The sequence below is a fragment of the Sitophilus oryzae genome, unplaced genomic scaffold (genome assembly GCF_002938485.1).
Source record: "Sitophilus oryzae breed Bouriz unplaced genomic scaffold, Soryzae_2.0 scaffold_1494_pilon_pilon, whole genome shotgun sequence".
Lineage (NCBI taxonomy): Eukaryota > Metazoa > Arthropoda > Insecta > Coleoptera > Curculionidae > Sitophilus > Sitophilus oryzae.
Genome location: NW_022146163.1, coordinates 3694907 through 3839085, shown reverse-complemented (window position 1 = coordinate 3839085; position 144179 = coordinate 3694907). Strand labels below are relative to the sequence as shown.

Genomic DNA, 144179 nt, shown 5'->3' with positions numbered 1-144179 from the left:
TGACTTCGTATGACTCTTCCCACGAGGATTGTACCTTCGGAGATAACCCACGACGTCTCTGCGGGTTATATGGCCACACCCAGATAGCAAATTTACGTTCTTTTCATATGCGAAGCAAGTGACTTTGGAGAACAACAATGTTCTATTCACATTCCTTTTTTTCATTGGGAACATATATGGCACATGAATAGTAGAGATTACGTTCCACCCTATTCAACTTATATAGAAGTGCGTTTCACATTCCAAGATATATTCTATGAACGTGAATTATATGTTCGTAAAAGAATGTATTTAAAAATAATATTCCAATTATATGATATTCATGTTTTTTAATATTCTATATTTATGCTTTTCATATGTTTTCATATTTTTATTATCTACAGAGGCAAAATAAACACTATTTACAATACACAAAACACTTGACTTTTACCCAGGACGCGCGTTTCGCTAACGATTTTGATTAATTAATGTTAGCATCATCAGCAGATGGTCAAAATTTAAGTTTTAATCATCTGCTGATGACGCTAAGATGATTAACCAAACAAGCGTCCAGTTCAAAAAATGCATTTTGGTATAATTATTTTAATTAACTGTTAATATAAAATTCCAACCCTCAACTCTGTATCTACTGGGTGTCTGTATAAGGATGCTCTGTATCAATGTCCTATAAACTAGATAGATACGACTTTTTTCATATTTAACAATTTTTGTATCTCTTAAAATCTATAGGATGCCTATACAGTACATTCACCTCTGGAACACACTACAAACAATTTGCTGAAATTAAATAATTTGGTGTGTAATAATCAAAAAATTAACTAATAAATAGAACAGTTAAAAAATAATAGGTAAGGATAAAGACGAACTTAAGTAATATATGTTTATTAATTAAAAATATTTTAATATAACGATATGTGATATTATCTTCTATGTCTATGTTTCTACATTCTCTTGTCTACCCTTCTGAAATAATATCGTAAATTATACTGTTCAAATAAATTTGCACAACTTACCTTGGATTATTAATCTTTCTTTTGTTTTTACAAGCCATATTTTAATTATTGTTCAGGTTTTCTTTTGACTCTTGAAATTGACCTTTCATGGAGTCTAAAATATATGTTATTACAGTCTTTGCAACACCAAATATCTTTAAGTTCAAATACCTAAAATTGCTTTTGGCCACTAACAATGATTTCAAACTTCTCTTCTGTTTGGCCCCAATATTTTTGTGCAATTTCATTGCCCAGAACCTTATAAAGCATTTTCCTTGTACTTTGTGCTACTCCTGAACCACCAAGTCTAGATATTAATTCTCGAACCCTAATAATTCTAAAAATACCTTTCCCTTAAAAAATACACAATAAATGATTATAGAAGAGCCTACATAAATACTATATAAATACTGTATTGTAAGAAATTTCAGCACTGGAACTACACTTATCAGAACAGAAATCTTCAATGATACTACCAGAGATACTACTACTACTTTGATGATGTACAGAGGATAATAAAAAATCACTTTGGTCTGAATCCAGTTTAATGTACAATATTGAAGTCATATTTGCGTAACATTGACTTAATTAGATTTTGGCTCCTTTTTTTGGTTGAATTTTATATTTTTTAGTATAACCTATTTTTTTCGAGGTCTCATGGTTTTAAATTCACTCACCTTAAAATAGATACTGAAAACACAAACATAACAAGAACTATTTTACCGATTCTATCCTTAAAATAATTGACTGCATCACTTATCTTTTATTTCAGTGTTTTAATTATTAAAATAGTTTGGATGAAGCACGTTTACGTTTATAGTTCACTGGTTTTTTTATTAGGTTATGTTATGGATGTACGATTCGAATCGATTTCAGTCGAATCGATCTTTTACTTAAAAATCGATTTTTAAAAAAAAAAAAAAAAAATCCAAATTATTTTTTTTTGGTATAATGAATCTTTTTATTTCATAATGGAAGATCGTTTTATACAGTTTACAGGTTTATTTGTTGTTAGAATAAGAAACACTGTATTTTTGATTGAATATTTGTTTACAGGGCATCTATATACACTAATATATAAATCCTAATTATTTAATACACAAAAAAATAGTAACTGATAGTAGAAAATATACAAATATAATGTATTGTATTCATTTTCATTTCGAAATCATTTTATTCTCTGTATTTTTATTCAGATATTGATATGTTTAGAACGTGAATAGCAGATACTTAACCGGTAATTTATTGTAAACCATAATTTAGGAAGACATTCTAAGGTCATGCTGATAACATACCTTTAAATCACATTCGTAGTAGAATGTACTATTCATATGCCATGCCCAGTAAAAAATGAATATACTTATAAGAACTTAGGAGGAATATTCTTAGAATGTAAATGTTCCTTTTATTGCTATCTGCTTCTAGTTGGTATCCTCCATGCTCAGCTTGAATGTCGTGGTGTTCCTTCATTCGGTCACTAGCACTTTGAATATTTAAGCGGACTCTCTGATGAATGTCGTCCATCCTTTGACGTAGTGTGTGGACATAATCTTCTCCGGCGACTTCTTCTCCCGGTCGACAACCAAATTTCAGATCACAGGGTAGGCGCACTTCCCATAACGATGCTGGCTGGAGTTTGCCCTGTAGATTCTTGGGCGGATGAACGGTAGGCCAACAGGAACAGGTGAAGAAATTTGTCCCAGTCTCTTGGTGGTCAGAGACTACTTTGGTCAAATAACGGTTGATAGTTCTGTTCATGCGTTCAACCATCCCATCGGATTGTGGATGTAGAGCAGTCGTTCTGGTCTTGCGGATGTTCAGGACTTTACAGACGCTTTGGAACAGATTGGACTCAAAGTTTCTTCCCTGATCTGAATGAAGCTCCATGGGAACACCAAACCTGCAGATCCATTCTTTAGCAAGGGCATCAGCAATCGTGGACTCTTCTTGATTTGGCAACGCGTAGGCCTCGACCCATTTGCTGAAGTAATCCATTACTACCACAGTGTATTTGTTGCCATCGTTCGTCTCCGGGGAAAGGACCAGCCACGTCGATCGCTATTCGTTAGAAGGGACTACCAACATTGTACTTGCGCATAGGGGCTTTACCACGCTTTTGTGGCCCATTAATGGCTGCGCAAATGTCACATTTCTTACACCAGGCCTCACATCTTCTTTGCAGTTCACCCAATATAACCGTTCACGCAGCTTGCCAAGTGTCTTAGTAACACCAAGATGTCCTCCGCTGGTTCCATTGTGAACTTCCTCAAGACTTCTGGGACCCTTTTCTTTGGAATGACGATCTGCCTTTTCTCTTCTTGTCCCTCCGGTCTCTCGATCACACGGCGTAGTAGTCCGTTATCTATTACAAAAGAATTCCACTGAGCCCAGTACGACTTTACGTTCGGCGAATATCTGCAAACTTCTTCCCACGTTGGTCTTTGGCCTGTGTTTTTCAGTTAATTACTAAACCTAATTCTGGGTCACTGGTTTGGTCATTTGCAAGATCTTCAGGTTGCCAACTATCATTAACCACAGTTGTCCTTAGGAGTTTCACTTCTTTCTCTTCTGCTCGGAACAATGCTTACAGTCCTTAGCGCAGGGTCTTCTGGAAAGTGCGTCGGCATTCCGATGGATTGCCCCAGCTCGATGTTCTGTGTCGAGTCAAATTCTTGTAATCGTTCAATCCATCTGGCTACCTGCCCTTCAGGATTCTTAAGCTGCAACAGCCATTTCAAAGCAGCATGGTCTGTTCTTAACAAGAACTTTCTTCCATAGAGGTACTTGTAGAAGTGTTTCACTGCTTTAACTACTGCTAGTAATTCTCATCTGGTTACACAGTAGTTCCTTTCAGGTTTTGACAAGGTCTTACTAAAATAACCAATGACATTTTCTTGACCATCCTGGATCTGAGACAGAACGGCGCCTAACGCAACATTGCTAGCGTCGGTATCTAATATAAAGTTTCCGTTGCCCAGAGGGTAGCTAAGTATGGGCGCCCTAGTCAGGGCCTTCTTCAATTTTCGGAATGCCTCGTCAGAATCTGAGTCCCAAGAGAAACGCCTCTCGCCTTCCCTGTACATAGCGGCGATAGTATGTGCATAGTCCCAAAAAGCTTCGTAGTTCATGTTTATCTTTAGGTATTGGCCACTCTTCCACTGTCTTGGTCTTCTGTGGATCTACCGCAACTCCTTGGGAGGAGACTATATGTCCCAAGTAGTGTACCTTTTCTTGACACAGATGACATTTCTTGGGGCTAAGTTTCAAACCAGAACTCCCTAGTCGCTTAAAAACTTCTTCCAAATTCTTCAGATGATGGTCAAAGGATTTCCCAACCACTATGATGTCATCCAGGTACACTAAACAGGTAGTCCAGGATAGTCCCTTTAACACAGACTCCATTAGTCTCTCAAAGGTAGCTGGTGCGTTGCACAATCCAAAAGGCATGACGGTAAATTGCCACAGGTCGGAGCCCACCGAGAACGCTGTCTTCTCTCTGTCTTTCGGCGCCATGTCGACTTGCCAATATCCACTCTTCAGATCTAACGTAGAGAATATCGTTGACCCCGCCAGCGTGTCTAGAGTATCGTCTATCCTCGGCAGGGGATAACTATCCTTCTTGGTAACATTATTGAGCTGCCGATAATCAACACAGAACCTAGTGGTACCGTCTTTCTTCTTTACTAGTACTACCGATGTCCACGGGCTGTTAGATGGTTCGATGGCACCCTCTTCTTTCATTTCTCGAAGGATTTTATCAGCTTCTTCACGTTTGGCGAGCGGAAGTCTTCTCGGATTTTGTTTGATTGGTCGTGCATCTCCGGTATCAATTTTGTGTTGTACTAAATTGGTACGACCTCTCTGTCCTGCTTCTCCTTTATCAAATACATCTTGATACTTGATTATCAGGTTTCTCAATTTTCTTCTATTTTCGGGAGATAATCCTTTAACGTTTACTAACTCCTTCACCATTTTGTCCGGAATTTTGAAGTCGAAACTTTGGAGGCTTCTACGCTTCGAACGACTGAGGAGACCGAACAACAGTGCCCTAAGAGGGTTCCCTTCTTAAAGGATACAGAATAATAATTCATGTTCATTACTCTCACCGGTACAGTTTTCTTCGCTTGTAGCAGGGCTTTTCCAACAACGATCCCTCGTCCTATTTCGCTGTCATGGTTCCTTGGCTCCAACATAATACTCCCATTATTCATTTTACCTTCTAGGCAACCATCAAAAAATATCTCACAGCGCTCAGGGATCGAAACATGTTCTGCTACCACCACGCGAAGCGTCTCCTCACATTTTCGATGCAGAACCACTTCTTCTTCATTTATTTTCCAAAATTCCTTGTTTGAGATTTAGCTCAAAACCTCTAGTGGTCATGATGTCCATTCCGGGAATAAGTTCATCTTCGATGTCTGCTACTAACACTCGATGATTAAAACAGGTGCTTCCGATAACAAAATTAAGATCTACCTCTCCATGGATGAGAGCGGGGCTTCCTGTAGCTGTACGTAGTCGCCATTGTGTTGTTTTAATCCTTTTTGATGTTTTAAGTATATCCGGCCTGATGATCGTTTTGGTCGCACCCGTATCCAAAAGCATGGTTCGTAACTCTCCATCCACGAAACCATCCACAAAAATGCTGTTGAACTTGTGTTGTAGCGGTGCGACTTGAGCAGTTTTCGTTGGAATCTGTTGGGTACTGCTCGATATGTGTTCCTTTGATTCGACACTTGGCGAAACCAGGTCCACGTCCTTTTCTTTACAGTGACTTCTTACGTGTCCTGCCTGGCCGCAATTCGAGCAACAAGTCGGTCCTTTCTTGCCCATGTGCTCCTCCATGACTTTCCGCACAATGCTTTCCACGGATTCGTCGGAACATTGGTTGACCGCCCGTACTCTCGCTAGAGACCGAAGAACCTTGTTTCGCGGCCTCAAATTCTAGGGCACGTGCTAAAGCATCCACCAAGTGCGTTGGGTGGGCTAGGAGAATTGCTTGTCTTGTCTCGTTATCCCGTAAGCCGTCGGAGAATGCCTGTACTGCCAACCGCTCCATAACATTCTCTGGCGTAGCAGGGTACGCAAGACGAACGAGGCGGGCTTCGTCGGCTTCAAACTCCTGCAGAGACTCATTTGGCTTTTGAATGCGATTTTTAGCTGGGAATGATAGACATGTTCCAAATGAGCTTGGCAGTACCTCATTTCTAAATGTCGTACCAATTGCTGATAATCTTCCTGTTCCGATGGTGACAATGTCTGCAGGATATCAGTCGCATCTCCTCGCAGTGCGACAGTCAAAGCGGTAGCCTTTTCAGCGTTTGTCCATCCGTTCGCTCTCGCGGCGGCCTCAAACTGGCAAAAATTATTGGCCCAAGCGGTTTTCCGTCAAACTGTGGAGGCTTAATAACTGACTTTGAGATATACTTATTTTCGACTGGTTTCGGTGCCTCCGATGTTTCTTGACATTTTGGTGGATTGGCCTTTTCTATTTCTTGTTTAAAATTTCGATTTTTATTTACATCGTTCTCAATTTGTGTTATTTTTGTCTTGTAGTTCTGTAGAATTATCTATAATCTTTTCTTCTAATTCCCTGGAAGATTCCTGGTTTTCTGTTATCTTTTCTTCTAAATTAGTATTTTATTATTAAAAGAACTGGCCTGTATATCTTTAGAATTTTCGATGATCTTATCTTCTAATGTATTGATTAAATCCTGGGAATTTTCCATAATTTTATCACTGATTTTCTCTTCTAAATTAACTTCCAATTCAATTATTTACTATTCAAATTGTTCAAGTTGTCGTCTAATTTTTAATTCTCCTGTCATTTTATCATTCAAATTCTCTTCCAAGTTAATCATTTTACTATTCAAATTGTTCAAGTTGTCGTCTAATTTGTGTAGGCACGAGTCAAGGTCACCTTCAACTCAAAGCAAAATGTCAGGATCCTCACCTTCCTCCACAAAAACGTCTCTCAGTCTAGCTTGCAAATGCTTTTCTTTCCATCTGTTTCGCACTCTCTCTCTTTCAATATGCATTTCAGTTCGGACACTTTCAAATCTTTCAACAATTTTTTCAGGGCCATGGTCAGTCTTTTTATTCTTCTAGTCTATCACACACGCCACACTTGACACCAATTGTTACGTTTTTCTCGACGGTTCCGTGTGGATAGAAAGTCTATTTATTTAAACACTATTTATTTAACACTAATGAACAAAAATAATAACGATAAAACACTTATAGAACTATTTACAAACGATTTATAACTAAAATTTATTTTTAGCGCCTCAACTGTATATTTATAACTGCCCTCTCTAGGCCACTGCCGCCGGATTTTATACCGACAGGTAAAAGAAATCTAGAATAGTACAAAGATCGTTAGGCGCATAGAGAAGGTTTTCGAATGTTCTCGTATGTACGAGTCCATTCTAGTGGGTCTCGATTCTTCTCGAACGAATGAATCATTGCGGTGTCTATGCGATGTTAAGGTCATCCGAGGGCGGGCCATATTGTGAGGTTAGGTCGAGTCCACACCGGCTCGCAACAATACAGTAAATTGGCCAGCAAGGTCTCCTGATATTTCGCCAAATGATTTCTTTCTCTGAGGACATTTATAAAACAGGATATACAAGGATAAAAAATACCCAAATCTAGACGAGTTAAAAAATGCTATTTCTGCCGAATGCAGTAGAATTTCAGTTTACCAACTAGCGAATGTAAGAAGAGAATTTTATGATCGCCTGGGTTATTGTATAGCATTCGATGGAGGAATATTTGAACATCTTCTTAAATCCTAAAGTTCTAACAATTTAATAGTACCTACCTAAATTAATAAGTTATTGAATATTGTAATAATACCTACTATAATTAACGTTGTAATTGATTACTTTATTTTATTTTAATTCATATTAATTTGTATTTATAAATACATCTTTACGATTTCGGATGTAGGAATGAGTTTTCAATAATAATAAAGCACTAAATAGGTAAATTTCTGAAATGACAACTTTATTTGACAGGTATCTTTTACCTTGACTGGTGCTCATAAGTAAATACAGGGCCATAAGAAATGAGAAATATTTAAAAAGAAATCGGCGATAACTCGTAAAAGCCAATAATTAAACTTAACCCCAATAAAATTTACATGGGATTTCCTATGTCTCGTCTGACAATGCAACACCAGGTATATACTTACGTGGATAAATCACTGCCGTTCTTTAAAAGATCAGCCTGGGGGCGGACTTTTGTTTACTTCATCAGCTGTACATACTTACATATTGGGTTAGATTCCGTTTCATATTTTGTCGGTTGATTTTTGGTTTTAACTCTTTGGTTTTTGGTATTATTTATTAGTATTTTTTTTTTTTTTTTTATTTTGGTGTTTTAAGTGACATAAACTACTACTAGATATATGGTCACTCTCGGTTTCACATAAAAAAATAGAAAAAATTACACGTTGTGTAAATGATTTAACCTAAAAATGCCCATACATTTTTTACTTATAGTGATTTTTTGTGTGTGTTTTTAAGACTAACAATTCATCAATAAAGCTTAAGTGGAGTGTGTTTTTGGTGCTATGCCTCATCTTTGTTGTATTCCTTGTGGAAAGGTAGTTATACTAGGCAACCTAAAGAATGAAGAGCAAAGAAAAGTGGTACGAGTTATAAAATCAAAGAGAATTCCTTAATCTTTAATAAATTTAAAAATAATATTCTTCCATGATTAATGAAAACTGGACAATTATGTTTGTTTATTCATATTGTGGAATCTCCACTCCAAGTGTTGTTAGTTCAGCTTCGATAGATTCAAATACGTTAAGTTGGTATTATGATCTAGGGAGAAAAATAAAGAATATGTGTATTAGTCATGAAAAAAGATTATTATTTTGAGTTCAAATTTTAAAAAGATTTTGTAAAGACAAGACTGATACATTTTAAAAGAAGAATGTGTTCTTGTTTGATAATATATAATGTATATTAAAGCACAACATTTGTTCAGTAATTTTATACAAGAAAAAAAAAAAAATAATACCAAATTAATATCAAATATTTAAGTGATGGCTGAATACAATATGAATAAAATAACAGTAAAATTGTTATAGTTGCATAATACAAAATTAAGTTTTAAGAATAAAGTTGTTACTAAAAATACTAAGAAATTCATATATCTTTGTTTTCAGTGGTCTATTGTTACATTTTACGTAAGAATTATACCGTATCATCGAAAAAATCGGCGTCTAGTTGGCTTGGAAATGAACATTGATGACATTCCTCATATAAGCATGCACATCAATTAACTAGAATTTTATAATCTTGGAAAATTTGATATTCTTGAACCTTGTTTCTAAATATTCTAAATTTTTTGATTTTGTTGGGATTTAGGTTCGGGGAAAACTGATTAAGTTTTCATTTGGGTTTCATTATTTTATTTGGTTTTAAAAAAACAGTTCAGCTAACATTATAGCCTTCATCAGTGTTGTGTCATATGAAAAAATAGTGTCGAATATAATCCAAGTACATATAAAATATTCACACCACGCACATGTTTACTGCATACTCCATAGTCAATGTAGATAATTTTAGTGTTAAGAATAATAATTTTAAAAAATATGTGGTCATCTTTGATAGTTTATATTAGTTTATTAATTGCAGTAAATATTATGAGGTGCGAATTATATTGTATATGTAATTTTTGGATTATATTCGACACTATTTTCTCATATGACACAAAACTGATGAAGGCTATAAAAGTTAGCTATAACGTTTTTTTAAAGCAAATAAAAATAATGAAAACCCAAATAACGAATCAACGTTCCCAGCACCTAAAATCAGAAAATCAAAATTTTAGAACAATTTTACATATAAATGCCAGCGATCTTCATTTCTGGCCATTGCTGACGCCTTTTTTAGACAATATTGTATTTGTAAATATATAATTTTTCGAACATTGATACTTGCAAAATATACATATAAATTTTGTGAATGCAAATAATAATACATCACTATTAGTAGATATTGAATGTTTTTGTTAAATTAGATCGGTTTTCAAACCCCAAAATTTAAAATATGTTTACATTTTACCCATTATCTTATGTACCTGTACATTATTTGTACATTGTAAAACATTTGCTGCATTTGTATGGTTCATAGTTTTATTTGCCAAAGTATTTATTACTATAAATAGGTATATACGTTGTAGTTATTAACTGTATATTATGTATATTTCATGTAAACTATATCATTTTTAAAATACAAACCAAAAATCTGAGGAATAATTATGTTTTCCATGTATTCTACAACATATTTATTAATCCGTTATATCTAACTAGCGTGACGTCATAAATCTCGCCCGAAGGCTGATCTTTTAATAGAAGGCACTGGATAAATCAACGCCATAAGCAAAGAGTAGGTAAGATCTTATCTACTCTTTGCCATAAGTTTAGCCTTTGGTTTAGCGTTAAAAAATATGTCTCCAACATCACGACTTGTCACGACATTCCATTTTCAAACTTTCTTTATTGCATTTATGAAACGTTTCATAGGTTTGTCTTTCTTGAGGACCTTACTTTGTGCCCCCCATGCGCATTAAAAGTTGCACGTATTTCCAAAATAATCACAATTTTATACGTTTTAAAAAGTACAACTTATACATTGTTATGGAAACCAACTTTTCATTGTCATCATATTGTTATAAATCTTGTGTAACGACGCTTGTTTTCTGCGTTTCTTAATTTAAAAATTGTATTAATTACTCTTTTATCGACCGCTTTTATATAGCCAAGGATGCAAGTGTGTTGAGTGAGAAGTTAATTTTAAGTTTGTGCAATTATATTTCTATTTTTTTTTCGTTGGACTCTCTAAATATTCGTAAAAATGACTAGAAAGTGTTTAGTGTGTGAAAGTTCTAATATAAAGGTCCCCGAATTATCTTTTCATAGGCAAGTAAAGTATTCAGTTGTTCTTTTATTTATATTAAGCCACATGCATACTTTCTGGTTAGATTTCCTAAGAATATTGATATTCGTACGGAGTGGCTAAATGTATTTTTATATAATTTACTAGCGTCGAATTAATCATTTGTAATGGTGATGATAAAGCAAAGCAAGAATTTCCATTAACATACAAACTGGATAAAATTTTCTCACATTTATGTCACCATGAGAAAAAACAATATGGCGATATTATTATATAACTTGGTAATATTTGAGGGGTAGTTTTTTCTCGTTGGAATTTGACTTTCGAAAAATCCGTTTGCCAAAAATAAGCTTTTTACGTCAAGCAGTTTAAGCAGAATCGTGGTTACGAAATTACCCAACTTTTTGGAACACCTTGTATGATTTTTTAAAGAATTTCAAAATATATAAAAAACCCAAATAAATTATGCTTGTCCAAGCGTTTCCCGTTTATTTTTAAATAACAAATATTGTAATATTTGAGGGGCGTTTTCACCCTCTTGGAATTTGAGATTCGAGAAACCCCTCCTTATCGAACCTCTACACCCCATAGTCAATCCGTTTGCCAAAAATCAGCTTTAAACGTCAAGCAGTTTAAGCAGAATCGTGATTACTCAATGGTTATATTTTATGAAACACCCTGTATAAATTTATAAAAAATCTTAAAATATGTAAAACAACAAAATAAAATATACGTGTTTAAGAGTTTTTCCGAAAAACTCACCGGTTTTTAAATAAGAAATATTTTAATATTTGAGGGACAGTTTCACCCCCTTAGAATTCGAGTTTCGAAAAATCCCTTCTTATCGAACTTCTACACCCTAAAGTCAATCTGTTTTCCAAAAATCAGCTTTTTACGTGAAGCGCTTTAAGCAGGATCGTGATTAAGCAATGACCAGATTTTTCGAAACACCCTGTATACATTTTTAAAAAATCTTAAAATATGTAAAAAACAAAATAAAATATACGTGTTTAAGCGTTTTTTCGGAAACATGACCGTTTTTTAATTAAAATATATTTTAATATTTGAGGGGTGGTTTCACCCTCTTGGAACTGGAATTTCGAAAAATCCCATCTTATCGAAGCTGTACACCCTAGAATCAACCTGTATGCCAAAATTGAGCTTCTTACGTTGAGTGGTTTGAGCAGGATCGTGATTAATCAGTATGTCAGTCACTTAAGGATTTTATATATTAGAATAGATTTTTTGTGACAGTAAACATTCAAGTTATTGTTCAAATTGGTTCAAATATTTATTAATCCGTTATATCTAACTAGCGTGACGTCATAAATCTCGCCCGTAGGCTGATCTTTTAATAGAAGGCATTGGTTCAACTTTGGCACGCGGACGATAGGTTCTCGACAAGGATAGATAGAGTAGAAGCACCACATGTGCATTAAAAAAGAAGATAAATGGAAGTCGTTGATATGTTTGCGACAGTTTCCATAGTGTTTTACTTATCCACGCAAGTATAAATTTATGATCTAGGGTTAATCTCTAAAATACAGGCAACCAGTTATACTAAATTGATTATTCCCCAACCTTAATATCTCACCGCTCGCTTCCGACGAAAAATAACTACATATACGATTCGACAGCGCTAGGCAAACGGGAAGGTCTGCTGCCTTTGAGATAAAACCTCCAGAGAACTGGCGTAATGAACATAGACGTTCGTATATTAGGCGAAAGCCATAAGGCATTCAAGGGTGACTTTGGCCTTCTTTTTTACTGATTTTATTTGAAAAATTATTAGTGGAGTAAAAACGATATGAAAATGTGTCGAAAAAATTTTTGGAGGTATAACTACATGATATCTATACAGGATTATCAGTTAGGGCTTTGTGCATGTGAAATGACTAATTACGACCTTTTTGGGGGGTCAGAAATTTTTTATCCGGGAAAATGTAAAAAATCTGTCAAAATTGTATAACCATGTTTTTTTACCTTTCCTACGCGATAACTCCTAAACTAATCAACTTATTCACATACTCTTTTTTTTTAATCCATTGAGAACACATAGGCGATGATAGCTGAAGTAATTAAAGCTCTATAGTGAGTGTATTCTTTTTTGGAAAATGGATTAAACTTCAAACATTAACTTTATTGTATCATGATTTTCGGTAAGCAAGAAACTTTTTTATTTGAAGGAATTTTTACATAGTATCTGCGTATGAAATAAAGAAAAAATATTGGAAAAGTTTTTAAAACTTGTTACAACCTTCTATTACTAATATGTTTATAGTTATTCTGATTTAAAGTTATCATTAGGGAGTTTTCGTTGCTTACAAATTGCGGTTAACGCTAATTGACAACTTTGACATTTCAATTTCGATTATCGTATATCGTAACCGCTAACTGCCGATATTTTACGGACGTTAGCCAAAGCCGTTAACATAGCGGTACGCATGCGCACTAGCGCAGTAGAACACAACATTGAAAAATACAGATCTAACCTAACCTCATTCTATTTTGTTTATGTTTTGATTATTTATTTTATCTGTGTTAAACTCGTTGGGAATTCTTAGTGCTTCAACTAATCGAGGAATGTCTTTTTTTTTCAAAGCGGAAATTAGCTTTGCGCTCTTGGTCAGATAATATTTCTAAGTTGAACTCCCCATAAAGTTCTGCTCGATATTCGATGTTGTTTTCAAATCCTTCCAACAGCATAGCATCCTCCAAATCCGATTCATCACTAGAGTCCAATAAAATTAAATTGTTCATCCTATATAGCGATACCCAATAAAGGCATATAAAGCACTTTCAAATCAAACAACAATACAAAAACCAAAAATCAAAATATTACGCTACGGGCTGTGCTCTCAGTCAGCTGTCAGTTTTCGGTTATCGTATCGTATGTCGGCTCCGAACCGATGAACCGAAAGTCCGAAAACTGTTTTTTTATCTGTCAAAATAGCGGTTATGGTTACGTATCCCTTAACCGTACCGTTGAATTTTTTTAAAGCAACGAAAACTCCCTATTATCCCGTGTGCGGGCTGCAGAGACGCCGCACAGTGCTTCGTCCCATGGACAAAAATCAAAAAATAAGTTAAAATTTACTAATATCTGAATATATAATTTTATACTTATAGCAATGTTCAACCATCCTGTATATTATTTTTCATAAACAGCGTTTTTGTTAGCAAATATTTTCACTAAAAATAAATTTTGCGATCATTATCTCATCAGTGAAAAGAATAACATTCATAGTAGTTCTGTATATTATGAAGTTAAACGGGTATGTACTTAATTGAAAGCCACTATGGATATTGTTAAACAAGGTATGTACTTTAAATTTATTTCTAAACAAGTTCGTGATTGTTTAGTTCTTATTTATTTTTTAAGATGATTCTTAAATGGGTATAAAAATTTTACGTTTTCAAACTTCAAAAAGGCATTTAAAAAAAACATATCAAAACATATCGTATTTATTGAATATTTTTGTTCCCATATTCATACACTTTTAATTTTTGTATAGTTCACCTGCGTCTGCTTGCGACGAACTTTATTTTATAATACTTTTCAGATGGAGTAAAATTGATAAGCAATGCCGATCTGGCTAATACTTGGCTTGATCATAAGGACAAGAACTCAAAATTATTTGTATTTCAAAAAATATGTTCTTATTAGATATTGATGAACCTTCCAGTCAAATGAGACACCAATGAGACACCACTTGTGCCTGAAAAAGTCCACTATGTTGGAGCGAAACGTCGCATAAAAAAAGTGTCCATCAATCAATTTATTATAAAATCTCATGCCCAAGAAAAGGAAAAAATAATATATGAATATGGTCTATTAAAGAGATAACTATTAACATCCGAACCCCTCATACCGACAAAATGAACAGTAACAACGCGAAAAAGTAACATATTAGAAAATGATGTACAGAAATATCTTATATGTGAGGATAGTTCATCTACCTGTGATTTGGATACTATAGATTTGGAAGATTCTGTCAGCAGTGATTCTCCTGAATCAAAGTAGTTACGATCTATGCATTTTGTTGTCCTAAAGTAAATTTATGGTATCTTAAGTTTATTTTTTTAATTAAATATAACATTAATGTTTCTTTTTCATTAAAGAAAAACATTTTTATCTTATATTAGGCTTATATTGTAGGAATCATGTTCTAATGTTATTTCAATTTTTTTTATCACAGGAATTTATTTAATACTTACACCGTTTTCATACTATCACTTATTATTTGCTTAGATGGAACACAGCTCCAACATTATTATTATTTATAAGATTTTTTTTTCATAAACGTGGGACTAAGAACATCATCATTTAGTACAATGAGAGTACTCATCATTTGTGTCAAATAAACCTAGTTTGAATAAATTGCTTACAATAAAAGAGAAGTTTTGGATTTTTGTCCTCTAGAGCTATATGTTCGAAGCACTGTGCGCCGGCGCCGCTGTACCGCCCGGCTTGCATCACGTTGTACGGCGTGCTAGATGTGACATTAATTTATGTTTTAGAGTAAATGTAGAGAATTATTTTTAAGTAATTATTTAATATCTGAGTAGCACATATGTCGGTGTCGATTTAATATGACATTTTATTTTTGTAATAAATAATATAATAAATAAAAAAACATGAAAAAAACATTATTTTTATTACATAATAAGGACATATCTTGAAGTGCATAGGATTGAAACTTTTTTATTAAACTACGAATTTCTTCTTTTCATATAGGTGTTATTATTTGTGTTTTCTGATTATGCTCTTTACACCACTTACATAAAGATATACGGGCCACACATTAATACGATTCGTCGTACTACATGTCGTACGACAAGTTGATACAACCGCTGGAACGACAGATCGGATCCGCGTTTATTCACTAAAAAACTACCATTTGATGTTAATCACCAACAAGTAGTAGTTTTATTTTCCATTCATTTTCAATTCTATTGTGTTCAACGTCAACATGACATCGAATTTATCAAAAAGGACTCTAGCTGCAATTTTGTTAGTTTTGTTAGACGAAGACGAAGAACAGCCCAAAAAAAGAAGAAAATGGTACAAAAATTGGTTACAAAAACGACAACTCTACTCTCATATGAACCTTTTACGTGAAATAAGTGCTAATGAACCAGTCGATTTTAAGAACTACTTACGAATGGACGAAGATACTTTTAAGTCACTGTTACAATTAGTAGGCCCTAAAATTGTGAAACTAAATACAAAATTTAGAGAGGCTATTAGGGGTGAAGAAAGATTTATTGTTACACTAAGATATTTGGCAACTGGAAATAGTTATGAAGACCTTAAATTTCGTACGGCTATTTCACCTCAATCCATTGGTCAAATAGTGCCTGAAACATGTTGCGCGATTTACGAAGTTTTGAAGAAGGAATATTTAAAGGTAAGTAGAAACATAAATAATAAGATAGTTATTATTAAATTCACGTCTAAAAGCAGTCCGAAAGTTATTAATTTTCTTTTTCAGAAATTCTATTGTAGCATCTGCTTTTATTTCTTTTAATTTTTCCAGTAGGATATCATAACTGGCATTTCTTTTTTGTTTATTTAGGTATTCCTTACTTTTCACATCCCACAAACAAGGTTGATTATGATAAATTTCTATAAATTCCGCCCAAAACTTCTCGTTGTATCCATTTTAAAGAGATTGTTTAACCATGTGCAACGAAAAATGTAAACGATCAGTCTGCGACACATAGGGTTTGCACACAAACCATCAAATCTATCGTATATACTACTGCGTTGTACTACAGATTTTCTGCATGCCATACTTCCGTACGATACGACTTTGTCTTACTACAAGTAGTACTACAAAGCCACTAACTATCCAACCATTGATCCAACGGTCGAAACGATTTGATGTTGTACAACTTGTAGTACGATAAATCGTATAATCTGTCGCCCGTTTTAAGATTAGTCAGTCGTTGTACAGTCGTTGTTTGAGAGTCAGTCTACGCGGGACACAGCTCGTTTTCTATTTTCTGTGTTCAAGTATGAAAAGTAATAAAATAATCAAAGCAGTGGTTGTCTTTTAGTCGATTACTTCATAGTACTTAACACTGCAAATAATTTGCCATGCTAGATTCTTTTTTTTTATTTTTTTCTTCGAATATTTTTTTTATATTCTTTTATACCCAACGTAATAGATTTTAATTGAGGATGTTGGGCTAGATAATATTTATTTGATCTCTAACTAGAACAAAGTGTTGTTATAAAGCCTGATAAGCATGGAACATTGTTAAAATTGAATTAACTTAAAACCAATAATACTTACATTATATGACTACAGTTGAATAAAAACATAATACATACATAAATATGTATGTATATCGCATTTAATATTAAATAGATATTTATACGTAGAGTCTGCTTTAATACGCTTTAATAATTTATTTTATATTGATTTATTTAATATTAAATGCTATTTGTTCTAGGTAGAGATCAAATAAATATTATCTAGCCTAACATCCTCCATTAAAATCTATTACGTTGGGTAGAAAAGAATCTAAAACAAGAATCTAGCATGGCAAATTATTCGCAGTGTTAAGTAGGAAGAAACTTTTTTAAACTGGACTGATTTTAACAACACTTTAGTTGACAACGAAATTTGTGTTTCCAATGATGATTGTAAGATTAGTAGATTTAGCACAAACTTTAAAACAAAACCATATTTATATAACAGCACACTTGATTATTTATTCAACAGCTCGCGAAATATTACGGAATAGTACTAAATGATTATATGGGAAATTAACATTTATGCTAGGCGGAATGAACCTTAATCTGTTTTTTTTTTCAATATTGGGTATATTTTTGGAGATGGAGGCCTTTGTCATTTTTACGGAAACAAATAATTACGTCTAAAATACTTGTACAATGATGTAAGATGAAAAATAATATTCCAGGGCTATTCGAGGTATAACTTTAGTTGCCAATGCTCTTTTTAGGCTTTTGTTTAAATCATTATGTAAGTGGTATGAAGAGCATAATCAGAAAACACAAATAATAACACCTATATTAAAAGAAGAAATTCGTAGTTTAATAAAAGAGTTTCAATCCTATGCAAACTTCAAGATATGTCCTGATTATGTTATAAAAATAATGTTTTTTTATATTTTTTTTTATTTATTATATTATTTATTACAAAAATAAAATGTCATATTAAATCGACACCGACATATATACTCAGATATCAGCCTCTCATTTTTATTCTTTCACAAATAACCTTTCGTAACCTAAATAAGAGGGAGGGAACTTTAACAAATCTTAACGTATTTATCTAAACAAAAATAAAACAAAAAAATATATCCCCTACAAATGAATCTAGTTCAAACATCGTTTCCAAAAAAATATTTCTTAAAACCTTAAAGAAGGATATGTAGATCAAAGACTAATAAGTTCCCAAAAACTTGTTGCAAAATTTCAAAATACAGAATATGTCGTTATTTATACCTCTAAGAAATCACACTCCTCGTCATTTGATTCAATCAAAATTGCGTCGGCGTCCCCGTCGTCGTCACTTTCGTTAGTTAAATCAGATTTATGTAAAATATCACCAAGTTGAACGGGCGTTTGATGCCCTTCAAACCACAATATATCGAATTTATTTTCCTTCAATATCCAACCATTATATAGTGGATCGTAAAATTTTGGAGTAGCTTTGGTTGCGTTCGTCCAAATTGCAGCAATTTGGTTGGTCCTTCGATTTTTTTGCAATAATACTGATTTGCAGGGGGGAAAGTTTTGAGCATTAAAATGTTACTTTAATAAAACTGGATTTTCTTCTGATATGCATCCATAAGTTTTAATAAAATATTCCATTCTGGCCTTATCTATATCCTTTAAATTTGGTTTTCAGTATAATTTGCAAACATAGCCTTCCAGAGTATCTAGTGTTTCCTGAGGGATGTCTTTAAATGGCTTTGACCCCAATGACGCAAAAGCAGCTTGAGTTTGATTGCTATAGATTTTTTTATATTGCAAAAGGTTTCTTTTTTCCTTTGTCATAAAATGAGGCTTCGTAATCACAACCACTAAATGCATGGAATGCTGGTAGTGCTTGGCTAAGAGTTAATCCTAAAGAGCCTTGTATCTTTGTAAGATTAATATATCTTAACGAATTATTCGAAATTTGACCAGTTTCCATCCAAACAAGCTTATTTTCTTTTTTAAATTGGTCAACATGCGCTAATGCAATAACTGCAATATCTGTATCTGAAGTTCGTATAACTATATTTTTGCAAACAGTTTTTGTTATATGAAACAACATTTTAGTATCGGCCTCTTCATGCTCACAATAGTATTCTTTGCTATTTCCTTAATAACATGTTCGTTTTTCTGATAAAATTTATAGCAATGATTATCAATTGTTACATAATATGTAACTATATTATATAGATTTATCATTAATTATAGGGTAATAACAGTTATTTTTTCCCACTCTTCAACAAGATATGTCACAAGCGCTCCTTTGAAGTTATCCTGCCTCAAAGATGCTAAGAAATTAGAAGGCCGTTTTTGGTTAGGTCCATTGATAACAAAGTTTTCTTCTCGAAAAACTGAGGTAGCTCTTCAGTCCCGTTCAATATCTTTCAAAGAAGGTGTTATGATTTTATCAAAAACCTCGTCAAAATTTTTTTTACGAGGAAAGGGAATTTATTTAGCTAAAATAAATCTAGCTAGAGCCTGAAATGTTGTAGGAGGTTCCTTGAGGAGATGTAAAAAAAGAATCCGTCAACAATAATTGAACCAATCAAAGGCGGTTCTTCGGGATTCGTATCAAAGCTTTCTATAATGTGTAATAGATTTGCTTTATTTGTCTGGCGTCAAAGGGTAACTAAGAACCAGCTCAAGATCGATTTTATTATCAATTGAAAGCAATAACATCCTGCTAAAAAAGTCTCTTTCCAGTTTTAATTCACAAATGGAATTTATTTGACGAAGCGTATATTTTACCCCTTCGTTTGCGAAGGTTTTGATTTGAATTTTTTTGACCGGCTTCTCAAATCTCGTGATGTCGATGACACATTCTTCTATAAATTTAGAGCGAGAATTATTTCCATTTTCTAAAATATTTAACAAAAACTCTTCAGTCTTTATGTCAGCAGCTTTTCCGGTTGCAATGTTAAAGAGATGGTCGCTATCAAAATTTTTAAAACAACCATTCATAAATTCTCTCTTAAAGTTGGGATATTTATTTTCGAATTTCAGAAGATTGTCATGAAACTTTATTGTCCACCTAGAATAATTAGGCTGATTAAATACAAAGAAAATAGATGATATTTTAAATAAAATCGATCTATATGGCTCAAAATCGGAAGTCCTAATGCTTCTGGAAAAGTCAAAAAAATTCTGTATGAGATGCATATAGGTATACCAAAATTACGCTGCTTTTCCATATTTACCATTTAATGTTTCTCCACAAATATATTCCAGTTGTGGTGAGAAATTTTCACGGTTATTTATTGTTTTCTGAATGTCGTCAAGTTGATCAATAATTTCGTCAGATATAATATTGTCTCTAAATCATGGTTGGATACTGAATGAAAATAAATTCGATATATTGTGGTTTGAAGGGCCTCAAACGCCCGTTCAACTTGGTGATATTTTGCATAAATCTGATTTAATTAACCAAAGTGACCAGGACGGGGACGCCGACGCAATATTGGTTGAATCAAGTGACGACGATGGTGATATCTTAGATAACGACTTATTTTGTATTTTGAAATTTTTCAACAAGTTTTTGGGAACTTATTAGTCTTTGATATAACTACATATCCTGCTTTAAGGTTTTAAGAAATATTTTTTTGGAAACGATGTTTGAACTATATTCATTTGTAAGAGAAATTTTTTTTGTTTTATTTTTGTTTAGATAAATACGTTAAGATTTATTAAAGTTCTCCCCCTCTTATTTAGGTTACTTATTTGTGAAAGAATAAAAATGGGAGGCTGATTTGCAATATTTTAAAATCCTGTTTTATAGTTTTAAGAAATGTTTTTTAGAATGATGCTGGATTGTTGATTTGTTGAAGTCCTCTCTCTTATTTAGGTTACTTATTTGTAAAATAATAAAAATGGGAGACTGATTTTGTGATGTTTTAAAATCCTAACTATTTTATAGTTTTAAGAAATGTGCTTTTTTACAATACTTGGGGAACTAGATTCGTATTTATAGAATATATTCTTTGTTATATATTTTTTTAATAATAGTTTTAGGTTTGTTGAAGTATTCTTAGGTTTTGTTAATGAATACAAACGAGAGACTGATTTTATTAAGGTTTAAAAATCCTGTTTTATGTTAGTTAAAGAATAATTATTTATTTTACTTTTACTTTTATTTTACACCAAACCTAACCAATTTTTCAATAAAAATATTTGTATATCATTTACCAAAGTTGTTTAATATTTAGTTCACCAATTTGAGTAATTTTAATTTTTTATCAATGAGAGTGAACTTGTCACTTTGGCAGGGTCTGCCACAGAAACGCTGTCAAATATTTCGTCTGCCATATGGTTTTTAGTTAACCTACTAATAGGGGAATACATCCACCAAAATTAATGTGTAATACTTTTCGTTCACTTTATCGTAAAATATGTCATTTTGACAAGGGTCTGCCAAATTTAAGCTGTCACATAGGTCGTCTGCTTTCTTAAATTTAAAAAATACCCTTGTACTTTATGTTATTTTACCAATTTAAGCGATTAAAAATATTGTTTACTAAGAGTGAGCTTGTCGCTTTGACAGCGTCTGCCACATAAACGCTGTCAAATATTTCGTCTGCCATATGGTTTTTAGTTAACCTACTAATAGGGGAATACATCCACCAAAATTAATGTGTAATAATTGTCGTTCACTTTACCGTAAAATATGCCACTTTGACAGGCGTCTGCCAGGGTTAAGCTGTCAAATAAATCGTCTGCTCACGTGATTTGGGCACATTCTTAAGTTGTTTCTTTAAGTGAGTGAATATGAGTTTTGATCAATATTGTTCACCAAATCTTAAAACCACCCTTTTTTAACTGCATCCCCCTAGTTAAAGCTGCCACTTTGAAACGGCAGACGGTCGATTTTAATTTGTCTATACCATGTATAATTAGACCATGTAGGTGAAAATTTTGATAAATATCGTTCACCTCAATGTTTGCCAGCTCTTATACTAATAGTTAACATCTTGAACAACGACGTGGAAATAAAAACCAGAATAGAACAAGCGAGAAATGCATTTTTAAAAATGAAGAACGTCTTCCAGAACCCTAGATTGGACCTAGAGTTGAGAACTAGGCTCGTTAAGTGTTATGTTTGGTCAATCCTATTATACGGAGCAGAGACATGGACACTGAAAGTTCAAGAGATGAATCGCCTCGAATCGTTCGAAACATGGATATATCGAAGAATGCTTAAAATTCCATGGACAGCCCATATCACAAATACCGAAGTCTACAACAGAATAGGCAGAGAGAGACAACCAAACCAAAAACATCATACTTAGGGCATATATTGAGAAATGAAAAATTCCACGTCTTACAATTGATAAGATTGAAGGAAAGAGACGTAAATTAGAATTGATTGACGTATTCAATTGTTTTCTGTCACTTCCTGTTTCACCGGAAATGACTACAACTTTCGGTTTTTAAATGGTACCCTCGGTGTTTAATTGCTTTATTCGATAGAAAATGACACTCTGAATAGAATGATATATCATATGTCAATTTTTGACATTTTCGATTATGGTTTATTTGAAATTGCAATATGCGATTCATAACGACAATTTGACTCGAAATACCAAGTATGTGGTACCAAATTATTCGTAAAAAAATGCTTTTTTCAAATATGCTAATGAGCCCCTCATTCCATTTGAAAAAATTGAGATATGATTAAAAATGCGATTTGAGCATCTTTTAACCGGCCAGGAGAAGACAGGAATAGACGATCAAATAAATCTATTTTTGCAAGTTTCCTTGATTAAAAATTAGTGTTTTTAACACAGCCATTGCACTCTAGATTAAAATTTAAAATTCAATTTTGCTTTAAACAAAAATGTCAAAAGTTGACATATGATATGTCATTCTATTTAGAATGTCATTTTCTATCGAATAAAGTAAAAAAATACCGAGGGTGCCATTTAAAAATTAAAAGTGGTAGTCATTTCCGGTGAAACAGGAAGTGGCAGAAAACAACTGAATACGTCAATCAATCCTAAATTATGCCATATACTAACATACCAAATTTCGTTTTTATTATATGATAAAATAAAAAAGTTATAGGGAGCCACGTACTTTTGAGACGCACCCGGTATATTTATAATTAAGTTATTTTTGTTTCCTAAAATATTTTGATTAAAATAAAATATGTAAAAGTGGGCAACACTGTGCCGGTTAAGCTTAATCGTGACTAAAAGTTTATTTGATATGAACTATACAGGGTGGTCCGAACTGTATTCCGGAAACTTCGGCAGTATATTCTGCAAATAAAAATAAGTAGAAAAGTTCGTATAAATGTATGTCCAAAAATGCTTAGTTTCAGAGATACAGGGTGTAGAAGTTTCATTTTTATTTCGATTTTTTCTAAATAATTTCTGGACGTCAATATTTGGATGGAAATTAGTGTCTGGGATTTTTTTGGCATGAGAACTTTGATTTTGATGTCAATATGACTGCTATTAGTAGAGGGCGCCACCTACATATTTTTAAGCTGTTTTGAAACGCAATAACTTTTTTTCCGTACCTGTATAAAACTACCGAGTGAAAAAATATATATCTCTATGATTTTTTACGTAAAAAATATCTCTTTATAAAAATCTCTACGAGCAACCGTTCTTAAGATATTTAGAATTGAAACAGTAAATACATGTCATTATTTACGAAAAATAAACACGTTGAGTATGTTACGGACCGGTGTGGACTCGTCCTAACCTAAGTGTGCGAACACAGTGCAAGCAGGTTTGCCGCTTTCTGGTAGCCAGCGCCAATCTGGGTACCTATTCTTGACATCGTTCGCAACTTTGCGTATACGCATCACGTGTATTGTTATAAACAGGGTATCCCAGAAATAAGTGCAAGTATTTTAAAGGGTGGTAGATCTCGATAAAAGAAACATATTTCTCTTTATCGTTTTTCAAATAAGTCCAAAATAACGGAGTTATTTTACTTTGAAAATTTCCAAAAAAAATGATTTTTTGCTCAAATTTTGAGAACCTTCTTCATGTGCCTTCTCCTCATCGGAGGTTGGCGACCATCAATTGGAATTCCTCCCTGTCTTGAGCCAAACGGATAATTGCACTTGCCTCTCCTATATTAAACCATGGCACTGGCGCAAATTCCGCATGCAGGAAAACCGTTTACGCCCGATGCCTCGTCGTCCTTCAATCTTTCCCTCAACGATCAGCTGTAGGAAACTATATTTGTTATTTCGAAAAATATGACCAAAATATGCTGCTTTTCGTCGTTTTATTGTAGTCAATAGTTCTTGGTCCTTACATATTCTTTCCAATACTTCGAGATTTGTTTGAGAACCACTGGATCTTTTCTGGATTTTCTTTCTTATAAATTTAATCTACTACCTATGTTGCCATATTATCAAGAAATTATTTTTTTAAATAAAAACTAAAAAAAATTGCAAAAAAATTCCAAAAATATTTTCAAAAAATTCCGAATTTTCAAAAAAAAATATTTAGAAAAAAACCTCATAGGCGTGTTTCTGGGGTTGAACTATACTACCAGTTAAGTTAAAATACTTGCACGTATTTCTGGGACACCCTGTATATGGTTACATAGTAGCGCCGCGCCGCGCCGCCTCGCGCTTATAACCTTGAAAAATTAAAGCGTGTTATCAAATCGGCTAGTTCACAGTGAAAGCAGGTAGGAGCCGTCAACCAGCGTTCATCGGCGTTCTCGCTTTTACCGGAACGAAAATTTATTTATTTCTGCTTTTGCAGGCGCCGACGGCGCACAGAGGGTATTAAGAACTAAAAGTTGGCCAAAATTATGTTTTATGATTTTTTTGCTTTTTTGCTAGTAATATTAATTATTAGAGGAGAGGGTGCTAATATGGAACCTCATTTTGTTTTTCCTACACAATATTTTTTCCTCTATTCTGAAACCCTTTCCACCGATCAAATAGGGCCATTCTGTGCAAAACCAAGCAATTGGATGAGGATGCTAGAACAAGAAAGTAATTTGTATATTATAGACGATATTTGAGCGAGGATGGGTGTTATAGGGTAAAGACTATTTCCTTTAAGAATCTATTTAAATCAATGTTTTTTTTGGCAGTGGCAAATATTGGCAAGATTTTTGTACATATTCCAAAGCTGGAGACTTTAAGCATTGAACGGATACTAATTTCCATGCGGAATATTGCCGAATAGTCTTACACCTTATAAAAATGCCTCTGATTTTTAAATATAAAACATTATAAAGAAATAGAATAGAAGGAAACGTTTCAAAATAAAAATATGGCATAAAACAGAACAGAGCAAACAAACAAAGCTGGCTCTGTATCCATCATGACTCTTATTATGAACAATTTGCAAAAAAAGCACTACAAACAATTCCAGTATTTTTATAATCTTAGAAATATTCAGAATACACTCAAGATAATTCATAATTTTAACTGAAATATATTATTTATTTGATAGTCAACTTACGACTTAAAAAAGCTAATAACTAATAAACGTGCTTACATTTAGTATTTATAGATTTGTATTCAGTTAAGATAAAAAATGAAAATAAAAAAATATCAATTTTGGCCAGGTTTATAGACCAAATACATCTATCTGCGGCCCCGGCGAGGCGGGCGCGGCGTTTGAATATGGTTTGGTTAGGTTAGGTTAGTTAATCAGGTAAATTTCCTCTTAATTATCTACTTCCGCACCCTTCTCGCATCTCCAAAATAGCCATATACAATACACGTGATGCATATACGCAAGTAGTTATTAACTGTATATTATGTATATTTCATTTAAACTATATCATTTTTAAAATACAAACCAAAAATCTGAGGAATAATTATGTTTTCCATGTATTCTACAACATATTTATTAATCCGTTATATCTAACTAGCGTGACGTCATAAATCTCGCCCGTAGGCTGATCTTTTAATAGAAGGCACTGTATGGCCCGCCCTCGGATGACCTTAACATCGCATTAAAGAATAGACACCGTAATGATTCATTCGAAGACTCGAGAAGAATCGAGTCCCACTGGAATGGAGTAGTACATACGAGAACATTCGAAACCTTCTCTATGCACTTAACGATCTATGGACTATTCTAGTAAACTTTAACTGTAGGTATAAAAGCCGGCGGCTGTGGCCTAGAGAGGGCAGTTATATAAATAGACGAGTACAGTTGACGCGCTAAAATTCAAAAATAAATTCTTAGTTATAAATCGTTTGTAAATAGTTTTTTAAGTCTTTTATCGTTATTGTTTTCGTTAATTAGTGTTAAATAAATTGTGACTTTCTATCCACACGGAACCGACGAAAAACGTAACAAGTAGATAGTTATTTCACTGAAATTATAAATTTGGGAAATTTTAATTTTTTCAAATTAATCATAAATTTTTCTGCTAAAAATGATAATAAAACAGTTTCTGTTGAACATTTGGCACAAAAACATTTCAAATTTATGATTTCAGTCTAATAATTATTTAGTCAACATGTTTAATTTATGTCAATGATGACAGGTATTGATAATTTCTATTCCAAATATCTCGAAAACCATTACTCGTAGCGGTTTTTATCAAGAGACCTTTTTCACGTAAAAAACGTCTTAAAATTATATTTTTTTACTCAGTAGTTTTATACAGGTACGGACGAAAAGTTATTACTCTTCAAACCAGTTAAAAATATGTAGGTGGCGCCCTCTACTAGTAGGAGGCATATTGACATCAAAATCAAATTTTTCATGTCAAAAAACTCCCAGACGCCAATTTTCATCCAAATATTGACGTTACTTCAGAAATTATTTGGAAAAAATCAAAATAAAAATGAAACTTCTACACCCTGTATCTCCGAAACTAAGCATTTGAGGACATACATTTATATGAACTTTTTTACTTATTTTTATCTGCAGAATATGCTGCCGAAGTTTCCGGAATACAATTCGGATCACCCTGTATATGGCTGGCTATGTGCTACCCTGAAAATACAGGCAACCAGTTATATTAAATTGGTTAAATTCCCCACCCTTAATATCTTACTGCTCGCTTCCGATGTAAAATAACTATATATACGATTGGGCACCGACTCAAACAGCAGGTCTGCTGCCTTTGAGGTAAAATTTTCAGTTCCGCAACGAATTGACGGAGTAAATATATGCTATTACAAATTAAAAGGCGAAAGCCATAAGCCATTTGAAGGTGACTTTGGCCTCTTTCTTACCAATTTTATTTCAAAAACTATAAAAGAATTTCTTTTTAAAACTAATTTTTATTAATTTGCTAGAATTTGTGTTTTAAAAACCAAAGGAACGAATATAATTTCATTATTTATACTTCCATGGTGACTTTAGCCTCCTTTTTGTGCTATTTACATTTGAAACATTAAATTACTTCTTTAAATTAATTTTAGAACTGTATGTAAATTACAATATTATCGTTTTTTTTCAAAAACGGTTTGCTCTAGAAATTAGAAATTTAGTGCAATTTAATTTTTAACCCGATGAGTGCAATGATGGCACTAATCAAAATAAACTTAACGATCTGTCCTATGTCCTAAAGTCCTAATATTGGAAGGCACCTAATGTTTTCTTTTTAAATTTAATGATTCCAACGCGATTACTAAAAGTAAATTGTTTTTTTCGTTAACTATTCAATGTAAAGTTTGTAGGAACAAAAAAGTTCCTAAATTAACAATTTCTTATTCACTAGGTATAGAGTTTTTTATATCAAAATTAATTTGAGGATAAAAAAAAATATTATATTATTGCAATAGAAGTAGTTGTTTGAACACTCTGTATATGACATATTATCCAATAAAGCATTCTATACTAGTCAAACTACTTGAAGTATAAAAAACGGGGTGGACTACCCTTATCACTTAGGGGTATAAAAAATACATAACAACATATTCGCAGACCTACTGAATACCGGGTGCGTTTCAAAAGTAGCTCACCCTTATAATATTTTTATGTTTTCAGATAAAACAAAAACGAGATTTGGTATGTTAGTATATGACATAAATTAGATTTGATTGACGTATTCAATTGATTTTGCTTCCTGTTCCGCCGGAAATGACTACAACTTTCGATTTTTAAATGGCACCCTCGCTATTTTGTTACTTTATTCGATAGAAAATGATACTCTGAGGGTGCATCCACACTATCCTAGAAACGGCGTATCGGCGTAACGGAGTAACGACCTTCAATAGATTTCCAGTAATTCTATTGGCTAAAATTTTTGACAGATGAATTTGACAGATAAAAATTCTCACAGATGAATTTGACAGATAAAAATTCTCACAGATGAATTTTTCAGAGATTTATAGAAATTTTATAGTCACTTCCGGTGAAACAGGAAGTAACCAAAAATAATTGAATACGTCAATCAATTCTAATTCATGTCATATACTAACATACTAAATCTCGTTTCTTTATTTAAAAAAATAAAAAACTTATAGGGGTGACCTACTTTTGAGATGCACCCTGTATATTAGATAGTTTAAAATTAGCAGTAAAATAAAAGTAGTACAATATTTCAAGTGGTGTAACTGTTTGGTTGCAATTAATCTGTGTTAGAAGCTAATTTAAAAGATTGCTATATAAAAGCCCGATTTGACTAGTGCCTTTTACATTCACACGCCAAAATTCTTCTAGAGTGAACCATTATAACAAAATCTTAAAAATCAATAAAAACAGATGTGAGAAAGGAATGCAGAAAACAGTAAATGGGCTTACAAGAAATAAAGACAGCTATAACATTTTTTACTTACAATTAATCTGTGTTACAAGCTAATTACTATTTTTATGTTTGATATTATATTTCGAACATATTTTGGTACAAATGTTTTAACTTCTAAAATACAGGCAACCAGTTATATTAAATTGATTATCCCGCCAACCTTAATATCTCACCGCTCGCTTCCGATGTAAAATAACTACATATACGATTCGGCACCGTTCGTCAGTGGGAGGTCTGCTGCCTTTGAATTAAAATCCAGAGCGCCAATTTCACCAATGTATCGACGAGGTGTTGCAACATGCAACTAGATTAGGCGAAAGCCATAAGACATTCAAAGGTGACTTTGGCCTTCTCTTTTTACAAATTTTATTTGAAAAATTATAAAAGAATTTCTTTTTAACTAGTAATTTATTTTGAAAAACTGATTTTTATTAATTTTCTTCTAAGAGCCGAACATAATTTTATTATTTATACCGTATGATCGAAAAAAAACGGAGTCCAGTTGGCTTGGAAATGAACATCGATGACATTTTCCATATAATTTTACATATAAAATGACAGCGATCTTCATTTCATAGCCAACTGGACTCCGTTTTTTTTCGATCATACGGTACTTTTATGGTAACTAGCTTTCTTTATACATTTTGTGCCATTAAGTTGTGCTGACATCGTGAAATAATCTTAACTTGAAATATTCAAATTTGTATCTAAATTGATCCTAAATTTTTTTGAAAAGCCTAAAATCTAATAAACCAGTTAATTAGTAAAAACGTTAATCAGAAAAACTGTATACAAAGATCTCTACGGAAAGATCATAAAGGGGTATAGATTGTGATCATAACAATATACAATAAATCAATAATTATTGATAGTCAAAGTTAAAAAAATCGATTTCCTAAAATGGCTAAGTATACCCTATCTATACTAATATATGTATATAAAATCCTTAAGTGACTGACTCACTGATTAATCACGATCCTGCTCAAACCACTCAACGTAAGAAGCTCAATTTTGGCATACAGGTTGATTCTAGGGTGTAGAGGAAGGGATTTTTCGAAATTCCAGTTCCAAGGGGGTGAAACCACCTCTCAAATATTACAATATTTTTTATTTAAAAAACGGTCAAATTTCCGAAAAAACGCTTAAACACGTATATTTTATTTTGTTTTTATTATATATTTTAAGACTTTTTAAAAATGTATACAGGGTGTTTCGAAAAATCTGGTCAATGATTAATCACGATCCTGCTTAAAGCGCTTGACGTAAAAAGCTGATTTTTGGAAAACGGATTGACTTTAGGGTGTAGAGGTTCGATAAGAAGGGATTTTTCGAAACTCTAATTCCAAGGGGGTGAAACCACTCCTCATATATTACAATATTTTATATTTTGTTTTTATTACATATTTTAAGATTTTTTAAAAATGTATACAGGGTGTTTCGAAAAATCTGGTCAATGATTAATCACGATCCTGCTTTAGGGTGTAGAGGTTCGATAAGAAGGGATTTTTCAAAACTCGAATTCTAAGGGGGTGAAACCACCCCTCAAATATTAGAATATTTTTTATTTAAACACCGATGAGTTTTTCGGAAAAACTCTTAAACACGTATATTTTATTTTGTTGTTTTACATATTTTAAGATTTTTTAAAAATTTATACAGGGTGTTTCATAAAATATGACCATAGAGTAATCTGGATTCTGCTTAAACTACTTGACGTTTAAAGCTGATTTTTGGCAAACGGACTGACTGCGGGGTGTAGAGGTTCGGTAAGGAGGGGTTTTTCGAATCTCAAATTCCAAGAGGGTGAAAACGCGCCTCAAATATTACAATATTTGTTATTTAAAAAACGGTTATTCTTTCGAGAAAACGCGTGGACACTGGACACGCATAATTTATTTTGTTTTTTTACATATTTTCAAATTTTTAAAAAAATCATACAGGGTGTTCCAAAAAGTTGGGTAATTGATTAACCACGATTCTGCATATAAACTGCTTGACGTAAAAAGCTTATTTTTGGCAAACGGATTTTTCGAAAATGAAATTCCAACGAGATGAAACTACCCCTCAAATATTACCCCAATTTATATAATAATATCGCCATATAGTTTTTTCTCATGCTGACATAAATGTGAGAACATTTTTTCCAGTTTGTATGTTAATGGAAATTCTTGCTTTGCTTTATCATTACCATTACAAATTACAAATGATTAATTCGACGCGAACGAAGTCGCTGGACACGCTATAGTACGTAGTTCATAAAGCTAATAATAAAAGTTTAAATAAAAAGGCCTCTTTAAAAAGAACATTAATATAAATTCGTTTGAGGCTGCACAATGTTGATTATTTTTTACTCTTCAAACTAATATTTAATATAAAATTAAAAATTGATTTTTAATAGAATAAATAACCACATAAGGCTGGCTATAAACGATAACAGATTATCAATTCAAGAGAAGGTTAAACTATAAGTAATCTATATCAGCATAAACATTAAAACTCAATTTAATTATAAATATTTTTATAATACACATATTTGTGATATACTCTGGTATAAATGTGTTTACCCCTAAAATGCAGGCAACCAGTTATATGAAAGTGTTTATCCCGACTGCCTTAATACCTCACCGCTCGCTTCCGATGTAAAATAACTACATATACCATTCGGTACGACTGGTTAAACGGGAGGTCTGTTACCTTTGAGATACATTTCAGAATCGAGACAAATTCATGTCAAGCTGCGAAAGTACGCGGATAATAGGCGCAAGCCACAAACGTACTCGAAGGTGACTTTGGCCTTCTTTTTTTTGTAACTTTTTTAAAAAATTAAGAAAAGAACATATTTTTATTTGTTCCTTTTTTACATTTTATTTGTTCCTATTAATGTATTTTAATTTGAATCATATGTTTATTAGGAAAAGTCATGTTTTGGTTTGGTTTGGTTTGGTATTTTTATTATTTAGTATTTTTTTAGTACCTAAGTTTTGGTTTATGTTGATTTATTTTTTATGTTCCTTTATTATTATTTTTTCTTATATGGAATAAGTTTATTTTTTGTTTTTATATTTTAAATCACTTGATATACCTACATAAAGCTATATTATGTTTTTTAGTGTTTTTTTTTATTTTAATATAAGGGCCCCAAAAAAATCTTGCGAGGGGGGCCTCACATTTGAAGTTACGCTACTGGTGCCTATCATCTTTTATTTGTACTATTTATATTTAAAATATTAAAGAAGTACTTCTTTCAAATTAAGCATTCAAAGGTGACGTTCTTTTTTTAGAAATAAAAAATAATTTTGTATACACTCAGATGCAAAAAAACGCAACGGTGAAATTTTTGGTCAAATTTAAAGTGTTATATTTTTGTTATTTTTAGCCCTATTTTCATGAATTTTTTAGCAAGCTGTATACCGGGTGTTGCATCGTCGGACGGGACTTAGGAAATCCCATGTAAATTTTAATGGGGTCAATTATTGGCTTCCCTAATTATTTTAGAGAATAATTCTATTTAGGTTTATTGAAGAGCACTAAAACCCACATTCAAAAGAATAACTTTAGATATTTTTGATTAGCTCGTTTACGAGTTATCGCCGATTTCTTTTTAAATATTTCTCCTTTCTTATGGCCCTGTATTTACTTATGAGCACCAGTCAACGTAAAAGATAACTGTCAAATGAAGTTGTCATTTCAGAAATTTACCTATTTAGTGCTTTATTTTTATTGAAAACTCATTCCTACATCGGAAATCTTAAAGATGTATTTATAAATACAAATTAATATGAATTAAAGTAAAATAAAGTAATTAATTACAAGGTTAATTATAGTATTATTACAATACGATTTAAGATGTTCAGATATTCCTCCATCGACTGCTAGACAATAACCCAGGCTATCATAAAATTCTCTTCTTACATTCGCTAGTTGGTAAACTGAAATTCTATTGCATTCGGCAGAAATAACATTTTTTAACTCGTCTAGATTTTGTTTTTTTTTTCCTTGAATATCCTGTTTTTTAAATGGCCCCAAAGAAAGAAATCATTTGGCGAAATATCAGGAGACCTTGCTGGCCAATTTACTGTATGATTTAGGCCAATAACGTTTCTGTTAAAACTATTGTCTAAATATTCCCGAACAGCCAGGGTACTATGTGTCGGGCAGCCATCCATTTGGTACCAAACTTCCTGATTTTCCCTAGCGGCATCATGTAAAGCAGGTAAAATATGATTTTCGAGTAGTTCCAAATAATATTCTGCATTTAAATTTCGCGTAAGAAATAATGGCCCGATAATAGTGTGTCCGAATATCCCTGCCCAAACATTTACTTTCTGTGGATATTGCGTCCTTGTTTCGACAAACCTGTGTTGGTTTTCTTTGTTCCAATATCGATAATTTTGAACATTGGGTTCATTTTTTAAGGTAAACGTGCATTCGTCAGCGAAACATATGTTTTTTTAAAAATTCCCTATCCGTGTTTGCTCTTTCCATCATATCAAAACAAAACGCCTGCCGCCGTATTTCGTCCCCATCTCGTAGCTCTTGGTGCTTTTCATATTTGAAGGAATAGTATTTTCGTTTCAAAATTCGAAACGCTGTAGTGGGATCTATTCCTATTTCATCCTCAAATTTCCTTGTGCTGATCTTTCCATCGTTCTCTTCCACGCACAATAAAACTTCCAAGGCGGTATCATTTCTTGCATCTTCTCTTTGTTCCTGCCTTACTTCACATGTGCAGTTATTTATTAGGGTACCTTTGGTCTCAACTCTCTGGATTCCTTGCGATTGTAGATTTTCCAGGTATCGGTCTATTCGGTTACAGAGCAGCAAACATGTCCGACACCATTTGATAACTGTTTCCTTGATAATACCATTTTATCATCAATACTTTTTCTTCGGTAGTGTAATTCATGGCTAATATTTTCGATGTAGGTATGAGTTTTTAATAATAATAATAATAAAGCACTAAATAGATAAATTTCTGAAATGACAACTTTATTTGACAGTTATCTTTTACCTTGACTGGTGCTCATAAGTAAATACAGGGCCATAAGAAAGGAGAAATATTTAAAAAGAAATCGGCGATAACTCGTAAACGGGCTAATCAAAAATATCTAAAGTTATTTTTTGAAATGTGGGTTTTAGTGCTCTTCAATAAACCTAAATAGAATTATTCTCTAAAATAATTAAGGAAGTCATTAATTGACCCCATTAAAATTTACATGAGATTTCTTATGTCCCGGTCGACGATGCAACACCCGGTATAATTATATCAACTTTAATTCGTAAATTCAGTTTTTTATAAACCTTAGTATTTGGCATATTATACAGGGTTAATCGAGGGGTTGTTTTTTTACCCTAACTTTAAAACACCCTGTGCAATAATTTCGTGTATAAATTTTCCTAAAATATTATTTTACGGTCAGAACCACGATTCCTGAGCATTTTGTTTTTTGATTTACGCCAATACATGCTTTGGTAAATTGTTAAGAGCGAAATGAACTGATCAGGATCAATTTGCATTATTTTCAATTATCATTACATTTTGATGTAATTTTTTAATATGACGAGATGGTTTTGGTGACTATTGTCGTAACGTCATAATACGCTGCATTGGATACTCTATACTAAATTAAAAAAAGTTAAAAACTAACGATACAGCTCGGGTTTTAATAAACATTAATAACGATAACAGAACCAACGATTTTAAAGAAAACATCTGTAATACTCAAGTATACAAACAGAAAAAAAAAGTAAAAAATACCCTAATACTTCGTATTGTCTCCCTTTGTTGCTATAACTGCCTGTATAGGTCCGTTCATACTGTCATTGAAGCTGCATATATTATATTGCGTTATGTTTTCCCCTTCTTCTTAAGGACCAAGCGAAGTTCATTTAATTATGTTGGTACCGCTTCGCGACTTCTAAGCCTCCTGCCAAGACTAAAAATTACTCCGTTGAGTTTTCATATTAAAAATATAATATTACTAGTTAAAGCCTGGCACATCCGCCACGACATCAGAAAGAAAAAATACTTTTCATTTATTTTAATTAAATGAAAAACAAAAAATCCGGCGACGACAGTTTTTAGAAGAGCCAAATATTTTAGTAAAAAAGCAACTTTCTAGAGCAAGTCGTTTCTTCAGTAGAGACGACACAGATAAACAATATTATTTTATATATTTATGTATATTATTAGTTTTCTAGAATATCTTAATTTAAAAAATTAAAGAAAAAAAAACATAACTTTATTACTTATTTTTCTAAAGTGAGACTAACTTTTTATCATATGTCCGGGTAAATCGGGATGTATGAAAACCCAATGTTAAACCCATATTAGGTATACTATTTTTTCCAGAATTGTTGCAATTTTTTTGACACATACTGTAGATAAGTAATTTCTGGTGAGGCCAAAATGCCACGACATTGAATACTAACGTGTAATAAAATAACAGTAAATCAAGGCTTTTTCCACCAACCAGGAATCTCACGGTAATTTGTATCTTTTTAATGTCGACACCATCTTAATTGAATTATAACAATTGTTGGAATTTTTTAATGTAAATAAATTGATACTGTATAATTACTTTAATCGTATTCTGCGAGCATTAATGTAATTAGTTTGTGTGTTTTCTCTATTAATTATTATTGCTAATTATTAACTGCCTCACATATGTATATCTGCAGTCGCTACTATTTTGTAAAAAAACATCGTAATCAGTAAATATTGATATACAGTTCATACCAAATAAACTTTTAGTGGCGTGATTAAGCTTGACCTGCTTGACCGGCACAGCGATATGCCCACTAGCACACAGATGCGAAAGAACACTGAATTACGCGTTCAGGTTTCTGTGACCTTCAGAAAGAGTTCATAGACAATCCGCATCAATGTATAGTTTGGGTTATTATTTGGGTGAAAATAATCTGCACCAATATGTTATCGAGGCATATAATCTCACAGTAATTTAATAGATTGCTCGTCATATTATATCAGTTCGTAGGAGATTAGGAAAAAAAAGATATTTATAGTATAAAAAATTAATTTTTTTAACAAAATTTAATTAAAGATGTGACAAAATAGTTACTTTTCTATTGGTTCTATCGGACTTTTTTGACTATATAAATCTTTGTTTGTAAACTTTAATGCATAAAATATGTATTTTCAATCTAATAAATAATTTAATGATGTAAATAAGAGGAAATTTCTCACATGGGTGGTAAAATTCTATAGTTTTCATTATATCAAACAGCCTCTGAATGTTTTCTTCAGTGCGAAACTCGTCAAAATTTAATATAAATAATTTTTCCAGCCTGTAAATAAAATGAACAAATTTTTCCACTTTCATGATCAAAGGCTTTTAAATGGGTAAATAATTTCGAGTTATCCAGAGATTCGAATTCTTTTGCAAATTTTAGACAAATATTACATTGATGTATTTGAAGACCCTTTTTAATGATGTAGTCAAACACAATTAAAGGCATTTTGAGTTGAAAACATTTCTCAGAGGCTGTTTGATATAATGAAAACTATAGAATTTAACCATCCATGTGAGAAATTTCCTCTTATTTACATCATTAAATGATTTATTAGATTGAAAATATTTGATGTATTAAAGTTTACAAATAAAGATTTATATACTCGAAAAAAGTCCGATAGAACAGATAGAACCAATAGAAAGGTAACTATTTTGTCACATTTTTAATTAAATTTTGTTAAATAAATTAATTTTTTATACTATAAATATCTTTTTTTTTATAAATAAACACATTTATATCCCATTTTAAAAAAACTTAGAAATAACAGTTCAAAAGTTCAACAAAAATCCTACACGCATTTTTAAAAAGAAACATATAACCACGCACTATGGCACTCCAGCAAGCGAAGACGACACAACATGGGTTTCCGGACTAAACGACTGGTGTATTTACACCACTCAATAGGCGTGTCGGGTTTGCCGAACGGTTTCCGATGCAGTCGCTTTCTTTCGCATCTGTTATAGGTAATTTGTGCCACTAGGGTGTCCGTTATTTCCCAAGTTGATATTTTTCTTGGTGCCGCCCTCTGAAGTTTTAGTTTTTGGTCTAAAAAAAATTATCCAACGTAAAAAAGCTCTAAGTTTTTAATTTAAACCGTGCCGGAATCATGATACTTTTTAAATAACATGGGATTTTCTGACCTTTTGCATTTAATTTTTTATCTCCAAAGCAAATGAACCTACAGCTTCGACAAAGACATATTCTAATACAACAAATATCTCTTTGGTTTTTTCCATAAAAACATTCCTTTAAAAGTTATTCGCGGTCAAAGTTTTGCACATAATTTATAAACAAATTCTATCACTCACTGCAAATTCTAATTGCGTCTTTTTATTTTGACTAAAAAAGGATCTAGAGCCATACTTTTTTCAATAAAACAATATTTCTTTACCAACTTTAATATGGAAAACTAATATTATTAATATCCTAATTATTAGATATTAATACCTCTGGTACTCCATATTAATACCTCCGGTATTCTAGTATTTCGTCGATTTTTAAATAAACTAACTGTTTCTATCTTATTTTTTTGTTAGAATGGGCATAATTAAGAGGGCTACTGAGACCGTGTTGTAAAAATAAGGTAATTAAGGGCTTATTTTTTGGTATTTATTATAATTTTGCTAGTATCCTCGGTTTGAAAGAAGATACCAAGATGCGGTTTTCGCTGACTTTTTAAGCTTTTACTACTCTTTACTATCAGCTAAAATTACATATACTATTGCATTTAATTTTTTTGAAAAAACGCGCATTGTTTGTTAAATTGTAAGACAACGCCTCCTAGCGTCTACGTTCAAAAGCTTATTATTATTGTTTATATGGTACAATATAGAGTAAGAAACGCTCTTTTAAACCAGCCCTCGCTTGTTGGATTCCGATCGTCCAGTCCAGAGTTATTAATATTTAAATAAAAACAGATCTAACCTTCCCCCACCACTTTATTTTGGTAGATAGGGGAAAATGGCTTTAACAAAAAATATTCAAAATTTACTGAAGATTATGAAGCTATTACTTATTATATACAGTAGTAGTAGTACACCTTATCTAGGCAAAATTGTGTAAACACTCCATTTTCTTATTTTCTGTTGCAGTTGCGTCCCCTAGCGGTCGTTCTACAACCTTTATTAATAATAATTAGTTATAAATATTTTTTTCCGCAGCCCCTACGGCTATTACTTTCCGAGATACAGCCGAGAGCTATTCTTAGTGGGACACCCGGTACAATGAAGAATATTCTTAAGATATCTCCGAAGAAGAAGAATATTTCTCAAGAAATATGTATTAACTTATATTTATATTTTTAAATATCTACTTACTTATTATGTGATGAGTATAAAAATGGTATTTATTCAGTAACCTTTTATTATTACGATGAAATAATGCAATTAGACAGACATGTACACACTTTACGACAATATCAAGGTGACATAATTGCTATTCCTGGCGGGCAACGAAGAAGATAATTACGCATTGATTGTTCTGTACTGTGGCCTCGGTTCTACAGCTTCTCTACCAAATCTATCATGTATGAGTGTGTATCCAATGTGTGTATAGTGTGACCAAGAAAATTATTATATTTATGTATTTCAAAAAAAGCAGGTTTAATCGTGACTGACTGAAGTTAAGAAAAAACTCAAAATTTAAGTGAGGATGCAGTCAATAATCATCACACAGGCTAATAAAACTACTTTTTCAAGTTTGTCAAGCTTTCGAGAATTTTATTCCCTTCATCAGGACAGTCTGACTGAGTCAATTAGTAAAAACAACATCCTCTGCATAAAAAGACCTTAAAACTAGCATCATATGACATTGGAATACAAGGAAATTTCTTTTATAAAATATTAAAATACATATCCAACGACATTACCTACTTTTTAAAACAATTTTTAAGCCAACCGTACCAACAGGTATGGTAGGTTATTTTATAGGCAAAAAAAAAGTTTTTTTAATTTCACTCAAAATGAGTTATTTGGGTCATAAATGACCTAAATACCAAACATTTTCATGGTGTCTGTCTGTCTGTCTGGCCATTAGTTTTTGGTGCGGTTGGGGGTGGTAAGGGGGTATGGGAGGGGGTTAAAATTTTTAAAAAATCGTAACTCCAAAATTACAGTAGCTAGCGAAACGCGGTTTTCAATTTAAGATTAGGAATAATATTTGCAACAAAATTTGTAATAACATCAAAATCAGTCAAAGTCGCAGTTTTTGAGATAAAAAATAATTGGAAAAATTCCTTTACTTTGAAACTAAAAGAACTGCCTACCAACTTTCTATTAACATATTTTAGAATGGGCGGCTATACGTGTCTCCCGGCGCCAACTTTTTTAATTTACTAACACTAATTTCTACATTGTTTCGAGCTCGATCAACGATCAAACAGTGACTGTTTAATAAAGTACCACAATGAACTTAAAAATTTTGAGTTTTTTATGATGGAAAACGGCTTAATATTTCGCCAATCAAACAGAAAAATAAGAAAGTTTTGTTTTGTAAAATGCCATTATTGCCATTGGATTAGAATCTAAACGGAAACCCGATTCTCAGTAGCTCTGTTCTTGTAAAAAAAATTAAACAAAAGATAAATTAAGATTTCAATTAAGCTCGAATAAAAGTGTTATTTGCAGTGCTTCCCTTGATGTTTTAATTCGACATTACCGTACGATCAATAGAAGAAACAACACAAGAATTATAATTAGATACAAACAAATCATTCTAATGATTACACATGGAAAATCATAGACCTTTACAATAATAAATCTTAAGTGAATATGCGCTGTTAATAGTTTTTAATCCAATCAAAAACATAGAATGTAAAAAATGCCATTAAAAAAGGTTTCAAGATCTCATGTAAAACCAAGTCAATTTAATTTATTTAATTTCTATTGAAGCATCTATTCAACAATTTTGTTATACATTTTTAGTGTCAATATTAGGCTACTATTAGGCATGTTTATTTTTGTAATAATTCTAATAACTTGACAATTGCACGGTATGATAATTCTTTTACAATTATTATGGTGCCGTGCAATTGTCAAGTCATTATAATTATTATAGAAATAAAGATGACTAATATCGACACTACAATTTATAACAAATTTGAATAGGTGCTTCAATAGAAATTAAACATTTTTATACATTCTATGTTTTTGATGTTATCCACTTCTTTTTGTAGGTCATCCTCCTATTTTTTTCTGGGGTAATATACCTTTCAAAATAATATTCAAAAAGTTTGACTAGCGATAATTCATAATCTTTGAATTATTATTGTTAGGTATATTGATATGCAAATAAAATCAGACAATATCAAATCGATTCAAGTTTTCCAACTTTTTGTCGACTGGAAAGTAAGTTATCGGTAGCGGCTTAACTTTTAATCCATAAGGATATTTAATTTTTAGCCGACCATACCAGGTATAGTAGGCTATTAAAATCGGCAAAAAAAGTTTTTTAATTTCACTCAAAATGAGTTATTTGGGTCATAAATGACCTAAATACAACATATTTTCATGGTATCTGTCTGTCTGTCCGTCTGTAACACGATAACTCAAAAACCGCTGAACCGATTTTAACCAAATTTGGCACAAAAATACTGTGGCATCCAAGAATCTGGCCATTAGTTTTTGGTGGGGGTGGGGGGTTGGTAAGGGGGTATGGGAGGGGATTAAAAATTTTAAAAAATCATAACTCCAAAATTACAGTAGCTAGCGAAACGCGGTTTTCAATTTAAGATTAGGAATAATATCTGCAACAAAATTTGTAATAACATCAAAATCAGTCAAAGTCGCAGTTTTTGAGATAAAAAAATTGGAAAAATTCCTTTACTTTGAAACGAAAAGAACTGCCTACCAACTTTTTATTAACCTATTTTAGTATGAGCGGCTATACGTGCCTCCCGGCGCCATTTTTTTTTTCCTTCCATTATACAGGGTGAGTCTTAAATAAGTGCAAATATTTTCAGGGCTGGTAGATCTCGATAAAAGAATCATATTTTCTCTTTACCATTATTCAGATAAGTCCAAAATAACCGAGTTACTTAAGTTTGAAAAGTAAAAAAAAATGATTTTTTTTTTTTAAATTTGAGAGCCACCGAATTTTTTCTGTAATTGCATCCCTTTTAGTGCCGTAACCATAGAGTAAAGCCGTAACTATGATATGTAATAAGGTATGTAATATCAGAGGTTAAGAAATTATACCGTGGGAAAATTTGTGGTGAACAGGCAGTTCTAAAAAGTTTTCAAAAAATATACAGGAAAATTTAAAAGAAAATGCACGATTTTCAACATCTTTTTTTGCGAAAAAAAACCTCATAGACGTGTTCCTGGGGTCGAAATATACCAGCCCTGAAAATATTTGCACTTATTTAAGACTCACCCTGTATAAGCTCAATGCTGCCTAAAATTTGAAGTTTGTGACACTTCTAGAAGTACCTTAGAATTTTGATGACGGTGAGTCACTGTCGAAGTTAAAGAAGTTTGACTAGCAATAATTCATAATATTTTAATTATTGTTGTTAAATTTATATAAAGGTTGAGTCTTAAATAAGTGCAAATATATTTAGGGGTAGTATATTTCGACCTCAGAAACACGATTATGAGGTCTTTTTCGCGAAAAAAAAATTTGGAAAATTTGGATTTTTTTTAGTTTTTAGTTAAAAAATATAATTTGTTGATAATATGGCAACATAGGTAGGAGATTAAATTTACAAGAAAGAAAATCCAGAATCAAAATTTTAACAAAAAATCATTTTTTTGGAAATTCTCAAAGTAAAATATCTCGGTTATTTGAGATTTATTTGAAAAACGGCAAAGAGAAAATATGTTTCTTTTATCGAGATATACCAGCCCTGAAAATATTTGCACTTATTTAAGACTCACCCTGTATAGTTAAAGGCAGACAATATCAAATCGATTAATTCTAGTTTTTTACTACCCTACCTGTGACTGTGACCCTACCATTACACTACTAGTATAGGAGCTGGCAAACATTGAGGTGAACGATATTTATCAAAATTTTCACCCACATGATCTAATTATACATGGTATAGACAAATTAAAATCGACCGTCTGCCGTTTCAAAGTGGCAGCTTTAACAAGGGGGATGCAGTTAAAAAAGGGTGGTTTTAAGATTTGGTGAACAATATTGATCAAAACTCATATTCACTCACTTAAAGAAACAACTTAAGAATGTGCCGAAATCACTTGAGCAGACGATTTATTTGACAGCTTAACCCTGGCAGACGCCTGTCAAAGTGGCATATTTTACGGTAAAGTGAACGACAATTATTACACATTAATTTTGGTGGATGTATTCCCCTATTAGTAGGTTAACTAAAAACCATATGGCAGACAAAATATTTGACAGCGTTTATGTGGCAGACGCTGTCAAAGTGACAAGCTCACTCTTAGTAAACAATATTTATAATCGCTTAAATTGGTAAAATAACATAAAGTACAAGGGTATTTTTTAAATTTAAGAAAGCAGACGACCTATGTGACAGCTTAACTTTGGCAGACCCTTGTCAAAGTGACATATTTTACGATAAAGTGAACGAAAAATATTACACATTAATTTTGGTGTGTGTATTCCCTTATTAGTACGTTAACTAAAAACCATATGGCAGACGAAATATTTGACAGCGTTTCTGTGGCAGACGCTGTCAAAGTGACAAGTTCACTCTTATTGATAAAAAATTAAAATTACTCAAATTGGTGAAAAATATTAAACAACTTTGGTAAATGATATACAAACATTTTTATTGAAAAATTGGTTTTTCAATAAGTTCAATTCGTTAGGTTTGGTGTAAAATAAAAGTAAAAGTAAAATAAATAATTATTCTTTAACTAACAAAAAAACAGGATTTTTAAACCTTAATAAAATCAGTCTCTCGTTTGTACTCATTAACAAAACCTAAGAATACTTCAACAAACCTAAAACTATTATTAAAAAAATATATAACAAAGAATATATTCTATAATTGCGAATCTAGTTCCCCCAAGTATTGTAAAAAAGCACATTTCTTAAAACTATAAAATAGTTAGGATTTTAAAACATCACAAAATCAGTCTCCCATTTTTATTATTTTACAAATAAGTAACCTAAATAAGAGAGAGAACTTCAACAAATCAACAATCCAGCATCATTTTAAAAAACATTTCTTAAAACTATAAAACAGGATTTTAAAATATTGCAAATCAGCCTCCCATTTTTATTCTTTCACAAATAAGTAAACCTAAATAAGAGTGGGGGAGAACTTTAATAAATCTTAACGTATTTATCTAAACAAAAATAAAACAAAAAAAATATCTCCTACAAATGAATCTAGTTCAAACATCGTTTCCAAAAAAATATTTCTTAAAACCTTAAAGCAGGATATGTAGTTATATCAAAGACTAATAAGTTCCCAAAAACTTGTTGAAAAATTTCAAAATACAAAATAAGTCGTTATCTAAGATATCACCATCGTCGTCACTTAATTCAACCAATATTGCGTCGGCGTCCCCGTCCTCGTCACTTTGGTTAGTTAAATAAGATTTATGCAAAATATCACCAAGTTGAACGGGCGTTTAAGGCCCTTCAAACCACAATATATCGAATTTATTTTCATTCAGTATCCAACCATGATTTAGAGACAATATTATATCTGATGAAATTATTGATCAACTTGACGACATTCAGAAAACAATAAATAACCGTGAAAATTTCTCACCACAATGGAATATCTTTTAGAACAATACAATAAATACTGTGGAGAAACATTAAATGGTAAATATGGAAAAGCAGCGCAATTTTGGTATACCTATATGCATCTCAAACAGAATTTTTTTGACTTTTCCAGGAGCATTAGGACTTCTGATTTTGAGCCATATAGATCGATTTTATTTAAAATATCATCTATTTTCTTTGTATTTAATCAGCCTTATTATTCTAGGTGGACAATAAAGTTTCACGACAATCTTCTGAAATTCGAAAATAAATATCCCAACTTTAAGAGAGAATTTATGAATGGTTGTTTTAAAAATTTGATAGCGACCATATCTTTAACATTGCAACCGGAAAAGCTGCTGACATAAAGACTGAAGAGTTTTTGTTAAATATTTTAGAAAATGGAAATAATTCTCGCTCTAAATTTGTAGAAGAATGTGCCATCGACATCACGAGACTTGAGAAGCCGATCAAAAAAAATCAAATCAAAACCTTCGCAAACGAAGGGGTAAAATATACGCTTCGTCAAAAAAATTCCATTTGTGAATTAAAACTGGAAAGAGACTTATTTAGCAGGATGTTATTGCTTTCAATTGATAATAAAATCGATCTTGAGCTGGTTCTTAGTTACCCTTTCACGCCAGACAAAAAAGCAAATCTATTACACATTATAGAAAGCTTTGATACGAATCCCGAAGATACGCCTTTGATTGGTTCAATTATTGTTGACGGATTCTTTTCTTTACATCTCCTCAAGGAACCTCCTACAACATTTCAGGCTCTAGCTAGATTTATTTTAGCTAAATTGTGTGCTTTACAAGGAAATGAGCTGCATTTAGTTTTTGACGAGGTTTTTGATAAAATCGTAACACCTTCTTTGAAAGATATTGAACGGCTACCTCAGTTTTTCGAGAAGAAAACTTTGTTATCAATGGACCTAACCAAAAACGGCCTTCTAATTTCTTAGCATCTTTGAGGCAGGATAACTTCAAAGGAGCGCTTGTGACATATCTTGTTGAAGAGTGGGAAAAATAACTGTTATTACCCTATAATTAATGATAAATCTATATAATATAGTTACATATTATGTAACAATTGATAATCATTGCTATAAATTTTATCAGAAAAACGAATATGTTATTAAGGAAATAGCACAAGAATACTATTGTGAGCATGAAGAGGCCGATACTAAAATGTTGTTTCATATAACAAAAACTGTTTGCAAAAATATAGTTATACGAACTTCAGATACAGATATTGCAGTTATTGCATTAGCCATGTTGACCAATTTAAAAAAGAAAATAAGCTTGTTTGGATGGAAACTGGTCAAATTTCGAATAATTCGTTAAGATATATTAATCTTACAAAGATACAGGGCTCTTTAGGATCAACTCTTAGCCAAGCACTACCAGCATTCCATGCATTTAGTGGTTGTGATTACGAAGCCTCATTTTATGACAAAGGAAAAAAGAAACCTTTTGCAATATTAAAAAATATATAGCAATCAAACTCAAGCTGCTTTTGCGTCATTGGGGTCAAAGCCATTTAAAGACATCCCTCAGGAAACACTAAATACTCTGGAAGGCTATGTTTGCAAATTATACTGAAAACCAAATTTAAAGGATATAGATAAGGCCAGAATGGAATATTTTATTAAAACTTATGGATGCATATCAGAAAAAAATCCAGTTTTATTAAAGTAACATTTTAATGCTCAAAACTTTCCCCCCTGCAAATCAGTATTATTGCAAAAAATTCGAAGGACCAACCAAATTGCTGCAATTTGGACGAATGCAACCAAAGCTACTACAAAATTTTACGATCGACTAAATAATGGTTGGATATTGAAGGAAAATAAATTCGATATATTGTGGTTTGAAGGGCATCAAACGCCCGTTCAACTTGGTGATATTTTACATAAATCTGATTTAACTAACGAAAGTGACAACGACGGGGACGCCGACGCAATTTTGATTGAATCAAGTGACGAGGAGGGTGATTTCTTAAAGGTATAAATAACGACATATTTTGTATTTTGAAATTTTGCAACAAGTTTTTGGGAACTTATTAGTCTTTGATATAACTACATATCCTGCTTTAAGGTTTTAAGAAATATTTTTTTGGAAACGATATTTCAACTAGATTCATTTGTAGGGGATATATTTTTTTGTTTAGATAAATACGTTAAGATTTGTTATAGTTCCCTCCCTCTTATTTAGGTTACGAAAGGTTATTTGTGAAAGAATAAAAATGGGAGGCTTACTTGCAATATTTTAAAATCCTGTTTTATAGTTTTAAGAAATGTTTTTTTAGAATGATGCTGGATTGTTGATTTGTTGAAGTTCTCTCTTTTATTTAGGTTACTTATTTGTAAAATAATAAAAATGGGAGACTGATTTTGTGATGTTTTAAAATCCTTCTTAAAACTATAAAAAGTATTTTATAGTTTTAAGAAATGTGCTTTTTTACAATACTTGGGGAACTAGATTCGCATTTATAGAATATATTCTTTGTTATATATTTTTTTAATAATAATTTTAGGTTTGTTGAAGTATTCTTAGGTTTTGTTAATGAATACAAACGAGGGACTGATTTTATTAAGGTTTAAAAATCCTGTTTCATGTTAGTTAAAGAATAATTATTTATTTTACTTTTACTTTTATTTTACACCAAACCTAACCAATTTTTCAATAAAAATGTTTAAATGTCATTTACCAAAGTTGTTTAATATTTAGTTCACCAATTTGAGTAGTTTTAATTTTTTATCAACAAAAGTGAACTTGTCACTTTGACAGCGTCTGCCACAGAAACGCTGTCAAATATTTCGTCTGCCATATGGTTTTTAGTTAACGTACTAATAAGGGAATACACACACCAAAATTAATGTGTAAAACTTTTCGTTCACTTTATCGTAAAATATGTCACTTTGACAAGCGTCTGCCAAAGTTAAGCTGTCACATAGGTCGTCTGCTTTCTTCTAATTTAAAAAATACCCTTGTACTTTATGTTATTTTACCAATTTAAACGATTATAAATATTGTTTACTAAGAGTGAGCTTGTCACTTTGACAGCCTCTGCCACAGGAACGCTGTCAAATATTTCGTCTGCCATATGGTTTTCAGTTAACCTACTAATAGGGGAATACATCCACCAAAATTAATGTGTAATAATTGTCGTTCACTTTACCGTAAAATATGCCACTTTGACAGGCGTCTGCCAGGGTTAAGCTGTCAAATAAATCGTCTGCTCCGTGATTTCGGCACATTCTTAAGTTGTTTCTTTAGGTGAGTGAATATGAGTTTTGATCAATATTGTTCACCAAATCTTAAAACCACCCTTTTTTAACTGCATCCCCCTAGTTAAAGCTGCCACTTTGAAACGGCAGACGGTCGATTTTAATTTGTCTATGCCATGTATAATTAGACCACGTAGGTGAAAATTTTGATAAATATCGTTCACCTCAATGTTTGCCAGCTCCTATACTATACCGTCTTTTCAAGCGGGTAGTTGTTATTGATCGAACAATGGCAGGACAAGTTTACATTCAGGAGGATTATACACAATTGTGCGTTTATTCTGAAATTTTGTATTTGTTGATGATAATGGCACCACTACCGGACAATAGAAGTGTTATATTTTTTTGACGAAAAAGGAATAACGTGTTGCTTATTCACAATATACGAACATAATAGAACATGCTTAAGATCAGGGGCGGATACAGACATTTATTTTAGGGGGGGGGGGGCAAAATAAAAAGTAATATAGAATATGCTTTTTATGTAATATACAGGGTGTCCCAAAAATAAGTGCAAGTATTTTAACTGGTAGTCTATTTCTGTCTCAGAAACACGCCTATGAGTTTTTTTTGCGAAAAAAAAATTTTGAAAATTTGGAATTTTTTGAAAAAAAATTTGAAATATTTTTTAGATTTAAGTTAAAAAACATAATTTCTTGATAATGTGGAAACATAGGTAGTAGATTAAATTTACATGAAAGAAAATCCAGAAAAGATCCAGTGGTTCTCAAAATTTAAGCAAAAAAGTATTTTTTCTTTAAATTTTTAAAGTAAAATAACTCGGTTATTTTGGACTTATTTGAAAAATGGTAAAGAGAAAAAATGTTTCTTTTGGCCAGATCTACCACCCCTTAAAATACTTATTTCTGGGACACTTATTTCTGGGACACCCTGTATATCGATGGCATAAGCTAAGGGCTGGAGGATTTTAAGGTACTCTTCAATATATTCGAGATAAATTTCTTTCGGTCGTCTTTCGGGCTACATAACGGAGTCAGGGATTAACAATCTTCTTCTTTACGTGCCGTCTCTTTCGTGGAGATTGGCGATCACATTGGCAAAATCTTCACGATTCTCGGCTTTCCTTATAAGTTCTTCAAAAGTTAGGTGAGTCCAGTTTCTGATGTTTCTCAACCAAGATAGTTTCTTCCTGCCGAGACCTCTTTTTCCTTCAATCTTACCCTAACAATAGTCTCAGATAACTCACTACAAACTCAGTCTATACAGACTACTATACGCAACGACAAATAATCAAAACCGGTTCGACTAGTGGTATTGAGCATTGTTTTTTTATTCTGCTGCTTGGCTGCCGCCTAATAGTTTAAAAAGAAATACTGCTGTTAAAAAAATGATCATAAAAATATATAAAAATCTGACTTTAAGCCTTTTATAAAAAGACTTAAATCTTTTTAATGACTTAAGTCTTTTCTAAAAAAACTTAAATATTTTTCTATTTCGGAATAAAGATTTAAACAACAAATCAATTTCAAAAAGACTTAAATTTAAAGTTTTAAGTCAGCTTTCGAAAAATGACTTAAAATCAAATGACTTAAGTCAATAAAATGATTTAAATCAAATAATGCTTAAGCCAGCTTTCTGTGAGCTTGCAGATCTGCCGAGGAGTAGATACTATAGGTAGATATTCTTTGTTTACAATTTGAATTTAATTTTAATTTTTAAGTTTTGAAAATCAATTTTCTATTACCTATTTATTAAATTTATGTACTTATAAAAGTGTATATTACAGAAATAGCTTTTTCATGTAGGCTAAACTAGGTCATGAGCATTGCCTGGAAACTTATATGGTGAAATTTTGATAAAATAATTTAGTACACACTAAAAACACGGTATGTCGCTAGTGGTAGGAAAATAATTTTTAGAGGTTACTAGTTTATTTGGTTGCCTGTGATATGCATATACAGGGTGTTTCCTAATTAATCTAAAAAATAAAAAATCGTTAGAAAACGAATTAAGCTGTACGCACACTGGTGCGATCACGGCCGAGATCACGATCAGGGCAGCAATAATATGACCGATCATTCTAGCACACACCAACGCGTTCACGTTCACCGCCGCACCTATATGTAGTGAGCTATCCTGTAGAAATGATCGCTCATGTTATCGTTGCCCTGATCGTGATCGTGATCGCGGCCGTGATCGCGCCAGTGTGCGTACAGATTTAAGGCGGGCTCTTAATAAGTATATTTATTTTTTTCTCGACAACCGTTTGACGAACAAGAAAAACTCAAAAGATCAATTTTGTTGAAAAAGGATGGCCAGTCAAGAAAAAAATATATTTTCTTTAAAAAAGCAGTGGTGTACCATTTATGTTAAGCAAAAAAATCGATTTTTTTAATTTTTAACACCTTGTAGATCAGAAAGGAAGTACTTTAGACCTAATGGTTATATAAAAATTGTTTTAAGAACACATGAGGAATCACACCATAATTTTTTAGCCTAATTTGAAAACACCCTGTATATTGTCAACTTGACAATGACTGCTGATAAATCAAAAAATACCTTTTCAGTGAAAAAAGCCTCATTTTCGCAGGAAAAATTTTGATTTTATTTTTGGGCCTGCGTTTGCAAATACTCGTTTGTTTTTAATTTTCTATCTATCTAAATTTTAAATATCATAGTCAGAAATAGTTTTATTATTTATTAACTGTAAAAATGGTGTTTTCTTGTTGTGATGCATCTTGCAAAGAAACTAACAAAACTGCAAAAATGTACGTGTTTCAAAAGACGATAAGGTATGTATCTTAGATAAAAGAAAATATATGGGTATGTATTCGTTGTTTGATTTTTTTTAGTTCGCTTTAAAATCTATAAATCTCGGTCTATTCATTAGACAGCCAGTCGACTTACGATCATTTACATGAAACTCTGTAAAATAAATAAAAAAATAAATTGTAAAATATATATATTCTTATGTTTTATTAAAGTTACTCTGATATACTAATATATCAGTGTACCTTTAAAAATAAATCCTTTGAATTCAAATATAAACATAAAAAACATTTACAGCAGAAAAGGCGAAGGCGCTGGGTTAAACGTAGTCTCCACTAAAAACACGGAGGGGCGCTTTGACCCAAAATTTTACTATTAAGTTTCATATCTATCTTAATAGTAAATTATTTTCTTTTATCTATGGTCATGATCCTTGTCATGATTAACTTTATAATTTTATATTTCCTGGGAACGACTTTTGATTTCACCAAACATTCATATGCATAATAATTATGACTGAGACTGTCCGGCAACGGGACTGGGCGGACGTGACTGACATGTGTGAACAGACCTTTATCCGCATTTTTTTTTCGCGCTGCATCGCTGTTCGATGCAAGATCATCTTAATACCATACATGGTTATAAGTTATAAGTCTGCCAATTATCTTAAGGTTAAATAGTTATCAATGGATGGTCAAGACCGTAGTATGTTTTTTTTCTAATATGGTGAATTTATCGATGTTTTTACGTAAAAAAAGAGGTCAAGTTTAATGTACAGTCGTTTTTTGTTTTCAATTTTTAAGTTCAGTCAAGGATTCGATGGTACTTGTGACTTCACCACTTTATACAGGGTGGCCCAATGTCCCGAAAAAGATCAGTATCAGATTTTCTATTTGAAAATTTTCTACCAACATTTTTTATAAAACATGCTGGCAATAATTATTGTAATGGACATTTTCCAAATATTTCAGTAGATAATTAGAGTGATTCAAATACATTTTTATATACAGGGTGCGTCTCGAAAGTGGTTTATCTTTTTTTTATTTTTTCAGATAAAAAATGAAATTTGGTATGTTAGTAATACGACATAAATTAGGATTGATTGACGAATTCAATTGTTTTTAGTCACTTCCTGTTTCACCGGAAATGACTACAACTTTTAATTTTTAAATGGCACCCTCGGTATTTTTTTACTTTATTCGATAGAAAATGACACTCTGAATAGAATGACATATCATAATTTTTGCTTTAAAAAAAATCGCATTTTAAATTTTAATCGAGAGTGCCGTGGCTGTGCTAAAAACACTAATTTTTAATCAAGCAGCCTTGGAAAAATACTTTTGATCGTCTAATATTTTTCGTGTCTTAAGATGTCCAAATCGTATTTTTAATCAATCTCAATTTTTTCAAATGGAACGTGGGTGGCTTATTAAGACATTTGGAAAAAGCAATTTTTTACGAATAAATTATTGGTACCACACACTTGGTATTTCGAGTCAAGTTGTCGTTATGAACCGCATGTTAAAATTTCAAATAAACCATAAATATGTGAAAATGTCAAAAGTTGACATATAAATGTCATTCTATTCAGAGTGTCATTTTTTATCGAATAAAGTAGAAATATACCGAGAGTGTCATTAAAAAATCCAAAGTTATAGTCATTTCCGGTGAAACATGAAATGGCCAAAAACAATTGAATACGTAAATCAATCCTATTTTATACACTTTTGAGACGCATCCGGTATATAAAATTTATTTTTATAATTATTTATAAAATGTCAAGTCATACAGGGTTCTTCACGCTATTCGACAAGAAGTATTATAGTCAAAAAATAAAAAAATAGCCAATAAAAAGCCAATATTAGATTTTTAGAAATTGTGAGTGATGTTGGTTCACTACTAACGCTACAATTTAAAATTATTTAAAAAAGGTGTAAGTTTTAAAAATTTAAAATTATTTACAAAGGTGTACCCTTGTGTAAAATGGAATACACCCTGTATATCATTACATTTTTGGTTTCTACGATTAAAATAAAGGTAAATTTTATTAAGGTTTACCGCACTTTAATCTTATCATTTTTGAGATGCTTACCATTTAGTAAAAATGCAGTTACAATAATTAATGCTTCATTTCTCTAGGCGTGTTTAAGTTTTTAAAACCAAATATTGTACTGAAATTTTTCTATTTACTAAATATTGTGTTGCAATAAAAAAAATAATGCTGCCTTATACAGAGAGTGTGTAAAAAATATTCTAAATAATCACATAATTAAAGGGTAATATTTTGTTAAACTTAAATGGAACATCCTGTATATTTTACCTGAATGAGATGTCACTATTCAAATAACATCTGATTCCACTGTGTTCAAGTGAGAAATGAACAGGCTAACTTAATAAAAACAAGTCTGATGTATTTTAAAACAGAATTTTCATAAAGCATAAAATTATATAAATAATATACACACGATACACAGAAACAAAATTATATGGAATCACTCTTTATTTCTGACTAAATCTCTTGCTAGGATAAAAATTGGTATACAACTTTAAGATAAGGCTTTTTGTTGTAAATAAACATGATAATAAAGAATATAAACGACTGCTGCGATTCATTTTCTTTGGAATTTCGTGTTCAGTACTAAGATCACGATTGTCCGGTAATTTTCATTCGATCCAAAAAAATAAAAAATGCCTTATGTTAGATTAACAGATGTACAGACGCACGGTGGAGTATTAGCATGAAAAAGGTGATCGAAATTCGAAAAAGCAAATGTGTTTAAGATTTCCCAAAAAATGATAAATGATAAGTTAAATCATGTCTGCCATGAATGGCGTTGCTATGGGTCTGTTTAGTTGCATTCATTTGTTTCAACGAAACGTCAAAGTCGTTACTTCTCACAGATAAGAGGTAAACACAAGAGGTAAATGGCTAAATTTTATGTTTAAGATTATAAAAACTGTTGTTGTTCTTGTGCTCCTTTTACGTTTATATTATTGTTTTGATTGAAAATGGCTCAGCAAGCTGCAGGTATGTATTCTACAAAAACATATCATTTATTTTGATATTCTCTATACTAACGATTTTTTTTGCAACTAAAAGTTGGGCGTTCAAAAAATTTGATTAAATCTGTGACATTTTTATTATACTTAGAGATTTAGTTGCGCATTTCGAAGAATTCAGCATATTGTCTATATACGTTTTACTTAGTAAACATTGGACTTTCATACAGTAAAATAAAATACTGCGACTTTTTGCGACTTTGCTGATAAAATGAGAAAAACATTATTGGTTTCCTCTAATTTGCAAATCAGTGATATACTAATGTGAGGGTAAACCTCGATGGCATTGTTGTTTACAAAGCGATCGCATTAGTACCATTAGCAGTATAGCACAATTTGGCATTAGTAGCGGCTTTAGTGGTATGGACATTGGTCGCGGATCAGTCGTAGCATTAGTAGTATTAGTTGCGATATTACTACTGGCATTAGTGGCATTGACCGTGGAAACACAGTGATTTTTCTTTCTTTTTTTAGAATCGACGAATTATCCTTTATTTTGTTTATATTATTTCCTCTTTAATTGAAAATAGCAATAATTTATATAAGGTCTACATAAAAAAATTTCGATCAACTCTATTGGTGTCAAATACCCCACTGTAAGACGGCAAGAATTATTGCTCTCACCGAACAAGGAATGATCCAAAGAGACATGGCAGAGATAGTAGGCGTTACCCAGGGTGTTGTATCGAAAACATATGCAAGATACTTGGAATTAGGAACACACAAGGATAGGCCCAGACAAAGTCGTCAAAGAGTCACTGACTGAACAACAAGACCGCCTTGTGGGCCAAATTGCTAGAATAAATCCCAATGTTTCTCATTCAGAACTACAAAGACAACTTCAGGCAGCTACAGGTGTGAACGGTTTGAATTTTATAGTAGAAGGGAGTTACGGATCCCACAGTTATCTCGGCAAAATAAAATTGACCGGCTAAATTGATGCCTTCAACATCAAAACTGGACAACTGAGAATTGGCAAAATGCTCTTTTTTCGGATGAAACCAGAATTGGCCTAAAATCAGATAACCATCGAATTCGGGTTCTCAGAGCCCCAGAAAGACGAGCGAGACTTCAGGTTGCCAAATCTGTACCAAAATATAAAGGAGGAAATATAATGTTCTGGGGAGGTATTATACTGGGAGAAAAAACTCCATTGTTACCACTTCAACAAACTTTAACGGGTCGGAGATATGTTGACTTGGTGCTAGACCCAATCGTTAGTCTTTGGAGAGCTGCAATTGGTTATAATTTTAACTTCTTGTACGATAGTGCACCTCTTCACATCAGCAGAGTGACTAGAGAATGTCTTGAAACGGAAGGTGTCATAGTTTTGGGCTGGCCTGTATGTTCACCAGATCTAAGCCCTATCACCCAAAAAATACCATTTTATTTATTTTGGGAACTGATTATTTTCTTTTATTGCTATATGGATTATTTTTCATTAAAACTCATTGGTAAGGACTGATTTTTATTCGTAAACACAAAATTTTCATACGTCTCAAAAATTATGAAAAATAATAGATGATTTTCCACATAAGTTTGGTTGTGTGTAGAAAAAAAATCAAAAAGAAAAATTAAAATTATTTTGTTACCTCAATGCAAGTAAGCTAAAAACATATCAAACTAAATTAGGTCAATTATCATTTGGGTATCTTTATAAGGCAATTAATTAATGGACTCGCGAGATGGTAAAATGTCAAGTGTTAGCCTTACCACTTACTGCAATACTTATACATACAATGTTAAAGTACTTATATATTTGGTTAGCGTAATTGCGATAATTCTTTATTTAATTTTAAATGGCAAATAAAATTTATTTGTTGTATTAGGATAGAACGTGAAAGCCTATGTCCACTTCAAATGTTTTTAAGTCTCTTATGTCTTTTTGTATTTTAACACGTTTGTTTTTATTAAACTATACGAAAATACAGGGTGCATGATGTAAAGTTAGTATTTAATGTCTAAATTTCAAAATTTATTTCTTGATATTAACTGCGCTTTACCCTGTGACACTTTGACTGGGTCTAAGGAGCATATCACTGTCTTGTCCCTGGTTGTAGTCTCGTGGGCAGGGAATTGTACCAAGACATATAACGATACCGAATGGAACTACCCTGACCGTCTTACCAGGCACCCTCTACTGTTTGTGGTCATTCTGACTGACTCTACTGACTTCACCAAGATTTTCAGGAAAAAATGCAAATGCGAGTGGAGGAAAAGAATTTTTACAACATACATTTCCGCATGCATACGAGTGACTGATAGGCATCTAAAACTTCGTGTACGAGTAATTCATAATTTTCTTCTTTTTTATTACCTAAGAACCCCTTAATTACATTTACAAGAGTGTTTCAAGCTCTTAGTTATTTTTGACCGAGTTTCTCTTTAAAGGCGAGCTCTTTATGGGCTTTTTTAATTGAAGCCAAATAAAAATACCTTCGTTAATCTTGGCATTACTGATTTGTGGAAAAAATCTTTTCAAATATTTAAATCCTTTCAATGTCCATGGTCATTACAAAATGTTTAATCAGTCCCTACTTAATATGGAGAGGTGGAAGTATCAGGCTTTGGATCAACAAGTGGTACATATTTTACGTACTTGTACCTGGCTAAAAAGATGTTCATAGGGGGTCATTCTTTTTTTACAAAATGTTTTTTTTGTTGCCTGACTATCCCGCAAATATAAAAAATAACTTCGTAAAACTATCTTGAAGTCCTAGTAATATACCTATAACATGAGGAACAGGTCCTGCAAATGGCAAGTTTGGATACTCAATCGACAATGGCTAATCCGGCTAATCGATATTCGGAATTTTGGTTGTGAATTTTGGAGTTGCGCTATTGCGCCAGTGTATGCCTAACAGAAAGACTTATGTGAAATATACATGGACCGGTTATGTAGTTGTTTCTGACTCGGCTTCAACTCCAACGCATTGCAGGGATAGGCGATAATCTATATAGAGTTAATAGATATTCCGATATTGAATATCGGAATAATATACTAGGTGTTCCATTTAAAATTAAAGTACAACTTGCTTTTATAGGTGACCAATGTTCAATATGAATTTTGTCTCGTCCTGTATAACTTTTTGGGTCAAGTTTTAATTTAATTTAAAGTACAATAGTTATTTTAACTATACAGGGTGGTCCGAACTGTATTCCGGAAACTTCGGCAGCATATTCTGAAGATAAAAATAAGTAAAAAAAATATGTATGTCCTAAAATGCTTAGTTTCGGAGATACAGGGTGTAGAAGTTTCATTTTTATTTCGATTTTTTCCAAATAATTTCTGAAGTAACGTCAATATTTGGATGAAAATTAGTGTCTGGAAGTTTTTTGACATGAAAAATTTGATTTCGATGTCAATATGACTCCTATTTGTAGGGGGCGCTACCTACATGTGTTTTAACTGTTTTGAAGCATAATAACTTTTTGTTCGTACCTGTATAAAACCCTACTGATGTAAAAAATACACATCTCTGTGACTTTTTACGTAAAAAATATCTCTTTGTAAAAATCGCTACGAGCAACCGTTCTCAAGATATTTAGAATGGAAATAGTCAATACATGTCATTATTGACGAAAAATAAACACTTTGAGTAGATAGTTATTTTACTGAAATAATAAATTTGGGAGATTTTAATTTTTTTTAAATTAATCATAAATTTTTCTGCAAAAAAATGATGATAAAACAGTTTCTGTTGAACTTTTGGCACAAAATCATTTCAAATTTATGATTTCAGTCTAATAACTATTTAGTAAACATGTTTAATTTATGTCAATGATGACAGGTATTGATAATTTCGATTCCAAATATCTCGAGAACCATTACTCGTAGCGATTTTTACCAAGGGACCTTTTTTACGTACAAAACGTCGTAAATGTATATTTTTTACGCAGTAGTTTTATACAGGTACGGACAAAAAGTTATTACTATTCAAACCAGTTAAAAATATGTAGGTGGCGCCCTCTACTAGTAGGAGTCATATTGACATCAAAATCAAATTTCTCATGTCAAAAAACTCCCAGACACCAATTTTCATCCAAATATTGACGTTACTACAGAAATTATTTGGAAAAAAATCAAAATAAAAGTGAAACTCCTACACCCTGTCTATCTCCCAAACTAAGCATTTTAGGACATACATTTATACGAACTTTTTTACTTATTTTTATCTGCAGAATAGTTTGCCGAAGTTTCCGGAATACAGTTCGGACCACCCTGTATATTAGGCTATACCGGATAAATTCCAATTTAGGTAGATTTTATTGAAATTTAAAAATTGTGCTTCATTTTTAGAAAATGTTAAATATGTCAAAAACCTTACATTTTTGTTATATACTTCTCTAATAAAAATCTCACTTTTATTTTTCTCCTAGAATCCGAAAATAAATTAATATACGCAGTGTTCCATTAAAAAAAATACAACTTTGATGTGTAAGTTTTTTTGGGGACACCTTAGCTCACAAAATTTCATTTCAATACAAACTATTGTTCTCTTTGGAGCCTCCGCGTCGTATGAGATGCGCCACCCTGTATAAAAAAATATTAATCTGCTAAGTAACAATCTACCTTGGTTTAGTAATTTAAAATCAATTTTGAGAATAGACTAAAAAATAAACAGTTTTTAAAAAGTGCACAATATCTTTTATTTAATAATTAAATATACAAATAATTAAAAAAATAAATTCGAAATAGTTTTACACAAATTTAATTCATTTCTATTGCACAAAAATGAAAACAAAATTTGTACTAACAAGGTCGAAGGTTCCGAAACGTTCGTACCTGTTTCCTCGTGGACAAACATGACATGGTGAAGGGGACACAAAATGATTTCGAAACGTATAGGATTCGGATCCCTCCGACCTTAAAAATTAATAATATTTCACTTTGATGAACAACGCACAGAACATGAGGACACTTATCTTAAAATTAATAAAACGATTAGACAAACAATGTAACATTTAATATTTGTGGAATAACTTCGACATTTAAATAATACTATTAATCCATGTAACATTATTTTTATCATTATAACCTATAGTTTATATATTCGCAAGGAGTTGATTAGACTGCGACGAATGAAACGTTTCATTTTTTATGTCCTGAGTATAATACGTCATATTTTATTATTATGCAATAAGCTTATTATTTTTTTGGTTTTTAATCGTCTTATAAAAGTACAAATAGGTATAATTCGAGTCAAAGTATAATACTTATATCGTAAGGTTATCCTGAGTGCATTATGACATAACTAAAGTACCTAGATATGATCGAAAATCCGAAAAATTGAGATAGATTTAGTGGCATTTTTATCCATACCATTTTATATAATATATCTTATTTTATGTTGAAATATATGAAGTAATTGTATCAATCTTAAGGACAACAATCTGTTTGGACGTGACGTAACAATCTAGAGTTGTTTATTCTTGTTGCACATATTAAAATAAGATTAGGATGTATCTCTTTATAATATTATCCTTTATTTTAGAACATTGAAAGACGTAAATTTTATGTCCGGAGTGCGTCTACCGTGAATATCTGAACGCAACCCTATACACGTGAATATCGACCCGAGACTCTCTTTTGCCGACAGTGTATAAAATGACAGCGACCTTCATTTCAAAGTAATCTATGACGCCGTTTTTCTTTTCGATCATATTAGTGTAATTCAGGCATAAAATTAAAAGGAAGTAAATGTAAAATATGAGTTAGTTTATATAACTGTAATAATATCTTTTAATTTGGATTATACAGGGTGGCGCACCTCATTCGCCTCGGTTGATTAAGTATTTACTTTACATAAAAACTTCGTTATTTCAAATACAACACCTTGTATTTTTTATAATAAATCGAAGCGGATTTAAATGCTGTTTCACACTATATTAGGGTTTCCTATACCTACCTATCTCAGATTTTGAATAAATAGCAAATTTTCAATAAAATGGCAACCAAGAGGGCTAGTGTCGTCATGGAAAGTTTCTAGTGACAGTTAGTAGCTATTTTCAAAATCGAAATTAGTTTATGGGCTTATTTAAATTTATACCAGTATACTTTTATTTAATTTACCTAAAATAATTTAATAAATAATATTTTAAGTATGTATTTATTATTCTATCAAGAAAAACGAAGAAGTAGTTCATTGATTTATTTTACGATGACTTGTAGATATATGGATTTTTTATACAAGAGACAGTTACGACAAATTCATTTTCTTCACTTCCAACGACAGATTTCTGCCTAACAGGTTTTTTTATAAACCACACTACCAGCTCTGCGAAATAGGACAAGTAGTTTTTCAAAGGAACGCTTATCAGGAAGATTCCTATTTTTGGATACCTTTGAGCATAAGTTCTTGAGGCCAAGAAGTAATTTTCCTCACAAAATAAAATCACTAGAAACATATTCATTCGTTTCGCCAGCAAATATTGCTTTATTTTTCTTGATAAAATAATGAATACTTACTTATTAAATCAGGCGCGTGCGGTCCATGGAAGTGGGGGAAGCGCGGCGCCGGTGCTTCCCTATACGTTAAGCGCAAGCTTTTTAATTAATAATTCATAGTAAGTAATATGAATCTAGGTAGTGGTTTATATGTGATCTGTTAAACATATTTTTCGACTTTTTTTATTAACTTTATCGAATCGCTTCCCCTTGTATAAATTTCACCGCACGCCACTGTATTAAACTATTTTAGGTAAATATAAGTAAACTGTTATAAATTATGAATAATAATGTCCAAAAACTAATATCGACTTTGAAAATAGTTACTAACTGTCACTAGAAAATTGCCATGGCGACACCAGCCATCTGGATTGCAATTATATTTAAAAATCGCTTTTTATTCAAAATCTGAGCTAGATAGGTATAGGAAACCCTAAAATAGTTTGAAAGAGCATTTGAATCTGCTTCGGTTTATTTAAAAAAAATACAGGGTGTTGCATTTGAAATAACGAAGTTTTTATATAAAATAAATCCTTAAAATAGATCAGCAATTTTTGATACCCCTGTATAAATTTATGGAAGCAATGCCATTTTTCAGTAAAGTTTATTTCTTTACCTTTAAATTCAGCACAAGAATTAATTCTGAAAAGTAATGTACAGGGTGTTAATAATCTATTCTAACGTAGCATGCAAATTTAAATATCTTTAAATATCTCAAAAACTAAAGATTTTAAACATATTTAACCCTTATAAAAAATAACTTTTTTTGGGCCTAAGAATCCAACAATGAAATAAAATACCGGGTGTTCCATAAGAAAAAATATAACTTTGGTATGTATCTTAGTTCTGAAACACCCTGTATATTTCAAAATAATTTTAAATTGTGCACATTGCCTCCCCACATATACCCATAAAATATTTTGTTTCTACATCTTTCCGTTTTCGTATAATCAACCGAGGCGAATGAGGTGCGCCACCCTGTATAGTATGTAGTACGGAACAGGAGAATTAAAGATAATTATAAATTGTGTAATATTAAATCGCATACACGAAGAAATTATTTGTTATAAAAGATCATTTATATTTTACAGAAAAAAATATAGTAGGATGACAAAAATTAAGTAAAACGATAAATTTTGTTTTAATAATACAGTAAATTTAACTAAATATATGATCACTAGATAAATATTTGACTAGCAAACGGACTACCATTAGTTATTTTTGATTCTGCCACGAACGTACTTCCTAGTGTACTTTAGCAAGTCATAATACACTGGCACTTTATACTGAGACTATGAAGAACAGTATAAAGATCTTACATCTCAACACTGTGCTATTACTGACCTGTATATAATTAAAGTACATTATTTAATATATCATGAGCTTGGGCTTTTGCTAAAATTTAATATACCTAGAGAGCCCGTTATAATATCAAACTAAAAACTGTATATACTATAAAAAGTTAGAGAGAAAAATTGGCATGTTTTGTGCTTACATAATACACATGGCGTCGAATTGTAACTTGATAAATTCATATTTTAGTAATAGTTAACTTATAAAAATGTCAGAAGTAAATATAATCCTTTGGCTTTAAATGTTTTAAATTAATTTATACAGTACTCGTCAATTATTACAATAAACAAATACATACAGGGTATGTCAAAAAACATGTGCCATCTCTCGTCGGGAGATTTCTCAAGTAACAATACGATTTATTTTTCATATCAATATATGTCTGATTCTGCTTTGTTTCGTAACTTTTTTAGCATTAAGTTATGCAATACTTAAAGTTCACCCTCCAAATGTCTTTCAAATCCCTACAGATGCTTAGAAATGATAATAAATGGAAAAAAACTCTAAACCCCTTAAAGCAGAATCGAACCTCGGAAAATCTCCCAACGAAAGATGACACATGTTTTTTGACACACCCTGTATATTATACTATACAGAATAGAGTTAATAAGATTTAATAGAATTATTGACAACGTTTACTAGAAAATATACGCTACAACCATTAATTTTTTAACATAAATATCACCATTTCAATTTGAGTGGTTGTAGAAAATTTAATAATATACCTACAACTTAAACAATACGAAATAAAAAACCTATAAATTAAATAACACCGTTAAAATATTTTAAACAAAAGTAACTATATAAATGGCAATTTTTTCGAAAAAAATGACTATAAAGAAATTTGTTTTTAAAAATTAACAGCTTCCGTTATTTTGAAGAGAATCAAAAACTAAATATGTATAATAACAAGTGCATAGATTTTTATTTCACTAGTTCTAAATAATTCTGTATTTGTTGTGTATTTTATAATTATTACAAATAGAATATGATCAAGTGTGCTTTGAACGAGGACAGGAAAACATATTTTTGGGTAATTATATTTAACATTTTTAACAGTCAATTATAATGAAAAAGCTTTGAAATATAACATTTTCATTATAACATCATTATAATTTTGCTCTACTTTAGTGGTGTATTATCAACGATTTTTTTTAGACTTTGACAGCTAAGAACGGTGGCCTTTCTGTCAAAAATTATAGTTATTCTGAGATATCTATATGTATTACAATTAAAAATTAACATTTATAGTAATTTTATTGAATACAAATAATATACACAATACAATTAGTTTGGCATTTCATAATATACACTATTATAAGTTGTCACTTTATCAGAACTTATCTTATCAACAGATTTTCTTAAATAATCAGTAACTAAAGTAGAGCAGAATTGTAAAAAAAGCAGTTTCACGACTAGGGTCCGGATTCTAAATGTTTTGGACTATCGAAATCGATATTATCCCAAGAAAAGTCACTGTAAATTATTTTCAAATACGAAGCAACCTTCATACCACTAGGAAGCGTAACAGCAGTACAAAATTAAAAATACAAATTTTCGATATTCAGAAAATTTAGAACCAAGCTCCTGGTAAATTACAAAGAGTTAGAAATTAAATTATTTGATTCTAAAGCCGTTTTACATACTGCAAGATTTCCTGCAAGACGAACTGTCAAACTTGTCAGTCTAGTGACATTTATTTGCCTTGGAAAAACAAAAATTGCTATATTTTCCCCCAGCCTTGCACTTTCAGTGACAGAAATATCGAGCAACAACTGATAAGTTGCAAGTGCAAGGCAGTTGCAGATATTAATCAGCTGGGCCACAACGGCGCATGTTTTTGGGATACATTTTTTGCAAGTTGCACCGTCTTGCAGCATGTAAAACAGTCTTAATGATTACAACTACATTAAACAAACACAGAAAAACTAAAGAACTTGACCATTTAAAATTCAGTACAAAAACCTTCGTTAAACTACAAATAATACATTGTCTGTATTTTCTGTCAAAAATTCTTCATCACAGAAATGAAAACCTACGCAACAATTTAATACCATTCGATACTTGCCCGTTTAAGCGGTGCTGGAATTTTGTAACGCTCCACTTACTGGGCTAAAGAGAGCCATACTGTTACGTTTAAAACTGCCCATCTCGTCGTGGGGCCAGAGAGACTCCCCAAAGAGAGACGATAAAGACGAACATAGCTTTTTGTAGTTCTGTCTCAATACCTCTTGATACTCTTGTTGGTCTTGAGAAATCAACCTTCCGTTTATTTGAAGTGCCGAATAGCAAATCTTCAGAAATTCTCTGTAACAACAGAACATTAAGATATAATGTGACCATATACGTGACAAAGCGACTGGCGATAGTGTAAAATTATGTAACAATTCTGAAACTGTACTTTTTTTTTATTAGGGTAGAGATTAGCGATGGGAACTATCGAATGAATTAGACTATCGAATGGTTAATGAATGAATGATTTCAACTATCGAATGGTTTTATTCGAATAAAATCATTCATTCATTTGTATACTAAAGCATATGTGACAACCTCGCCGTGCGACTAAATGGTTATCGGTGAGCCACGACTACCTATCGAATGCTTTTTGATAAATGAAATTTAGTATTCGTTTGATTTTTGTATGCGTCAGTGCATTATTAGTTCTTCCAAATTTTTATAACTTTGCCGTATAAATACTGTGCTATTTTTGCGTTTATTAAAATAGTTAAAATACTAAAATAGTAGTTATTTTTTAATTTTATTTATTGACGATTGTGTGCATGTGCAGGTGGTCAAAAGTTTTCCGAAAATTTGTGTGGTTTTCCGTAGTCCGATCTTTCAATTATTTAATTTTATATGGTATATGGCTATTTTTTAATGGGAAATTTTGAGAGGTAGCAATTTTTAAGAGAGATGAGATGAACTTACAATTAATTTTAAAAATACATATTTGTATTTTAGATGTTTTAATAATATTAATTAGTTGAACTTAATAATCATATTTAAGTAATGTAGTTAAGTAAATGGTTATCGAACTCAAACTATGGGGTGAGAAAATTAAAATGAAAGTTTTACACGTCCCAATTTAAAAAAAAAGTTAACGATGTTTGTATTTTGTTTATGCTATTTCTCTTACATGTAGTTTTTTGCGAAGAAATATTTCATTTATTTTTTAAAGTAAATGCCAGTAAAAGTAAATATAATTTTTAAATAGTAATATAAAGCACCTAATATAAATAATTTTTGATTTCTAATTTTTATTTTATATTTTCTTTCCATTACACTGCATGCTTAGAAAATTAATAAATGTTAATATTTCATGATTTTAAAATTTGTTGTTAATATAACAAATTAGTTCTGTAATTATTATTATTTAATAAACCAACGTTGCCACACCCAAAAAAATTTAGAGACTATATTATTTTTAAATAGGATCTAATATAAATAATTTTGACATCTAATTTGTTGTTTATATTTTGCTACTACTTAAAAAAATATTTATATTAAATGATTTTAAATTTTGTTGTTAATAGGTATAACAAATTATTACTGTTATTATTATTTATTAAACCAGTCTTTGCTTAAAAACATTAAAAATAATTTTCCTACATCCAAAATAACAAGTATTATTGCAGTGTAACAACAGAATATTAATAAAAAAAAGCAGAATATATAGACATACTATCCCTAACTAACTAAAGCCAAACAATAATATTCTTTGCTAATATCAACTAATACCAATATATGGCAACAGCGCCCTTCATAATGTATTTTCTGTGTAAATACTAGCACCTCAATAAAAAAAAATAATGGGTCCTTATCTATATCTGACTCCGCAAAAAATCAAAGATGCCGGCTTGTTTCATAGCTGTCGGGTTTCTCGGAAAGAAACCTACGTCGCCAGGCGACAACTAAAATTCAGTTAATATTTTATTATAATCGATCCTGACGAATAAATGAATTTCATAAATGAATGAATTTTATAAATGAATGGTTTTTGCTGCCGAATTATTATAATACAATATTTCAAGGCAGATGACGGATCTATTCGATAATTTTTATTCGAATAGTTTTCAACGAATGTTTTCTTAGTAACTATCGAATTATTCGAATGAATTGCAACTATAGAATGTTTCGATAGTATTCATTCGATAGTTCCCACTGCTAGTAGAGATAGTTTCTCATAAAACTTTCCTTTATTAAAAGAACGGCAATTTCAATATAACATGAAAAACTAGGGCTTTTTACGTAGGAAAGGTGTTCTTTGTTTAGTTCAAAACGGTGAACGATTTTCAAGATATTTGCGTTTAAAGGTTACAATATGTCAATTTTGGTTTTATCGAAATCATGAGATGTAAGGAAATTTTTGATAGGTTACTAGTAGGAATTTGAATGGAGTGTATTAGGTTACATTAGGTTAGGTTGCTGGGGTTTGGAATCATGTTTGATCCCTCACTCGGAGGCCTTGGGCCCATTGCGATACCCCTCTATTGTTGTTCCAAACCTTCCTCTCATTCTTTTTCTGCGTTAAAGCACTTCCAGCTCTTTGCAAAATTCCCGATGTCGCTGATGTTGGCTTCTGCTGCTTCCTCTAGTCCCTCCCAAAAACCTTGCCCTAAAGTTTTAAAGCGTCGGTATTCCAGTGCCGGACAGTGGCACAGCAGGTGCTCTATGGTTTCTTCTTCTTCTCCGCATTCTCTGCAGTAGTCGTCGTTTAACTTTCCATCTCACGAGGTTTACCTCCGTGGGACAGTTTCCAGTGACGACACCTACAATTATGCGTACTAGCTCCTTTTTGTGCTCTAGTAGTTGTTTTGTCTTTTTGCTATCTACAACTGGCCATAGTCTTCGAGCTGTAGCGCAGTCCTCACGGTGTTGTCACGTCTCTTGCTGCTTGGCCTTGATGGCAGTTCCTATAGCTTGCTTCAGTGTGTTAATCATCACAAGTGGTGGGTCATCTGCCACGGCCTCTCCCCTGGCCCCGTCTTTGGCGAGTCTGTCTGCTTCCTGATTGCCCACCACATTGCTGTGGCCTGGCCCAGCACAGAGTAGTCCCGCCCTGACGCAGCCAGGACAGTTCTTCTCGGCATTCCATCACAGTTTTAGATCTCACTGATTGCATGGTGATGCTTCTTAAAGCGGCCAAGCTGTCAGAGTATATCACTATATCCCCTATTGGTCTATCAGCAATTTTCTCTCGTATACTACTAGCCGCTTCCTTTATGGCGTAAACCTCTGCTTGTAGAACATTACAGCCATCCGATAGCCTTAAAGATCGTCGGATGTCTAGTTCCTCTGAGAAGATGCCTATATCTGTGCCTCCTGAAGTTGCGGAAGCATCTGTGTAGATTGCTATCTCTTGAGTGTTCATTACTCGGTTGCTTTCCCATTCTTCTTTTGTCGGGATGCGAATCCTTATCTTTTCTCCAAAATCATGTTTGGTGAGCATATAGTCCGTTTTCTGAGACTCGTATCGTGTTCACCATAATTTTCCCTATCACTGGCAATATCCTCGAGTGACCGTAGTTGGTGTGGTTCCACAGATTGGATTCCCTTAATCTTAAGGCACACTTAGCGGCCAGATCCTTCGCGAGCCAGTCGATTGACCGCAAGTCCAGAATTGCTTCTAGCGCAGCTTGCGCTGTGTTGTTCCTTGCTCCAGTTGTACCTAGAGCTGCTAATCGCTAGTCCACCATACTAGTGCTCCATAAGTGATGATTGGTCTAACTATAGCAGTGTACATCCAGTGTATAATGTACGGTTGCAGACCCCATCTCTTTCCAAATAGTTTTTACATGCATAAAATGCATTTATTCCCTTTATCATCCTTTCCTCAGTGTTCCTTTTCCAGGAAAGCTTCGAGTCCAGAATGATTCCTAAATATTTTGTCTTCTAAGTGTCTTCCCATCCAGCTTTGGTAGCGTGAACTTGGGTATCTTGTATTTTCTTGTAAACAGAATGAGTTCGGTTTTGTCTGGGTTGATGCCCAAACCATTCCTTTTTGTCCATTCCGTTAGCTTCTTCAGAGCAGATTCCATGATATCACTGATCGTTTGCAAGTCTTTGCCAACGATCATTATTACCACGTCGTTTGCATATGCCTTTATCCTAATTTCCTTCATTGTCAGAGAGGTCAGGATCAGGTTCATTACAATCTAGTGATATAAAAATTCTAAGTAATCGTTACAAAGTAAGTACCTCGAAGTAACGCTTACTATTTGAATTTAGGACTCGTTACTCGTTACTAAGCTAATTCGTTAATTTTTGCGCCGGCAGTAATCGTAATCCCTGGAAATGCACGAACCGAGGACTCGAAACCCGATACTGAAATATTCCTTACTTCGACGTAGGTCTAGTTGTTATCAATATGTTTATGTTTAAAGTGTTGACTTGACGCCGGCCGGTGTTTTGGATGGCAAATGTGTGATATTTTTATTACAATTATTATATTTTTATTACAATTATTATGATTGGCTTATGCCGACCCGTAGGCAGTCTGTCCCTTTGCCGTTTGTTGTCCCTTTTTATTTATAGAATAGAATTGTTTATTTAGATTAACATGTCTTAGATATTAATTAAAAATGGATTCACGTTAGTCACAAAAAATGTTAACATCTGAAAAAGCAGAGCAAATATTTTTGTTCTTCAAAAGAGAATAGATATTTCGCCACTTACACTGTAAGAAAATCTACAAAATAAAAATAGTAATTTTTAGTAAACACTGCTGGCGTTAATCCAAAGGACTTTTTTGAAGAGACGAATCCGCCACAGAGGAATATACAATTTTTTAATATTTTTACATTTTAACAAAAATATATACATTTTTTTTATTTTTACTCTTTAATGTTTGCCTATTTATTAATGTAATACAAAGAGAGAGAGAGAGAGAGAAAATATAAAAAATACTTTATATTTATTATACACATATTTTCTTTGTTTGATTTGTTTTCTTTTATTTTTAATTTTATTAACAGTACATAGTTTTATTTAACATATCATTATAAAAATATTATACATATTATTAAAAACATATTATTCGGTACTTGAATACCGAGTATTGAAATTATCATATCAAGCCCTTATACTAGAAGAAAGTAGAAACCATGAAACCAGCATGCAACGAAGATCGCCGCGTACAATAAGTAACGAAGTTCCACGTCAAGCCCAAGTCTTGTAACCTGTACACAAAACAACGATTATAAAGTAACGATACTAAGTACCAAACTAACGAGTAACTAAAGTAACGAGTCCTATTACCAAAAGTAACTAGTAGTCACGAGTCCATAAAAGTAACTAAAGTTTACATCACTATTACAATCAGCCACAGCAAAGGTGATAATACCCCTCCTTGTGGCGTGCCTCTTGTTGCGCATTTTTTGGCTGAGCTGTTTCCCATCTCCGATGTGATAGTCCCGTTCTAATGGAGTGTATTAAAACAATTAACAATGTAGTTATACCAGATGTGCCCAAAAAATTTACAAGATATATTCCAAGTAATGACTCCCAATATAAGAAACAATTCGACTCACCTATATATGTCTTTCAACTCCTCCACCCGTTCCTCCGAGTATATACTGGACGTGGTAGGATCTAAGAAGGCGTTGGCGTAAGCTAGTGGACCGGCATTCACTTGAACGCAGACGCTGCCTTGCAACCTTAGCTGGAGTTTCTTCGCATCCGTAGGTTGCGTGAACACGACATCTTCCAGTTCGGCGACCTTGCCTTGCATTTCATCTATTGCCACTTCTATCGGGTTCAACTCAATAATTTTACGGGAATCGACTGGAATTTTCTTCTTTACGTAGGGGAACGAATAAGTAGCTAAAGAAACAGAAATAAAACTGTTAGGAATAGAGAACTTGACAAAAAAAGATTGTGTGTGTGATTTGGAGTGAGACTTTTTACTAACAGCTATTAAATTGGAAGATTTGAAGGACCTGTTTGAAAAATTGACATATAATGTTTGTTGTAAATATAAATATTATTTAAAATTTATTTCTGCAATCTGTACATTTTCTGTTTCCTCAATAGCCTGCAAATTTTGTGGAATACCACCCAAAATACACACTTTTATGCAAATGCCTAATAATGTTAACGCTTAAATTTATTTAAGAAGAGAAGAAATTTTGAACCTAACCAACAAATTGTATTTACAATGGTTTACAGTTGGGTTTACAGTAATTTATTTAAATTATACGAATATTCTCGTTGATTATTGGTTTGAAATAAATATGATGGTGTCCTCCAATGAAAATGCGAGTTGATTAACTCCAATAATTCTAATTCTGAGTTAGCAAATGAGCTAAATACTTTACCTAGACCCAAGGACTGTATATATTCTAAAGGACTGTTCGATATGTGTTCGATCGCGTCAAATCGCCGCTGTCGTAGTCGCCGTGGAATGCTGCTCCACAGTGCGGCGGATGGTAATTCTAGCGGGACAAAATCTCAAGAGCAATGTTTGGGACTTAAAATCTAAGAACGTAGCAAATGGTCTAATATATAGCAACTATATGGTTAAATTTATTTATTTATTAACACTTAATTTATTAATAAATAAATATAAGATAATAAAACTATGATATTATTTGTACATGACACACAAAAACCGTATTGTAAACTATTGCCAAATACATAAAATTATGATATCAATAAACTCTTTAGCAGTTTTTTTAAATTAATTTGTAATCTTGTGACACCTTCTATAATAATATACGTACAGTAGAAAAGTACATACCTTTGGCAATCTTCAACATAATTTAGCTTTCTAATAAAATGTATAAGCACTTGTAAATATTTTGTTTTCGTATGATCTCTGCCTTGCTGAGCAGAAAACGACCAAACTTGGTTGATAAAAATGTATCGAAATGCAAAGAATACTCATGCATTTTTGTATCAATTGGAATGTCTACTATTTATTATCAGTACACATTTTTTGGCTTATTTCTAACCAAACGCTTTTGTCCCGCTAAATTTATCTTCCAACGCACTGTGCGCTCGTCCGTCAAATGCAAAAATAACTCACTGTCTAAAATCTTTAGCGCCAACTTCAACTCGGTCAGTAGATGACGTAAAAAAACTGACAGTACAAGGAGATAGGAATCGAACTATCCTTATCTCTATAGTATCCTTGACCTAGACCGTTATTCGGTAGCTAGGTATAGTTATTAGGTTTGTACTATTGATAAAAATGTGCATGAAAATTTACTTCCTAGCACACAACCAGAGGATATTGGTACCCAGGTACAGTATCAAGTTTATTATAATGTTTTTCGTAGTCATGTCGTGTCAAGACCTTGAATTTTTACTTCCATCGCGCGTAAAGAAGTTTCACTTCAAAAAAAGTAGCAATCAAAAGGTAAAATTTATTTTATTACATCTATTCAAATAATCAAAAAATAAAAAAGAATCGCATGGATGTTTTCCAAAATATTTAGAATTTTTAAACTTTCAGGCTTCTCTCCTCTGGATGGACCGTCCGAATTTGCAATTTTGCCTGCGATAAAAAGTTGCGAGTAGCAGTTGCGGAAATACTTAAAATGTCAGAGCTTGGGATTTATATTTTCTAGAAAATGCCTCCTTAATACAGCGAATCATTTGCAAAAGAGGAAGAAGGGTATGGATTACTAAAAAGAGAAATGTATTTGGTGCATTTCAGAGTTGCAATCTCACAGAAAACATAAGTCTTTTTTTACTTAAATCATTTTAATGGTTTAAATCATTTGATTTTAAGTCATATATCGAAAGCTTAAGACTTAAAATTTAAGTCATTTACAAAATGACTTGTGATTTAAGTCTTTATTCCGAAATAGAAAAATATTTAAGTCATTAAAAAAGATTTAAATCTTTTTTAATGGTTTAATTTTTTTTCTAAAGTCATTACTTTGACTTAAGTCATTTTACAAAAGATTTAAATCTTTTAAAAGATTTAAGTCTTTTATGAAATTTAAGTCTTTTTAGAAAAGATTTAAGTTTATCTTTGTACCGCTGCTCATAAACGAGAAAGACTGTAACTGTAAAACACACAAAAATAGGACAACCTGTACAAAGTACAACGAAATTTAATTTTATTTAAATTGTTGATGTTTTTATATGTGAATAATGCGTTTATTTTTTATTGTTTATATAATATTTTATTCTAATCTGTATCTATAATAAATTAATATAAATAAAAAAAAATCGGTAATGGGAAATACAAGAAAATTAATATTAACATTTAAAAATAGGTATTTAAATTGAATTCTGGTTGTAATTGAGATTTGGTATATTAATATACGACATAAATTATAGGATTGATTGAGGTATTCAATTATTTTCTGTCACTTCCTGTTTCACCGGAAATGACTTCTATTTTTGATTTTTAAATGGTACCCTAGGTGTTTTGTTACTTTATTCGAAAAAAAAATGACACTCTGAATAGAATGACATATCATATTACGTCAACATTTGACATTTTCGAACATGGTTTATTTGAAATTGCAACATGCGATTCATAACGACAATTTGACTCGAAATACCAAGCGTGTGGTACCAAATTATACGTAAAAAATGCTTTTTCCAAATATGCTAATGAGCCACCCTCGTTCCATTTCAAAAAATTGAGATATGATTAAAATTATGATTTGGGCATCTTTTAACCGGTCAGGACAAGACACGAATAACATTAGACGATCAAATCTATTTTTCCAAGGCTCCTTGATTAAAAATTAGTGTTTTTAACACATCCACGGCACTCTAGAATGAAATTTAAAATTCAATTTTGTTTAAAGCAAAAATGTCAAAAGTTGACATAATATAATACGTCATTCTATTCAGAATGTAATTTTCTATCAAATAAAGTAAAAAAATACCGAGGGTGCCATTTAAAAATCAAAAATTGTAGTCATTTCCGGTGAAACAGGAAGTGGCCGAAAAGAATTGAATACGTCAATCAATCCTAAATTATGTTGTACACTAACATACCAAATCTCGTTTTTTTTATCTGGTAGAATAAAAAAGTTATAGGGGTGAGCCACTTTTGAGATGAACCCAGTAGATATAGTGGTACTTACTTTTAATTATCGTTCTTCTTTTCCACTGCTCTTCCGGACTTCCCCTAGCCTTCCCGTCCTTTGTGAACGGCGTCTCGTACATGAAAGTGAACACGTTATGATTCTGCTCGAATTCGGTTTGCCTGTCTTCGAGAGCGCTCTTCTCCATGTACGGTATCACGTGAGTCACTTGAATGTAGGCGTACTTCGGGTCCAAGTTGCTCTGTACCACCGGCGTCGAATCCTGGATCATCTTAACCGTGTCCGGTCCGAATTTTTCTATATACTGTCTCTCCAGTCGTTCGGATATTTCGCTCAGAGATGTAACTTTGGGTTCTTTATAAACGTACTCTTTACCGTTTTCTTCTTCGAAGTACGATTGGCCGTAAAACCCGACCCTGTAATATCGACCGAGCAGTCTTTTACCGCTTTTATTCACTTCGATAACTTTGTCGTAGTTGTCGGCCAAGTTCTGATAACATTTTTTCAGCTGTTCGTAGTTTCGCTTTTTCTCGTACATCGGAACGACCAACTTGAAGAGTTCGCCAAGAATTTCGTATCTTTCGGCTTTCTGGATGAATTCCGCGCAAGTTTCTAACTGTTCCAGCAGAATAAATTCGGTGTATTGGATGTCTTGTACGCCGGTGTCCAATTTGAGACCTTTCTCGTCCTTGGGAATGTTTGAAGAGATTTTTTCGAACGCTTCTGCTCCCCAGGATTGAGTGCGTTTTAGTTTGAGGTATTCCGCCATTAGAGCTGCGATATGAAGCTGACAACAGGCAGCCTAAAAAATGATATTTTAGATGTTTAAACAAGTTACTTTATTTTGTTAAACAACGGTATATCCTTTGAATAAAATGACTAAGAATTGAGACTAATATTATCTATACGTTGATGCATTAGACGTGGAATCGACATCATAAGCCCCCACTTTTGACAACTTTTTTTGGGGTTTCAATTGACACATTTGAATTTGGCTGAAATTTTGCGAATTTGTTGTGTTTTTTTAACCTTATTTTATATTATTTATTATTTATTCTATAGTTGGTTTTGTTCAGGGGTAGTAAATCTAGAAGGATATATTTGTCAGAACTTAAATTAACAGTGACATTATTGTAAATTCCAGAAAAGACTGTAAAAAAGTTGTGCAGTGTAGAGCTCAAAAATCACTGACAATAATAGCTACTATTCTACTGTATATACTGATTAAGTATAATAACTACGATTAATATGATGCATATTATTATTAGATTGTACAGGGTGTCCCACTAAGAAGAGCTCTCGGCTGTATCTCGGAAAGTATTAGTCCTAGAGCTAGCGAAAAAAAATATTTATAACTAAAGAGAGCATGATAAATTGCTGGAAATTATTTTAGCATTATTAAGTTTGTAGAGCGGCCGCTAGAGGGCGCAACTGCTATTAAAAATAAGGAAAAGGAGTTTTTATACAATTTTGCCTAGATAATGGATACTATAAATAATAGATTCATAATCTTCAGTAATTTTTGCATATTTTTTGTTAGAACCATTTTCCCCTATCTGCTAAAATAAAGTGGTGGGGGAAGGTTAGATCTGTTTTTATTTAAATGTCTTTAACTCCGGACTGGTTGATCGGAATCCAACAAATGAGGGCTCGTTTAAAAGAGCGTTTCTTACTCTATATTATACCATATAAACAATAATAATAAGCTTTTGAACGTAGACGCTAGGGGGCGCTGTCTTACAATTTAACAAAAATTACGCGTTTTTTCGAACAAGTTAAATGCGATAGTATATATAATTTTAGCGGCCCCTAGAGGGCGCAACTGCTATTAAAAATAAGAAAAAGGAGTTTTTACACCATTTTGCGTAGATAACTGATACTATAAATAATAGATTCATAATCTTCAGTAAATTTTGCATATTATTTGTTAGATCCATTTTCCCATATCTGTCAAAATAAAAGTGGTGGGGTAAGGTTAGATCTGTTTTTATTTAAACATTAATAACTCCGGACTGGATGAACGGAATCTAACAAACTGGGGCGCGTTTAAAAGAGCGTTTCTTACTTTACATTATAGAGTATAAACAATAATAATAAGCTTTTCAACGTAGACGCTAGGGGGCGCTGTCTTACAATTTAACAAAAATTACGCGTTTTTTCGAACAAGTTAAATGCGATAGTATATGTAATTTTAGCTGATACTAAAGAGTAATAAAAGTTTAAAAATTCAGCGAAAACCGCATCTTGATACAACCGCGTTTCAGCGAAAACCGAATTTCAAACCAAAGTTATTAGCAAAATCATAACAAATACGGAAATATAAGCTTTTAATTACCTTATCTTTCTAACACGGTATCCCTAGCCCTCTTGATTATGATCATTCTAATAAAAAATAAGATAGAAAAGATTATTTCATTCAAAAAATCGACAATGACCAGAATATCGTAATTCTAGGTGTATTAATATCCAATAATTAAGATATCAATGAAAGTGACTAAGAACCGACACTTCAGTGAATTCATGGTAGACTTTAGAAAAAAGTTGCTTTTAAAGAGATAGTTTAAACTCAAAATATTATTATATCAACAATTTGATAGTCTCAGCAGCGTTTTTTTTATCTTTTGATTGCTTTTCTAAAAATGCTTTTCTTCAAAAGAGAAAAAAAGCTGCTAAGACTATCAAAATGTTGATTTAATAACTCTTTGACGTTTATACTATTACGTCAAAAGCACCTTTTTTCCAAAGCCTACCATGACTTCACTGAGGCGTCGTTTCTGATATTTCTGTCATTGACAGTCTAAATTATTAGATATTAATACATCTGGTATTATCATATTCTGGTATATTGTCGATTTTAAAATAAACTAATCGTTTCTATCTTATTTTTTATTAGAATGGTCATATTCAAGAGGGCTACTGTAATCGTGTTAAAAAAAATAAGGTAATTAAGGGCTTATTTTTTCGTATTTATTATAATTTTGCTAATATTTTCGGTTTGAAAAAGGATATCAAGATGCGGTTATTGCTGACTTTTTAAGCTTTTATTACTCTTTACTATCAGCTAAAATTATATATACTATCGCATTTAATTTTTTTGAAAAAATGCGCAATGTTTGTTAAATTGTAAGACAGCGCCCCCTAGCGTCTACATTCAAAAGCTTATTATTATTGTTTATACTCTATAATGTAAAGTAAGAAACGCTCTTTTAAACGCGCCCCAGTTTGTTAGATTCCGTTCATCCAGTCCGGAGTTATTAATGTTTAAATAAAAACAGATCTAACCTTACCCCACCACTTTTATTTTGACAGATATGGGAAAATGGATCTAACAAATAATATGCAAAATTTACTGAAGATTATGAATCTATTATTTATAGTATCAGTTATCTACGCAAAATGGTGTAAAAACTCCTTTTTCTTATTTTTAATAGCAGTTGCGCCCTCTAGGGGCCGCTCTACAAACTTGAAAACAATTTCCAGCAATTTCTCATGCTGTCTTTAGTTATAAATATTTTTTTCCGCTAGTTCTACGACTAATACTTTCCGAGATACAGCCAAGAGCTTTTCTTAGTGGGACACCCTGTACACTGAGATTTCAAATTCCCAACAAAAAAAAATATAAAAATACTTTCTTTAAATTGCTGATCTGGATATTATTTATTTGAATCCTTCAATTGGGTCGATTTTCCTTATTCATTGTTAATTAGTGCTGATCAATATTGTTGCGATAAATATAATCAGATTAAATCATTTTAAAAACCGGAGTCGGACTTTATTATTATTTAAAAAAAAAAGATTTTAAATAATAATTAAATAGTTTTGTTGTTGTTAAGGTACCCAAAACAAAAAAAAAGTATAAAGGGTGGCAAGAATATTTGTTCTTTTTTTTTGAATCACCAGAATTATTTAATACTTTACTATCAGAATATACACGAAAAAAAATTTTATACCTCGAGCCGGTCTCGAACTCGGACTCCTCGCTTCATAGGCGGAAAATATGCGCGCTGTGCTATGGAGACTTGCTCGATTTATGTTCAATACTAGAATTTAAAGGACTAATAAAAAATATAGGATTTTCTTTCAATGAGCAGTAGTGAACGTAACGTTTACCGGCAGCCAGACGGCCCGCGCGCTGTTCCAGAGAGCATAGTAAAAGATCAAAGAGCCAGATTTCTTAAAATACTTGTTTTCCCGACGTTGATAGCTCTCGTACTATTAAGTATGTCTTCCCTACATTATATTTTTAGACGTTTTAAATAAAATCAGAACGGCACTAATAAACCGGAATTTAAGTCAACCATTTCTAAGTCAGCGTTCCTTTATTTTTATTCCAAATTCCTAATCTTTTTATTCAAAGTTTATCCAGAAGGAGAATATAAGATTTCATCATATAAAAATGTCATGTAAATTCAATTGATCATATAAAAATACAAAATCATCCACTTTTGAATTTGAATGTCAATCATTATTCTTTCACCGGACAGATTATATTATTTGTCTCTATTCAGTAGGGACTTTACTGGGGATTATTAAAATATGTACTTACTTCTGAGAAATTCCCATCTCTAACGTGGTTCCTTGTCATAGTTTCCAACCATGTATGCCTCAATTCTGGTGTAGAAGCGTAAGAATTGGCGAGACTGTGTTGCAGATCTACCAGCATCTCTGGATCTTGATGGTGCTCCCTCATTTGAACAGTTGCCATTAGAACAGTTCTTATCCTTCTAGTAAGGTCCTTTACCTCTGTTGGAAAACCTAAATCACAAAAATTACAATATACAATATCTAAGAACAACTAGGCAGTGGTCATTATTACCTGTACCCTTCATTGCTTTGTCGCTAGAAGCGTAACTGTTAATCAATGACAAACTTTCTTGAAATCTAGCGTTATTTAAACCAATAATATTGCCCAACATCTGCGAAACGGATATGATGACTTGAAGGTGTACCCTGGTCAAACCTTTGCGATTAGTAAATTCAAAATTACTCCTCATTAAGAGATAGAGAAGAGCACATGATTCCTGTCTGATCGATGATATTCTGCTGTTGCAGCATTTGAGGAGCTCATAACAGAGTTTACCACATAAAATTGCATTGCCTACAAAAAACAATTAGACAGTGTTATTTATAGACACGTAATGCTTCGTCTCCACTATGGAGGGTAGAGGTAAAGCTACTGGTTAAATTCAAGAAAAGTATACACTTTTAAAACTAAATCTTAAATAACTTAAAAACGATTTATTTTAGGTATGTATAATCACAAAGTAGCGAATTGAAAAACCTTTTCACTAGTGAAATAAAAAAGTAGATTTCCTTAAAAAAAATATTTATAATTTTTTAATCGCTCAATTCCTTGACAGCTATGGTCAATATTATATGATATTCGAAACATTCAATTTTTGAATTAGATAGCCACATGTCTTCTCTGTATGTCACAGTGGCTGTGGTAATAACTAAATTTGACGTTTAGGCTATACAAATTTTTTTAACAGGCAGTTTTTTTTCCTAAAAAAATATTAATATTTTTTTCTCACAAACGGTTAATGTTAGGTATATAGAGTGTTTGATAACCAAATTCATAAAATTTTACAGATAATTCAAGTATGTAATAAAAAATAGGGGTACTCATTTAAAATAAGAAAGTTCTTGTCAACTTCTGGTATTTCCGGAAGTGCCGCCATACTGAACATATTTTTAATAAATATATATGGGGTGTCCCAGGCTGAGCGTGCATTAGAAGTTTCTAGAGAACTAAAATATCTAGATCGGAAATTTTTTGCACATCATTCTTTCACAACGAGATCTATTGATTAAAAATATTTTCAATATGGTGGCACTTCCGAAAATACCGGAAGTTGACAGCAACTTTCTTATTTTAAATGGGTGCCCCCATTTTTTATTACATACTTAAATTCTCTGTAAAATTTTATGAATTTTGCTATTAAACACTCTATACCTAGCATTAACCGTTTTTCAGAAAAAAATATTTAACATTTTTTGAGGAAAAAAACTGCATGTCAAAAATATGTACAGCCTAAAACGTCAAATTTAGTGATTATTACAGCCACTGTGCCATAAAGAGAAGACATGTGGCTATCTATATCAAAAATAAAATTGTTCGAATGTCATATAATAATGACAGCAGCTGTCATGGAATTGAGCGATTAAATAATGATCATAAGTCATTTTTTTTCAAATGGAAAACCCACTTTTTTATTTCACTAGTGAAAAGGTTTTTCAATTCGTTACTTTTTGACTGTACATGTTCCTATACCTAAAATAAATTGTTTTTAAGTTATTTAAGATTTAGTTTTAAAGCGTATATTTCTCTTGATTTTAACCAGTAGCCTACTATGACTTTAAACGTTAAGTGATGTAAAGCATTAGATCTGACCATGTCACATTGTGTCATTTGTTCAAAAAGCATGTTATCGATCATTATTTCCAAGCCAACTTTGCGCTGTTTTTTTTTCGATCATACGGTATTTTATTAATAAAAAAACGTTTTATTCTATTGTTACACTGAAGAACATCTCAAAATAATAAAATATTTTTAAAAATGTTCGAATTTGACAGTCAAATAAAAATAACTACTTACCCTGGAAGAGTACAGCTGAATAATTATTAATAAAAGCTCGCAACGCTGCAAAAACGTGTTTAAACAGACTTTCGCTCTGTCCTATTTGTATCATCGAGAGAAATATATCAAAGATTTTCTTCATTACTTCACTATCTCCACCTCCAGCCATCAGTTTCTTTTTAAATTGCATCGAGTAAAGACCAATGCAATCCAAAGCAATCAGACCTACTTCAGACGCCATATGTTGTTCCAGGATAGCTTGTTGTTTTTTATGAATTTCGTTATCTTTAAAGAGAAAAAAATACATAATAAAAACCAGTACAATTTTTAAAGTACCAAAATACCTGGGCGTCATTAAAGCTATTTAATAAAATAAAATTAACTAAGACAATTCTTCTTCTAATGGTGCGCCCAGACCTGACGAGCCGAGCGCGAGACAAGAGCAAGACAAGAGCGAGGCAAGAGCGAGACATTTTTTATCCATTTTTTGACGCAAGCCACGAGACAAACGAGTTAGATCATAGTGAAAGGAAGCCAAACACATATTAAATTGTAACTGAATATAACAAACGATGGCCAAATAATAACGCATACAGTAATACATTTTTGTATCATTAACATGGTATTTAGTTTGTCGTATTTTATTCATCGTCAGTTTTTTTTCTATTTGGCTGTTTTCCCCTTTATCCATTCATTTGTTTCGAGACACGACGTTTTTTAACGTTTTTAGAACAAAATGTTAAATACAGAAGTTATTGGGAAGGTTAAGAAGCACATTTTAACATTACTGTAGAGTATACAGGTCAAAAAAGTGTTGCGGATATCACATATACCGGGTGCGTCTCAAAAGTGGCTCACCCCTATAACTTTTTATTTTTTCAGTTAAAAAAAAGAGATTTGGTATGTTAGTATATGACATAAATTAGGATTGATTGACGTATTCAGTTGTTTTCGGTCACTTCCTGTTTCACCGGAAATTACTACAACTTTTGATTTTTAAATGGCACCCTCGGTATTTTTTTACTTTATTTGATAGAAAATAACAATCTGAATAGAATGACATATCATATGTTAACTTTTGACATTTTCGCATATGGTTTATTTGAAATTATAACTTGCTGTTCGTAACGAAAATTTGACTCGAAATACCAAGTGTGTGGTATCAAATTATTCGTAAAAAAATGCTTTTTCCAAATAAGCTAATGAGCCACCCACGTTCCATTTGAAAAAATTGAGATATGATTAAAAATACGATATGAGCATTTTTTAACTGGCCAGGGTAAGACACTAAAAACATTAGACGATCAAATCTATTTTTCCAAGACCCCTTGATTAAGAATTAGTGTTTTTAACATAGCCATGGCACTCGATTGAATTTTAAAATACGATTTTTTATTAAACGAGAACGTCAAAAGTTGACATATGATATGTCATTATATTCAGAATGTCATTTTCTATCGAATAAAGTAAAAAAATACCGAGGTTGCTATTTAAAAATCAAAAGTTGTAGGCATTTCCGGTGAAATAGGAAGTGACCAAAAACAATTGAATACGTCAATCAGTCCTAATTTATGTCATATACTAATATACCAAATCTCGTTTTTTTATCTGAAAAAATAAAAAAGTTATAGGGGTTGGGCCACTTTTGAGACGCACCCGGTATTTTCTAATGGGAATAATTTTTTACTTTATTATTAGATTCTAAGTACAATTCGGTAACTTTTTTTGCATATGATATTATATATCTAAAATGAATAGATTTAGTAATAATTCAATTTGTTTAAAGAAATGTTAGATTTCGGTACGGTAAAAATTATCAGTGACGCAAAATTTGTAGATTCTAGCAGATAAAATTATAATACATACGGCGTACCATTTAAAAATTTGAGATTACTTAATTTTAAATAGTCAAAATTCATAAATCAGAGCTAAAATCTCGCAGTCGAGCGAGCCTACCAAAGACAAGTCCAGACTTAGTTGCGAGCTTTCTTTGATCTCGGCCGTCGAAAAACCGACAGGGGACGGGTAGCAACGAGGCTCCGTGGGCTGTCTCGCGAGGCGTTCGCGAGGCTCTCGCGAATTTGGAATGTCTCGCGCTCGGCTCCTCAGGTCTGGACGCACCATAAGTGAAACTTCTTTACGCGCGCTGGGAGTAAAAATTCAAGGCCATGTCACACAAGCGCGAGACGAAAAGTGGTAAGATACATTCAGGCTTAAAGAGTCGAGCGTCGCGTCGCGTTTGTGTCGCAGTTTTTTAAAATATATCAAAATAAAATTAACCGGCCACTTACCCAAAACACATTAATCCATATTTTGCCTAAAAACATTCATGGCGATTCCAACCGCCAACACTAAGCCACATACGGAAGAAACAACCAAGTGTTGGCGGTTGGAATCGCCATGAATGTTTTTAGGCAAAATATGGATTAATGTGTTTTGGGTAAGTGGCCAGTTAATTTTATTTTGATATTTTTTAAAAAACTGCTTCTCCTATAGTGCCTGAAGAAGCGACAATAAAGTCGCGAAACGTCGCAAAAACATTGTTTCCTTTCGAGCCTTCCCAAACACCCACGATTTTTTTCGTTCTGCGTACTAAATATTCTAATAATTTCGTGTAAAGTCTAGCAAAATTCTAGTAATATTTTCTAGTTTTTTAGAAAATCTCTAGTAAAAATCTATTAAAAAAATGCAAGACTTGTGAGAGTCTTGCAGCAAGACCAGTACTAAGACCAAGACTGGACCCTGGTGCAAGATCAAGACCAGTTTAGTTTGAATACCAAGACCAAAACTACTTATTAGCGGAAAAACCAAGACCAAGGGAGTCCTGGTCTTGGTTTAGCATTTGCTCATCACTATAGTGAAAATTATTAATATATTTTCAAATATCGTGTCGTCTCTATCTGGAAGTTATGGTAACGAAATGAAATAAAATATGAATACTGTTTAATATTCATTCAGTGTTTTACTGTTTTTTGTTTTCCTATTTTTATGTGTAAAGTTGCCTTTGGTTATTGTACGTGTTGGACGACCTTAAAAGTCTGTCTGTCAAGAAAAAGACGAAAGAAGATGGCGGAACAATAAAGTTGTCAGTAATACGTCCGCTGTTTTCATACAAGTTTTTAATTGCAATAGTAATACCTCTGAGTAATACCCTTGTATATGAATTTTTAAAGTAGCTCAACCTAAGACGTTTATGGATGTAAAGCACCAGATGGCGGGGCGTATTTCACAGTCTTTTACTAGAGAAAAATATTTTTTGTTACTCTGAATTTTGAAGCGGCCAATAAAAACAGAGAAAATAAAAATCGATAATTTTCGGACTGTGCCAATTGGTTACTAATCGACCAGATACTTTTTGTCTATTAGATATGCTATAAAAGCTGGTAATTATACAATTCGACCATTGTAAATACCCGACAAATTCCGCAAGGCCGACGAGGTCGATGTTTTTCACTGATAAGAAAAAAAAATGTTTGTTTAGATAATTTTCGAGATATTTTTTCTTTCTGAATGCACATTTTAAAGTATTTTATATTCTTTGTCCGCTTGATCTATTATACTGGTCGCACGTATCGAAGTTTTATTTCTTGTAGTTTTAAAATATTTTCTTGTTTCTTTGTAGTTGTAATGTAAAATTAGATTAATTTATTAAGTTTGATTATAATGTTTAGTGTAGACTACCAGAAGAAATTTAGTAGTGTTTTTATATTTTATTTTGAAGTTAAGTAGTAGGTGAAGGGGTAATTTGGTTAATTTTTCTTTATGTTTGATTAATTAATAAGTTTGATAATTTGTTTAGTGTAGAATACAAGAAGTAGTTTGTGTAGTGTTCTTGTAAGAGATTATATTCATTTATTTTGTAGTTGAGTAGAAGGTGAAGGTATTTGGGTATTTTTTTCTTTTTGTTTTTCTTCTAATAATTATTGTAGTAGTTCTTTTAAATATTGTGATAGATACATTATAATCTTCCTTCTACTTTTCTGGTAGTTGAATATACGAAAAAAATCTGATCAAATTTATTTTAAATGAAATTAATCTAGTCTTATTAATTAATCAAATTAAACTAGTCAAATAATATTAATTGCAATCAATTATTAAAAAATATTAATTATTTTGGAAAATAACTTTTGAAATGGAGTATTATTGATAAAATTTAGCCAATTTTTTTTACCCAGTAGCGTATTTCAATATGATCTTATCATTTATCACTGTATAATAACTTTGTTGTGGCAGAAAAATATACCAGTTAGTTTCAAAATATTATTTTTTTTTCAAACGTCACAAAAGTATTAATTTTTGCGACGTGATTGACAATATAAAAAAGTCATTTTAACGCCTAGGCATAAAAGTAAAGCACTTTACGCCTAAGCATAAAAGTATGAAAATATATTATTAAAATGACATAAGTCTCAAATTCAACGAGCCGTAACCATAGTTTCTCGATATATAATTACTCATGGTACAAAGAAAACTTGAAAACAAGGTATGGTCGATAGCGTCTCCAATTTCGTTCAGTTTGCGCATATCGCCTGTGACGTCATATGCCATACAACAAAATATCCGTATTGTTCAATTGCCACTAATAAAAAAAGACCTAAAATAGTGAAGAATTAAATAACCCCTAAAGTTATGTAAAATCATCGAGCTGGACATTTGAAAAGTTATGACACATTATACACATTTATTATGAGTCATCTGTTTGAAAATTTGAAATTGGCGCGTGGAGCTTGTCGACCAATATTGCCGTTTATCACCTGTGACGTGGTGACCAACCTGCGCAATATCATACCTTGTTTTTTTTGTATCATGATAATTACTTACAAGGTATGAGTTTTAAATATTTTTATATTATTTGGAATGTTTGAAATTGTTTAAAACATTATTTGTGGCGTTTGAAAAAAATAGCATGTTCTATTCGGAGTAAAAATGACTTTTATGCTTCGGCTGTATGTCAAACCTACAGTCTCGCCACGAAAAGTGTCATTTTTACTCCTAATAAAACAATATACTAGAAAGTTTTATGGTTTAACGTGCTTTGTGAGTTAAAACATAATGATATTTTCAGTTTTTATAATTCTTGATCGAAAATAAACCGCGTCAGCGATGGCTATGAAATGAAGATCGCTGTCATTTTATATGTAAATTTATGTGGGAAATGTCGTCGACCGTCGGAAATGTCGTCGATCGTCATTTCCCTGCCAACTGGGCGCCGTTTTTTTTTTCAAATGGTACAAAGTTAAAGCAAACTTTACTCTGACCATGTTTTACGCTAAGAAAGATTTATTTCGTGTAATAAAGATTTAAATGGTGTATTAAGTACATAATATTTATTTAAATGTCAAATAATATTATTGAAACAAGTGCCAAGTTTTATTTTTAATTAAGAAAAAAAAATAATCAAGAATGTATAAACGTTTTGTTTTCAAAAAAAAAATTATCTTAAATTCGTAAAACCTCAATTTAGAATAAAATGATCGAAGAATGAAATAAAATTAATAGCCCTGGGTCAAATCGAAATAAAGTGTCTGTAACGTTTTTTAAATATTAATAATTACCAGTAATTAGCATTAATGTACCAACATATTCAAAATTGTTATTTCTTTGTTAAATACGGTTTAGAATCCTTAAAATAACAGCAAAAATAATCGAAAATCAACAATGAAATAATAGTTTTATTTAAATTTCTTAATCAGCTGAGCCCTATTATAGTTCGCAAAAATCCGAGCTATATTATTACATTACTCTGAGGGAAATACCGCAAATAATCGATATTTTTGACTCCGCCCCTAATCACATGCTTCATTCCTTTAAAGCTTTACGATTTGTTCACCAGAGGCAGCACATTTTGTCGAGAGGTTGACCAACTTTAAGAATATATAAACAAGGGTAATACTATCAACAAAGAAAAAGTTCAATCTTCAACAAATACAATAAAGTAAAATTAAATAAAATAATAAGAGTTAGAAAAAAGAAAAAAGTTATGGTTATGTTTACGCGTACGTGTCGAAATGGAATCAATTCACTTAACTTAAATTAGACCGTTCAGGCAGACAGCGTCGCGTTTGGCGTTGCGTTGGCGTCCGCTGAGCGTCGGGGTCAAGTTCAATGGGGCGGACGCGACAGTAATTGTATAGTAATTATTAGCGATGGGAACTATCGAATGGTTTCATTCGAATAAAATCATTCATTCATTTGTATACTAAAGCATATGTGACAACTTCGCCGTGCGACTAAATGGTTATCGTTAAGCCACCACTATCGAATGCTTTTGATAAATGAAATTTAGTATTCGTTTGATTTTTGTGTGCGTCAGTGCATTATTAGTTCTTCCAAATTTTTATAACTTGCCTTCTAAATACTGTGCTATTTTGGCGTTTATTAAAATATTTAAAATACTAAAGTAGTAGTGTTTTTTTTTTAAATTGACGATTGTGTGCGTGTGCAGGTGGTCAAAATTTTACCGAAAATTTGTGTGGTTTTCCGATCTTTCAATTATTTAATTTTATGCGGTATATGGTCTATTTTTTTAATGGGAAATTTTGAGAAGTAACAATTTTTAAGAGAGGTGAACTTCAATTAATTTTAAAAATACGTATGTATTTGTATTTTAGATGTTTCAGTAATATGAATTAGTTGAACTTAATAATCATATTTAAGTAATGTGGTAATGTGGTTATCGAAGTCAAATTTTGGGATGAGAAAATTAAATTGATTGATTAAAGTTTTACACGTGCCAATTTAAAAAAAAGTTAACGATATTTGTATTTTGTTTATGCTAATTCTCTTACATGTAGATTTTTGCGAAGAAATATTTCATTTATTTTTTAAAGTAAATGCCAGTAAAAGCAAATATTATTTTTAAATACTAATACAAAGTAATAAAAAGTAATACACATATATAATTTTGATTTCTCATTTTTCATTTATATTTTTCTTCTATTACACTGCATGCTTAGAAAATTAATAAATGTTTATATTTCATGATTTTAAAATTTGTTGTTAATATAACAAATTAGTTCTGTAATTATTATTATTTAATAAACCAACGTTGCCAAAAAATTTAGAGACTATATTATTTTTAAATAGGATCTAATATAAATAATTTTGACTTCTAATTTGTTGTTTATATTTTGCTACTACTTAAAAAAATGTTTATATTAAATGATTTTAAATTTTGGTGTTAATAGGTATAACAAATTATTACTGTTGTTATTATTTATTAAACCAGTTTTGCTTAAAAACATTAAAAATAATTTGCCCACATCCAAAATAAAAAATATTATTGAAGTGTAACAACAGAATATTAATAAAAAAAATGCAAAATATATAGTCATACTATCCCTAACTAACTATAATACCAAAGAATAATATTCTTTGCTAATACCAACTAATACGAATATACGGCAACAGCGCCGTTCATAATGTATTTTCTGTGTAAATACTAGCACCTTAATAAAAAAAAATAATGTGTCCTTATCTTTATCTGACTCAAAATCAAAGATGCCGGCTTTTTTGATACCATTGCCACCGACCGCCGCCGACCGCTTTCGGGTCTCTAGGAAAGTTTCTACGTCGCCGGGCGACAACTAAAATCCAGTTTATATTTTATTATAATCGATCCTGACGAATAAATGAATTTTACAAATGAATGAATTTTATAAATGAATGGTTTTTGCTGCCGAATTAATATATTTCAAGGCAGATGACGCATCTATTCGATATTTTTATTCGAATAGTTTTCGACGAATGTTTTCTTACTAGCTATCGAATTATTCGAATGAATTGCAACTGAGTCTATCGAATGTTTCGATAGTATTCATTCGATAGTTCCCACTACTAGTAATTATTAAATGTTTAGCAATTTGACACAAGGTACCTTATTAACAACAAAAATGTATTCTCTCTTACCTCCGCTAGCTAAATTTTCCCTAGTCGTATGTATAACAAGCGTACTGGTATTCTCGTGATTAATCTCCGATGGATTCATTCTAGCCGGCAGCGTATGAGCCTTCTTAGACTTCGTTTTGATATTTTCAGTCTCTTGTACCTTTACCACAGTGATATTTCTTTTTCCCACGTATTTGAAGAAATGCAGGCACACTTCCAAAATGCTGAAAAAGCTCACCACGTCTGACTCTGGAAATGACTGCCACCACAGTATTAGCTGTTCGTCGTTCAAGTATTTGACGACAAACAAAAATATGAGGAGGACGTCCTTAACTTCTTGAGGTTGTAGTTTGTCGTATCTTGTCATGTGACTAGAGATGCTACGATCGTGGGATTTAAAATGGTCTCCATTTGTGTTTTTTAGTACGTCTTCTCGAATAATTGTTGTATCCTGAGATATCGTAGATTTGTCGTCGCCTGAGAGTGCGGATATGTCGGAGTCGATGCTTAGAGAATTTCCATTTACTAAAGCTGTAAAAAAATGTAAATTCAAAAAATGTGTCTAAAATGTTTAAAAATTTGTTATATTAACTAATAAAAACTCCTATTATAGTCTGTGAAACGAATAACTTTGATTTTGACAGTTCTCGCGGGCTTTTCTAGTGTAAATTTTATTAGGTTAGCAACTTGCGGCCATGCTGATGCAATGCCGTCTCTAATAGAACAGCCTCGGAGCGAAATTTATGACGTCACGCTAGTTAGATAATACGGATTAATTATGTTGTAGAATACATGGAAAACATAATTATTCCTCGTATATGTAATTTTTTGGATTATATTCGACACTATTTTTTTCATATGACACAACACTGATGAAGGTTAGTTATAAATTAATAGTTAATAGAAGGTTAGTTATAAATTAATAGTTAAACGTTAGTTATAACGTTTTTTTAAACCAAAAAAAAATAATGAAAAATAGATCGATTTTCAAACACCAAAATTTAAAATATATTAATTTACCCATTATCTTATGTACCTATTTATTATTTGTATATTGTAAAACATTTGCTGGATTTTTATGGTCCATAGTTTATTAGCCAAAGTATTTATTACTATAAATAGGTATATTGTATTTATTAACTGTATACTATGTATATTTCATGTAAACTATATCATTTTTAAAGTACAAACCAAAAATACGAGGAATAATTATGTTTTCCATGTATTCTACAACATATTTTTATTAATCCGTGGTATCTAACTAGCGTGACGTCATAAATCTCGCTCCAAGGCTGTTCTATTAGAGACGGCATTGGTCTGATATTTAGAAATGCCAAAGGCTGATGACATTTTACTTTTGCCAGTTATGACATTTCGCGTTGATTTTGCAAGAAGAGGAAGAACTGTCACTTGTTTTATTATTTTCCTTTTCTATTTCACGAAAGTAAAAAGAGTTACCTATCTGATTCGTTCAGGCACTCATTTTAAAGAATATCAGTAACTTTTTGGACAGAGGGATTTTATATTTGCCATGTTGGTAAAAAATAACGGTCAAAATTCAAAGTTATTCATTTTGTAGACTATACGTGCTGGTTTTTAATATACAGGGTGGTCCGAACTGTATTCCGGAAACTTCGGCAGCATATTCTACAGATAAAAATAAGTAAAAAACCTCGTATAAATGTATGTCCTAAAATGCTTAGTTTCGGAGATAGCGATAGAGGGTGTAGAAGTTTCATATTTATTTCGATTTTTTCCAAATAATTTCTGAAATAACGTCAATATTTAGATAAAAATTGGTGTGTGGGAGTTTTTGACATGAAAAATTTGATTTTGATATCAATATGACTCCTACTTGTAGAGGGCGCCACCTACATGTGTTTTAACTGTTTTAAAGAGTAATAACTTTTCGTCCGTACCTGTATAAAACTACTGAGTGAAAGAATATATATTTCCGTGATTTTTTACGTAAAAAATGTCTCTTGGTAAAAACCTCTACGAACAACCGTTCTCAAGAGATTTAGAATGGAAATAGTCAATACATGTCATTAGATAAACATGTTGAGTAGATAGTTGTTTGACTGAAATGATTAATTTGAGAATTTTTTATTTTTTTAAATTAATCATAAAATTTTCTTGGGTAAAAAATGATAAAAAGCATAAAAAACAGTTTTTGTTGAACTTTTGGCACAAAAACATTTCAAATTTATGATTTCAGTCTAATAACTATTTAGTCAACGCATGTTTAATTTATGCCAATGATGAGAGGTAATGATAATTTCGATTCCAAATATCTCGAAAACCATTACTCGAAGCGATTTTTACCAAGTAACCTTTTTTACGTGAAAAACGTAGCGAATGTATATTTTTTAACTAAATAGTTTTATACAGGTACGGACGAAAAGTTATTACTCTTCAAAACGGCTAAAACACGTGTAGGTAGCGCCCTCTACAAGTAGGAGTCAAATTGACATCAAAATCAATTTTCTCATGTCAAAAAACTTCCGGACACCGTTATTTCAGAAATTATTTGGGAAAAAAATCGAAATAAAAATGAAACTTCTACACCCTGTATCTCCGAAACTAATCATTTTAGGACATCATTTATAGGAACTTTTTTACATATTTTTATTTGCAGAATATGCTGCCGAAGTTCCTGGAATACAGTTCGGACCACGGTGCTTCAAAAGGCATGTGCCATCTTCCGTGGGAAAATTCCTCACGTAAAAATAAGATTTATTTTTCATATCAATATAGGTCCGATTCAGCTTTTCTTCGTAGCTACAGGGGTAGTAAATAAACAAACGTTACATAGTTCCAAAAATGTGTTCTTTCGCCATCATTTTAGTTATTCCAAAAGCTGCATTTTTGCTTTATATGAGTTTTACGATAAAACGCAAGGCTGTCGAGTTATTTATAAAAAATGGCAGAAAAATATGCAGTTCTTAGATGAAAAATCAACATTTTCAATCCTAAATAACTCGGAAAATATTAATTTTCTGCAAAAATATTATAGAGCATTTTTTGCTTAGAATTCATCCCTTTATTGATTGTTGTAATTAAAATGGGTGATTTATTTTTCACCCCCAAGGTGAGAGCACACATCGCTACTATGTAACTTTTGTTTCTTACATACAGGTTGTTAATTTGTTTATTACTCGCGGCAAGAGCTTTATGATTAAAATATGGCAACCTCGGTCCGCTCGTCGAGAGACGACGCGACGGGACGAGTCGGCAGCTTAGCTTAGTACTCATTTGGAATGTAGGCAGTGTTGCCACTCTGTTCCCCAATAAGTAACCGTCCAGTTAACAATCTGTATGTCTCTATTCACTGTTAAAATTTCACGTCAATCGGTGCGGGTGTCAAGAATACGGAGGTAATACCCTATTTTTATCCTCGCTTACCGGCCTATGACTTTTTTCTCTTGTTAGCACAGTTATACCGATTAAAACTCTACGGAACTCAGTTTTCACCTTTTCGATAAATTATAGGATAACCGAGATAAGAGGGAGTCGAAAAATGCAAAATATTCAAATTCGCCCTGTAGTTCAGAAACTAAGAGGGTTAGGACAAATATGTGCGTAGCAACTTTAGTTTCATAAAAAGTAATCAAAGTGATGTGAAAACTGCATCCTTGTAATTCTACTAATAAACGAGAAACCCCATAAAACACACGAAACTAGGACACCCTGTAACATGCATTAACAACTTTGAATAAGAAGACTAAGGAAGGAGCATATCAAAAATCTTAGGTTCACCGCGATGGGACTCAAATATGGCCGACTTAAATTCCGGTTTATCAGTGCCGTTCTAATTTTATTTAAAAAATGTAAAACTATGATGTAGAGTAGACGTGGGGTAGACTCAATATTTTTTTTTATTTTACGTTGTGAATAAATGTTGTAAAATTGTTATAAAATATTATTATAATAAAAATAGATAAGTTTTAATAATTATTTATTAACACAAACATCCGATACGCTACTTACTGAAGCAGATAAGTCAAATTGACGTATCTAAATTCTTTGACATCTAATCTTTGACAAGTAGTAAATAAAAGTAAAAATGCAAGAAAAAATATATAATTAGTTAATTTAAGTGAGTTTCATAAATGATCGGTTTACTACACGTATATATATTATATAGTCACTTACTAGCGAAAAGTTGTTCCATTATTTCACTCGATTTTTGCCGAGATCTACCGCACGCTACACAACCAACTACTTTAGAGCCTTTTTCGATAAATCGCGATAGCGTCACTGTTAATTTAAGTTCTGCCACAATTTCCATCTAGATTTACTACCTTTATACAACTATCAGTAGTAGAATAAATAATAAATAACATAAAATAAGCTCCGTAATTTCCGCAAAATTCTCCGCAAAATTAATAGATGTCGTTAAAAGAGTGGCAAGTCTGAAGTGGCAATGGATAGGACATGTGGCAAGACAGGATCCAGACCGATGGCCCCAAAAAGTAATCCTATGGAGACCTAGGGGAACATCAAGAAGTGTGGGCCGACCAAAAAAGAGATGGGTCGATGACGTCAGGGCAGTGGCGGGAAGACAATGGATAATATTGGCTAGAGATCGCGAAGCATGGAAAAACCTAGAAGAGGCCTATATCCAACACTGGATGGAACCAGGCTGAGAAAGAAGAAGCTCCGTAAAGACTGACAGATCCACAAAATTTCAAATCAAATTCAAATGTATCAAATGAATCGTCATACAGAACTGTCAAGGATCCCCACCCTAGAGTCCTTTTTCCGCCGACCATGCACGAATACATGGATAGCATTATGCTCCTTCCTTAGTCTTCTTATTCAAAAATCTACAATAATAAAACTTTATACTTACACTGGCCCGCAATAGCATCAAGAAACGCAGAATTTCTTATGTGCATCGGGCTATCCTTATCCAAATGCAGGGTGAACCTATGACTCCGCGGCGTACACTCGCTAGCCGAACTTTTCCCGAACAAATACGAACTGCTCGACGACATCCTGTTGATCACACTGTCCCCGCCCCCTTCCTCTGGCTGTTCTTCCACAGCCAGCCTGTTAATATTCTCTATCGCTATCACTAACCAAGGCAGGTAAATCAGCGCTATCCTGCCCATCTGACCCTTGTTCTGAAACCGATCGTCTAGCTCGTGTTTGGCGATGAGGTTCCTGAGACAACCTAGTGCTATCCTTCTGACGTAGGTAACCTCGTTGAGCGACGTCTTGATTTCCTGCAACAGTAAAGCTACGAGAAAGTGGTGTTTACAGAAATCTTCCGATAGTGTTAGTTCGTCCATAGGATCCGGAGAACGATTTCTGGGACTCAGTTTGGATTGCTGAATGGGAAGGTTGAATGATACGAAATGTTCGTGATTACATATGACTTCCAAAAAGGAAAATTTGTGTTCTTGTAAGACTCGGGGGTCGCCGGGATGGAATTTGTCCATGTAGTACTTGATTAGTTTAAAAACGAATCCTCTATCTATTAAAGACATACACCTCTAAAACAACGAGAAACACATAAAGGGGATGAACGGGAATGGTTTAAACGGTGTAAACTTACCTTAAAAAAATTGGCTAGGTTTTTGTTCAGTTCTTTAGTTTCTAGGATCATATCTTTATATTTGTTTAAAATATACGATATGAGAATTTGACTAAGGTTCTCTAATTGACCACAATAGTCGGCGGAAAATCTTTCGTGTCTATGCATCTAAAAAACAATTTACCTAACTTAGTTCATCAATATATGGTATACAGGGTCCGGCAATAGTGCGTCGGGCATCTGTAGCTCCTAGAATAAAAAATTTGGTAATTTTGTTCAAGTGCAAATCTAAAGTATGTTCTAGGATGTATTTCAGGAAAATATTTTAACTTCTATAGGGTGGCTCAAAAAGTGTGAGTGGATCGGAATGATTTTTTTAAATGGAACACCCTGTATATTATTGCATTTTTGGCTTCTTTTTAGATCACTTTACATAATCCTAAGATATGAGTAAATATATTTCGCTAGGTTCAGAGGTATTAATAAATAAATAAAAAATATACATTTTTCAGGCTTTCTGAAAAAAAAAATATTAAAAGTACAGGAACTGTCCTGAAATCAAAACTATATTAAGTATTTGATTTAGAAGGTCTGTACTTACTTTGCTGTAAATATGTTAATCGTAAATCATACAGGATGTTCAACATTTTATGCCAAACCTTCTAAAATATAAAATAATTTTTCTTCGTTTTTTTTAAATGGAACACCCTATACATTATTTTTTCAATAGATGGAGAATTAAAAAATGAACATTTTTTGTATTTATAGTATTTCAAAATTTTTAACCGTTTGGCAGATATTCGTTATTTTATATTTTGTTTTTTACCATTGAGAGAACCATATAAAATAATACTGCGTGTATCTGCGAAACCGTTAAAAGTTTTGAAATACTTTAAATATAAAAAATGTTAATTTTTTAATTCTCCATCTAATAAAAAATAATATACAGGGTGTTCCGTTAAAAAAAAAAAACAAAGAAATATAAGTTTATATTTTAGAAAGTTTGGCGTAGAATTTTGAACATCCTGTATGATTTAAGATTACGATATTTACAGCAAAGTAAGTATAGACCATCTAAATTAAATATCTAGTATAGTTCTGATTTCAGGACAGTTCTGGTATTTGTAATATTTTTTTAATGAAGGTTGAAAAATATATTTTTTTATTTATTTATTAATAGCTCTGAAACTATCAAAATATATTTATTCATATCTTAAGATTATGTAAAGTCAAAATGCAATAACATACAGGGTTTTTAAAAAAAATCATCTTGATCTTTTTCACTGAAACTTTTTTCAGCCACCCTGTAGAAGTTAAAATATTTTCCAGAAATACATCCTAGTACATACTTGTAGAATGTAGAATGTTTAAGAGGGGAGTTAGTCACCGCGACCTTAAAGATCTATTGTGTGTTCCCCTTTCTTGAGCTATAACCAGTTATAACTCATCATACAGTCTCAAGGCTTTAACAAAAGCCAGTATCTGAGACGGCTCCATAGAGGCCAGCTCTCCATCCTTGACATCAGCCGTACCAAAGTTCATGGCACGAATGGTCGTCGTCTCGGCGCACTCAGTGATGAGGTGTTCTAGTACATACTTTAGATTTCCACTTAAACAAAATTCCTAAACTTTTTATTCTCGGAGCTACAGATGCCCGACGCACTATTGCCGGACTCTGTATAACTAATAAATACACAGGCTTTCTCAACTAAGAAGACTCAATTCATCTTTTGCTCAAAAAGAAAAAGAGTTCTTATTTTCTTTAAAAACAAAATTAACTAAAAAATATAACAAAAAATTATTGGACTATAATAATTTACAAAAGATTCAAAAAAGGCGTTAAAGTAGCCTCTGAAATGACAATCGTTGATAATTTCTATCAAGACCGACCTCTATACGTCATTTGATATGCCATAAGTCAAAATTTTCAAAAAGTAATACATTATTTAATTTAGAAAAATAAACATCCAGCATGAAATAAAGGGTGGCGCCTCCCATAGACGCGGAGGCTCCAAGGAGAACGGTAGTTTATATTGAAATGAAATTTTGGCAGTATATGTAGGTTAATCGAAAGCATTTTATAAAAATATATGGAGTTATACAGGGTGTCCACAAAAAAAGTTACACATCAAAATTGTGTTTTTTGTAATGGAACACACTATACATGGTGTCCCAGAAATGAGTGCAGATATTTTAAGGGGTGGTAGATCTGGTCAAAAGAAACATATTTTCTCTTTACCATTTTACCATCCCGGTAAACGAATTTCCAGGGGAGTGAACAGTGGCACTCAAAAGTTTTTCAACATTTTCCGGAAAATGTCAAAAAAAATATAAAATTTTCAACATTTTTTTCGCAAAAAAAACCTCATAGGCGTGTTTCTGGGGTTGAACTATACTACCAGTTAAATATTTGCACTCATTTCTGGGACACCCTGTATATTAATTGATTATCGGATTCTACGGGAAAAATAAAGGTGAGTTTTATTAAGTACATGACTAAAATATAAGGTTTTTGACATATTTAACATTTTCTATACATTACAATAACGATTATAGTTTAAATCAAATTAAAATTTGGCCCAAAAAGTTATACAGGGTGAGACAAAATTATTATTGAACATTGGTTACCTTTAAAAGCAAATTACACTTTTATTTTAAATGAAACACCCGGTATTTTTATTATCCAGTTTCTTCCAAATACTATTAAGGTTGCCTACTCCTCAAACAAAGAATTTTCCTAGATATTTTCATTTTTTACAAAACTCGATCAACTATTGTCGACAACATGAGAGAAATGATTGTGACTGCTTTTCGAAGCAGAACTACACGTATTATGCCTTTTAACATGAAAATATTTTTTTAAAAGAAAATCATCATTTTAAACAGTAAACAGGCAACCAATTTTTTAGATATAGTTTAAACATTTACAATCAAGCTACTTACTTTTATTCTTCCCGTCGCCAGAAGATGCTGCGTCATACTCTTCGTCATAATTTCAAAGAAAAAATCCGAATGATGCAGGAACTTGTTCACAACCAAAAAATCCGGATTGTTCGGATCCAATATTGACGGCAGATGCCTCGCCATCTCCTCATGCACAGTGGTGCTCTTCTTAGTATCCGGCGAGACAAAATTGTACTTTACATAGACGCTTAAAATATCCTTCCTGTTCGCCTCGCAAAGCATATTGACCAGATTAATCATCACTCTTATGATATTAATACCTATTTCTTCGCTATTCGTCGCTACTAGCAGTACGAATAACTGATTGAAGAGGGTCGGTAGGAAGGTTATCAACGTGGTCAGATGGATGGCGTGCAGGGCTTTTAGAATTTTGCAGGTTTCCGACTCGGATGGAACGGCAGTGGGTTTGGGATCGAGAAGTCGTTCGGCGTGTAGGAATAAATTAAAAAGATGCTGGTCCTTCGTGTTTACGGTTGAGGCCAAGCTGAAGCCTACGGTGAAAATCGGTTTTTGGGCGTCGACCCAGTTTATTTCAGGTCCAGCGTTCTGAAATAAAACAAATATTTTTTAGTATTCTCCTATACTAGTGATGGGTTCTTATTTAACTATCTATTATTTTACAACAGTTATTTGGAAATAACATAACGCAACCGTTGCTACTTCTAAAAAATAACAGATATAAAATAACGACACGTAGAGATCGACCGCTCGTGAAACGAAGTCGGCGCTCTGCATCGCCACGAAATCCTATGCAGCTCGAAGCAATTCTAGAAAAACAACTAGTACGAAAAATCTGTTATTTCGCCAACCATCGATAACGGGCGACGCGCCGACAGTCCAGATACAACGGAGTGGGGAATGCGCCACGGCGAATGTTGCTGCCTCGGTCGATGGGCTTGCAACAGCTTAAAAATAACGGTATATAAAATAAGCAGCTTTTTTAAAACAGTTGCAACTGTTGCGGGCATAACGTCTGGCGTCGAAATAACCGGAGTGGGAAAGTAACACTGCTGCATCGGTCGATTGTCGATGCTGGGCTCGCAACAGGTTGGAGAATAACGTATAGAAAATAAGAAGTTGTTTTAGATACATTGAATTTTAACCTGTTACGAGCATAACGGGCGGCGGTCGAGATAAGTGGAGTTGGAAAATAATAGCTTTTTCGCCTGTGTGGGTCGATCGCGGTGTACGGTGGCGTTAGAATTCAATTATTTAATTATTATTTTAATACATATTTTTTGCGTAAAATAGTTTGAAAGTGGTATTATTTTGTCGGATTTCTGGGTATTTTTGGTATTAACAATGCATGGTAAATAAAAATAATTATTAATTATCACTGAATTAAAGAAAATTATCTTCATTAAGCTTGTGTTATTAGAATCGTTTTGAGCAAGTTTATTTTACTATTTGGTTTCTGCAAATTTATTTTTATACCGGGTGCGTCTCAAAGTGGCTCATCCCTATAACTTTTTTATTTTTTCAGATAAAAAACGAGATTTCGTATGTTAGGGTACGAACATAGTGGAGGCAGGTTTCTGCTTTCCGGCAACCAGCGCCGTCTCTGGGGACCTATTCTTGACCACATATCGCTCACATCTCGCATCTCCGAAAAAGCCATATAACAATACACGTGATGCGTAACTTTGCGTATATACCGTGTATTGTTATATGGCTTTTTCGGAGATGCGAGCAGGGTTCGGAAGTAGTTAATTAAGAGGAAATTTACCTGATTAACTAACCTAACCTAACCTAACCATATCCAAACGCCGCTCCCGCCGCGCCGGCGCCGCACATAGGGGTATTTGGTCTATAAACCTGGCCAAAAAGTGAAATATTTTTTTTTCATTTTTTATCTTAACTGAATACAAATCTATAAATACTAAATGTAAGCGCGTTTATTAGCTTTTTTAAGTCGTTAGTTGACTATCAAATAAATAATATATTTCAGTTAAAAGTATGAATTATCTTGAGTGTATTCTGAATATTTCTAAGATTATAAAAATAGTGGAATTGTTTGTAGTGCTTTTTTTGCAAATTGTTCATAATAACTGTCATGATGGATACAGAGCCAGCTTTGTTTGTTGGCTCTGTTCTGTTTTATGCCATATTTTTATTTTGAAACGTTTCCTTCTATTCTATTTTTTTATAATGTTTTATATTTAAAAAATCAGTGGCATTTTTATAAGGTGTAAGACTATTCGGCAATATTCCGCATGGAAATTAGTATCCGTTCAATGCTTAAAGTCTCCAGCATTGGAATATGCACAAAAATCTTGCCAATATTTGCCACTGCCAAAAAAAACATTGATTTAAATAGATTCTTAAAGGAAATAGTCTTTACCCTATTAACACCCATCCTCGCTCAAATATCGTCTATAATATACAAATTACTTTCTTGTTCTAGCATCCTCATCCAATTGCTTGGTTTTGCACAGAATGGCCCTATTTGATCGGTGGAAAGGGTTTCAGAGTAGAGGAAAAAATATTGTGTAGGAAAAACAAAATGGGGTTCCATATTAGCAACCTCTCCTCTAATTAATAATTAATATTACTAGCAAAAAAGCAAAAAAATCATAAAACATAATTTTGGCCAACTTTTAGTTCTTAATACCCCCTGTGCGCCGTCGGCGCGTGCAAAAGCAGAAATAAATAAATTTTCGTTCCGGTAAAAGCGAGAACGCCGATGAACGCTGGTTGACGGTGCCTGCCTGCTTTCACTGTGAACTAGCCGATTTGATAACACGCTTTAATTTTTCAAGGTTATAAGCGCGAGGCGGCGCGGCGCGGCGCTACTATGTAACCATATACAGGGTGTCCCAGAAATAAGTGCAAGTATTTTAACTTAACTGGTAGTATAGTTCAACCCCAGAAACACGCAAAACAAGGTTTTTTTCTAAATAATTTTTTTTTGAAAATTCGGAATTTTTTGAAAATATTTTTGTAATTTTTTTGCAATTTTTTTTAGTTTTTATTTAAAAAAAAATAATTTCTTGATAATATGGCAACATAGGTAGTAGATTAAATTTACAAGAAAGAAAATCCAGAAAAGATCCAGTGGTTCTCAAACAAATCTCGAAGTATTGGAAAGAATGTGTAAGGACCAAGAACTATTGACTACAATAAAACGACGGAAAGCAGCATGTTTTGGTCATATTTTTCGAAATAACAAATATAGTTTCCTACAGCTGATCGTTGAGGGAAAGATTGAAGGACGACGAGGCATCGGGCGTAAACGGTTTTCCTGGTTGCGGAATTTGCACCAGTGGTTTAATATAGGAGAGGCCAGTGCAATTATCCGTTTGGCTCAAGACAGGGAGGAATTCCAATTGATGGTCACCAACCTCCGATGAGGAGAAGGCACATGAAGAAGAAAAAAAAAATGTTCTCAAAATTTTAGTAAAAAATTTTTTTTTGGAAATTTTCAAAGTAAAATAACTCCATTATTTTGGACTTATTTGAAAAACGATAAAGAGAAAATATTTTTCTTTTATCGAGATCTACCACCCTTTAAAATACTTGCACTTATTTCTGGGATACCCTGTTTATAACAATACACGTGATGCGTATACGCAAAGTTGCGAACGATGTCAAGAATAGGTGCCCAGATTGGCGCTGACTACCAGTAAGCGGCAAACCTGCTTGCACTGTGTTCGCACACTTAGTATATGACATAAATTGGGATTGATTGACGTATTCAATTGTTTTTCTACAACTTTTGATTTTTAAATAGCACGCCCGGTATATTTTTACTTTATTCGATAGAAAATGATATTCTGAATAGAATGACGTATCATATGTCAACTTTTGACATTCTCGCTTAATAAAAAATTGTATTTTAAATTTCTATCTAGAGTGCCGTGGCTATGTTAAAAACACTAATTCTTAATCAAGGAGCCTTTCAGAAATCAGAAAATTTTGGTATGTATATTACACCGTCCCGGGCACAGTTCATGTTGATCGCATTACAATAATATCGAAATCGTGGTTTTGTCATAATATTTAAGTTTTTTTGTTTTTTGCTAGTGCAGTTATTGAAACTATAAAATACTCAGGTACGAGGTTTGTGTGATGTAACGCTGTTTCGGGTAGTAAAAAATAAGTGAAAAAGAATTCGAACTAGGCGTCGTGTTGTGTTGTGACAATTTCAAATGTTAGTAAAATTGCCAAAAAAATGTTAACGCGTAAAGGAGAGCGTAATTAGGGCGTTGTTTCTTTATTTAGATTAGGGATATTCAACTCTCCCGAAACATTTTATAGCTTCATAGTTTCTCACACCGATTTGATCAAAAGCAAAAATGGATTCAAGCAGTCCGATGAAACAAGTGGGTAAACAAAGTGCTTGTTACATAATCAAAAAATTAAATAGACATCTACTATGAGAGGATAAAATATAATTTGCAATATTAATGGTATACTTTTTTTAATCAACTAGTGATTAAATGTTTTATAACATCTTCTAAAATTAGTAGATACTATAATAAAAAATGTCTATATCTATGTGGCGGATTCATCTCTCCAAAAAATCCTATATGGGTATTTCGCCACTGCAAGAAAATCTACAAAATAAAATAGTTATTATTTGTAAACACGGCTGCGTTAATCCAAACGGAAACTATTTGTAAGCAGTTAGGTTTACAGATATACAAATTTGCCTAATAAATTAATTTTATTATATTATTATTTATTTATACAAATTTGCCTAATAAATAAATTTGCCTAATAAATTTATTTATTAGGCAAATTTGTATATCTGTAAACCTAACTGCTTACAAGTAGTTTCCGTTTGGATTAACGCAGCCGTGTTTACAAAAAACAACTATTTTATTTTGTAGATTTTCTTGCAGTGGCAAAATACCCATATAGGATTTTTGGAGAGATAGTATAATGTTAGACCTTCTGAGAAGTATAAAGTTAGACCTTCTGAAGATATCAAAATATTTAGTTTTTAATTTTTATTTTTAGAATTTTATTTCCTAACACTTTTAGAATAATTAAATAATAAATTTTTCGTACACTCGCTATTTAAACCTGTGTATTTGTATATACCTACTAGTTGTTTACGATATTTTCCGATGGTGGCAGCACCGGCGGAGAATGCAGCAAGCCTATAGTATTAACTAGATTTGTGTTGTTTTTTTGTATAACTAAACTCCATTAATCCACACAATACCCACCAAGAACGTAACAATACGAAAAAAAATTTTTTTCATGGTTCAAATTACACGAAAAAACGTAAAAAATAATTATCTACTTACCCCTTTCCCTAAACCAAAAGGTAATACTGCTAAGTATCCAGGTGGCAAATGTGACGCCACAGGAATGGTCTGAGTGTCCACGGTCAACTTGCCCTTTTGCAGCAAAGGCAGCCACGCGTACCCCACGCAACTTTCGATTCCGTTGTCTCGTTTCTTCGTTATATCACAGGATATGTGATAGAAAGTGAACAAAAGGTGATGGGAGTAGAGTATATTGGTTGGAAGACGGATTTTGATCTCCTCATACCAGGTGGGTATCGTGCTGTGATGGAGTACTGCGCAGGATATTTGCGGTACTAGAAGCGGTTGACCTGGACGACCATATATACACTGAAACATTGTATAAGACAAATGACCATATGTAAATAAAAAATTGCTATTTCACACTAACGTCACACGTCACGAAACGACGCTTTATATGAACTTTATTCTCAAAGCAATTGAGGGGTTTCTGGCAAAAAACCCATTAGTCAGATATTTCGAAATTTGGAAAAATTAAAAAAACGTATATCTTGCTCCCATTTAAATTTAAATTGTCGTTTTTTTTTGTGCGAGCTCTGGTTATAATCTGAAATTACAGAAAACTGGTTTCCTTTATTTTTTTCTTATTTTTAAGTTAGGAAGGGCGTGAATTTGTTTAACATGTCGGGTTTTTGCTGCAATTTTGGTTAAAATCGTGGGTTGTTTCCAAGTCCTCTTAGCAACTGTTCGAACGATTACGAACGACAAACAACCAAACCACAACAAGTAGCGGATTAGTGGAGTTTTTGCCGTTAAGAATTGTGACTTGTGGGGTTCTTGCAGAATTACGATATTTTTGATCGTATGCCAGGGGCTAACTTATAGCACTTTTTCCGAATTCGTTTGGTAGGAACGTTATGACTAACAAATTACTGTCGGATAGCGCCATTAACTCATTTTACCCATTTTTTGACTAATGGGGTTTTTGCCAGAAATTGGACCTCAATTGGACCAAAAAAGCTCAGCTATTAGCGTCAAAATATAAAAAAATAAACCCATTTTTTCAACAAATTTATTAGTTCTAAACAGTGTCGATATGACATTACGACAATAGTCACGAAACCCACCTCGCGATATTAAAAGATAACATCATAAAGTAATGATGGTTGAAAAAAATGCAAATTGTTGTTGGTAAGTTCATTTCGCTCTTAAAAATTAACCAAGGTATGTGTTGACATGAGTCAAAAAAGAAAATGCACAGGAGACATAGTTCTGATCGAAAAATAATGTTTTACTAAAAGTTACTCACGAAATTATTGCACAGGGTGTTTTAAAGTTAGAATAAAAAACAACTCTTCAATTAACCCTGTATAATAAGCCTAATACTAAAGTTTATAAAAAACTGAGTTTATGAATTAAATAGATACATAGATCCATATACAATACAATAGATAGATAGATTCATATACAGTTTGCTAAAAAAATCATGAAAATAGGACTAAAAGTAGTAAAAAAATATAACTCTTTAAACTTGACGAAAAAATTCTCCATTGCGTTTTTTATGCATCTGAGTGAATATTAATTTAATGTTTTGCATTCCAATTGTACCAACTATTTCTTTGTAAAATAAAATAAACCACTTTGAAGTTAAAATGACAGACACATCTACATTGGACAGACTATACTCTAGGAAAGATGGTTTTAACTCCAGAGATTGTACATTTGCTATTGTTATTTTAATTGGACGGTAGAAACAGAGAAGAACAATCGCAGAGAAGCGACAAAAACCGTCGGCACTATTGAAGTAGGGGGGACCAAGTTTTGTGACCTACAAATTGGCGTACATGAGAGTTAGCATGTTTATAGCTACACCGAGAGAAATTCAATGAAGACAAAAGAAATAAGAAAAGCTGTACACTAAAAAAAACATGTGTTCGGTAAAAAGTATATTAGAAATATTTAGGAATCATATTGAATAGTAACTATCTTTTGAGATTTAACGGGTTTCCGCGATTTGTGGATTTACCGCGTTCTAACCATTTTCTAATCTATTCCTTTTAGAGAGACATTTTCAAATCGTATCTGATAATATTGTTTGCTTCGAAATTAATATTTGAAAGTGTGTTTTTAAGTAAAACAATTTTAAGAAAAATTCGAATATTTATCAGCTGTTATCACAAGCGTTAAAACAAACCAAAAAGTAAATAACATGATTACAGTTGAGGGTTGGAACTGGGGTATTACAACAGCAAAATAAAGCACTAATTGACCACAATACACCAAAACACTTTACTTCTGCAGTGCATCAGCAGATGATTAAAACTAAAATGATTAAAAAACATAATATTTTTATAATATGAGAACATAGATGGTAGATTAAATTTAAAAGAAAGAAAACCCAGAAAAGATTCAGCGGTTCTGAAAATGTAAGCAATTTTTTTTTTATTTTCAAAGAATCTCGGTTATTTTGGACTTTTTTGAAAAACGGTAAAGAGAAAAAATAGCTTCATTTATCGAAATCTACCAGCCCTGAAAATATTTACACATATTTAAGACTCATCCTGTATATTAAAAAATCATATTTTACATAAAAAACCATATTATATTAAAGATAACACAACTCAAATTAGTGTCGCTAATATATTATATATGCGATTAAATATGTCATTTTCTAATAGTTTTAAGTTTCTAATTATTTTTTATTAAACGCTAACAAACCTGCATCTATTTTAGGTTTTAATAATATTTAGTTCTGAAAGTTAGTTTCTTCTTTAAGTACTATTATGGTAAGGAATAATATAGAAAAATTAATTCAAAAAAATTAATTGTATACACAAATAAAAAAATAGTAAGATTTCAGGACTTTATATTAATAATGGCAACGCTGGCCATATTCCGAAAACACGCTGAGATGACAGTTAGCATGTTTACCTCCCACTCCAAATTTTTAGGCGGGATTCGTTTTGTCGCTTCTCTACGATTGTTCTTCTCTGGTAGAAATCCACTTCTGGACTTAAAACCATGAGTAATTGCCAACAAACAATAATAATACGACTTTTGAATGATTGGCATTACAAAAACAATAAACACGCTATTTCATAGACATGTTGATTAGGACCAAAATGATATTAATGCTAAAATTATTGAATTATGCTAATATTATTGAGATGAATCAAAGAACAAACTATCGAGAAAACACGCACCCTGATGATGAAGTGGTGTTTAAATTCGTTACTTTGTTAAATGATTCAATAGAATGTTTCAAACTTTTGCCAAAATATAAACATTTTGTTTTTCCTCTATAATAGCTAGGAACTTAAATTTATAATTTAAAAGGGGGCTAAAAAGTTAATTTAGCTACAAATTGCTTAAAACATGACCAACAACAGTGCCCGTTTTTTGTGCTGGTCAGTGTATGTTACGCTGAACAGAACAGATTATAGTAACTAACTTACCGGTATTCCTTTGGCCTCTTCGTTGTCGCTATCCCTTAATTCTACCGTACAAGCGATGTTTCTAGCTCGAGCAAATACTTTCTGCGTGTCGAAATTTAAACTAAGCGGGTACACGTACAAGTGGTTGACGTAGGATGCGTAGGGGTGGACGTCTTTTTCGAATTTACCCTCGAATTCGGTCACTTCCAAAGTGGGTTCGTTTGTGGGCGGTAGTGGAAACGGTTTCAGTGGTGATAAGGAGGTAGTGAGGCAGTCTAATAAAAGTAAAACGCAAAATAAATGTGATTAATAAACTAATTACTATTATTATTTACTTTTTATATTTTTAATGAATTCAATAATATAGACACATATTACAACAGTTCTTTGATTCAATGGGAAAAAAAAGGAGAAGTTAAAACACAATAAAAATTAAAATAAAAATAAAACAGAAATGATTATACTTACTAGGAGGTAAATCGTTAAACGCTGATATTTTAATTTCTAAAGATCCTGGAATCACAGTAAATTTATTAAATTTGTCAGGTTTTCTATAATCGGTTAGGATCTTTAGTACCTCTTCGTCTGTCATTTTGCTACTTTCTTGCCTATATAATGCATGGAAATCTGATATCGTATCTAATTCGTTACTATACAACCTGAAAAAACCGGTAACATTAAAGACCAAATGTACAGGGTGGGTCAAATTCGACGCTTTTAAATGGAAACACTCTTTTCTATAGGAGATAGACAAAAACTAATATCGGTGTCTGGAGCTCAATTTTTGTCAAAAACATGATGGTGAAAACCGCATATGATATCTGTTACCGTTTCGGAGTTACGGGGTGTTTTTCAAAAATATGCATTTTTAATAAATCGCTGTAACTATTTTGCTATGAAAAATTTTGTGTTTTTATGAAAACATTTCCAAAGCACCTTTTTACGTAGAATTCAATGGTTTAAGTATAATTTTTCTAACATTAATAATTTAAGAATTATCAACAGAAAATTTGATTTTTTATATGGAACACCCTGTATATTTTTAACTTATTGAAAAGAATTTAAAATTACCTTTCCAAAAATATAACACACTTGATATTTTGCTCGATACCTCTTCGAGATATAGAGTATATAAAAATTCGCTCGTTTTAAATAAGGAGGCTTTGAACAGCACCGGCTGTAATGCAAAAAAATTCTAGCTGTGAGCTAGAAGAGAGCTAGAAGTGAGCTAGAAGAGAATTAAAACGAAAATAATATTTGCTATGAGAGATGCAGAATTTAATAACAATTTAAAATATATTTAACCAACATCAACACAGTTAAACTATATCTAATAACAATAAAAATAAATAGCAAACCAAGACATGAGATTTTGCTACAGATGTTCGACATATCGACCGTCTTCTGTTATGGACAGACGGGGCAGTTTTTGAACATTTCTCGCGGAATTCATTAACTCAGTGTGGGTGAAAGATACCTTTTCATAACTGCTAAGTATTTCTAATTCTTGTCTAGATTATACGGAAGAATAAAGAACCTTTATTCTTCGCAAATATATTCACAGGATTAGATCCATGGGCACTAAGTCAGGCAGCCTCGACGGCCAACGGCTGGGATCTTGGTTAGCTATTCAATTATTCTTGAAATTGGCTGCAAAAATTTGCTGATAACTTCAGCGATCAGGGGCGGAGCGTCGTCTTGCTAGAAAAATATATTTTCGAGTTCCATTAATTAAATTCTGTATTTCGAAGGGGATTAAAACAAAATATCAATGCTTTGGAAATGTTTTCATAGAAATACAAAATTTTCCATACCAAAAAAGTTACAGCGATTTGTTAAAAATGCACATTTTTGTAAAACACCCCGTAACTCCGAAACGGTAACAGATATTGATGTGCGGTTCTCACCATCATGTTTTTGATGAAAATTGAGCCCCAGACACCGATATTAGTTTTCGTATATCTCCTATAGAAACGGGTGTTTCTATTTAAAAGCGTCGAATTTGACCCACCCTGTACAAATAGGAAAAGTATTATAATCTATAATATACAGGTTATCCGATATCAAACTTTTTTTACCTATTATTAAGAACAATGAGAGTCAGTAAGATTATATAATATATTTCTACCTAGGAAACACCTCTTAGAGGCGGAGATTGCCTTTAGACAATTTCATTTATTATACAGGGTGCTCCTAGAATAAAATTACTAGGGTAGTAGGTACTAGGATGTATTTCAGGAAAATATTTTAACTTCTATATGATGGCTCAAAAAAGTATGAGTGGATCGGCATGATTTTTTTAAATAGACAACACCCTGTATATTATTGCATTTTTGGCTTCCTTTCAGATCACTTTACATAATCCTAAGATATGAGTAAATATATTTCGATAGTTTCAGAGATACTAGTAAATAAATAAAAAATGTATATTTTTCAGCCTTTCTTTAAAAAATTATAAAAAATGATTAAAAGAACTGTCGTGAAATGAAAACTATATTAGGTATTTACTTTAGATGGTCTGTACTTACTTTGTTATAAACATGGTAATGGTAAATCATACAGGATGTTCAAATTTCTACGCCAAACTTTCTAAAATATAAAATAATTTTTCTTAGTTTTTTTTAATTGGAACATCCTGTATATTATTTTTTCGATAGATGGAGAATTAAAAAATTAACATTTTTTGTATTCAGAGTATTTCAAAATTTTTAGCGGTTTTATATTTCATATGACATTTTTTACAGTAAATTTTTATCAATGCCACCCAATGCTATTTCTCTCCTATTTTACTGTTGAAATAACCATATGAAATAATACTGCGTGTATTTGTAAAACCATTAAAAATTTGGAAATAATTAAATACAAAAAATGTTCATTTTTTAACTTTCCATCTAATAAAAAATAATATACAGGGTGTTCCAATAAAAAAAAACAAAAAAAACTATTTTATAATTTAGAAAGTTTGGCTTAGAATTTTGAACACCCTGTATGATTTAAGATTACGATATTTATAACAGATGCCCAACGCACTATAGCCAAACCCTGTATTTCTTACATCGTCAATTATCAGAATCATGTCTAACCACAATTAAAACCACTAGATATCTACTAGAAATATGATTGGAATACGGACAATCACCAAACCTGCATGGACTTGTATACTCTGTTTTTTTTTCTCAGGTAAGATTTCGACAGAAGAAAAGCAGATGACGTCCCATACCAATCTATTTATTTTACTAAAAAAAGTTTCTAATAATTTTTAAGTTATCTATGGATGGGTTTAAATATAAATCCGTCATGCGTTTATTGGTTTATTTAAAAAATGACAGATCGTATTTCAATTTTATTGGTTTGAAGGAACGATGAACGACAAACGGACACCGATGCGTATGAACTCGCCTTTAGATTTTTGTCATTTTTGATGCTTGTCAAAGTCTTGCCAAATTATAGGTTAGAATTTTGTGTCAACTTTTGTTAAATACCCTGCGTTTTGGAAGATGATGCATGTTGATTCGTATTATTACGTGTGTTTTGTGTCTTTTGAAGTCAAGTGGAGGAAAAATCGAGTGAAAATTAACTGTAGACCCAGAGCACAGTTTATGGTTTATACTCGCTGCCCAGGCAGAAAGTTTTATACACCAATGAAGTTGCCATCGATAAAGTTTGTATACCATTTCGTCGTAGATAAGTGCATCTCGTATATGGTAGAAGGATCAAACTAAACACATACTAAAAACTGGAGTAGCTGTAAAGTATCGACATCATACGATAGGTAAATAATGAATTTTAGTACTGCAGAAAAATAATGTCAAAAGGTACTGGTTTAAAAAAATTAAGATTAAAGTTAATTAATCAACCTTTAAGGTATAAAATTTGGTAGGTGTTATTATTAATAAAATAGTTTGTTTTATTTACTTTTGTTGTTTTATTTATTCCTGTGGAATATTACAAATTTGTATTTGTACATAAGTTATATTGATAAATATAATCGTAAATGCGGGTAGTTTCATAAAGCTTGAAAGTAAATAAAAGTTCTTTTTTATTTTTTTTTGGTATGTTGTGTCTTGTTCTTGTTTGTTTTGTATTAACACATACCGTTTTTATTAAATAAAATAACTCGATTACATTTTTTCAGTTTTATACAGTTTTTTTCACAATATTTTGAAGTAATCACTTGTCATCTTGTCAATCAAATTTTAAATATATCCTGCAATGCGTTCCAGTTGTACCAACTTATTTCTTTGTAAAATAAAATAAACTACTTTGAAATTAAAACGACAGACACATCTATCACAGTCAAGAATCTTCTCGTTGGACAGACTATAACAATCAAAGAGATTCACTAAAAACCCGCAGTCGAGTGGAGCGCCGTCCTTGCTCGCGAGCAAGATTCGCCGATTATTTTCCACTGGCATTGACTAGCGAATACTCGTGTTATATAATATTACATTATACCGTATGAACGAAAAAAAACGGCGTCATAGAAGGTTGGGGAATGGCAATCAATGAAAATTTTGGCGAGGTCAATCTCTAGACGTCATTTAAACTTCTTAAAATCTCTAGACGTCATTTTAACTAGACTAAAAACTGACAAAACTTGTTAAAAATTAATACAAATTATAGAAAGATTATAGCTTCATTCAGAACCTCGTAATTAGTGGAATAAATTAGTGGTTTCAATTACACTTTATACTTTTTAGTTTACGATCATTCACAATGTTTAAAAAACACAATTAGAATTAATAAAATATCCTAACAACAGCTTACGTTAGTCAGTTGTATCCAGAGAGAAAGCCTAATATTTAGCTTATAACAATCAATTTTTGATTTCTAACCACAATTTCTCTCGACGGAAGATAATCAAAGGCCAAAATGATATTACTCGCAAATTTTGAAGTATAATTAGTGGAAAAGTTAAAAGTTTAATACCTTTTTCTACTAATTGAAAATGTCTACCACTAATTTTGACGTTCTGAATGCGTACATTGAAATTAAAGGAACAAATTTCTACGCTAATTAAAACCACTAATTGCGAGATTCTGAATAAAGCTTATAAAAGGATAGAACTCTCCAGGTACACAAATTTATTGTGTATTGAATTTGAAATTGAAAATTGAATTTTAAACTACACACAATCTCCGCCTTTAAAATTCCTCGCATTTGTTTTGAAACATCCTGTACATTCAATTCTTACCTATACAACGGTCGGGCAGTCCACGCGAAAGGCATCCTGTACTTTCCCAGTCTTTGGCAACAAGTGGCGATATTCTTGTAGCACTTCAGTCCGATCTTAAAATCCTTGTTCGCCTTGACGTACGGATCGGAACTCTGATTGATACCGCCCTGCAGCACTTTCTCTATTCTAACAAACAGAAATATGTCCGGATGGGGATTGGTGATGCTCAAAAGAGCTTGTCTGGGATATAACAGCCATTCTGATGAGACTTTTTGTAAAACGTCTAATTTTACGTGCGAGGTTCCGTTATAACAACTACTATTCGATTGACTACTACTGTTGAACGTGGTGCGAATGCTATCGCTATTTACATCGAAATAAAAGTTTTCAGTCAATTTTCGTCCGTTTTTCACGTCGAACAGGCACAAGGAAGTGTAGTAGGGTTCGACCTGGCACAGATTCTCCTTCTCGTCGACCACCTGTAATTTTAACCTAATATGTTCACACTTGAGAAATACCCTGTTGCCGAATATCTCCCTGAACGGTTCTATTTGATCCTGACTAGAATTTTGCGACTTTAAGTTCATAGATAGGGGCGGGTAGAGAAGGAAGAGTTTATGGCGAGATTCCTTTCTCGATAAGGCTATACTGATATCGGTTTCTTTCGCGTATTTCATCAGTTGAGGGTTCATGCTCTGTTCCAGGCCTTTGAGGGTTCCAAAGGACTGAGTTTGAGGCGAAGGAGGGGGCGTGTTTCGTTCTGGAAAAATAGAGTTTAGTTTATTAAACCTATAAGTCAGTTAGCATCTCTATAAGTCAGTGGCATTTCTAGTCTGTCATGACCGACCCGTCGAAGCACAACTGCAACTGCGTACTGCCTGACCAGCCGTCTAGCCGGCAGTGAATCTCGAGTACGAACGCAAAACGGGTAAACGTAAATTCGTCCGGCAACTTGCTATGTTACTAGTAGCCTGGTCTTCTCTGTATAAATACTATTAATACATGGAAATGAGTTGTAACAATTAATATTAATTTAATATTTGTAGTCTTTTATATTAATATATTAACTACCGCTGGCGTATGCACCGTTAGAAATCAAAATAATTTTGACCGTTGCTGCATAATGCATTCATCTTTGTTCGGCGATTTCTAACATCGCCTTTCAAATTAAATTTTGATCTCTCACTGAGCCGTCGATGTGTCTCGTCTTTTGTCTCTCTCTAACTCATCGCTCGGTAGCGATGGAAATCACTGACTACGTCGAATTAAGGCGGGGTTTAGGCGATATCTTCGGTCGCCTCGGCATGCGCGTGGTACTCGATAGGTTTTAGAAATTCGGTGGTTCTCATAATATATTATTCATCATATGTTATCAGTATTTAAAAATTTAATTAAAATCTATTTATCGACTGCCTATTATTGACTTGAATTATTGTGTACAGTGCATTTGGATGTTAATTTCTAAGTTAACAAGGAGGAGATACGGATAAGTATTAATTTAGATTAAAATTTGGAGTAATTAATGTTGATTTTCAATATGGATAATCCAATTCATACAATTTATGCGACGTATACAAGACAAAATTAAACTAGAAATTCAATGAAAAATAAACGTTTATCATCATTTGCCTTACTTTCAATCGAAAAAGATATTTTCATAGCCCTTCAACAATCTGATAACATTACTGATATAATAATAAATAAATTTTCATTATTAAGGGATCGGCGAATCAATTTAATATATAAAAAGTAATTGTTCTTTTTATTTGTTTATGAGTCTCGAAATATGTATATGAATAAGATAATCTGTTTTTCTTTGTAAATTTATTTGTCTAATTTGTCTTTGTAAATATATTTACTTGTTTATCCAAAAAAAATCCTTATGGGTTTTTCGCCACTGCACTGCAAGAAAAATCTACAAAATAAAGTAGTTATTTTTACGTTTATTTACTTGTTGTTAAGCTACGTAAATAAATAGAAATAAAATAAAATCCAATGATGAACTGCATGGTACTATTATCTACCTTATTTATCAAGCATTAGCATTGAACATGCTATCTGAGAAAATAAATAAAACACACATATCCATTATGTTAATCATCTCATTATGTTGAATGCTGTTAGTTTAGTTTTAACCTAAATATTCTTAAGCTATGTTTTAACCCATAAGCTAACATATTGGTTTTACGAACTGGGTTAAGATATATATATGATATGTATATATATATATATATATAATATATATATATATATATATATATATATATATATATATATATATATATATATATATATATATATATATATATATATATATATATATATATATATATATATATATATATATATATATATATATATATATATATATATATATATATATATATATATATATATATATATATATATATATATATATATTATATATATAACCAAAACTAAGAAGAAAATTCTTGGGGATAGCGGTCTAGAGGCAAAAAATTAAACAATTTATTACAAACGCCGAGCTTTCGGAAAATAATTTCCTTTTTCAAGGCTAAAACATATCACAAAAGTCAACTGAATATAATATAATATTATATAAACTTACGTGTAAAAAGTTATATTATAAAAATAGAAAAATATATCAATTTCCATATGGAAGAAAGGAACTAAAATTTTGTATAAAAGTTAAAATCTTCTTAAATATTCATGATTTCTGACATTACTAAAAATTATTTTGACATAGAAAGGTAAATTTAATAAATAAAAAAAAAAAAAAAAAAAGGTAAATTTAATTTAAATAATTTTTAGTAATGTCAGAAATCATGAATATTTAAGAAGATTTTAACTTTTATACAAAATTTTAGTTCCTTTCTTCCATATGGAAATTGATATATTTTTCTATTTTTATAATTAAACTTTTTACACGTAAGTTTATATAATATTATATTATATTCAGTTGACTTTTGTGATATGTTTTAGCCTTGAAAAAGGAAATATATTTTCCGAAAGCTCGGCGTTTGTAATAAATTGTTTAATATTTTGCCTCTAGACCGCTATCCCCAAGAATTTTCTTCTTAGTTTTGGTTATAATTGATCGGTCAAGACTTCCTCTTTTGTATATATATATATATATATATATATATATATATATATATATATATATATATATATATATATATATATATATATATATACATATATATACTCTGTTTTTTTTCTCAGGTAAGATTTCGACAGACGATGACAGAAGAAAAGCAGATGACGTTCCATACCAATCTATTTATTTTACTAAAAAAAGTTTCTAATAATTTTTAAGTTATCTATGGATGGGTTTAAATATAAATCCGTCATGCGTCGTGTCTTGTTGTTTTTAACCAGTTTTATTGGTTTATTTAAAAAATGACAGATCGTATTTCAATTTTAAGCCGGAGTCTCATGCATCCGAAATCCGATGACACGACGATCCGACGGTGCTCCTATTCACCAACCAAACCTCACTTTTTTTGAAAACATTTGTTTTTAAAAACAAGTTTAGTGGGAAGTGGGCAATTTCGGGATATTTGGCGAGGAAGTTATTTTTATAAGTGTTTCTCCAATAAAACATGACATGAATCTCTATTCAGCGCAGCAGAAAAATGTTAAAACTGTCAAATTTCGGAACGAACTTTCGGATGTATGTGACAGGCTTTTTTTATTTCACACGATAACTTCAAATTTCGGATGTCGTACCATCGGATTTCGGATGCATGAGACTCCGGCTTTATTGGTTTGACGGAACGATGAACGACAAACGGACGCCGATGCGTATGAACTCGCCTTTAGATTTTTGTCATTTTTGACGCTTGTCAAAGTCTTGCCAAATTATAGGTTATAATTTTGTGTCAACTTTTGTTAAATACCCGGCGTTTTGGAAGATGATGCATTTTGATTCGTATTATTACGTGTGTTTTGTGTCTTTTGAAGTCAAGTGGAGGAAAAATCGAGTGAAAATTAACTGTAGACCCAGAGCACAGTTTATGGTTAATACTCGCTGCCCAGGCAGAAAGTCTTATACACCAATGAAGTTGCCATCGATAAAGTTTGTATACCATTTCGTCGTAGATAAGTGCATCTCGTATATGGTAGAAGGATCAAACTAAACACATACTAAAAACTGGAGTAGCTGTAAAATATCGACATAACACGATAGGTAAATAATGGATTTTAGTACTGCAGAAAAATAATGTCAAAAGGTACTGGTTTAAAAAAATTAAGATTAAAGTTAATTAATCAATCTTTAAGGTATAAAATTTGGTAGGTGTTATTATTAATAAAATAGTTTGTTTTATTTACCTATGTTGTTTTATTTATTCCTGTGGAATATTACAAATTTGTATTTGTACATAAGTTATATTGATAAATATAATCATAAATGCGGGTAGTTTCATAAAGCTTGAAAGTAAATAATAGTTGTTTTTTATATTTTTTTGGTATGTAGTGTCTTGTTCTTGTTTGTTTTGTATTAACACATGCCGTTTTTATTAAATAAAATAACTCGATTACATTTTTTCAGTTTTATACAGTTTTTTTCACAATATTTTGAAGTAATCACTTGTCATCTTGTCAATCAAATTTTAAATATATCCTGCTATGCGTTCCAGTTGTACCAACTTATTTCTTTATAAAATAAAATAAACTACTTTGAAATTAAAATCATTAAAATGACAGACACATCTATCACTGTCAAGGATCTTCTCGTTGGACAGACTATATATATATATACAGAAAGTAGTCTCGACTGACTAGTGAGAAAGAAAATCTGGGATTTAGTGGGGTTGCAGTCGGAAGGGTTTGACAAAGAATTAATACACTTTGTTAATTGTCAAGCTTTCGGAATTTATTTATTCCTTCCTCAGGACATTAACGTGGTACAGAAAATACCTTCATAAAAACTACATTAAACATGGTTTGTGTTGATAACTCCACCGTGAAAGCATCGCTGACCAGTCAACCACAAGGACTCTTATAAGGCGGTTAAGCCGCCAAATATAAGTTAGAACATTAGAATAATTAGGAGATGTTAGAAATTTTTAAATTAAAGAATTTTTTTTGTTTTGGTAACGTGGTTTTGGAAACGTGGTTTTGCGCCTCCACGCTTCGGATTGAGACGCAAAAAATTCTTTAATTTAAAAATTTCTAACATCTCCTAATTATTCTAATGTTCTAACTTATATTTGGCGGCTTAACCGCCTTATAAGAGTCCTTGTGGTTGACTGGTCAGCGATGCTTTCACGGTGGAGTTATCAACACAAACCATGTTTAATGTAGTTTTATGAAGGTATTTTCTGTACCACGTTAATGTCCTGAGGAAGGAATAAATAAATTCCGAAAGCTTGACAATTAACAAAGTGTATTAATTCCTTTTCAAACCCTTCCGACTGCAACCCCAATTAAATCCCAGATATTTATATATATATATATATATATATATATATATATATATATATATATATATATATATATATATATATATATATATATATATATATATATATATATATATATATATATATATATATATATATATATATATATATATATATATATATATATATATATATATATAATATAATTGGGGCCATTTCGGCTATAACAAATTTTTTTAAAAGCACATAATTATAATTTTAGAAGATGTTCATAAAACATTTAATCACTAGTTGATTAAAAAAAGCATACCATTAATATTGCAAATTATATTTTATCCTCTCATAGTTAGTTATATGTCTATTTAATTTTTTGATTATGTAACGAGCACCTTGTTTACTCACTTGTTTCGTCGAACTGCTTGAATCCATTTTTGTTTTTGATCAAATCGGTGTGAGAAACTATGAAGCTATAAAATGTTGTTTCGAAAAAGATGAATATCCGGGAGAGTTGAGTTATTGAATGTTATTGCACCTAACAACGCCTTAATTACGCTCTCCTTTACGCGTTATCATTTTTTCGGCAATTTTATTAACATTTGAAATTGTTATGACACAACATGACGCCTAGTTCGAATTCTTTTTCACTTATTTTTTACTACCCGAAACAGCGTTACATCAGACAAACCTCGTACCTGAGTGTTTTATAGTCTCAATAACTGCACTAGCAAAAAACTAAAATACTTAAATATTATGAATAAACCACGATTTCGATATTATTTTAATGCGATCAACATGATGGCGGAGCGGCGTGAACTATATACTGATAAGTTCTGATTTTTGCCGTTGAAGCGCTGCGGTCGGAATTTGTTGAAATCAACTGAAATGCACCAAGCCTATACAGATACAGTATGGCTGCATTCATTTGTATTAATGATAAATGAACTTTATAAATACTATATGTTTTTCTATTAAATATTATACCAAATATAAAAGTATCAAACAAACAAAGAATAAACAAATTCCGGTGAAAAATAGTTACCCCTTTCTAGCGATGCCGCCCGTTTTTCTTCTTGTATTTTGTACTGCTGCAATACAGAAATTAATTTCGTTAACCAATCCTTGAAGTCTGCATCGTTCTCAGCTGCAAGAACATAGGACTTGTGTCCGGCAGTCATTCTCAACTCAAAACAAAATCGTCCTCTTTTTAAGTTCTGAAACATTCGTAGATTAATAACAAGCATCTCTAAAATTATTACTGCAAGTTGAATATGTTACCTTAACCACATCAGTACAAAAATCCATCACAATCGTTGCTTTTGCTTCGCCTTTTTTCTCGTCTTTGTACATTTCTAAAATGTAGGTCCCGTCTACTTCCTGTCTTAAATAACAGTATCGTCTTTTAAAACTTTTTGATCCTATATTTACAAAACCTCTCTCAGATCCTAAAAATAAGCAAATACACATATATTATACACAGGGTGTCCCTGGCTGAGCTCGCATTAACAGTTTCTAGAGTACTAAAATGTCTAGATTTGACAGCCTTTTGCGCATCGTGCACCAATAATACATAATACTAAATAATGGATACCCCTATTTTTTCTTAGAAATTTAAATTCTCTGCAAAATATGAAGAATTTTGATATCAAACACAATCCGGTACAGTTTGTAACCGGATTGTCTTTACAAGAGGAAAACCTCTTTATTATTAATTTTTTGAGAAAAAAGCATTCTTCTTAAAAGGTTTTGTTTATGCTAAAAGGATTAATGCCGCTTATATTTTTCCAAATGTTAATACCGTTTTAGAGAAAATTAAAAAATTATGAAACTACCGAGCGCATCTCAAAAGTGGCTCACCCCTATAACTTTTTTATTTCTTCAGATAAAAAAAACGAGATTTGGTATGTTAGTATTTGACATAAAATAGAATTGATTGACGTATTCAATTGTTTTTGATCACTTCCTGTTTCACCGGAAATGGCAACAACTTTTGATTTTTAAATGGTACCCTCGGTATATTTTTACTTTATTCGATAGAAAATGATACTCCGAATAGAATGACATATTATATGTCAACTTATGACATTTTCGCTCTAAAAAAAATCGTATTTTAAATTTCAATCTAGAGCCGCATGTTGTTTAAAACACTAATTTTTAATCAAGGAGCCTTGGAACATTTGATCGTCTAATGTTTTTCGTGTCTTGTCCTGGCTGGTTAGAAGATGGTCAAATCGTATTTTTAATTATATCTTAATTTTTTTCAAATGGAACAAGGGTGGCTCATTAGCATATTTGGAAAAAGCATTTTTTACGAATAATTTGGTACTACACACTTGGTATTTGGAGTCAAATTGTCGTTATGAACCGCATGTTACAAATTCAAATAAAGTATATGCAAAAATGTCAAAAGTTCACATATCGTCGGTGAAACGTGATAAACTGCTAACTCCATTATTCCTAATTTCACAGGAGAGCAAAAAAATGGTACAAAAAAATATATACACATGTAGGAAGTATTTTCATGCGTTAATATGATAAAGAGATAAGAATTTTATTTGCTGGGGAACAATAAAACTCAATATTTCGTGTTACATCATTTTTTTCACACACAATAGGGAGATAGCAGATATTCGTCTTGCAGAAATAAGAAATAAAAATATACTTCTGGAGATAGCAACCTTTATTGTTTGAAGTTTTGAAAATGGAATTGAATATTACCCAAACAGATTTAGAAGTAATCAATTCACTTTAAAAAATATAATATTTATAACCATATATTTATAATATCGTCGGTCTAGAAGCAAAACATATACAAGTCCAAAAACGAATAAATTTTTAATGCATTTTTCAAGAACTGAAGTAGCAGCATTTTGGACTTATAAAACTGATTAGGTATTATAGAAATTCTTGTACAAGTAAGTAATGGTTATTTAAACTATTTATAGCACGCCGATGAATTACTCGTATATAGAGAATTTCGTTTTTCCCCTTACCCTTTACGGATACCTCGTATTTACAGAACGGGTCGACGCAGGATCGAACTGGCCATATTATATATTTATATAACAATTGGGGGGCCCAGCCGTCGCGGGCCCCCTTTATAGTTCATTTATTCTTAACAATATTTGCTTTTGCATTGCATTATGGCATTTGCATTGCATTGGTTTACCTTGCATTAGGGTAGTTCCCTGATTTCTATACAGGGTGAGTCTTAAATAAGTGCAAATATTTTCAGGGCTAATTTTCTTTTTAGGGAATATTTTCTCTTTACCGTTTTTTCAAATAAATCCAAAACAACCGAGTTATTTCACTTTTAAAATTTCTAATTTTTTCCTATAATTTTGAGAATCATTGGATTAACTTTCTTGTAAATTTAATCTACCAGCTATGTTGCCATATTACAAACAAAGTATGTTTTTAAACTAAAAATTAAAAAAAAATTCAAATTTTTTTTTTAAAAATTCCAAATTTTCAAAAAAAAAATTTCGTGCAAAAAAACTCATAATCGTGTTTCTTGAGTCGAAATATACTACCCCTAAAAAAATTTGCACTTATTTAAGACTCACCCTGTATATAATAGAGAAAAATTGACCAAAACGTAGGGCAAAAAAATACGTAAAAAAATACACACGGTTCCTCCTTACATTGCCACCCGGGCCCCTTTGGCATAGTGCGACCCTGGATCGACGTATTGTACTAAAGAAACACTACGGAGGAATTGAATTGATGTTAATAATTCAAAATTGATCAAACAGGCCTCAAATTACGGTCAATTAAATCCATGATGAGAGCTTAAAAAATAAACATAAAAACAATATGAACAAAGATAATGGTCCAATTCATGCCATTGCTCTAGTTTGGTAATTTATTTTCACGCTCGATTGGTTTTGTGTCCCTTAGCAGACTTTATCACGCTTGGTCAGTACCAACCGAGTGCCTATATAAACGCTCAATTTGTAAGTAGTTTAGTTTTAACCATTGCTGATGACGCTAATATGGTTAGCGAAACGCGCGTCCAATGTTAAATCTAAAGTGTTATCGATGCAGAAATTTCTTTTTCACCCGGTATACTACTAACTTTTTATATTATATTATGGAATTTCACTTTTAGACTCGTATAACCGGAAGATGGCATTCCCTAACATTTTCCAAGTGCGTCATCATTTTGTATACAAAAACCTATTGTTCTGATATTTTTTGGTATTTACACTGTTTAGTATTCTTATCAATGCACTAAAATTAGTAGTTAAGTAATTACAATTCTAAAAGCTTTTAATTATATCTATTGTTAGCGTTGTTAATATTTGAACAATGTTTATTTTTAAAATTGCTAATATTATAGAAGTAAATATTATGGAATTCTGACTCAACATTTTTATGTAAATATTAGAATGAAATATTGGTGCCTAAAATGTAATGCATAATTACTACAACTTTTAATAACATAGATTTTAACTATTTTTTAATACACCCAGTATTTGTCTTGAACTCCCAGGTAAATTAAATATTATAAGAAACTGCTATTAAAAACCAACCATTATAAAATCAACTTTGCGTGAAATAGAATACCATAAGATCGAAAAAAACGGTGTCAAGTTACCTCAGATATGATTGATTTCATTGTGCATATAATTTTACTTATAAAATGTATTCAACTGTTATTTATTACGTATCTGGATGCCCTTTTCTTTTCACAAAGAGTACAGTCAATGTGTTCAGTTTAATAAGATGTACTGAACAAACAGAGAAGAGCAATTATTTTCCCAAGCACATCAAATAAAACGCCGGGTTAAGTGGTTATGTAATAAACACTCCAAGACAAGTAAATACCGACCCACGACTTTCGGTTGCCGACAGTGTATTCTTTACATACCTATTTCAGGTCCCTTCATAAGCCATCCCTCTTTCGTAATATTATCACTGTGGGATTTATTATCACCCGAATCTTCATCAGTATCGACTTCGTAAAGATCTTCTTTCAGATTATTCAGAATATTTGGAATTTTTGGCAACTCCGCATAAGTACCGGAATACGGGGCATATCTAAATTGAACCAACTGCCAATTTGTAGAATAGTTACTGATGCACTGTTTCGTAAAGAGATTGCAGTTTTCCACTTCAACTTCTGGTGGTATGGTAGATAGTAATGTTCTATTGCGCCTTGGTAAAACGACTTGCTAAAAAAGTACATACTTTTATTCATTATTTTATAAATGCAAGTATTTTAACTCGTAGTACTCGTATAGTTCGACCCCAGACATACGCTCATGAAATTTTTTTTGCAAAAAAAAATGTTGAAAATTTTATATTTTTCTTGACATTTTCCGGAAAATATTGAAAAACTTTTGAGTGCCGCTTGCTCAGTTTCCGGAAATGTGTTTAAAGTGCTTGGAGAGAATGCAACGTTGCCACCCCTTAAAATACTTGCACTTATTTCTAGGATACCCTGTATATAGTATTGATATATCCTGAAGATGAAGGTATCCGGAAGAAAATGGATAAATTGCTTGGCATATAAAGCAATTTATCCTTTATATTATTATGATTTATTATAAAATATTAACCATTCAAAATTAACCATTCTTTTTCTCTTTCATATGATAAAATAAAATAAAATAATAAATTTACGGACCAGCCATTTAAATGTACAGGGTGGGTCAAATTCGACGCTTTTAAATGGAAACACCCTTTTCTATAGGAGATAAAAAAACTAATATCGTTGTCTTGAGCTCAATTTTGAAAACCGCATATCGATATCTGTTACCGTTTCGGAGTTACGGGGTGTTTTTCAAAAATATGCATTTTTAACAAATCGCTGTAACTTTTTTGCTATGGAAAATTTTGTATTTTTATGAAAACATTTCCAAAGCACCTTTTTACGTAGAATTTAATGGTTTAAGTATAATTTTTTTAAAATTAATAATTTAAAAATTATGAACAGAAAATTTGATTTTTTATGAGACACCCGTATATTTTTAATTTATTGAAAATAATTTAAAATTACCTTTCCAAAAATATAACACACTTGATATTTTGCTCGATTCCTCTTCGAGATATAGAGTATACAAAAATTCGCCTGCTTTAAATAAGTAAGCTTTGAATGGCACCGGCTGTAATGCAAAAAAATTCTAGCTGTGAGCATCAAGTAAAACGAAAATAATATTTGCTATGAGAGATGCAGAATTTTATAACAATTTAAAATATATTTAACCAACATCAACACGTTTAAACTATATCTGATGACAATAAAAATAAATAGCAAACCAAGACAAGAGATTTTGCTGCAGGTGTTCGACCGTCTTCTGTTATATCGACCATCTTCTGTTATGGACAGACGGGGCCGTTTCTGAACATTTCTCGCGGAATTCATTAACTCAGTGCTCATAACTGCTAAGTATTTCTAATTCTTGTCTAGATTATACGGAAGAATAAGGAACCTTTATTCTTCCGCAAATATATCCATAGGATTAGATCCATGGGCACTAAGTCAGGTGGCCTCGACGGCCAACGGCTGGGATCTTCGTTAGCTAATCAATTATTCTTAAAATTGGCTGCAAAAATTTGCTGATAACTTCAGCGTTCTGAGGCGGTGCCCCTTCTTGCTGGAAAAATATGTTTTCGAGTTCCATTAAGGGCATATCACCAATAAGGGGTCCAAAGCCTACTAGTTAAAAGTGGCGAACTTTTAAAAATTCTATATTTCGAAGGAGAATATAACAAAATATCAAGTGTGCTATATTTTTGGAAAGGTAATTTTAAATTCTTTTCGGTTAATTAAAAATATAGGTGTCTCAAATAAAAAATCAATTTTTCTGTTGATAACTCTTAAATTATTAATTTTAAAAAAATTATACTTATACCATTAAATTCTACGTAAAAAGGTGCTTTGGTAAATGTTTTCATAGAAATACAAAATTTTCCATAGCAAAAAAGTTACAGCGACTTGTTAAAAATGCACATTTTTGAAAAACACCCCGTAACTTCGAAACGGTAACAGATATTGATGTGGGGTTTTCACCATCATGTTTTTGATGAAAATTGAGCTCCAGACACCGATATTACTTTCGTCTATCTGCTATAGAAAAGGGTGTTTCCATTTAAAAGCGTCGAATTTGACCCATCCTGTACATTTAAATGGCTGGTCCGTAAATTTATTATTTTATTTTATTTTATTTATTTTATTGTTGTATGTACATACAGCAATAATATTGTTGTATGTACATACAGCAATAATTATAATTACAACTAGAATAAAATCTATCACAACAGAAACTTTACAATAAACTATTACAAAACAGGGTTGGCATGATTTAAATCAAGTGATTTTTTTAATTTTAATCATGTGATTTAAATCAAAAATATAGTTTTATTTAAACTTTATAATAAATCAAAAAATAACTGTAAAAGTTATAAAAATGTGTCCTAGAAAACAATAAAAAATATTTCTATAACGTTCTCTAGAGATGTTTTTAATTCATTTTCAAAAACTAATAAGTTTGTAATTGTAGATTTTGCCTTGCGAATTGATATGCCTTATTACGCGAAAAAACAACAACTTTAGTGTAAAAATATGTTTTAATCACCCTGTATAACTAAAAAAATATTTTTAAAATGTAGGAAAATTATTATTTTGGTAAAAATATTAGAGTAAAAATACCAAATAGAAAACCTAACAAAAATTATAAAACATTTTCAGAAATAATGAAAATGAAAAATATACAAAATAAAAAGTGATGAAAAATTTACCATACTATTTATTTATTTTTTAGTACATTATTTATTTTGTACATTGTTATTAATGTTCCTTAGTTTTTGTTAATTATAATTTATATCTTGGGCATTATAGCAACCTTAATTATTATAGCTCAAGTCATTTTATGTAATTTATAAAAATGATGTTTCCCATAAACAATTTAATAAAATAAAATATACACTGAGTCACAATGTATTTAAAAAAACTGTAGTTTATAAATTGTTAAAATTTAAAATACTTACAGAAATATCATCTGGCGGATACAGCAATAATTCCCTTTGAGGATCATTTTGCAAAACAGTTTTGTGTTTAATTAAAAACTGTTCAAAATCTAAGGGGTCCACTAAATTTGGTTTACTCTGTAATCAAAATATAAAAAATATTAATGAGAATTTACTATATAACTAGGTACTATTACAATTTATATTACAACAAACTTTGTAAATAAATTTAATATAAATGTTAAGTTTCATAGAAAATCATACCTGTCTCAAGAGTAAAGATAGCATGTTATTTCAATTAAAATATATTTATCTGTATACTGTATACCTATATATGCATCTGAATATACCTATTTACTTTGTATGAGCTCATACTAAAACTTTTACTTATCATTTAATCTATTTAAACATAAACTGAAATATTTACACACTTTAATGCAGCTTCTAAACACAAAATCAATAAATATTTGTGCAAATTTACGATACAACTACTATTACCAACAAACTTTCTAAATAAATTTAATATATTTAGTTTTATAGAAAGGCTTACCTGTCTAAAGAATAAAGATAACATTTTATTACAATTAAACTATCGAAATTTTTGTCTGTATATGCATCAGAATATATCTGTTTACACTGTCATACATCTGAGCTCATAATAAGACCTTTAATTATCACTTAAATTAGCCAATTAAAACATAAACTTAAATTTTTACACCACACTTCAATGCAGCTTCTAAAGCACAACTGTTCATGTAAAAAAAAATATAAAAGGATTTATCTTGCCTGCTTGTGTCCCATTTAGTTTCTGATAAAATGATAATTACCACAAAGTTAACCACTTTGCAACACAAATTACAGTATTATCTGTTGAATATACTTACTAGAATAAATGCATTGTTGTTGAATGTATTTCTCTTTTGGATGAGTCGTACTTTAAATTGATATATTAAAGTCAATTTATATGCTGGTCATGTTTTTAAGGTGAGATACAAAAATAAATTTCACTTAGAGAAATTTAAGCCTTAAGTTTAGGTGGAACGCTCTGTAATATAATAGTATCTATAACTTGATACTGGTCATTCAAAAAATGTAGTGTATTTTGGCACTATAAGCTGGCTATTTAAATAAATCTAACCTAAATGTATAAATAATACTTAAGCCAATATGAGTTAAAGAAAGGAGAAATCTACGAAATATAAATAGATAGCTACGTATAATATTGTTATTACTTCACCAAAACATCCAGATTTATGGCGTACATCAGCTTTAAATGTAGGTACTCTTCAGATGCTATAAGTATTTTTGGTTTGATTTGGATAGAATACAACTACTAAAAAGGAATTGGTGTACGTTTGAACTTACATTAACAGTATTTTCCCTAACGACTTGAGACACAGTTTCCCTTAACTGAGCCGCTGTTCCTGGTTTTCCCAAACCCCTGGCAAACTTCCTTTCACTCATGTTTCTAGTGTTTAAATATACATTAACTATCTACTGTAATAGCTAAGAAAATAAGAACTATATCACCCATTGTAATATGACTGCCGAAAACTTCCAATTAAAATCGGAAAAGCTCTATATTGGCATTTTCCAATTTTATTATTATTTCTGGATTACTTCAGATGACAAATGACAGAATATTTTCATGTAAATTGAGCCCAGTCTGCTAGAAGAAACAAAAAATATTTCAAAAATCTACCGGCAAGGTTTAACACAAAACTTTACAGCATCGTACGCAAAATTGATAAAATATTTTGATAAATTCAGTTTCCGTAAAAAATGTACTATGTCAATACGTCAAAATACGCAATCGCGAACATATGATCATATTCTATATTTAAATTTCAATGATCCGAATGCATCTTTCACCACACGTTTACAGATATTTATCTTTCTCATTGATGCAAAACGTATATAGACATCTCTGTCTTATGAAAAGGTAAACAAGTGAAGTATGCCTTAAATGAATTTTTAACCTAGCCATCTATTTGACAGAAGTGCGGCGGCAGACGTAGGGGAGCAAAAAATAAAAATAAAAGTTTCATAACAAAAAACCAGCAGGTGATAAATACAGGATAATATAAGAAAAGCTGAAAGAAGATAAGTAGTTCGTTCTCCAGTTCAAATTTCTCAATTCAAGTGATGTAATAAGGTTAGCAACCTAATTTTAACATTTATTTTCTAATTATAGTTTGTGGCTTTATTTTTGTAGAGTCACGATGTGCAGTAACGAAAATACTTAAATGTCGTCCGTTCTAACGCGAAATCTATCGTACGAGTTATAATGGAAGACGAATTAGACGACCGAATAATTTACCAAACGTACATATCTCATGTAAAAATTATGTCTCGAATTGCATGGAGTGTCCCATTAAAAATATCACACATAACTCATACGTCCTATGTTTCACACGTCTTGAAAATGCTTAAAACTTATCTATTAAAACCCGAGTTCATCATATGCGGTACAGTGGTTTTTCTTCTCTTTTTCTATATACAAGCTTTAGATATATGGAGTCGTAATTTGTTAGGGCGACTACAGTATACAATCAATAAGCCAAGGACCAAGGTGGACAAACTGAGTCTATTTGGTGTTGGAGATGTGGAAAAGCAGAGTTGGGAAATGAAGTCCGGCCCTGTCGCGGCCTACGCCATACAAGGGAGACGTCCAAAAATGGAAGACCGCTTTGTTATCAACGATAATTTAAACAACACCGGTGTTGCCATTTTTGCGGTGTTTGACGGTCACGGCGGAGAGTTTGCAGCCAATTACGCCAAAGAAAAATTAGTACACAATTTATCCAACAAAATAGTACAAATTAAAAACTTAATAGAAGGGAAACCTTTGGAGAAGGAAGATTCCTGCGATAATGAAGAAGAGAAAAAAGACCCTGAAAAACCAATAACTCCTACACTTAGTGAAAGGCGAAAAAGTTTCCGAAAAACTAGCTCCACAACAGATGAATGCATTAAAGGAGCCATGGAAGTGACTAATTTGGAAATTTTAAATAAGCTCGATGCAATGAAACCGATAACTAGAAACTCAAGACCACTAAAACTGACTCCTAGTTTCAAAAAAATCCCCCTCACATCGTATTTCGATAAATTCGGTGTGGTGGATTATGGCAAATTGATAACGGATGAAGTTCTGGCAGCCGATGAAAAACTGGTAGAAGTAGCGAAGAAATCTTTAGATGTGGCTGGAACTACGGCACTTATAGCAATACTGGAAGGTACAAAATTGATAGTTGCTAACGTAGGAGACTCCAGGGGTGTAATGTGTGATAGTAAAGGCAGTGCTATACCCTTATCTTTCGATCATAAGCCTCAACAGGTTAGGGAAAAAAAACGGATCAAAGAAGCAGGTGGTTTTGTTACTTTTAACGGTGTATGGAGGGTTGCGGGTATTCTAGCGACGTCCAGAGCTCTGGGTGATTATCCTTTGAAAGACAAAAAGCTGATCATAGCCGATCCAGATATACTGACGTTTGATTTGAAGGACCATAAACCTCAGTTTCTGATTCTGGCTTCGGATGGATTGTGGGACATTTTTTCGAACGAGGAAGCGATTAATTTTATTAAGGAACGACTTAACGAGTCCGATTACGGTGCTAAAAGTATAACGCTGCAATCGTTTTATAAAGGAAGCATGGATAACATTACCGTTATTATTATTAATTTTAAGGACAACTCGTTTGGTATTTATAGCAGCGGTGATAAATAATAATATTTTTTAATTGTTTTTTTATTTATTTTTGAGAAATTAACAAACATTGTATACTCGAGTTTGTGGCCGAAGCATGAGCAGCTGTAAAATAAATTTATAAAATGAATGTACTTAATGAACCAACTATATTTTAAAAAATGTGTATTTGAAATAAAAAAAGTATTTTATAAAATTGTTGGAAATAAATACAATTTTAAGTTTTGTTTGTTATTTTTTTAAGATAATCATTAATTTTAAGTAAGTTATAATAAAAAAAAATATTAGGACATTTTTTTTAAATATGCCTAAAATTACCGAAATAAAATGCAATATCAAAAATATATTTTTTGAATCCTAATTATCATGGTTTATTTTTTTAAGTGGTTTTGTATTTTTGTTTTTAAAAAGTCAATATGATCGAAAAAAAGACGTCAGGGATGGCTTGGAAATGAAAGTCGCTCTCATTTTTTAGGTAAAATTATATATTACGGGGAATGTCATTGATCGTCATTTCCAGGCCAACTGGACGCCGTATTTTTTTCGATCTTACGATACAATATGATCTAAAAAATACGGCGTCAGGGATGGCTCAACTTGACGCGTTTTTTTTCCATCATTATAATATGCACATGAAGCACTGTTCTTCCTAAGATCTGATTTTTACTTTTATCACAGTGGCTATGAATCAAATCGGAAGCACTTAATATTTCTGAAAATATTTCAGAAACGTTATATTTGAATATTACCTGCAGTTAAAAATCACATTAGTGTTTTATTTAAAATATCAAATTAATTACTTGGCGAACGGTTGGCAAAACTTATTAAGCCTGTTCATTGAGTCGGAGAATATTTTTACAGACGACATCCAAAAAATTCTAATAAATTTTGAAAAATGATTAATAATGATTTAAAATGACAGATACAACTGTCACTGCCAGGCATCATCTCGTAGGGCAACTGTAGACAACAAGCAAAATTCGCATGTTCAAAGCTAAGGTTCAAAGAGACTACAAGATCAACACACAAGTTTCATACTTCAAAATACTCACCCTGCACCCCGATCGACCACCGAATCGCGACGTTAGACAAAGTTGATATTTGGACGGTATCTTATGTTCTATCCTAATGTTCTATCACAGGACAATATACCAAGGTGTACTGTATGATCCAAAAAAAAGGGCCAGTTACCTTAGAAACGACGATCGATGACATGCTTCATATAAATTTAAAATTTAACTCAGTCATTAAAGGTAACTAGATGCCGTTTTTTTTCGATCATACGATATTTTTATTACAGGTAAGGAATGTTTTTGTACAAAGTATCCATAGAATTGAGCGTTTTAAGATGGAGCAACTCATGATTTAATTATAATATCTACAACTTATGGAGAAAAATGACACAAAATTGAATTTATCTGTGTATTAAAATGACAGACAACAATCACCGTAAAGCTTCATTCAGAACCTCCCAATCAGTGGAATAAATTAGTGGTTTCTTAGGAAATCCTCTCATTGAGCAGAGACTTTAGTTGCCATATCAGTCATCTCTACTAAACATATCCAGGGTGTTCCAGAAATAAGTGCAAATATTTTAACTGGTAATTCTACCAGTTAGGTTGGACTATACGTCCAACCCCAGAAAAGCGCCTATGAGGTTTTTTTCGCGAAAAAAAAAATTTGGAAATTCGAAATTTTTTGGAATTTTTTCAGGTTTTAGTTAAAAAACATAATTTCTTGATAATTTGGCAACATAGGTATTAGATTAAATTTACAAGAAAGAAAATCCAGAAAAGATCCAGTGATTCTCAAAATTTTAGCAAAAAATATTTTTTTTTGGAAATTTTCAAAGTAAAATAACTCCGTTATTTTGGACTTATTTGAAAAACGATAAAGAGAAAAAATGTTTCTTTTATCGAGATGTACCACCCCTTAAAATATTTGCACTTATTTCTGGGACACCCTGTATATCTCTTATAGTTTTCCCGATAAAAATAAAATATGTGTATAGTTTGTCAAACGAGTCGGGAAAAATTTCGACAAATGACATCCAAACAATGGCAGAACTTACAATTTGCCTGTGCATTAAAATAGCAGAGGCAACTGTCACTCTCAGGAATCCTTCATTTTTTTATATGAAATAATACACTTTTTCAACTATTTAAAATACGTTTTTTAACACAAATATATATAAAAAGCATATAATTAATAAGTAGCACAGGCGGTAAAAATACAAAACAATTTAATATACCTGTGGTCAATAATTCAAGAATTTAGTTAATTTAATATTTACAATCACATAACTCACAGAAATGTCTTTTGATTCTAAAGCACGGTACAGACGTAACGTTTTACCTTACGTTTTGCCGGTCGGTTAAAACGGAAGACCATCTAGTCTTCCATCTTGAGTCATTTTAAGTAAACCGTCCGTTTTTTTCACTGAACAGGTAAAGCATAAAGAAAAACGTTGTATCTAGACGCGGCTTAATACATTGGGGATTTAAAAGTAAAGCTATAAAATTTCGAATTCGTCTTGGTCGTCTGATTGATCGGTCAGCGCTGCCATATTGAAATCTATAAAAAGAAACTTTGGTAGAAAATGATGTTAAACATGTATCTATTTAGAATTAATTATAGGATTTAAATGCCATTAATATACAGGAAATTCTATTTAAGATAATAAAGTTGTCATGTTTTTATTTTTTCAGAGAAAAAATCGAGATTTGATATCTTATTCCGGGTCCAGACCAGGGCGACAAAAAGTAAACACGATTTTGAGACAAAAACAAGACAAACTTGCGACAAAAAATTCTGGCAAGATAAACTTGGACAATTTGTTTCAACAAATTGTCCACACCGCAAGGACATAAGTACAAAAGTTTAGTTGTTGCGAATGAGTTTTATTAACCATGTGTGATTTCACTGATTGGCAGCACACGCCACCCACACTGCGCCGACAACTTGTCGTAAAATATACGAACAAAACATAGACACTTTGATTTTTACCGACTCGAAACTGGACATTGCAAAGTCTCCGAATTTTGAAACAAAACAAAAATGAGACAAAAATATCGCAGAAATGTTTTGGATTTGTCGCAATTTTGTTGTAAAACATGAATGTTTCTGTCTTGTCGTTGTTTTGTCTGCTTGGTCTGAACCCGGCATTAGTATATGACATAAATCAGGATTGATTGACGTATTCAATTATTTTCGGTCACTTTCTGTTTCACCGGAAATTACTACAACTTTTGATTTTTAAACGGCACCCTCGGTATTTTTTTACTTTAGTATAGTCCAAAGGTTAACTACAGTAGGTATCTATCCCATATATCAACTTTTGGCATTTTCGCTTAAAAAATAGTATTTAAAATTTCAATTTAAGTGCTATGGCTGTGTTCATAATGATAATTTGGAGATACAGGGTGTAGAAGTTTCATTTTTATTTAGATTTTTTCCAAATAATTTCTGAAGTAACGTCAATATTTGGTTGAAAATTGGTGTCTGGGAGTTTTTTGATATGAGAAATTTGATTTTGATGTCAATTTTACACCTATTTGTAGGGGACGCTACCTACATGTGTTTTAAATCTTTTGAAAAGTAATAACTTTTCGTTCGTACCTGTATAAAACTACTGAGTAAAATAATATACATTTTCGTGATTTTTTACGTCAAAAAGGCTCTTGGTAAAAATAGCTGCGAGTAACCGTTCTCAAGATATCTGGGATGGAAATAGTCAGTACATGTCATTATTGACAAAAAATAAACATGTTAAGTAGATAGTTATTTGATTGAAATGAGATAGGAACTTTTTATTTTTTTAAATTAATTATAAATTCTTCTACGAAAAAATGATGACAAAATAGTTTCTGCTGAACTTTTGGCACAAAAACATTTCAAATTTATGATGTCAGTCTAATAACTATTTAGTCAACATGCATAGATAAATGCAAGAAGTTTAGATTGGAAAGCCCGTAAATATTTTCGGTCGCGAAATTATTTTGGATCGCGACCGTTATACGCGATCTGGCGCTGCTATAGCGGTCGCTAAGAACAACGGCAAACAAACACAGAAATAATTTTCTCTTGTCAAAGTCAGAATCTTCAAAAATGCTTCAAAAATCATAATATGAATCATAATAATCTTTCAAAATCTAAACCGCTCTCATTAAAGAAATTCCGAAAAGTGTTTATAGCGTCCATTTTCAAAATAATTATTGCTATCTTGTGAGTTTAATTCAAGTTTTATTTACTACAACCGGTGATAATTGTGAAAAAGTGGCATTAAAAACTTAAAAAGCTGTGCTGTGAACTGCAAAAACCATCGCGGATGGTGGTATAACGTTGGTTTCCAATGTTTCATAGGTATTTTATACATGCGTCCTTATATAAAATAAAGTTTTTTGTATGCAACACACTGTATTTTATTTATAAAATTAAACGAAAATAATAATAAATTTGAATTAACAATATTTGGCGATATAATTCCGGAAAAAGCCGAACCGCTCAGAAATGTTTAAAAGTTTTGGGTCGCGACCGTTGCAAGAATAGCGCCAAATAGTGTTTACATTGTCCTTATGGGCACTTTCCAATCTAAACTTGTTTCATTTATCTATGTCAACATGTTTAATTTATGTCAATGAAGACAGGTATTGATAATTTCGATTCCAAATATTTCGAGGACCATTACTCGAAGCAATTTTTACCAAGAGACCTTTTTTACGTAGATATATTTATTTTTTATATATATTTTTTTAATTAGTAGTTTTATACAGGTGTGGACGAAAAGTTATTACACTTAAAACCAGTTAAAAAATATATAGATGGCGCCCTCTACAAGTAAGAGTTATATTGACATGAAAATCAAATTTCTCAAATTAAAAAACTCCCAGACACCAATTTTCATCAAAATATTGACGTTACTTCAGAAATTTATTATTTAGAAAAAATCGAAATAAAAATGAAACTTCTACACCCTGTATCTCTGAAACTAAGCATTTTAGGACCTATATTTATAAGAACTTTTTTACTTATATGCTGCCGAAGTTTCCGGAATACAGTTCGGACCACCCTGTATATAATTGGATATCAAAAAAATTTAAAAATGAGAAATACATTACCTAATTTTGGCTGCCATTCTGCTGGTTTTTCGAAGCTGATTTCGAATAGTGGTTGGTTTTCCGCAGTTATCAATTCGTCTTTAACTTTTTGACAGAGATCTGTGAAGTCCGCTTCCGTTTTACAAAAGAAACACTGTAATTAAAGGTAACTGTAAATTTATTGGAATATAAAAAAGGGAACGTATGTAGGGATTTTATGTAAAGGTTAGTCCAATAATAGAGAATGCCGACTGTAACTCGAGAACCGTTACTCATATACATCTATGGATAGAGCTTTAGGAAAAAAAAAATTATAACTTAGTGTTAGCACAGATTATACAGATTATAAACTTTGTTTTTTCTTTATTGTTTTTCGTGGTTCCAATTTTTGGAATCGGGCACTAGTTAGGTTACTAGTTTGCGCACACGGCATGCCCACTTATGGCCTCTAAAATTGTGCACAGCGCTTGACCGGCACAGTTATTAGAGAGATATCGGAAAACCGAATAGCGTCATGCAGTATTTACGCGTACCTTATCATGGTTACGATATGCGCGAGTCAATTTTTAACGCAACACCCGCTAATAACGTTACCGCCTGACGTAATTTGCGGATCAATTACACCAAGCGCTATTTCTAAATAACGTTTAAAAATTGCTTAAATGGGCATGTGCGGGTATTTGATAACCGGAGCCGGCCGGCGCGCGGCGGGATCTTTTATTTTAGGTTATGTTTGAATTGTTTTGAAGTATTACTTTAGTTTTATTAGGTAATTTGATATTTAAGTAGCTGGGATTAGTTTTAATTAAATAAATATGGCCCAAAATATGGATTTCATCTCTTCCAATATTAAAGAACCTATAAAGAGGCTTAGGTTTACAGCAGATGACGACTTAGCCCTTCTAAGAGAATTTGTTGTTTGTTGCCCTAAACCTACTGGCAGACGTTGAACAATAAAGCACTGGAAATAAGCACTTTAGCCCTTTAGTTTTAAAATACCTAGTAAACAAAACAATTTCAAAGTTTTAAATTCAAAGTTAGGTTAAGTTTAAATAGCGGACGCGACGCGAACAGAATCCTTTCCGATCCGATAACTATAAATGAAGAGAGTTAATACTACCTCACGTAAAGGAAATAACACCTGGCCTTATTAATGTCCATGCACGCTATTCGGTTTAGCGATATCGCTCTATTACGTTGTTTATTGTTATTTTACGCGAGTTTATTTTTGCGCACAGGAAATTTTACTCGTTTGCACATCGTCATAAAAAACAATTTTCGTACCACGAATTAGGGACAAGATTTTTATCTGTATACTTCTAGGATACCTAATCTGTGGTGTTAGTTTATATGCATCCGCCATACGTCGTCCGTCCATTTAATTAAATCCCATTGGTTTCTTTAAAAATGATAGTTCATGCTTAAATATGATTGGAGTGACGGAATTCTTACGCATGACGAATGCACATACCCGCTAAACTAGCCAAGGAAAATCGCTGTAAATAATATATAAGGCGTTTTCCTTAGCAGAATGGTTAATAGGCCTATACATACCACTGCTACTGAGGGATCCATATTTAAAATATTCATTCTCGAGGCAAATCTACAGTGATAACTATAGTCTATTTCCTTTTCGTCGTCGCTCTCTTTATTGCCCACTGTGCCGGCTTTTTGTGTAGTGTGAGGATCTAAATAAATCACTTCGCTTCCTACATAGCCGATGAAATACAGGGCGACGTTCGGTTTGCCGCCTATCACACCAAGACTCTGTTTGAATTGGAAACATTTCTGGAAAAAAGGTATTATACAGGGATGTCCGACCTGTATTCCGGAAACTTCCGCCGCATATTCTGCAGATAAAAATAATATATGTCCTAAAACGCTTAGTTTTGGAGATATAGGGGGTGTAGAAGTATTATTTTTATTTTGATTTTTTCCAAATTATTTATGAAATAAAATCAATATATGGATTGAAAATGTATGCCAATGATGATTATGTATTGATAATTTCGATTCCAAATATCTCGAGAACCAATACTCGTAGCGATTTTTACCAAGAGACCTTTTTTACATCGTACGTAAAAAACGTCGCAAATGCATATTTTTTACTCAGTAGTTTTATACAGGGACGGACGAAAAGTTATTACTCTTCAAACCAGTTAAAAAATTAGTAGATGGCGCCCTCTGCAAGTAGGAGTTACATTGACATCAAAATCAAATTTCTCATGTCAAAAAACTCCAATTTTCATCCAAATATTGACGTTACTTCAGAGGTTATTTGGAAAAAATCGAAATAAAAGTGAAAGTTCTACACCCTGTATCTCCGAAACTAAGCATTTTAGGACATACATTGATACGAACTTTTTTACTTATTTTTATCTGCTGAATACGCTGCCGGAATACAGTTCGGAACATCCTGTATACAGGGTGATTTTTAACCTATACGCATAAACTTGGGAAATGATTGCTGATGATAAATAATGACTAATAATGAAAAAAAAGTTAGTAAAATATTTTTATTTACGGAGATAACAAACTATTTGAAATAAAAACAAAAAACGTATATTCCATTAAATTGAGTGTGCACTAAATATTTTTATTTACGGAGATAACTATTTGAAATAAAAACAAAAAACGTAAATTCCCTTAAATTGAATGTGCATTACTGATAAAGTTGATAAATTTTTGTGAAAAAAAACTCAAATTATTTCAGAATCTAAAAATATTTTACTAACATTTTTTTTCATTATTAGTCATTATTTGTCATCAGCAATAATTTCCCAAGTTTATGCGTATAGGTTAAAAATCACCCTGTATATTCAACAAACTAAGTTATTTGGAAGGATTATTAATAACTGGTAATTGTTAAGTTAAAAAGGCTGTAAATTATTTATATAAAATACAAATTTTGATTTAGTAATTCACATTGATTACCTTTAAGCCATCCGCGTAAATGCTATTTATTTCTGATAGCCCTAGTCTTAAAGGCACAATGAGTAGAAGGGGATTCCATTTTGTAGCTGTGATGTCGCTGGACGTATCATTTATACATAAATCTCCTACAATTAAAATCTGTTACAGGAATGAAAGAAAGATTTTTTTTAATGAAAACAAAAGAGAGAGAAAATACTATTAGTGTGGATTTGTTTACATGTATCCATCATGCGTCGACCATCTCCAATCAGATTTAAGTATGAGCCGTCGTCATTGAAATAAACCAATAAAATTGCATAAAATCATCAACGGACGACGTATGATGGATTCATGTAAACCCACAGCAAGGGAAGAGATAAAACATCTAAAAGTGGTTAGAAAAAAAAACAATTTTCTGAACTAAAATGACAGACTACAACTGTACTTTATTGGGATTAAAATGTACAGGGTGTTTCAAAAACATTCCTGATGAGAGATTCCTCGTCAAACTAAGATTTATTTTTCATATCAACATAGGTCCAATTCTGCTTTGTTTCATAGCTATAGGGTGTTAAAGTCTTAATAATCTTTCGATTCATTATAATTTTCGTAATTATAAGTACTTTTAGTGATTGAAATAAAATGTTGAGGGTAAAAGTTACGATAAATGCGACATATTTTAAAGTTAAAAAAGTCTCGACATATTCACCAGGCACGTGCATATGGGTTATCCCTGGAATATTTTTCTAAAAAAGCATGTACGCCACTGACTTTTGTTATCGGAATAGTGTAAGCAGTTTAATGCCGATGAAAAGTTGTCTCTTGATATTTTGTCGATTTCAGCCTCCTTGATGAGATAAACGCAATTTTGTTAATTTGCCTTGATCCAAGTTTAATACAGTACGTCTGTCCGTTCTGTAGCTACGGGGTATCCGTGAGAGGGGAAACGATATTCTCTCGATGTTTTTCGTAAAAAAATAGACGACGCGTCCCATCAATAAAAATTCAACAAATTTGCAAGTAGCCAATAAAATGAGTGGGCAGAGCGATTTGCGGTGACGCACTCTTCAAATCGACGTATAAAATATTTAGCTGTTTATTTAAATGTTTTTTGTCCGCATTCCTTTCATAGACACAGATCCAGCAGACGTACTGTACTTGGAAGTACAGGGTGTCCCACTAAGAATAGCTCTCGGCTGTATCTCGGAAAGTATTAGCCGTAGCGGCTGCGGAAAAAAATATTTATAACTAAAGAGGCTATGGGAAATTGCTGGAAATTATTTTCAAGTTTGTAGCACGACCGCTAGGTGGCGCAACTGCAACAAAAAATAAGAAAATGGAGTTTTTACAGATAGACTAGATAAGGTGTACTATAAGTAACAGCTTCATAATCATCAGTAAAATTTGAATATTTTTTGTTAGAGCCATTTTCCCCTATCGTGGTGGGGGAAGGTTAGATCTGTTTTTATTTGAATATTAATAACTCTGGACTGGATGATCGGAATCCAACAAGCGAGGGCTCGTTTAAAAGAGCGTCTCTTACTCTATATTGTACCATATAAACAATAATAATAAGCTTTTGAACGTAGACACTAGGGGGCGTTGCCTTAGAATTTAACAAACATTGCGCGTTTTTTTCAAAAAAATGTAATGCAATAGTATATGTAATTTTAGCTGATAGTAAAGAGTAGAAAAAGCTTAAAGTCAGCGAAAACCGCATCTTGATATCGTCTTTCAAACCGAAGATATTAGCATAATTATAATAAATACCAAAAAATAAGCCCTTAATTACCTTATTTTTACAACACGGTATCAGTAGCCCTCTTGATTATGCCCATTCTAACCTAAAAATAAGATAGCAACAGTTAGTTTATTTTAAAATCGACGATATACCAGAATATCATAATACCAGATATATTAATATCTAATAATTAAGATATTAATAACAGTGAACAAAAAACGATGAATCAGTGAAGTCATGGTAGGCTTTGGAAAAAAGTTGCTTTTGACGTAAATAATGCCTTTATTATTTGAAGTTGTTGGCATTTTGAAAAAGCCATCAAAAGATAAAAAAACGCTGCTAAGACTATCAAAATGTTGATCTAATAATAATTTGACATTTATACTATTACGCGAAAAGCAACTTTTTTCCAAAGCCTACCATGACTTCACTGAATCATCGTTTCTATTATTAATATCTTAATTATTAGATATTAATACAACTGGTATTATGGTATTCTGGTATTTCGTGGATTTTAAAATAAACTAACTGTTTCTATCTTATTTTTTTGTTAGAATAGACCTAATCAAGAGGGCGACTGATACTGTATTGTAAAAATAATGTAATTAAGGTCTTATTTTTTTGGTATTTATTATAATTTTCCTAATATCTTCGGTTTGAAAGAAGATATCAAGATACGGTTTTCGCTGACTTTTTAAGCTTTTACTACTCTTTACTACCAGCTAAAATAACACATACTATCGTATTTAATTTTTTTGAAAAAACGCGCTACGTTTGTTAAGTTGTAAGAAAGCGCCCCCTAGCGTCTACGTTCAAAACCTTATTATTATTATTTTTATGGTATAATAAAGAGTAAGAAGCGCTCTTTTAAACGAGCCCTCGTTTGTTGGATTCTGATCATCCAGTCCGGATTTATTAACATTTAAATAAAGATAGATCTAACCTTCCCCCACTACTTTATTTTAGCCGATAGGGGAAAATAGTTCTAACAAAAAAAAATTCAAAATTTACTGAAGATTATGAAGCTATTATTTACAGTATCTATTATCTAGGCAAAATTCTGTAAAAAATCTATTTTCTTATTTTCTATAGCAGTTGCGCCACCTAGCGGCCGTTTTACAAACTTGAAAATAATTTCCAGCAATTTCTCATAGCCCCTTTAGTTATAAATATTTTTTTCCGTAAGCCCTACGGCTAATACTTTCCGAGATACAGCCGAGAGCTATTCTTAGTGGGACACCCGGTACATTATAATAAATCTTTGACACTTTATAGCTACGAAACAAAGCAGAATCAGGCCTACGTTCATATGAAAAATAAACCTTATTTTTACGTTAGGAATCTCCCCACGAGAGATGGCACATGTTTTTTGAAACACCCTGTATAATACAGAGGGTCATTAGATAACATACATTATAAAGCAATAACACATATAAACGTACTAAAAATAAAGGAAACAACACTAGTTTGCATATTGCTGCTTAGTATTTAGCAACATTTATTTTTTACTTATTCCTTTCATGAAGAGTCCGACCAACCAATGCCGTCTCTAATAGAACAGCCTTGGGGCGAGATTTATGACGTCACGCTAGTTAGATACTACGGATTAATAAATATGTTGTAGAATACATGGAAAACATAATTATTCCTCAGATTTTTGGTTTGTATTTTAAAAATGATATAGTTTACATGAAATATACATAATATACAGTTAATAACGACAACATATATACCTATTTATATTAATAAATACTTTGGCAAATAAACTATGAACCATACAAATGCAGCAAATGTTTTACAATATACAAATAATGTATTACATAAGATATTGGGTAAAATGTAAATATATTTTAAATTTTGGGGTTTAAAAATCGATCTAATTTAACAAAAAAACATTCAATATCTACTAATAATGATGTATTATTATTTGCATTCACAAAATTTATATGTATTTTGGTAAAGTATCAATGTTCGAAAATTATATTTGGCTAAATAATACAATATCATCTAAAAAGGCGTCAGCGATGGCTATGAAATGAAGATCGCTGGCATTTTATATGTAAAAATATACATAACCTTAATACACATGGCATTCACATACTACTTATGTTAATTTTGGCAAATAAACTAAATGAACCATTTATTCATCTTATTTTTGTTAGCAATAGACCCCTAATCAAGAGGCGAAAGATATTGCATTAGTGTATAACAAAATTTTGTAATTTAGATCAGTCTTATTTTTTGAAGTATTTAATATATAATTTTGGTATATTCTACGTGTTGAAAGATATCAAGATATTTGCTTTTTAGTAATGTTGCTTCGAAAAATTATCTTTACTATAAGCTACAATAGCATGAAACATACAGGCGTCAGCGATTTTTATGAAAATGAAGCTACTCTAGTGTTCATTTTATTGAAATGCCCTTAAAGTGATTTCGGGAAAAACGCCGGTTTTTATTGTTTTATTTGGTATAATAGTTTACGTGAAGCGTTATCTTTATAGCCTTCATCAGTGTTGAATCATATGAAAATCCAGTCCGAATATAATCCAAAAAATTACATATAAAAATAACCTTCACACTACACTTTACTGCAATTAATAAATAATATAAACTTATCACAAAGATGACCACATATTTTTTAGAATTATTATTCTTAACACTAAAACTATCTACATTGACTATGGAGTACGCAGTAAACATTATGTGGTGCGTGGTGTAAATATTTTATATGTAATTTTTTTATTCGACACTATTTTTTTCATATGACACAACACTGATGAAGGCTATAATGTTAGCCAAAACGTTTTTTTTAAACCAAATAAAAACAATGAAAACTTAATCAGCGTTTTTCCCGAACCTAAATCCCAAGAAAATCAAAAAATTTAGAATATTTAGAAACAAGGTTCAAGAATATCAAATTTTCCAAGATTGTAAAAATCTAGTTAATTATTTTATGTGTACAATTATTTAGGGAATGTCATCGATGTTCATTTCCAAGCCAACTAGACGCCGATTTTTTTCGATGATACGGTATAATTCTTACATAAAATGTAAATAACATTCGACCAATTAAAACAAAGAAATATGAATTTCATAGTATTTTTAGTCACACCTTTATTCTTAAAACTTAATTTTGTATTGCAAATATAACAATTTTATTCATATTGTATTCAGCCATCACTTAAATATTTGATATTAATATGGTATTATAAATAATCAACACTATTCAGTAAAAATTACTGAACAAATATATGTTATGCTTTACATACATTATATTATCAAACAAAAACACATTCTTCTTTTAAACTTTATCATTCTTGTCTTTACAAAAATCTTTTTTTTAATTTTGAACTCAAAATAATAATCTTTTTCATGATCTTTAATACACATATTCTTTATTTTTCCCTAGATCATAATACCTACTTACGTGTTTATCTTACGATGTTTGAATCTATGAACTGAACCAACAACTTGGAGTGGAGATTCCACAATATGAATAAAATAAACATAATTGTCCAGTTTTCTTTAATACCATCTGGAGAATATTATTTTTAAATTTATTAAAGATATTTTCAATAGAATTGTCTTGATTTATAACTTCGTACCCACTTTTCTTGCTCTTCCAGATAACTTTAGGCTGCCTAGTATAACTATCCTTTCCACCAGGAACACAACAAAGATGAGGCATAGCACCAAAAACACACTCCACTTAAGCTTTATTGATGAATTGTTAGAGTCTTAAAAAACACACACAAAAATCACGATAAATAAAAAAATTATGGGCACTTTTAGGTTAAAGCACTTAACAAAACGTGTAATATTTCGTGTTTTTTTATGAGAAACAGAGTGGCCATCATAGTGACCATATATCTGGTAGTACTTTATGTCACTTAAACGCCAAAATAATTAGTTTTTTGCACTATAATAACAAATAATACCAAAAATCAACCGACAAAATATGAATACAGAATCTAACCCAATATCTAAGTATGTACAGCTGATGAAGTAAACAAAAGTCCACCCGTGGGCTGATCTTTTATAGAGGGCATTGGACCAACAAGAAATACATGACAGTGGCATTTGTCTGTCATTTTAATTTACAGTCAGAATTGTATGTAGGTATTTGCTGTCAAAATGTTCCCTAACTCAGACTACTCTGAGAGACTTTAAGCAGAAGCATTTTCTTGGTAGTACAATTCATGTGGTTTATTGTACTGCCAAAGTACATTAATCGAATTGATATAAATACTTACTTATTTCACTTATAATGACTAAATTATCTAAAGCTACATGTATCACGAGGGAATTGCCATGGTCAAATTTTATTAACTTCCTAAAACAAAGTTCTTATATAATATATACATTATTTTACTTTTCTTTTGCTTTATAAGTAAAAAAATATTTAGAAAGTGATCCGCTAAAAAATAATATAAATAATGATTTACGTTTTCAGTTACATACTTTAAAACTTGTGCCACTGTGTTAGGTCCAAACCACTGTCCTATATCTTTTCCTTCTGACACACCCATACTAGCAATTTGGTGAATTGAAAATGGTGCTTTCCTATTATCTTCAAACTTTCTTAAGATTTCAAGGTAGGTTTTATCTCTGCTATCTGGCTCCCACAACCAATCTCGACCTAATAATATTCAAGTTTTGTTACTACTGTTCAGTTTAAGGATTGGAAAGAACATTTCTACATACCTAAATGTAAAGATATGAGGGCTTGTCCTAAAACCATTTGACCACATCTTAGCATACATCCCCAGCCTTTATCTGATATTCTACCATCACTGCCTCCAATAGGAACAAAATCTCTTCTATACGTAAACCATAATTTTGAAACAATGTCTTGTCTAATTGCATTTAATTCTAGAATCAATAATAAAAATAAAAAAATATTTGGAGACGCATAACTCTTGAGTTATATAATATAAATTGGGTCAATTTAAAGATAATATAATCTCTCTAAATGTAAATATTATGTCTGTTTTCTGATATCTCTTTGTTAATATCAAAAAATGCTAGTCTCAGAAAAAGATAGATCCTCTAGTATACACATAAACAAATATTTTATTTATAACAAAAAACAGAAACTTTAACGATTTTTTATTGCTTTACCTTGAATTGCTTTGTATTTTTTCCCTAAAATCCAAACGGGATCCGCCGTTTGTGGGATATCGTCAGGTTCTCCAGTCACTTCCCGGCGAACTTCGAACATACAATCCATTATGTCTCTGGTAGCATTACACATTTTCTTTTCAACTTCTACTCATTTGATTTAAAAGTCCGGTTTAAGAAGATAACATTTTCGCAACGCAGAATTGTTTATACAAAATCATATGTTAAATCCAATTTGACAGGTAACAGCTGATAATCATAACCACAAAATGTCAATGAGAATTTTTAATATTTTAACTTATGGTAGCAATGGGATTTATATTGGGATTTATATATAAACCAGTGCCTTCTATTAAAAGATCAGCCTACGGGCGGACTTGTGTTTACTTCATCAGCTGTACATACTTAGATATTGGGTTAGATTCCGTTTCATATTTTGTCTGTTGATTTTTGGTTTTAACTCTTTGATTTTTGGTATTATTTATTATTGTAGTGCAAAAAACTAATTATTTTGGTGTTGAAGTGACATAAACTACTACCAGATATATGGTCACTCTCGGTTTCGCATAAAAAAATAGAAATTTTAAAAATTACACGTTGTGTAAGTGATTTAACCTAAAAGTGCCCATACATTTTTTACTCATCGTGATTTTTGTGTGTGTTTTTTAAGACTCTAACAATTCATCAATAAAGCTTAAGTGGAGTGTGTTTTTGGTGCTATGCCTCATCTTTGTTGTGTTCCTGGTGGAAAGGATAGTTATACTAGGCAGCCTAAAGTGTCCGGAAGAGCAAGAAAAATGGGTACGAGTTATAAATCAAGAGAATTCTATTGAAAATATCTTTAATAAATTTAAAAATAATATTCTCATATGATGGTATTAATGAAAACTGGACAATTATGTTTATTTTATTCATATTGTGGAATCTCCATTCCAAGTGTTGTTGGTGCAGCTTTGATAGATTCAAACACGTAAGATAAACATGTCAGTAGGTATTATGATCTAGGGAAAAATAAAGAATATGTGTATTAAAGATCATGAAAAAGATTATTATTTTGAGTTCAAATTTTAAAAAAGATTTTTCTAAAGACAAGACTGATACAGTTTAAAAGAAGAATGTGTTTTTGTTTGATAATATATAATGTATGTCAAGCATAACATATATTTGTTCAGTAATTTTTAATGAATAGTGTTGATTATTTATAATACCAAATAAATATCAAATATTTTAAGTGATGGCTGAATACAATGTGAATAAAATAACAATAAAATTGGTATATTTGCATAATACAAAATTAAGTTTTAAGTATAAAGGTGTTACTAAAAATACTAAGAAATTCATATTTCTTTGTTTTAATTGGTCTAATGTTATTTACATTTTACGTAAGAATTATACCGTATCATCGAAAAAAATCGGCGTCTAGTTGGCTTGGAAATGAACATTGATGACATTCCCTAAATACTGTACACATAAAATAATTAACTAGAATTTTACAATCTTGGAAAATTTGATATTCTTGAACCTTGATTCTAAATATTCTAAATTTTTTGATTTTCTTGGAATTTAGGTTCGGGAAAAACGCTGATTAATTTTTCATTTGGTTTTTCATTATTTTTATTTGGTTTAAAAAAAAACAGTTCGGCTAGCATAGCCTCCATCAGTGTTGTGTCATATGAAAAAAATAGTGTCGAATATAATCCAAAAAATTGCATATAAAATATTCACACCACGCACATAATGTTTACTGCGTACTCCATAGTCAATGTAGATAATTTTAGTGTTAAGAATAATAATTTTAAAAAATATGTGGTCATCTTTTGATAAGTTTATATTAGTTTATTAATTGCAGTAAACATTATGAGGTGTGAATTATATTGTATATGTAATTTTTGGATTATATTCGACACTATTTTTCTCATATGACACAACTGTGAAGGCTATAGTTAGCCGAAACGTTTTTTTTAAACCAAATAAAAATAATGAAAACCCAAATGAAAACTTAATCAGCGTTTTTCCCGAACCTAAAAATCCCAAGAAAATCAAAAATTTTAGAATAATTTAACATATAAAATGCCAGCGATCTTCAGTTCATAGCCATCGCTGACGCCTTTTTTTAGATAATATTGTATTATTTGTAAATATAATTTTTCGAACATTGCTACTTGCAAAATATACATATAAATTTTGTGAATGCAAATAATAATACATCACTATTAGTAGATATCAAATGTTTTTTGTTAAATTAGATCGATTTTCAAACCCCAAAATTTAAAATATATTTACATTTTACCCATTATCTTATGTACCTATACATTATTTGTACATTGTAAAACATTTGCTGCATTTGTATGGTTCATAGTTTATTTGCCAAAGTATTTATTACTATAAATAGGTATATATGTTGTAGTTATTAACTGTATATTATGTATATTTCATTTAAACTATATCATTTTTAAAATACAAACCAAAAATCTGAGGAATAATTATGTTTTCCATGTATTCTACAACATATTTATTAATCCGTTATATCTAACTAGCGTGACGTCATAAATCTCGCCCGTAGGCTGATCTTTTAATAGAAGGCACTGTATAAACTTGAATATAGTAGTCATTGAATATAGTACTATTCTTTTAAAAGTTCCTCAATATGGCCGACCTAGTTACGAAAATTGGTAATTTTTTTTTAATGAAAAATAAGTTGGCGTTAACGAATTCAGAAATTGATTTACTCTTTGGTTAACAATAATATTTTTCTGGATTGTCAAGTTGACGTTAAAGTTAGGTTATTATGTGGTTGTCATAAATAAAAACATAGATTATTGAAATTATTTAATAAGAATAAAGGTATTTTACCCCAGATCCGAAGAGATTTTACTTAAAGGTATTTTATAAACTTTCTCAGTGAGAATATTAACTCCCCTGTTTCTTATATTTAAGTTAAAGGGACGTAAGGACTATAGGAAGTAAATTTTTGTTTTCATATTGTCATGTTTTGACGATATCTGAGAGTTCCTAGAATTATCAAGATTATTGAATAATTATAGTTGTTTAATAAGTGAAATTAATAGAAGACTTTATAATAGAAGAAATCACCCCATTTCTCTTAATTTGTTTCTTTTTCAGTACAGTTAATCACAAATTGATGTGTGCAAAAACAGCTATATATTTTCAAACATCTTATTTAAATAGTTCTTTTATATAATGTTAAACTGTATCAATTACAAAGTATTTAGCAATATAAGGTAATAAATTTTGTATATATAATTTATGAAAATTTATAATATATAAAGATTAGAACACAATCCTCTGAAGGAAAAAGAAATACTCAAAAACTCATTAAATATACTTTATTAAAAATAACAAGATACAAAAACATCCATGCAAACTGTAATAATCAGAACATTATCCACATTATACCTTTATTAAATTTGTGTCCACACTCCTGTCAGGAAAGCCAGAAATGTTTGTTTAAATATTAACTTATTTTAAATTGCCAGAAACACATCAGAATATATCACAACCACAACTATAGGTTAATCAGTACTAAATTGTATACCTAGTAAATGATGCGTTAACTAACAAGTATAGGATAAAAACAATTATTAATATAGAGTGTACTATAAAATGTCCTGCTTATTTATGAAATGACTTTCCCTTCAAATGTGAGGAATACCAGTAAAATAAAACATAATTTTTGGTTTGGTTTGGTGTTTGATATTCTAACTACATCTATTACAAACCTTTAGTGCTTTTAGTGAGTAATTGTATTTTTTATTATTCTTTGTGTATCCTGTAAAGTAAAAAAATATATATTTCAAGAAATATAAAAACAATGCAATAGATATCAAACAGATTCATAAAAACTACTTACAATTATTGTACATAATTATATATTTCAAGTGTTATTTGATGTTTGGTCCCATTACCAACATTACCTTATTTAGGTCTTCTCTACTAACTCAACTTTTAAACC

At 31.7% G+C, this 144179-nt stretch overlaps 3 protein-coding genes across 6 annotated transcripts; 1 reads left to right on the top strand and 2 right to left on the bottom strand.

The window, feature by feature from the left end:
* Positions 1 to 59991: 59991 nt before the first annotated feature.
* LOC115877518 (dedicator of cytokinesis protein 9) lies at positions 59992 to 123538 on the bottom strand. Of its 3 annotated transcripts, none has more exons than XM_030893729.1 (19): positions 122992 to 123538; positions 121648 to 121764; positions 118526 to 118829; positions 114931 to 115097; positions 114695 to 114866; positions 108284 to 109025; positions 103558 to 103748; positions 103111 to 103364; positions 99695 to 100024; positions 94419 to 94985; positions 91497 to 91643; positions 90789 to 91434; positions 85955 to 86464; positions 78065 to 78331; positions 76283 to 76564; positions 76013 to 76221; positions 71506 to 72268; positions 67984 to 68275; positions 59992 to 62761 (listed from the first exon to the last, which is right to left on the bottom strand). In XM_030893729.1, the coding sequence occupies exons 1-19, from the start codon at positions 123088 to 123090 to the stop codon at positions 62527 to 62529; spliced, it is 6294 nt and encodes a 2097-aa protein (XP_030749589.1). In that variant the 5' UTR covers positions 123091 to 123538; the 3' UTR covers positions 59992 to 62526. The 3 variants fall into 3 exon arrangements, with proteins under 3 accessions (XP_030749589.1, XP_030749590.1, XP_030749591.1); XM_030893730.1 differs by lacking the exon at positions 122992 to 123538 and adding an exon at positions 122177 to 122432; XM_030893731.1 differs by lacking the exon at positions 122992 to 123538 and adding an exon at positions 121891 to 121930.
* Positions 123539 to 123624: 86 nt separating this feature from the next.
* Positions 123625 to 125557, top strand: LOC115877520 (protein phosphatase 1L). Of its 2 annotated transcripts, none has more exons than XM_030893733.1 (2): positions 123625 to 123773; positions 123842 to 125557. In XM_030893733.1, exon 2 carries the CDS (start codon positions 123914 to 123916, stop codon positions 125351 to 125353), a length of 1440 nt encoding a protein of 479 aa, XP_030749593.1. In that variant the 5' UTR covers positions 123625 to 123773; positions 123842 to 123913; the 3' UTR covers positions 125354 to 125557. The 2 variants fall into 2 exon arrangements, with proteins under 2 accessions (XP_030749593.1, XP_030749592.1); XM_030893732.1 differs by having other exon boundaries at positions 123625 to 123781.
* A 1934-nt stretch (positions 125558 to 127491) lies between these two features.
* Positions 127492 to 140499, bottom strand: LOC115877517 (cysteine protease ATG4B). The gene is made up of 8 exons (XM_030893728.1): positions 140207 to 140499; positions 139790 to 139957; positions 139547 to 139724; positions 139339 to 139418; positions 133363 to 133487; positions 131983 to 132216; positions 130450 to 130582; positions 127492 to 127906 (listed from the first exon to the last, which is right to left on the bottom strand). Exons 1-8 carry the CDS (start codon positions 140337 to 140339, stop codon positions 127845 to 127847), a joined length of 1113 nt encoding a protein of 370 aa, XP_030749588.1. The 5' UTR covers positions 140340 to 140499; the 3' UTR covers positions 127492 to 127844.
* Between the last annotated feature and the right edge of the window lie 3680 nt (positions 140500 to 144179).

Bases quoted from the DNA above. Each gene is read 5' to 3' on its own strand.
- LOC115877518 (XM_030893729.1), bottom strand. From the start codon at position 123,090: ATGAGTGAAAGGAAGTTTGCCAGGGGTTTGGGAAAACCAGGAACAGCG. The intron at 121,765-122,991 runs GTAAGTTCAAAC...TTTTGATTACAG, and splicing joins TTAGGGAAAATACTGTTAAT to AGTAAACCAAATTTAGTGGA. The intron at 118,830-121,647 runs GTAAGTATTTTA...GTACTTTTTTAG, and splicing joins ATCCGCCAGATGATATTTCT to CAAGTCGTTTTACCAAGGCG.
- LOC115877520 (XM_030893733.1), top strand. From the start codon at position 123,914: ATGGAAGACGAATTAGACGACCGAATAATTTACCAAACGTACATATCT.
- LOC115877517 (XM_030893728.1), bottom strand. From the start codon at position 140,339: ATGTGTAATGCTACCAGAGACATAATGGATTGTATGTTCGAAGTTCGC. The intron at 130,583-131,982 runs GTATGTATAGGC...CTTTAATTACAG, and splicing joins TGGATCCCTCAGTAGCAGTG to TGTTTCTTTTGTAAAACGGA. The intron at 127,907-130,449 runs GTAATGTATTTC...TTCTTTTTATAG, and splicing joins AGAATGGCAGCCAAAATTAG to ATTTCAATATGGCAGCGCTG.